The 138824-nt window shown below is 44.0% G+C and overlaps 1 protein-coding gene across 3 annotated transcripts; it reads right to left on the bottom strand.

Moving 5' to 3' along the window:
• Positions 1-34064: 34064 nt before the first annotated feature.
• On the bottom strand, positions 34065-138552 carry SELENBP1 (selenium binding protein 1). 3 transcript variants are annotated; one of them, XM_069218343.1, is made up of 12 exons: positions 138507-138552; positions 106863-106925; positions 99918-100030; positions 98550-98735; positions 97811-97931; positions 94989-95171; positions 92864-93045; positions 87956-88034; positions 61951-62072; positions 55996-56088; positions 47558-47676; positions 34065-35268 (listed from the first exon to the last, which is right to left on the bottom strand). In XM_069218343.1, exons 1-12 carry the CDS (start codon positions 138535-138537, stop codon positions 35106-35108), a joined length of 1455 nt encoding a protein of 484 aa, XP_069074444.1. In that variant the 5' UTR covers positions 138538-138552; the 3' UTR covers positions 34065-35105. The 3 variants fall into 3 exon arrangements, with proteins under 3 accessions (XP_069074444.1, XP_069074445.1, XP_069074446.1); XM_069218344.1 differs by lacking the exon at positions 138507-138552 and adding an exon at positions 133682-133785; XM_069218345.1 differs by lacking the exon at positions 138507-138552 and adding an exon at positions 133162-133216.
• Positions 138553-138824: the final 272 nt, after the last annotated feature.

The following is a 138824-nucleotide window of genomic DNA, read 5'->3' as shown; positions in this document are numbered from 1 at the left end:
GAGATTCACAGCACACAAGGCTCTGCACATTGTGCAGTCCCTCCCCCCTGCAGCTCTATGAATGAGTACAATCAAGAAGTCCAGTTAATTTATTGTTTGAGAATTGCAGCCCAAATACGTTTTGTGATATAGAATTTCTTGTACAAACACTACTTTGTGTTTTCCTGAATAAATTAACAAAGCCTACCACATATTTCCACTATACCTGCCCTCCATATGCCTTATGTCGGCTGATCACTGGCTCGTCACACGTCTAGACTGGTGTCTGGTGAGGAACTCTTGGACCCACATTGGTTCTCGTTTTTAGCTTCATTTTATATTGTATATTTTACAAGTTTAGATGCATTGTTTTTAGCCGTGACACTTTTCACACTTATGCTTGAATGTTATCATTCTAGGAATATAATGTACGAGTTGCTTGTTTTAGTTAGCCTTTTCATGATATACAATCAATACATTCTGTTCAAGGCTAGGAACACAGTACAAGGTACCCTAGTGGTTGCATTGACTGTTCAGGAGACAGCTTCTAACATTCAGACATAGCAGTTTATCAGAGCTGTGCTTCTGGCACAGTGTGTTTTTATTACATAAACAGTGCACTGACCCGGAAGGGGAAGGAGGGCACTCTGGCCATGACCATCCTGGTGTGTTCGACCTGCAGCTCTGCTGGTGCTGATCTTCTAGCCTACTGAAGGAATTGCCATCCACACTGCAGGCCAACTCCTAATGCAGTTTCCAGGTGTGGAGCTAAGGCTAATCCCTTAAATCGATCAAAGGCTGAAAGGTACACCCGCAATGCTCTCAGTATAGTCTTAGGGTTATGTAGTAACCTCTAGAACTCATTTACCATGGTTGGATTATACCTTATCTTTCCCATCATCATAATGCTGGTAATTTGGCCTTGATTCATCTGTCTAATCTTTGCAGATCATTCTCTCTATGCAAGATTACGATTGTTTCAATAAAAGTATTGAAAATGTATCTAATATCTCTCTTTTGTTTCACTTGGGCATGCATGAGTAATACAATGAAAGGCTGAGATCTATTTCCATGACATCCTTGGGAGTCAGAGCGTCATGTTTAGGTTGCCATAATCACCTTCCACCTCGGTAGCATTAGGGGTTTGGGTGAGGCACTGTGAGCTAGGCCGAAACTAGGCCAACAGTCTCTGAAGTCCCTACATTCTGAAGTTCTGTTGTCCTAATATGCAGACCTATTATCTTAGTAGGAACCATATAACAGGTGATCCTTCTACTTTTAAAGTTCCATACTCACTCCCTGCCTGTGCATCTCCACCAGACTTAAGGTTTGGAAGAGTACTGTCCTTACTACAGTGCTTAATTTGTGCCAGTGTTTCCCGGTGACCAGCACGAGCACTTAGTTTTAAACACCATCAATTGTTTTTAAGCATACACTACATGGTGGTGCTCTCAGCCTATTTTTCAGCCACAACAAAAGTGTTTAGCAAGTTACTATATAAAAAAAATGAAAGAATTGCAATCCAGGCCATGCTCACAGCTTGGGGTGACCTGTAATATACTAAAAAGTCACACATGTTTAACAGTGATGGTTAGAAGGTAATACTGGCACTGCCATTCACCAGCAGTAGCAGGAGCAGTGGGTGGTGTTGGCTTTTGTCGAATGCCTTGGGACCTGGCTCTTCTATTTTTAGGTTTTTCCAGCACTCCGTGTGTCCTGTGCTTGTGAAAGCTATTGTGTTTAATATAAATGTTAAAAGGGGCTTACATCCCACCCTTACCTTTTATTGGTTTGGGTGCTTGACACTTAATTTTCCTCCATTTCTATTGGCTGTTGCACACTATTTCCTGTTGTTCCACGTGTGTTTGCTCTTATCAGTGTAACCCAAGGCCCAAGAATTCATTTCCATTCTACGAACTTCTTTTTGAGGCTGCTCTCTTAGGAATGCTTGTATAGGATTTTGGCTCAACAATGAGACTTGAATCCAGCTCCCCACTTTCAAGGTTGGCAGTTCTGGCTGTTATGCCACATCCTCTGTCTTGCCCTCTTCTCTTCTCTTCTATTTTTGGTACTCTTTTTTAGAAATCGTGGATGGGTCTCTTTGCTGCCACTCCTCACAAATCCCCCTACATGCAGCCCCTCCCTCAGTCTACGGCTGCTGGAAGTGTCTTGTTCTCCTTGGGGAGGTACAACCATCCAGAGGAGCAGGACCTGGGAGCCGTGCTGTGGGCCACTGGTCATTGCAAGTGGTTCAACTCCATGAACAGTCACTAAGGCAGACCCCTGGATGATTCTGTTTAATGGTGCAGCAGGTGCAGTGGCACAGGGGCCAAAAGCTCCAGGAAACCCACAGAACACCTTTCTTGTGGGTACATTGGGTCAATTCAAGCCATGCACAGGTATCAGATGAATCATTTTACTGCAGATGCTACAGTGTCCTTATCAATGATGTTTTCAAAGATGTCATGAGTGCTGTAATTTGTGAGGTAATTAGCAGGGAATGGTTAATACATGAGTTATAGTTACCTTAGAGCACGAGTTACAGTTACTTTAGATAACTCTAACGATAACAGGTGAATTTCTATGGTTTTGTACGAGTAAATTCTGAACATAACGTTCCTGTAACCTTTGTTTTTTTCAGTGAAAAAAATAATATATATATATATATATACACAGAGAGAGAAAGATAATTGTATATGTGTATTGTATGTTTTATTTGACAAAGCATAAACACATACATGGTTAAACCAAAAAACAAATATTGAGACAGAAAAGCAACTGCATGATAGCAAATACATAGTACATATCCTTCAATTGATGATATCAAATAAATACACATATTTAACACAGGAGTAAATAGTTAATTCATCAAAGTGATTCAATAAATACATTTGATATTGCATCAAATTTTCCTATATTGATCTGTCCTCATATATGAAAAATCATGTGTCTGTTTTTATGCATATTGTTGATAGCTGACCACCCTTCTTTCAAATCCTACAGCTGATCTTCTTTTCATTGTTTTAAAATACTAATCCTTGCTGTGTTTGTGTCAACATATAAATACACGTTGAATACCTCCAACTCTTTCTCTCACACCAAATATCATCAACCATTATAGCTAACCCTATGCTTACGTCAAACTCAATCACCTCATCGCTGTCCAATTCCAAATTCTTTAATGCTTTGGCACACAATGTGCATGTATTGAAAATAGCACAACACGCTACATCATTTACATTGCAGTGACATGTTTTCCAACACTCACCAAATGGTTCTAGAAGTAATATTGGGCACAAAAGAAATTATCTGGAACAATGTTACCATTCCTGTACCTTCTAACCCTACTGAAATGGAGATGCAGTCAAAGAGTTTACATAGGGGGGCTGGTGACATTTTTCATTTGTTTGTTTTGTATTTGTTATTGACAAAACAGATATCTTTCTGTCAAAACCCAGTATGACTGCTGTATAAATGTGGACTGACCTACCAAGCACATTTTATGTAAACTAGCAGGCATAGTTCAAGGAAAGGTTGGAGGGTTGGAACTGAATATTGTCCGTCCGGTGCTTAAGCACCATTGCTTAATTTTGTATTGGGAAAGAATTACAGCAAAATGAATTAAAACTGGCACAAAAGATGAAATCAAGGGGCATTTAGGGAAGGACAGAGAGTAGGGACAACAGAGAATGCACAAAGACACACTGTGATGAAGTTATCTGGTCCAAAGAAAGCAGTCAATGACAAAAGGTGTCCAAGATTCACAGCATTGTATCTCCTATACTTCCCCAATTACCCACTAAAAGAAATGTATTGTGGATTCAGTGGCACGCCTGCAGAAACAAAACTTTGGAATGTGTGAGATGAGCAATGGACAAACAAAAAAATTGAAGCACTGATCATAGAAACTCAACAAAATCTGGATTTGCAAGAATTCTCTTGTAAACCCCAATCAAAATGCAAATAGGAACAGAGAAATTGCTTTCTTAGGAATAGGCTTGGCTGCTAATACAAGGATGAAAGGCCTAGAATGCTAGCAGTGGCCCAGGTCTACATGCACAAAAACATAATCCTTGAGGAGGCTATTATGCTTCATCCTGATGCCAGCGCCTTTCCACACTAAAGGCGGCTTGACTTAACTACTGCCAAATTTCAGATGTACAGTCCCCTCCTGGGTAGTGAATATCATGCGCCAGGGAAGGCCCATCCGGTTCTTTCCCAAAATCCACACAAAATTCTTTGTTGAGTTGCAATCCACCCTTTTCTGTGTCCACGTTAATCTGCAGTAGACTTGCCCCACACCTTAAATACAACAAGTAGAGAAAACAGAGAGAGAGGATGAATCCTTGGATCCGTAACACCATTGGTACCATACCATTTTCTCAACCCACCAAACGTTTGTTGTAACACTGACTAGCACACTACATTTTTGGAAATGCATTTCTATTGCCACCAGTTTTTATATAGTTAAGCCCAAAAACTCATTTAGCAGTGCTTAATGCCCCTGTGAATTCTTTTGTTTCCAGGATAGTGAGAGATGATATAACATCCTTTCAAACCACTGGCATCGCCACGTTGGCCTAATGAAACCAATAAGCCTGCACGCTACTGATGGATCCACTTGAGCCTACTACATTAGTGATTGTCAAGTGAAACCTTCTGTATGCAGATGTGTCAACATAATGAAGTGTTATTGGTGTCATTACCAGCCTTCTCCACTCCAAACCTCATCATCACATATTTTACAGGGAACAACAAAGGGAACCCAGGCAGATTCAAATAGACTACAAAGTGCATGTCTGCCTTTATATTTGAAATTAAAAGATTCAAGCTCTTAAAGGGATGAGCATCTTTCTTACAGTATAGTTACTATATCTGGGATGAGGTAACTGACAGTAACACTTCAATTTCACAATTAACCAATTGTTGCTTGGTTTGGAAAAGATGGTGATATAACCTTTTTTCTTTTAGTAAGTACAGTCACTGTCACATTTGTTCCGTAGGTAAGAACGGAGCCAGTGGGAATGCCTAGTTATCTACAACAGTTCTTTTTGTACAAGTAAAAGATAAAAAAAATACAAATTCATTTTAATTCTTCCTCAATAAGCCATAGGTGCACAGTGAAATACAAAGAAACATCATAATTAGAAATACATAGTACAAGTAATCAAAATTAATTATGCATAAAATGAAAATAGAGAATTGACATGTTAATAAATAATTGCTTTAGTAAATTGATTCAATAAGAAATATGTTACTTGCCTTTTAAGCATCCATTTGTAGCAGGTAGTGCTGCAGATTCACATGCACGTCATAATCCTGCCATCTAGTGTTGGGCTTAGACGTTTGCAACTTATTTTTCTTTGAAGAAGTCTTTTGAGCCAAGCGATATAGTGACTTCTCCTTTAGTTGGTAATGCTCATGGCTAGCAGCTCCATTCTTAGATTGTTTTCTGTACATTGATTGTGAATGCAGATTGAGCATTCGACTGGTAAGTGTGATGACCATGCATGAAGATATGTACCAGGAATTTAAGAAAGAGAAATGAACATCTGCAATGACCAGAGACTTTCAGGGAGGTGGATGGGTGCATGTGAATCTACAGCACTACATGCTACAAACAAATGCATACAAGGTGAGTAAGATATTCAGCTTGTACCATGTGTGGCTGTAGATAAGCATGCTCTGCATAGACGTAAAGCAGTACTCCCCTAAGTGATGACTACCCGAAGAATGCTGCAGAGGACTGAAAGAGAGTTCTTAGAACAGCTTGGCCAGCTCTTGGTTGTTGGCATTCGAAGATATCCACATAATAGTGTTTGATGACTGTGTGTGGAGTGGACCTAGCAATTGTTTTACATTTGCCAGCTATGGGCAGTGGTGGCTGCTGCCAGGAAGGCTTGGCGGGGCAGTGCGATGAGCTCCGTGTGCTTCTGATCCCACCGCCTAGGTGCTTCTTTGCTTGCTCCCCTCCCCACCTAATCCAGATGCTTCTCTTGTGTTGTTACCCAGATGAGAGAAGTGCCAGGACTGGCCTGAGCGGGCTGAAATGCCACTTATTTAGAGACTGGGAATCTGCGCTGGTTCTCCACCTGGCTGTGCAACACAGCTCGAGTGTAGAGTTCTAAGTGCGCAGGTTGGTTTGGCCGGCCTAAGACAGTCAGCCAAACCAACATGCACATTCACAGTGCACCAACTCCTCCTCCTCCCTCTGCTGAGATGGCCCCGCCCTGCCCTAGACTTGGCAGACTGAAGTAGAAAAATAAAAATGATAATAAAATACCCTTATTATCATTTTATTTTTCTGCTTTCTGCTGCCTCCCAGCAGTGGGGCGACGCTTCTTCACCCTAATTGAGGGGCCACCCCTGGCTATGGGTATGTTTCAAAGGAAAGCCATAGTGGCTCTTTTGGTGCGTGTTGAATGAGGCCTGGGCAGAGCAGGCAGATTCCCATTAGCCTCAATGTAGCAAGTTTGGATAAACGTGAGTAAGGATTATTATAAGGGCATGACAACAGTACTTGTTACATCACTTTCTGTGTTGTCATTTGTGAACTGGATATGATAATTAGTCCACCCACTATTTTCCTTAGGACTTGTGCCCTGGTAGTTACCTTTCCATTAGTTCTCACTGAAGGGTAAAAAGCGATCAGCACAATCATACCTGCTGTGGGACCAAATGAGTATGAAGGTTAAGAGGTCAGTGCGAAGTGCTGAAGAAACCACAGAGTGTGGGGGTGCTGAAAGGGGGCGAACATTGTGAGGTACTTAAGGCAGTTCACATAGCTTGGATTGTGAAGAGGGGTCACATCATTGAGTGGGTCTTAGAGCTCTTGGGTGCTGAAGAGGAGAGTGGAGAGTGCAGGGTGTTAAAGTTTTCACACAGGAATACTGAAGAATGATTGGCAGTAAAGATTGCAAGGGATCAGCGAATGGGATACTTTAGAGGATCAGTTGAAGGGATGCTACAGCAAACGGAACAGTTGGCTGCTTTAAATGGAGTAAGTTGGACGATATTGGCTTAAGTTTGCTGAAAGTGACTTGATGTTTCAAATGGATTGGACCTTGTAAGGAGGTACAGATGTGGTTTGGACTTCGTAGGACTGCCGCATGCAATCTGACAGTGTGAGGTGCTGCAGAAGTGCTTAGCAGAGGAAAAGGCTTGGGCAAACAAAGCAGAAGACACATTACAGGTATCCGACAGTGCAGGGAGTTGGGAAAATGGTGTGCTAACTGGATTGAGCCAGATTTGGGAGTTTTATGCTTGAATGGTGCCACAGGATGAGAGTGAGGATCATGTAAACAGGGTTAATTACCAGTAGCAGTAGATGTGCTGGAATGGGATATTGTCTGCGTGAAGATGAATGCAGACTGACAGACTGGCCGCACAACATTGCTGATGTTACGATGAATCTCCATGGGGTAACAGGGACAATGGGAGGGAATAAGCGACATGGACAACAGAAGGGGGTGGTCAAGAGGAAACAAGCAACATGGACCAGAGGATTGGGTGTGAGGGAAGAAGCAACACAAAGCAACGTAATGGGAAGAAGAAAAAAAAAAGAGGAGTAACACCACAGGAAGAAGAAAGAAAAAAACAAGTTCCTCAATTACATCACCAGCAGCGGAAGAACCCTATTCAAGATGAAGCAATCATTTCTTGGTCCATGCTCCTAAGGAAGGAAGAGGAAGTGAAGCACATGCTGCCAAATTAAAAGGCAGGAAGTAAAAGTGACAATTAAGCCAAAGACTGGTAAGCACTGAGTCGGCTCCAAGCCCATTGCCGTCACAGGTGAGCCCAGAAAAAAGGGTGTAGGCTTAGCTATTATTATCAAAGATCCACTAAAAATTGAGAACGTATGGACTGATATCCAGCCTGATCTGTAAACTCTCCAATTAAAATTAACTGACCACCTGGAAAATATCTGCCTTATTTTTCTTTGTTGCCAGCTTCCAAACAGCTGCCCTGCTAGTGCGTTAGACCGACTTAGTTGTGTTCTATTTAATCTTACCACAGCCAATGTTGAAAATATATTTGTGAGGAATTTTAAAGTGTACTTTGATGTGCCTACAGATGGCACTCAATGTAATTTTAAGGTGATGCTTTAATCATTTGATTTCAACATTAACAATATGCTACCTACGCATAAAGCAGCACATATTTTAGGCATGATTTTTGACCATACGGCCTATAAGGCCCTTCCACCTACAGAGGTAGCTTGGATGGGCTGCTATGTCATCCCATTTGGTTGGGCTTGTGATGCAAAATGCGTCAAAAAATGTATGTGGTTCATTAAAGGACTGGATTTTTGGACTGGAAGAGCAGAAGTGATACCACGAAAAATCCTGAGATGCTTATGATGCAATACAATGCAATGACCACTGACTATGTGACAAGAAATATACCCGCAAAAGCGAGAGTAGATACAGGGAATAATGACTGGCGTGGGCAGGGAAACCTGTGTTTGCTCCAGCCCAAAGGGGGCAGCATAAGTAACTGCTCCCTGTGGATGGGATCAATGCCGGTTCCCACTGCATGCGGGGAGCTGGCTCGGGCCAAGGAGGTCTTATTGCTCCCCACGCGGCCCTCGGCGAGTGTAGGGTGGGTGCTATGGGTGGGCACCGACCTTTAAGCAATGAGGGATATGGGGTCCCTGGAGATGATAATGGCTCACGCATGGCCCCCTCCCCTTTATTTTAAGTGGAATGGGGTCCCCAGGGAATAATAAGGCTTGTGAGGGGAACCAAGCAGCCCCCATCTCCTTTAAAAAAAAAAAAAAAAATGGCTCTGGGGGAATGGGATCCTCATGGCCTAATAAGGCTCAGGAAGCAATGTCATGCTGTCCCCATCCCCTCTAACTAAGAAAAGGCCCTGATGGAGGGGTCCCAGGGCCTAATAAGGCTGATTGAGGGGGACCATGCAACCCCCCCCCTCCCCTTTAATAAAAAACATGGTCCTGGGCAATTAGTCCACTTGACCCCCCTCCCTTTGAATAGCCCCTCTGATATCAATAATGTTTCCTCATATTATTCTGAGCTATTGTACTCTTCCTTTTATAGCTCTAGTGTTATACCCATTTACACAGAAATGTGTATAAAAGAATCTTGGATGATGCCATCAATAATGTCATTTGAGATTTAATCGGTGATGTAATTAATGATTTCATAGAACATGTCATTATTGATGTAATATGTGAGGTCATAAGCAGTGCGTGGCAGGGGTGCAAGTCATAGTTAGCTTTGCTAACTATAACTAGTGATTTTGTGTTTGTTTTAGTTCAGAACATTAATGTTGTCACTAACTTATCCACCTAACTATAAAGTTACTTTAACCTTTGTTTTTTTCAGTGGATGTGTATATTTGTTAGATAAGATTTACATTCATACAAAATGCAGCACTGAAATCTCAAAAGACTGTAGTTAGCAAGGCTACAATCAGTAGTGTGTACTTATTACATAAAGGTGAGTGTTGCAGCATTTGATAAAGGAACTGCTATACCACTTTAATCTCTATATAATTAATTTTCATAATTGATTTTTGTGTTTTGGTATTAAAAAATAGCCTTTCCCATATTTATTAATTTATCAGAGAGAGGTTTAGGCATATTTATTTAAAAAAACCAATACCTTTAACTTCCACCCTCCTCTTGTCCCATTATATAAATAACAAACGTTTCAAAATTTAGGACATAGTCACTATCAACATATTTCTTTTAGAATCTGATTTCATAATCAACATGTTTCATAATGAAGTATTCTTTATTCTTTGCTATGTTTTTGAAATGTTGAATTATATCCTCTTTTTTTAAAATATTCCTGAGTACCATTTTAAGCTTTGAATTAACAAAAATATTAATTCAGCCTTTCAGACTTGAAAAAGACTAGTATATCACCAGGTTCTCCACTTTAGAATATTTGTACATTAATCCCACCCCTACCTTTGTTGCTATCGCTTACCATTTAGAATCTCTGGGATTTTATGTTGGATGGAGCACATAAGAATAAAGTCTGTGGATATTGATAGAATTTCAGTGTTATATCTGCTCTCTCTCTTACACCGTCACACTTTATTTATAATTTGTCACTACTGCTCTGCTCTCAATATACCCCACTGAGAGCTATGCTTATAAACCAGCCAGTGTGTAATTTATGGATTGGATGCAGCACAACACCGTAGACCGCTGGCTTACAGAAGACGTTCCCTATGTGAAAAACCAAAAAGCAAGTATGAGTCTGCTGCACCATCTGATTTATACTTCAGCTCTGGCCTTAACCTATACTAATGTAGACGTGATAAAAGAGTCAAGACAGACAGACAAATAGAACCCTTACTTGATCAGGTCAGGGTAAAACTGCTTGTCCCAGGGACTGAAGAGGGAGGTAGTCACATACATCCTCTTTCCATCCAGGCTGAGCTGTATCAACAGGTTAAGCCCTTGTCGCACCACTTGCCTGCCATACCCACCAGTTTTCTGCTCAAGGGGATAGGGTAAAACGCATTGAGTAGAAGCTACAGAAAGTTGAGAGCTGTAAAGTCCTGTTTACACTCTGTACCTGTCAATGCCTTCTTAACCACAGAGAATAGGGTAGCAAGGGCAATGCTAGGTGCCAGTGGGTCAACCAGGGGCTTTGGCTGTTTTTTCTGCCTACCTCAAGCTGGTATAGATGGTAGGAACCTCTTCAAAATAGATATAGAAGTTGTGTCAAGAAAACGTTATGCTTCCAACAGTGTGACCCTCAAACAAGGTCAATGGAAGGCGAGGATAGAATGCCAAGCTGGAGGTTCTGATGACAATACCCCTTCATAAGTTAATCCAGTCAATGCAAAAGTTATGGAAAAGGGTGTCTTAAAGGGGAGGGCCCAGGGATATACAATTAAAACACTTTCTACTGCAACCTCTGCAGATTCCATGGATGCTTCTGCCTAATCCCCATGACCCCTGGTTGGACAAACTCACATTTAAAGTAACCAGCAAGCATGTGTGTGAGCTGCTTTGCCTGCCAGGTATTAAATCGGTGGCAAGCGGAGGAGAATACAAAGAGTTTCTTTTTAATCTATAGAGTTACTCTTTATCTGTTTGGACCACTACATACTAGATGGAAGAAGAGAGGAAGGTGAAGAGATGAGTGAGAAGGAAAGGCAGATAAACGTTGCAGTATTTATGTCACATGTCCACTCACCTTTACAATCAGGGGCTCTGGCTGGGCCTCAAGCTCTAGGTCCTCCTCTACTGTTACAGCCCCCCCTCGGACAATGCTTCCTCCAAGAAAAATCTGTAAACACAAAGTTATAATGGAGTCTGTTTAACATTGAAATCCCTTTAGAAGATTTATTGCAAATAACAAAAGAATATTACGTGACTAATCTCAGAGAAGAGTTTAACTTCTGGATAGTGAAGCAGACATAGGGCATCATTACGAGTTTGACGGAGGGGTTTACTCCATCACAAACGTGACGGCTATCCCGTCCGCCGTATTACAAGTTCCATAGGATATAGTGGAACTTGTAATATGGCGGACGGGATATCCGTCATGTTTGCGATGCAGTGTTCCCCGCTGCAAAACTCGTAATGAGGCCCATAGTGCCCTTTCCATCACAAATATTTACAGTTCATAAAGTCATGCCCACTATGGGACAGGGGAAACAACGCAAACTTCCTTTCTTCAGCATTTGATCTTTCATAGATTCACAAGCTTGAATCATTCCCAGTTAGCCGAAAAGGCATTCCCATTATTGTAATGTAGCAGTAAAGGGTATCCGCATGCTCAAAGGTAGAACAATATTGTTTAAATTATAGCACATTCACCTCATTATGAGCTGTTTACACTCCACCCCATAAGGTAAATGTGTGCTGAACATTATAGCTCATATTTCTAATGCACATTGAGTATGACAGAGTACGTGGAAAGAGCTGGCCTATGTTTCTGCTTTTCACATACTGCTTTTCACATAGGGCTTTGGCTTTACAGTGTCTACTATATTTGTTTTCCCCTGGCGATCCCATTTACAGATCCAGCTTTAAGTTTACCTCTGTTGAGTTGTCTATTGGTTCGCTGTACCAGGACAGTCCTAACGTTTTTCCACCATATGTGAAACTACTGCAAAGTAGAAAATCTCCTTCTTTAGCCATCCTACACCTTCAGCCTAAAGCCTAAAAAGAATCATGCAGGCCAGACCTTATGCACTCATTCCGCACCATAATCCCGAGGACTGCCAAGTCTATGACCTTTCCTCACAGAGAAAGCATTTGGTGTTTGCTTTCAAAGATATTCCCCAAAACGATGTTCCTTTTTGAGGTGAAGTTTTTCCTAGAAGTGTGCCTCCATGAGTGTTTATTTAGAAGGCACAAAAAGGAGCAAATAAAGAGAAGCGCCATTGGGACATTTCGCAACACCCGCCTTCAGATCACTCCAGAGTACTATCTTCCTTCTCCTCGTAATATGGTTAAGATGGTTCTGTGCTAGTAAGTCAGTTGAGCCAGTGAGTCCATAGGGATCCTCTACTTTTCTATCCTTACCAGAGTCGCACTGGGACAGAAAATATGCCCAGGCACCAAAATAAAAGTGTCCCCAATTAGTGAATCTGATAGGTAAATAGGTAGCCAACATTCTCCAAATAGAGGCACTTCTGAACTAGTAAAAATACGCTATACATGGGTTGTGGAAGGTTTAGAAATGTGTATGTGTATGTGCTTGCCGTAGACAATGTTTATGGTAACAGCATGAAAAAAAACAGTAAAACACTAAGAACCAGCCAACCAGACCATTAAATAGATCCACAAACAACCAAAAAAACTGGACCCCCTGCTGACCTGTGAAGGGGACTACCAGATTGCCCTATAAGCCAGTCCAACGCTGCTGCTTACCTGCACTTTGCTCCTGAACTGGAGTACAGCAGGTGGGCTATGGAACTGCGCTTTTGTGTTTTCCACATTTCTGGAGTTCCTTCTCAGCTTTGGAGATTACAACTGGTCCAATCCTGTCCTTGTAGGAGGGCCACCTTCACAAATTTTCAGTTGTTTGCTGCTACCTTAGAAAGAGGGGTTATAACGTCCACATGCCTAATTTGGCAAGGTGTTGTGATATCACCTTGGGGTAGGACCAATGATATATGCCTCTCAAGAAAAGATGTCTGACATCCCATTAAATGGATATGGTTTCTATCCTGTTCCATCATGAAAGAAGTGCCTCTACTAATTTGGTTGTTCGTTTCCTGTTTTCTTCACTATAAAATGGAAATTTATTGCAGATTCCTTCTGTTGCAGCACTAGCAGTTTAGTTTTGTTAGCAAGATGATCACATCCTTCGACTCATTTTTGTCCCAGTAGGTTTGCCCCTTTTTTCTCTTCATCCTCAACTTAGGTTTTTGTCCTACCTCTTGCTGGGTTTCTATTTGTCTCTTGTGTCCTTCCTCCATTCCTGCTTCTTCTTCCCTATTCCTTTCTGTCTGCTGCACTATTACATCTTCTACTTTGATTGAATGTTTCTCCACTATTGATTTTTTCATAGATTCACATGCTTGAATCTCCCCCATCGTCAAGGTGGGAGTCCCAGCTAACTGTAGCCAGAAGTAAACTCCATGGCCTAAGGCTGCAAGTATATATCCCGCAGGCTAGCGTAGTGATCCACATCAGATGAGTATAACCAAAGTTCAGCCAATCAGAAGGAAGCTTCTGCTCCATTCCTTTTGTCCAGTGGCACCACAGCTCAGATGAACTACCACAACTCATGTGAGAGGGAGTCTGCTGTGCTCAGCTATCTCTTCATAACTTGATACTGTCACATCTGTGACCTCCAGGTGAACTGTATCTTAATCTCTGTTGTGTAATGTACTGCCTATAGACTACCCTGTTAGAATTTTTCTCAACATGTAATAAGGTTCAAAAAAGTTTGTTTCAGCCTATTAAGACCTGTGGGAAAATGAGGCTTTTCTCTGAAGATACTCAAAGAATGTCTGTATTGCCTGCACCCACATCACAAATTCAAAGGCTGCAAATACTGCAGAACGTTTTCTGCAAAAACTCTGATAGACAGAGAGGCAAGATTATTATTATGGCTTCAGAAAAAGAAAATGTCTGCAACTCCAGTCCCTGAAGATGAAGGGTTCTTAGCTAATGTTAAGACAACACTAAAGAGAGAAAGACCTGGAAAGGATCTCAGTGAATTTCGTGAGAAGCTACACAAAAATGGCAGACAAGAAAAAGCCAAAACAGAAAAAGTTTTATAATCTTTTACAGATAACAGTAACCTGGATGCTCCTTCACAAGCGCTGAATAAAATGTCTCAATATACTTCTGAACTCTAGTCGTTTATAAGCAGTTAACAATATTATCTGTGTCTTATTGAAAAAATGTTCTTATAATGTTCTAATTTGTAGAGCCCAGCCAGAAACTCTCGGAAACGCTGCTGAATCTCCTGGCACCTTTTTTGCCTTTGAACAACTAAAGTATAATCTGCGGCTTACTTGAATAGTCCTTGGAAATATGTGCTTAGCGATATCCTTGCTGAAAACGTTTACCTCACAACGAGCGCTCTCTCAAACACCTCTGGATTCCAGTCTGAATACAGTTGAAGTGTGCGGCGCGCGCGTATCACAGTTCCATCTCAAGAGTGCAACACTAGAACTACAACCTCAAATCTGAACATCCCAACAGCCATCTTTGATTTCTTTCTCTGTGCTTTCTTTGCAATGTTTGCAACACAACTCGACAAACTATCTGCCAATAAGGACATCGCCTTTTCCACTGTGGATACTTATTGACCTGCATACCTATTGCTTTTCTTTTACACTTCACAGGAGTGAGAACATTTAAAGTCTGAGGGTTCTTGACATGAAGTTAGTCATTATCCTCGAGGATGGCTCTGTCGACACGCCCATCAATGGTTATTGCCGAATCACTCCTAAGGCTGTAACAAACTTCTCCTAGAAAGGTTTTACCTTTGCTACCAGTCCATCTTCTAGAAATGGGAGGATTAGAAGACGAAGTTGATGAAGAGCCTTTTGGAGATGCAACACGTCCATCACAATTACATGTAAAATGCCAAGACTCTGATGAAGAATTTGAACAAGACGAATTGGTATATTTGCAAGGTGATTTTTCATTTAGAGACAGACAACAAGGTATGGAGAAAGTATATGAGGAAACACTTGAGTTAGATACTTATGTGGAAGTCCTAGATGAACAATCTGCACAAGAACCAATGATGCAGTTTTCTGTAGCTCTAGTGATAGATCTCAGTCTAATGTTAAAGGACTATTTTAAAAGATTTCCTGAAAAGAAAGCTGCACCTTTAAAAAAATCCAAAGCTGGTGTACTACAAGCAGAAATATTATCTCATCAGGCAAGCCTGCTAATACAGAATAAATACATCTTGCAAACAAGACAGCTAGAGACTATCATCATCCACAATGATTATGTTGAACAGAGAGATTACAAAGAAGAGCCCGAAGAGGGTGACATACCGTAAGATCAAACACTGAGCACAGGAAGTGAATGGTATGCTTATGTGACCCCTCTATCTGTTCCTACAACTCCTTCTGCTTCTGCAGGTAGTTCACCACCAGATGACATAGTGGGATTCCATACACTTCTAGAGATGGCTGCCAAGAGATTTGACCTGCCAGTCTCTGTCAGAAAATGCAATGTTTCCTGTATGATTTTAAACAGTGAACCCGAAAATCGGTGAGATCCAAACCATTTGTTGACTACATTTAGGCTGAGGGCCTTAAGGTCATGAATAACCCTGCTACAGTGGCAGCAGTAATATCGAGAATTGATCAAAAATACAAGACTCCAGACAATTCTTCAGCCTGTCTGATTGTCACCCAAAACCAGATTCAGTTGTTACGCAGGCAGCACAAAGGAGATCGAAAAACCTGATGTCACCCTGTTCAGGTCCTCCGATACAGAGGACAGGAGACTAGACAACATAAGGAAGTGTTTTTCTGGCATGGTAACAATCACCATAATGGCGCTCAAAAGTTTGGCCGTACTAGATAGGTATGACCATCAGATATGATCAGACCTAACACAAATTCTCGATTCTTTGCCAGAGGATAAAAACAGGAGGCTAGAGTGGAGCTATCCTTCAGAGAGGAGGAAAGAACGTCCTCAGAAATAATCAATACTGTAATGAACGTAGCCCTCACCGGTCTCAGACAAATGGCTAGAGCAGCGGTATTGAGAAGGCAGGCAAGGTCGCGCAGAGGCCTTCAACTGAGAAGGCTTCAATCTTTTCAAGGTGGTAAAAGCAGAGGACAATATTTCTATAGAGGGGGATACTAGTCTTCTAGATATCAGCTATATCATCACCAACAGCAGGGATATCGTCAACAGTTTTATCTGCAATTTAGACCTTCACCGGCAACAACTTTCTTCAGGCAACCAGGTAGGAGAAGAGCTGCAGCTACAGGAAGAGGACAGGAGTCCTCTAGGAGACAGTGACAAAATAGTGACACCAGTTGCTTCTCTGGATTTAATTCCCTTGATTTTAATGGATTCTCTCAACGACTGTTACAAAAATTGGAAGTCCATCTCTTCCGACAAATTGGTCTTAGACATCATTACGTACGGACACACTCTCAAATTTATTCTGAAACCTCCATGCAATCCACCTCTCAGGAGCACATACCAACACCACCATCTGTTAAGAGAGGAAATAAAGTCTCTGATGTTAAAAGGAGGAATAAAAAAAGTACCACGAAATTGCAGACACACAGGTTTCTTCTATGAGTTCTTTCTGCTGAAGAAGAAGAAATTGGAGACAGGTGTTGGATCTGAGACAGCTCAACAAGTACCTCAAAAACAATCATTCAGAATGATTACACTTCAAGATATTCAGTTGATAAATCCAGGAGACCACATGACTTCACTGGATCTTCTGGATGCCTATTTTCACACTCAATACATGTAAATCTCAGGCAGTATCTCAGATTCGAGGTGTCCTGATGTCACTACCAATTCAGGGTCCTACCTTTTAGACTAAAGTCTGCCCCAAGAATATTCACTAAATGCATGGCACGGCCATCGGGTATTTCCTTACCTGGACGACTGGCTAATAAAAGCAAATTTGCCCAGGGCTGCAATAGGTTCTACAAAGGCATGTCTTCAACTTTTCAAAAATCTGGGTCTCCATATAAATAAGGAGAAATGTATAATTCCAGACACAACAATTACATTTATGGGGACAGTTCTGTTCATGAACATTTGCAAGGTGTATCCTACAAAAGAAAGGACTGCAAAGATTATACCATTAGCATCTACCCTATCAAGAAAAAAGCCCACTTCAGTCAGGCAATTCAAATAATTTCTAGGAATGGTACCATCCCAAACTGTTGTTTGTACAGTACACTGGAAGAACAGCTAGACAAGCAAAGGACACAAGAGTCAGGCTCATTTGACAATGTCATCCATCTAACAACAGAAATGGTGAACGCTATGCAATGGTGGATGATGGAAGCCAACACTGCACTGGGGTCAACGTTTCTAGCCAAGTCACCAAGGTATGTCTTGTCAACAGATGCTTCCATGGAATCCTGGGAAGCACAGCTCCAAGACTGGAAGTGAGCGGGAAGTGGTCAGACAAGAAAAAGAAGAAACCTATACATTTCCTAGAACCAAAAGTGGTGGCTTTGGGGCTCTGGGCTTTTCCGCCCAGAGTATAGGGCTCAGAGGTCTTGTTTCGAACAGACAACAGAACCACAATGTTCTGTTTAAACAAGCTAGGTGGAAAAAGGTCATGCCTGTTATTCAGGGAGGCACAGGACATATGGAACTGGTGTCTCTAGCACAAGGTCTCCATGAAAGCGGAGCATTTACAAGGCAAGAAAAACTAATGGGCGGATGAATTAAGCAGGTTTCTGAAAGATTGCCATGAGTGGGATCTGTCAGAAATTCAACTCAGCAAAATATGTAGCAAAGGGGGAACACTGTCTCGAGATCCGTTTGCTCCCCGACGAACAAGAAATTTCATTATTATGCAAGCAGATTCCCACACAAGACATCATGGGGGAATGAACTCGAAATTTCATGAATAGGTATATTTACCTACACCTTTACGCCTATATCCCTAATCCCAAGAAAGCTAAACAAGATAAAAAGAGAACCCTACTGGATTATTGTGATAGCTCTGTTGTGCCCAAGACAACCTAGTAATGCTATTTGGTAAGCATGTCAATGAATCCCAATAAGAAATAAAGACTGATACTGAAATAGCACCTCCCCCTTGAATCGCCAGTTTAATTGTTGTCCAGTTTTCATGGCATTAGAGGGAGATATCCTTACTCCTTCAGAGGATATGTCATGCACAACAGCAACATTACCTCTACCACCACTTGCAGTAGCAACAATGGTACTCCACTTCTAGGAGACATCAAAAGCTATCCTACAGCAGGGGTGACACAAAATGACAATGATGGACTCAGCTCAGAGCCCACAGTACTTCAATACGAATCTGGGTCACTAATGTGGTTGACCATCCAAACAGATACTCATATATGTGGCAGAATCTCTTACTTTGTTGGATATTACCACCATGCAGATGGTACTTCCAAGCACCAAATCTGGCCACACACTCAAATTCATGAAGAAGCTGCCTCCCAACCTTCCAGTTCCTGAAAAACACCAACACATGGGGGAGCTCCCAGACATGCTCCTAAAAAGAGCTTTAGAACCAGAACTCAATAGCCATCACAATGAAGGGTTCTACTCTGGGTTCCTACTGTTGATGAAATAACAGGAAGCCATTCATGGTTCTGTCAAAGCTATTAATGGATCTGTGGAAGTAAGACAAATATCTCATTTTACAGTTGTTCAAAATGGTTGCTCTGCAGGAGGTCATTGCTTTACTGGAAGGTGAAAGTAATGCTTCATTAGGCCTTCAAGACCTACTTCTACATACACAAAACAATATTGCATTGTTGTTTGCATGAATGGTCAATTAACCTCTTCATACTGGACTGACGGCTGCACCCAGAATGTTCACTAAATGTCTGGCTCTTGTCAGCTCAGTTGAGAAAGTGATTAATCAGATATTTCTATTTCTGGATGACTGGGTGTTAAAGGCGAAACTAGCAAAGCAGGTACTTTGCACAAATGCATATCTATCACTATTCCAATATTTAGATCTCACTCCTGGATTGTCTGCATCCGTCGATTTCCCAGACCAGCACTCCCTTTTCAGATCCCTATTGTGATGTGTTTTTCGAAGAGCTTGACTGATCTGTATCTGCCAGCTGCTTTTGTTCTACCCCAACTGGACCATAACTTTGTTTGACTTTTTGATGTGATCTCGATTTGAGCCCTTTTACAGTTGCCAGTTGCACAAGCTAATCCCCAAGAAAGTATTTTTGATGGCAATTACCTCAGCGCAAGAGATTAGCAAATTACAGGCCCTAAGTTCTGACTCACCATTAACCTCTACATTTAACTTAAAGTTTTGTGAAGATTCATCAAACTGAGACAGTTATTAGCAAAACAAAAAATGCTTTTCCTACGGAAACTAGTTCCTAACTATAACTACCTATTGGCGACCACCAGTAGGTTAAATATATATATATATATATGTATATATATATATACACACACATTTATTATGTGGTACATTTTTTAAGGTTTCAAATAACTGTATTTATAACTGTAACCCTCTATATGTGCATCTATATGTACATAGAAATGGCAATTTGTACATGGTCTGATACATACATGTATCCTGTGCTGTAATAAATACATTTACCCTTATATAAAAGTATCTGTTTATAGCAGGAGACATAGTTCAAAGTACAATGGCATGTACTTGTATAACAAGAGCTCTTTTCTATACCTTGAGAAGTATAGGTTGTCATGACTAAGTATACTGTTGTGGTACATTCTCGAGTTGTGAGTATAGCTGTCATCTGGGGAAGAGCCAGCTTTAGAGTACGTGGAGATGGTTGTATGTGGATGTTATGTTTGCAGATTGGGAATTCCATAGTTTGGTGCTTGAACAGAGAAAGATGTTACACCCATGGTTTGTTTCTTGTATCTAGCAATAATAAGGTGGGGAGCCATTCTTGAGCTTAGGTTGTAGATTACTACATGGAATTTTCATGAAATGTGTAGTGTAGTTCCACAATACTAAGTTTGCTAGGCTAATTTATGACCATGGCACATGATAATTGCATAAATACTACCCTTAGAATGACAGAAGTCTGCCAGAAAAATATTAAAACGTGGCAACATCAGGAATGAGGAAGTAACCACAGAGTAAGAGGACAAAGGGCTCAGAATAATCTTCTTCCAGTATACTTAAAGCGACGAGTCTTAACACTTACTGTAATCACTCTGCTCAAGTAAATTCTAGCAGTATTTTGAAGTGGATTTTAGGTGACTTAAGTGTTATACAAATAATATGTAAAATAAGTAGGAAAACAAAACTGAATTGTCCAGGAAAAGCAATAAATTGTTCTAGCATTTGTCATTATCCGTAAGCACAGTATATTCTTTTGGGTGCTTTATAATGTTAAGAATCTGCAGCTAGAAGTCTCTATCAGCACAGATTTTTCTCGGATTGGTTTGCTGCAAACTGAAAGGGGATGCTATAATAAAGAGCTAGTTGAAGTGGCAAATTTTTAATAGAGGGCTAGTTGAGGTGGCAAATTTCTTGGAGCAAAGTTTAGACTTAAGATCAATTACTAACTAGTGAGCACCATGAGAAAAACTTACCACCACCACCACTTTCTCAGAAGACAAATAGATATGCTGATGATCAGAGACAGATGAACCTCCTGTCTAAATTTACCTGCGAGAAAACTGAAGCCTGACTTACTCTCCCCTTGTAACTAAGAACTTGAAGTGCTTTTCCAGAGTCAGTAAAGATGGCTTCCCATGGCCTTAAGATAACGAAACGCATAACACAATCTGACATTAGTATGGCATTGCTGCTCCTCTCTGTATTTCGGGCACGTCAGTTGGACCTTGAACTGGTGCTGCAGCCATGGTTGTAAAATATACAGGTCAAGAAGGACATCTTTACAAATGAACCAGCACACTGGACAAAACGGGTCTTGTGGTGGAGCCCTAATTGAAGATAATACTTGAGCCTACATTCTACTGCAATACAAAACTATCCCTTGTAGTTTAGGAACTTTAGGAGCAACAAAGATCTATAGAGTAAGATGAGATATTTAGGGACATTTGAGTTTAACTATCTGGAATGTATGTAGTCTATCACTTACTTTCACTCCCTGGTGAGGTAGCACAGTTGCTGTAACCTTTTTTATTTTGGTGCAAGAGTGACAGCTTTTGGTGATACACATAGATTACCACTGAACATAAGATGCCCCTCCTAAATGTGAGGGGTCTGGGGAGTGGATGCAGACCAAAAGTCCTGCAGAACAGAGGGTAGGAACTGACTTTTCCCCTGGACCTGGCTGTCAGGGCCCATGTTGTAACCTGGTAGATGACTAGAACAGGTACGCCTATGGCTAGAGGCGTTGTAGTGGCCTTGACTCTGGTGAAATGAGCCTGCAGACCTTCAGGGGGGCATCTTCTTGCCCACTGTGTAGTAGGTCCTCTTCTGAATCGCCTTCCCCTTCTTTGTCTCCAAGAAACCTACAAAGACCTGATAATTCACTCAATGGTCTTTTGTAATCTTTTGGTGTAGATATGATCAAGCCTCTCCTCCTTTAAGGGGTGAGGCATTGGTAAAAATGCTGGCAAAGTAATTTGCTGGCCAACATGGAAGGGAGTCAAGATCTTTAGTAGGAAGTCCATCATAACGTGCAGTACCATTTTGACTTGAAAGCAAGTTGTGTAGTGTGGATGGACCAAACGCACCTGCCGTTCACTCACACAGCACGATGACATAACTGCAGTGAGGAAGACGGTCTTAAATGTTAGGACCCTTAATGAACAGCGGCGCATAGGGTCAAAGGGAGTGCTCATGGGAAATGTTAAGACCAAGTACAGATCGCGCTGGGACATTACAAAAGATTGGGTGGGGGTGGTGGGGAACATGCAAATCAAATGTTTTATAAAGCGCATTACAGCCAGTGACATAAATGAAGACAGATGGACCAGTAAACACAGAAAGTTGAAAAGAGCTGACAAATAACCTTTGACTGACCCCTCGCAAGATCTTGCTTGGATTACGTAAAAACAAAAAAGCAACAGAAAGTCTTGCTTGCAAGGGGTCAGTGTTTCATGCACCACACCAGGCAAAAAATGTGTCCCAGTGCCCAGTGTAAATCAACTACTAGGAAGGGCATTTGCCAATGAGGAGTAGGTTGAGAAGACTTGGATGCAGGACCATGCCCTGTTGCTGAGTCAGGAGATCTTCTTGCAGCCTCTTGAAGCAGAAGCCAGATCCGAGGGTAAATACTAGGGCCCGTATTTATACTTTTTTGTGCCGCATTTGCGTCGTTTTTTGACGCAAAAACGGCGCAAACTTGCAAAATACCATTGTATTTTGTAGGTTTGCGCCGTTTTGCGTCAAAAAGCGGCGCAAATGCGGCGCTAAAAAAAGTATAAATACGGGCCTAGGAAACTCTGCTACCACACTCTTCTGGACCAGTGCAAGGTGATAAGAATCACTTGATCCCAGTCTTTCTTGGTATTCCTCCGCACTCGAGGCAGCAGAGGTAGTGATGGTAAGGCATACAAGAGTCCTCCTTTCCATTCCACCCAGAATTAGTCTCCTAAAGAATGCCATGGGGGAAACTCCACAGGTCAAATGTATTGATACTGTACACTGTTGATAGTGGTGAACATAAATAGCTGCCTGTACCAAATTGTTGGAGAAGCACTCTGCAAACAGCATCCTGCCCCAGTCCCACTACAATCAAAGAAAACACCGTCCACAGAGCCAACTGCAAACCAAGATAAGGCTCTCCATCCACCTCTCACAATACGAAATACAAACACAGCCCACATGGCTCATGCCACAGACAACAAATCTTTTATATCCATTGACCAGTAGCAGAGCAGGCAGCAACAAACTCAAAACGACTTTTAGTTTTCATGAAACTTTGTCTGGGTGTTGTCCCAATCCTCTGTTTGGTTTTCTGAAATACTACAGGGCTATTCCCCATTTGTGTCATATTATCGATGGTCACATTGAGATTCATTTCACATGCTGTCTCCTCACTACAGTTTCCCCAATAGGAGACAGAATTAAAAGAAAGAGAAAAATGTGAGTCGCCTTCTGCCCACCACCACCACCTACAACACAACGGACATACAGCATTTGTAACAAACACTGGAACAATTTATCTACTGTACCCAGCTTGGAAACAATACTTACTGAAAAAAACCTGTAGTCATGAACAGAATGGGACATACCATCAAGAAGATTATAAGCCCTAGTTATATTTCTCCCTTGAATAGAAATAAAAATATGTGGATGCCAGATTAACCATTAGGGTTTTACAGATGCACAATCTGTTCTTTGTGCACGTTGGCCACCAATAAGATTAATTCCTTTAAATATAACACCAACTGCAACAATAAAATAGAGAGCTTTATAAACGGTTGCTTCACATATGTGGTTTACATGATTAATTGTGGTTGCAAAAGACCTAGGTTGGTAGTAGTATCAGGGAGCTGTGATTTGAAATCATGGAACACATGAAAACCAGTTGCGAAAAAGATGTTTCATATCCATTAACCTTGCATGATTGTTCAGCCATGGAAAGGGAATTGTGCTGTTTCCTTGGTATTGATCTCATTCCAAGTGATTAACGGGGTGGAACTAGAGGTCAAGCTTTAAGGAAATGTGGGGTGAATGGATATGTTGCCTTACCTCACTTGAATTTGGACTACGGAGCATGAATTCCATCATTTTTTGTAGGCTGTGTGTTCCTCCCCACAGATTGTTTGTTGACATTTCATTTACAAAATTATCAAATGGATTGGATATATTTTGTTTATGAAGCAGCTGGAACATATATGTACATATAGTCATCAAGTACACTTTCTTGCACACCATTGACATTATGGGCTGTGAAATACAATCAATCAGGTTTGATGGCAAAATGGATTGGTCACATTAGAGCATGAGAGTTTGACTTCCTGTCTTAAAATATGAGACTTTGACTTCTTTGACATAAATTGTTTCTTTTAAATTTAAGGACATGGTTATTGGCAGTGTTGGATGTTTAGGTCATCTTTCCTTTCATCTTAAAGGATCTGAAACTAACGTATATGGCAGTGAACTATGACATTATTATTTTGAACTTGTAACTTGATTAATGAATGTTAATCAATTGTTATTGACTGCCATTTGTAATCTGCTACTAGAAGCATAAGGTTAGTTTTCTGTTTCAAGGCGACCGCAAACAAACTGTGACACCCATATGTATTTTAATAGCTGTGATCAGATGTTAACATCTGTTTTACTGCATGTATATTGGTGAGCATGGGAGTACAGCACCTTTTTGATACAACACCTTAAACTTTGTTTTGATATTTGGCGCAAGAACATGAATTTTAATATATTTTAAGCCATTCCAATTCAGTTATTGTTGTAAGAGATAGTTACATTCATTCCATTATTGCATAAATGATGGCAGCTTCCTCGTTTAAGATGGCCATCCATTGAAAGATTCAGGTATTGACACTGCTTCCAAGTCACTGATTATAAAATGGGGATTATTGGTTTATGGCGCCCTTTTGTTCTAGGAACATGATACCATGGCACAGCTTTCTTGAGAGGATTAAGGTGAGGTTACATGTGTTGGATAGCAGTATAAGAATTTATAGTTTAGGTAGTTGGAGTCATGCTGATTGTTATTGGTATTCGTTATTAGACCATGTTTTATTTAGTTACATTTGTCTGTTCTGCATTAGCAATAGTTTGCTATTTTTCTCAGTGTTGAATACTAGGAAGGGTCTATGGAACCTATTTCAAGACGTGTAAATTCTCAGGTCTTTTTGGGGTATTGTGGTTCCAAGAAAGGCAAAACGATCCAGAAGTGAATGCCCTCCTGATAGATTATTCTATGAATCAAGACCTGCAACAATTTAGCCAAGAACGACCCCCCCGGAAGAAATCAGCTTGAGCTAAATCGTCAACATGTACCCTTGCCAGAGGGGTTCCTATTGCAGGATACTATTTCAGCTGCATGAATGTTCCTTCACACATTCGTTAAGCATTACTGCTTGCATTCTGAGGTTGTAGGGATAACCACTTCACTAGATTTGTCTTGCAGGACTGCCTCCTCTGACCATCCATAATCCTTCCTCGTAGGGAAGGTATTGCCTGGAAATGTATTCTACAAGTGAGGAACTTGCAAGTAGAAGTATCCTTTAGAAGAGAAAGTTACTTACCTGTGGTAGTGATCTTTCTGGTGGATACTTCATCTGCAGATTTCTCCCTGTTTGGATGTTTTATACAGAAAGATTAATAAGGGTCTAATTTAAGTTTGGTACTGCACTACTTAATTTTTACAAATTGTCTTGCCTTGAAGGCTTGGAAAATATGGATTTAAAATTATGTTGGCGAGCTGGAGTGAGCGCTATGTGGCATTGTTATCTTTGTCTGATATCAGTTCCAGCATCAAATTGAAGCCAACACCCTGTAATGGCAACCTGAGCGAGTTGAAGTTTCCTGATCCGGTCCGATGCCTGGGAGTATTCTGCTGGTGAGGAATCTGCAGGTAGATCCACCAGAAAGCTCATTACTGAAGCTAAGTAATTTTTTTGTTTTTCTGCCTGCTGATCACATTCAAGATCAGTTCTTCCATCACAACTCAAGGTGGGTCACTATTAAAGCCTGGCTCCTGAAAATGTACATTTTGGACCCCTGAATATCCCACCAGTATGCAGACGTGATGTGGTGCAGGAGAAGGGTAGGAGAGATCCAGGTATTCACCATCAATTACCACTGAGGATAAATTCGAAGTTATTGAACATGACTTCAGATTGATGCCACAACAAACTAGTCATGCTGTGTAGTTTTTCCAGTCGTACTTCCACATCAGAGAGGAGGCCGTAGTCCCTGTTGACATATGTGTTATATTCTGCATCAACTGGACAAGAGGCAAAAGTACTTTAGACCCACTTTTCCTCTCCTTTGCTGCCCAGGAAAAGGCAAATCAGAACATCAAAAGGTGGATCTCTGCCTGCATTACATACTTTTATAGAAAGCAAATGACTCACTCACAAAGAGTGAGATGGGTATGTCTTCCACAGCAGCATCCTATCAGGAAGTCTCCCTCCATAATGCCAGCAGAGCGGACGTGTGGAAGAGCAGGCATACGTTTACCAAACACTACTGCTTGGACCTGCATAACTTGGCTATTTGTGGCCCACTCAGTTTATTGTAACCTAATTGATAACAGTGAACCTGCTTCCCTCCTTCTTAATATATAAGAACAGCAATGATGTGTTGTGCTGCTTGCTATTTTGATTCAAGCATGTGAATGAATGAAAGATCCAGGGACGAATAACAAAGAAGCCACACAGCTGTAACTAGAGTTTTCCAGCTTGCTGCACTTCCTAGGTTCACATGCGACAGTTTCTTCTCCTCGTTGAGAGGCAGGCTTTGGGTTTCATTCAGTCTTTTCACTAGTAAGTTATGAAATCTAAACTGTGGTTATCCAGAAAGCAAGTGGACATCTCCGTACATATGACCTATTGGCTGAAGTTAGGCAGTTTGTAAATGAGGTGAAAGTGCTACCAAATAGCAATATTGTTCATTTCATTAACACCATTTACTCATGTGTTAAAACAATGGGACCCGTACCGAGGTGACAAGAAATTATTAAAACACATGAATAAATGAAAAATAGTCTTACGGGAACACTGAAGCTACTGGTAAGCAACCCGGTAAGCAAGATTTGCAAATCTTGGCTTCGGGTTTGTTTAGCATTTGTATTTTTGAATTATACTGACTTGAACAACAACTTCCAATGTCCATTTTTCATGCAAGAATCCTGTGAAACAGTTCAGAAAAGGTAAAGCTGAATATTCTTCCATACATCTTTCTGTGATATTCCCTACTGTGATGAAAATTTGGTTCACCGGTGCTCACTTGTTTCCTTTGATATTGTACGTTATCTGTAATTTAAAAACTCTAGCACTGTGACTCATTTGTGAACCACTTCTGTATTCTGGACCAATCTGTTCCATTATACAACAATGCTATAAAATACAATGAACTAAATATCAATCTGAGGTGTTAATTGGTAGTAAAGTTCCTATTACTTCTACCTGTAGATGCTTGAGTAAAATCATAGGTACTACTGTGTGATTTCCTACTGTTTGAGGCTGATAAGCAGAGACGCTTGAATTATGTATTAGGGGAGCACCAATAATGAAGCAGGGTTTACTATATTAGGGGGCAAGAAAAGTCAAATTACGTAATGCTGCACTTTATCAGTAGGATTTATTATTTTGGCATTTTTACACGTGGTAATTCTGTCTGGGCAAAGATTTCACCTCATTAGTGTCAGTTTAATATCTAAATATAGAAATTAGAAAATCAAAGATGACCATTTAACCTTTTCAAAGGGCATTCTGCTGTGCCCAAACACATGTTGCTGCGTTTTTAGTAATTTTAATCCGTCTGACCTAGAAATACATTTTTTTGTTGAAATCTACAGATTATGCTGCACATTATGGATTATGTGGGAACTGCAGCAAATCCATAACTATGGAAAAAACCACAGCCATTGAATCACCTAATTCCAGTGGGCAGACAGATTATGGATAATGTGGCAACCGCCGCAAATCCATAATTATGCCAAAAAATGCAGTGGCCGTAGTATCTCATAATTTCAGTGGCCCCAACAAATTACCTTCAGTCACAGGATTAAAGTTAGTTAAAATGTTATGTTCCTTATATAGCATATTCTGGGATGGAAGTGGCCAACAACGAAGTACACAATGCAGCAATTAGCAAAAAGCCGCAGAGTAAACATGGAATTCAGTAATATTTAAATAGAGACATAGTGATAATACTAAAATACTCAAACCGATCTGCGGAGAAACCACAGAAATGCCTGCTGAGCTAAAAATGTAGAGACCCTTTCCCTGGTTGCCTTGTGTATGATGGCCTTCCAAACACACATGTGCACTTAGGTTTCTCCGCCCCAGGGTTGTGTCTGAGAGGCAGTCACTGCCGCTCAGACCAATCCTGACACTGCTTACATGGTATTTTAGCATGTAAGCAGCGCCAGGATTGCTGGGGAGCATCTTCTGGTGTCCCAGTGAATGCTGGGACACCAGAACAGGAGAAAAGGACGAGAGAGGCGGCAGGATAGGAAAGCGGCGGGAATGAACGGTTAGTTTTTTAAAAAAATTCTTTATTTCCGGCCTCGATCCCTTCGCCTCTAACCCTTGATATCTGCGGCAGCCACCACTGACGAGAACTTGCATTTGTTTTTGGCAAATCTAATGTCTCTTTGAGTTTACGATAGGCCTCAATGCTTTAATTTTCTGTATCTAGTAATGAAATCAACAATAAGGCCCTCATTTTGAGCCGCTCTGAGTTTTATGGTGCAGGTAAACCCCAGTTTGATAAGGGATTACAATTTCCGGCTGTCCAGAGTTTATTGCACCAGGTAGTGGCTGGTTGTGATCATGTCTGCACCCTATTCATTTCAGCTGGTCAAACCTGATAGAATTTAATGTGAGTAAAAAAAGCCTGGCATGCACTGGGACATGCCGATTTTGTGGTGGTAAACATTATAGTCTGCGTGTGCCATTTATCACACCTTATATATTCTGAAACCCTGATGGCTCATATTTTATTGGCTGCAATAAATGTCAAATACTCCTATGATACACCTGTAATTATGCCCCTAGGGGGTGTACAATTTGCATTTACCCCGCATTCAGATGTACAGTGTTTACTTATGTAGAGTAGTGTTTCCCAATTGGTAAGAAATTCTAATAAAGTGAAGATGTCAAGGATGTTAACATTTTGACGGTTTCAAAGACAAGCTCTTTACTATGGATTATTTCTTGCCCAAGAGATAGTGTCCTGAAGAAAGAACACTTCTCAAAGAAGTCCCAGGGAAAGAACACTGGAAAAGCCTATGGACCTGATTTAGAGTTTGGGTGGCAGGGTACTCTGTTGCAATAGCAACAGCGTACTGTGTCCACCAGACTATTGGTCTGCCTGCCTTAGTTAGAGAAGAGCGGGCCAAGAATTTCAGTCTATTGAGCTCCTGTTTTCTTCGTCAACTGAAAGCTTCCTCCAAAAGCCCAAAAGTGGACAGTTTGATGTCCTTTTTTCTATCCATTAGTGTTATGAAAAACCAGGAGTGAGGGACAGAAAAAAAACCTACCAGGGTGTGGGGGTCATTATATTTTAAAAAACAAACTCCCTCTTTGGGAGTTTGATTTTTTTTAAAACACAAAAATTTTTAAACGTTTGGTGGGTGTCTGTCAAAACCGATAGCAGCTGTTCAAACCTTTTGTACCTTGAAAGGATCAGCAATGACAGGGATTCCTTTCAATATATGGAGATGAGCATTGAGCCTGCAGTCATATCTAAATTTGGCAGACAGTAGTTTGTCAAGTTGGAAGAGGTAATATTCAACCACCTGGATGGAAAGAGGGGCTGGTTTAGAGTTTGGTGGAGAGGGTACTCCATTGCAGCATCAAGAGATTGCCATCTTTACCAAACAGAAGGTCCTCATTTAGAGTCAGCCAGACCTTAAGTATGTCAATGGCAGAGACTGACTCGTCTGCCGACATACACCTCCGATGGCTGAACAGAGTAATGGCCATTGGAGGTTTGGCCATTTGTCCGCTTGCCATATTTTGAGTGGGAGTGGATGGACGAATTACAAGTGTTGACTGTCCATCACAGCCAGGTAAAACTTTCGGTCAAGGGGTAGTGAAAACTGGAAATTGAATTCTGCGCTATGGGACAAAACTCCCATGGTGGGTTGGGGGGATGTTTTTTTATTTTCAAAAACCATATGGCACTTTGTTTTTGAAAAAAAACAAAAAACTGAAAGTTTGGCATACAGCCCCGTCATGTTGACGGAGCTATAGGTCAAACTTTCAGTGTATTTACAGGAGCCTCTGTGACAACAGTTCCTGCCAATGCAAGAGATGTCTGCTGCGCCAGCAGATATCTCAAAATTTGACTGGTGAAGTACCCTTCTCATGGTGGGATTAAAGTAGTCCACTATGAAGATTGTACTTGATTCATCCCCCAAACTATAAATTGGGCCTTTAGTAGCTTCCACCAAAGTCTAATTCAGGCCCTGTTTTCTCTGGGGTATTTCAAAGCTTAGGCCAGAACTGGTAATGATATTACATAGATGTATTGGTCGTGCATTATTCAAAAATAGTTTTGTAAGCCTTGATCCAATATACCAGCTACAATTATTCCCATGACGAAAGCAGATGGTGTGGTGTGAAGGATTGTGTTCTGAAGCACATACACAAAATCAGTAATGCACTCTCAGGAGTTTAACTAGGTCTGCATGCCACCACAGTCCTCGCAGGAACCTGGGACACCAGTGAAAATGTTACGGTCAGTGCTGATAGGGTGGCTTGAACACACCTGCAATGAGAAACTGGTGGCTGAGATCAATACTCTCTGGACTTAAATTCTCACTAAAGACAATTTCACGTTGCACGGTTGATCGTATCAAGAACGTATAAACTGTGATATTTGAATGCAGTAGAGCTCCTTTAGACCTAAAATTTACACCATTCCACCCTAGTCACTGTGATTATTTTACATCCAAAAACACAGGAAAAACACAGTCCAAGATTAGAAGTTTGCTAATTAGACCATAGATAACCTTTAAGCTCAAACAGCCCTACTGATTGAAACATCATGACTCTACAAACACACGTGGTTTGGAACAATGATGTTACACAATCAGATCATATTCAGCCTGGGGAAAACTGAAACACTCACTTGTTGATCCAGAAAGAACTACAATACAATCTAATTTGATGGACCATCCAATATCAACCTCGGACAAAGTGAAAACCTCAGTGATAATGGACTCCAAACTAAACCTTAAATCGCAAGTGGATAATGTCACAGAGTCTCATTCTTCACAATGAGGATCTTAAACCCGAGCCTTATCCTCTCACACAAAATTTAGACTTCCCTGATCCTTGAACCTGCAAATTCACTAACCCTACTAACTAAAGAAATGACTAGTTGAAAAGCAGTTTTTCACGAAAGGTGCTTTATATTGGACTTACAAATTTGTTCAAAGAGAGCATACATCAATGCTGCAGGGATGGTATTGAGCTCCTAGTAAGGTGGCATTCTTGCTTTAGAAGGCAAAACCTTGTAATGGCCCCTTATAAATTCCTTGATTATTCTGGTGGAAAAAAAAACTAGATTTCTATTTTAGGTTCCTATAAATATTGAAATAGTTGAAAGATGTATAACTTTGATGGAAGCAAAGGCTAGATCAGAATTTGCCAATCCTAACTGACATGGCAAAAACTGGTATGCCCACATGGGTCCCATGGTCACTGTGCAACTTAAACCATGCTGTAGCAGGCCGATGAGCCCTAATTAGTGTGAAACTGATCCTCTGTTGCATAATTTTCGGTTCAGGGAGGACCTAGCCTGGCAGTTCGAGCTGGACTGTTCCCATTGGAGCAGGGGCAAGGCTGATTTGCATGTGGCCAGGTCCAAACTGAGATGTCATGAAGGACAAAAAACGATGGCCTGGGATGCAGCCTGAGCGATCGCCAGTGGCTTAGATTAATTCAAGCATTCCAACTTTGTTGTTGTTGCAGTTGACTCCATTAGTGTAATGGGTATACCCAGATGTGGGTGGTGTGCTCACTGTGCCACTGCAACCATGCTAAACCCGGCTGATGAGCCCTAAACATGGCAAAATCGGTCCTTGGTTGCTTATGTTCTGGTTCAAGGAGGTCCAGGCCTGGAAGTTCGGCTCGGTTGTTCCCACTGGAGAAGGGTCAGCCTCATCTGCATAAGGAAGCGCCCAAACTGAGGTGGCTTGGTGGGCGAAAAACAATGGACTGGGATGCGGCCCAAGTAATTGTCAGTGGTGAAGATTAATTTAGCATTCCATCCATCACCTTGTTGTTGTTGCAGTTTATGATAATACAATTGTCATTGGTCTTTTATGGCGAGATTAAAAGCCAGGGAAGCGGGTCTGCTATTTATGGCTTTTGTGAAGATTGCAAAGATCTAGAACCAGGACTACAAGTGTCTATTTCTAATGCAATGTAGGCTCTTCATTGACACTCCTAAATGTCAAAATAGACTATACAGCAAATCCTTAATTTCCTGTGGCTGCCAGCAAAAAGGGAAATCGGTCAACAAGCCTAATTCCTAATAGAACTCCAACAGGCTCTTTTAAAAAGCATAAACTAAAATGGGTCCTTGGGGTGCCTTGACCTTCACCAGACTCAGTAAATATTTAGTCACAGGGATCTTCAATAGGAAAACTTGGTGTGGTTCTTTTCTACAGGCTGTCACTGCTGCAAGGTGGACTTTGATTGAAGTGAATTGCAGCTTAGCTTTCTTGTTGGCCGCTGATAGAGTTATGACCTAGCTGTTAGCACCATAAGCAAAATCGTTTTTCATCTGAAAGCACAAATGGTCCTTGTTTAAATTCTCTTGCTTCGTTCAGATTTTCCATACATTCTTGAAGGTTAAGTGCCGTATTGTGTTTCAGGAGCCACACTAGCAAAATCAGCAACCCTAGTTTTGGATGGAATCATTGGCCTTCATAAGTCTCTTGGTGATTTGTAAGACATCTGAAGTACATCTAGGAACCAGCAGTGTCTTAACCAGTCAGAGCCAGTGAAGATAATTGTTGCTTTAGAGGTTCTCAAATTCAACAAATGAAATAGAGGGACAGGGTGCTTTTTGGTTCTTCAAATGTTAGAAGTATTGGGATGCATCCTTCATGCATGTTAAGCCGTAATTTGAGTTGTGGATACTGTTAATGCTTTTGGGAAATTGGGTTTTATTTTTTAAACTGACTAAGATTCAGAAACCTTGCCTTTGATAGGCCTTTGAGGGTGCTCCTCTGTATTGGACATGCTGAACTCTAATCCTGTCTAATGTATGTTTTGATATAAAGCATCCAGGGATCCCTGCATGAGGCAGAGAATTGTCGTAACATTTTGACTCCATTGAAGATTCCCAAGGTACGGAACCGGGACCACAATGCATCTGATTTCTTTTGGCAATATTCATGAACTGCCGGGGTCCATTTACACTTAACAAGAAAGCAATTACTGCCGCAAGATTTTTACCATTTTTCAGGCATTTCTAAGTTAGACTGCCCTGTGTTTGTGCTCCCAACCTAAAAGAGAGGCTTTAGCATCGTAGGAGTACCAGAAGTGGAGTCAGAAGATGTACTGCAACAGCTGTCAGTGAGAATTCAAAGTTTTCGTTTTTCTTTACATTCAATAAAAAGTTGGCATCCACGCTTCAGAGACATATTTTTAAAACAATACAAAGCAAACTGTGTGTTTCACCATTAAATTTTGCAACAAAACACCCTGTTGTCAGGGGCAGCTCCTCCACTGTGGCAGGGGTGCGTTTTCCCGCCAGCAGCAGTAGCTGCAAAACCTTTACAGTAAAAAAATTATAAACTATGTTTATTATGTTTTTACTGCAAAAGGGGCAGAGCCACAGGTGTGACAGGGACAGAAGGAGTGTTTGGCTAGCCGTCTTGGGCCGGCCAAACATACATGCGTACTAGACTCTCTCAAACGGCAATGCAGTGCTGGGATGGAGAGAGCAGGCAAGGGCTCCCACTCTGCCTTGGGCGCCCTGACTGGGCGCACCGTCCAATCCTACCTACTGGCAGCATGGAAGCAGCGGTAGGATTGGATGCAGGGCAGGCTGGGAGCCTGAGCCTGTGCCTGCAGCTGAGAAGCGGCAAAAAAAGCAAAGTTTTTTTTATTATTAATTTTTTTGGTCGCCCAACCCCACCCCATCCCTTCTCCCTCCCGCGAGCTGCAACTGCTTGTGGAACTCAGCAATCAAATGTGATCTCAGAGTTGTGCCATTTATCCCTGCAGGTGTATTCACAATAACCATGAGTTATATGTTTGGAGAGCGTAAAGTATTAATTTATTTCAGAGAAAATCCGATTCCAAGCTAAGATGAGGCAGGAGAGCACAACTATGATTCTGCAAAATTCTTAAGTGCTTTTATTGTATGAACATCAATGGTATTTTTTTTCTTAATCAAAGTATTAAGGCTATAAAAAAAGATGAGAACATACCAATACAAAATAAGTGACTTCAATTAATCTCCCAAAATCATGACTAACAAAGCCATTACATTCACAGACAGAGGAGGGAGACAGAACAAACCATCCACTTGACGAGATGATCCGAGCTAGCAAGGCGGCAGCCTTTTTAAACCTTAGGTTGCAGGATCCTAACTTAGAAACAGCTAGCACAAGATTATGTATCCTATACCTAAGGTTGTCAAAAATGATCAAATGAGAAAGGAGTCAGATGGTTTGAACCTCAGGCTTGATTACTGAAAAATATTTACACTGAGGGGAGTCAAGAGCAGGAGACAGTTTGTTACAGCAAAATGAACGATTTCTGAGCGCGTCCTCCGCTGAAAAAAAGTAATTGCAACACTTTAGAAAAAGCCAAATACCACCATCATTTTTGTGCTCCTCATTCCTCTGGCTTTCGAGAAATTATTATCTGCCTGCAAGGTCACAGTGCCTTCATTGCCCATGTAAATATCTTGTCCGGTACTATAGAAAAGAAGGCAGCACATCACTAGCTTATTGCATTAAAAGACAGAAACCCACAAATGCTTGGCTAGATGAAACTTGGCTTACATCCACACCCGTTGCCAGAATTGATATGCCTGTCACTTAAAACAGGGTCCCAGAGGATTCGTAAGGTGCGAGGGAATCATATGACTGTGCAGCTTTTTATAAAATGTCAGCCTTTCCTGAATCTAAGGATCTTGTCTCAATGTAATCAGAGATAGTGGTAGCATATATTAGGGATAGGTGGGAATGCAAGTGAGACGTTTTGAGCTAATCACGTTGGGTGGAAATATAGAGGCACCAACATATGTGGGTGCAAACTATGCCTTTGTGCACACGAGTAATATTCTTTCCAAGCAGGTTTGATCACGGATTCCATTTGATCGTCCTAGCCACCAGGTACAGGATCTGACTCCACTAAATGTGGCCAACTAGACCCAGATATCGGAAGTGGAGTCCCCTCCTGGGTACCGAATCTCATGAGCCAGGGCAGGACCATCTGGCTCCTTCCCAAAATCCACAAGAAAATCAGTGTTGAGCTTCAAGCCACCCTTTTGTGTGTCCACATCAATCTGAAGCATTACTGATCCCTCCCTGGAAAGAAAAATAATGAAAAACAGGAGAAAGAATTACTGCAGGGTACTAATTCATGAAATTTCACAATATTGCAAACTTAGAGAATATTAACTATAATAGTTGTCAAAAAATAGGTTCACATTGAGGCATGGTCATCATTCTTGCACCTAGCAATCATATACACAGGCCTTAGAAGCGACATCTTTGCTTCGTATATATACAGGGAGTGCAGAATTATTAGGCAAATGAGTATTTTGACCACATCATCCTCTTTATGCATGTTGTCTTACTCCAAGCTGTATAGGCTCGAAAGCCTACTACCAATTAAGCATATTAGGTGATGTGCATCTCTGTAATGAGAAGGGGTGTGGTCTAATGACATCAACACCCTATATCAGGTGTGCATAATTATTAGGCAACTTCCTTTCCTTTGGCAAAATGGGTCAAAAGAAGGACTTGACAGGCTCAGAAAAGTCAAAAATAGTGAGATATCTTGCAGAGGGATGCAGCACTCTTAAAATTGCAAAGCTTCTGAAGCGTGATCATCGAACAATCAAGCGTTTCATTCAAAATAGTCAACAGGGTCGCAAGAAGCGTGTGGAAAAACCAAGGCGCAAAATAACTGCCCATGAACTGAGAAAAGTCAAGCATGCAGCTGCCACGATGCCACTTGCCACCAGTTTGGCCATATTTCAGAGCTGCAACATCACTGGAGTGCCCAAAAGCACAAGGTGTGCAATACTCAGAGACATGGCCAAGGTAAGAAAGGCTGAAAGACGACCACCACTGAACAAGACACACAAGCTGAAACGTCAAGACTGGGCCAAGAAATATCTCAAGACTGATTTTTCTAAGGTTTTATGGACTGATGAAATGAGAGTGAGTCTTGATGGGCCAGATGGATGGGCCCGTGGCTGGATTGGTAAAGGGCAGAGAGCTCCAGTCCGACTCAGACGCCAGCAAGGTGGAGGTGGAGTACTGGTTTGGGCTGGTATCATCAAAGATGAGCTTGTGTGGCCTTTTCGGGTTGAGGATGGAGTCAAGCTCAACTCCCAGTCCTACTGCCAGTTCCTGGAAGACACCTTCTTCAAGCAGTGGTACAGGAAGAAGTCTGCATCCTTCAAGAAAAACATGATTTTCATGCAGGACAATGCTCCATCACACGCGTCCAAGTACTCCACAGCGTGGCTGGCAAGAAAGGGTATAAAAGAAGGAAATCTAATGACATGGCCTCCTTGTTCACCTGATCTGAACCCCATTGAGAACCTGTGGTCCATCATCAAATGTGAGATTTACAAGGAGGGAAAACAGTACACCTCTCTGAACAGTGTCTGGGAGGCTGTGGTTGCTGCTGCACGCAATGTTGATGGTGAACAGATCAAAACACTGACAGAATCCATGGATGGCAGGCTTTTGAGTGTCCTTGCAAAGAAAGGTGGCTATATTGGTCACTGATTTGTTTTTGTTTTGTTTTTGAATGTCAGAAATGTATATTTGTGAATGTTGAGATGTTATATTGGTTTCACTGGTAATAATAAATAATTGAAATGGGTATATATTTTTTTTTGTTAAGTTGCCTAATAATTATGCACAGTAATAGTCACCTGCACACACAGCTATCCCCCTAACATAGCTAAAACTAAAAACAAACTAAAAACTACTTCCAAAAATATTCAGCTTTGATATTAATGAGTTTTTTGGGTTCATTGAGAACATGGTTGTTGTTCAATAATAAAATTAATCCTCAAAAATACAACTTGCCTAATAATTCTGCACTCCCTGTATGTCAAGATTGGTATTTATGAAAAACTGGCAGAAGAAGCAAAAGGATGAATGCATTAAACAACCTAACTAATCCGTAAAACGATTACGTTTAGTGAACTACTACATGGCCTCACCCTTTGGACCAATATGTCAACACTAGTAATATGTGCTGCATTTCTCTCGAAAGTGCACACATCTCTGTTAATCTACTTCGGCCGGTAAATGATTATCCCACACAAAAATATGACTCACTCATCGACTTTCAGATATTTAGAGGGAAGGGCTGGACTTTGTATAATCAGGGGGTGCCGAAGATGTGGCCAGAGTTCCAGAACATTCTCATACCGGGTCACTGACGGTTCTACTCACTCTTTCCCAGTCCCCTGCCCTACAAACTAGAGAGGAAACATATAGCGAGCAATAGTTTCTCTTTAGATCAATTTTTGCCTATTTACAGTCCATACCGGGCGCCAGAGAGCTGCTAAATGATGGCGTGGGGAGTCTGTTCTCAGCATTTCACATGCGATGTGCACCGACAAACGAATATGAAAGAATGCATAGGGCCAGATGTATCAAAGGGTTTTACCCATTTTGTGTCTATGGGAAATAGTATTCATACATATGGCCCTAAGTCACTACGGATAACTCTTGACAGGATTCAACGTAAGTACTTACGCACTATCATTCACTTTAAATAATAAATAAATGAATGGGCAAAAAACAAAGTTTTTGATGGGTGCTGGGGTTACAAGGAGTGTAACTGCAACACTTTAGAAAAAACCAAATACCACCATCATTTTTGTGCCCCTCATTCCTCGGACTTTCGAGAAATTATTATACGCCTGCAAGGTCACTGCCTTCATTGCCTATGTAAATATCTTCTCCAGGTCAAAGAAACAATGAGTCCCCTACTTATGAATTTAGTGAAGAGTTCATTGCTATCAGCCTCTCTTCCAGCACAATTGAAATCCCAGATTGTCCATCCGTTGATACAAAATATTCTTTGAATGCCGACGATCCAAGTTTCATCCAGCCTTTTTCAGACAGATTGCTGGAATTGGAGATTTCTTCTAAATTATGTGGCGACTTAGGCCTGATGAATTATTCTCTGATCATAAAAATGTTTTCACAGTGCCTGATTCACGCTAAGAATATTTCTTTAGTGCAACAGATGTCCTAAACTCTTGCACCTTAAAACTTGAGATTCTGTAGGGTGAGGAAATCTTGGGCTCGAACTGTTCTCGAATCATGAAGATTTTCCAACCTGGCTGATTTGTACCCTCAGAACATTTTTTTGCGTTTGGACAGACATTTAAACCATTGCACCTCAAAGCCTCACCTTCAGTGGGCGTAGGAAAATTCTGCCTCATGCACAATAATGAGGCAGGAGCCCCATTGCAAATCTTACTTAGCGGCTGATTGATTGTCTATTTACTTTGACTCTTATGTTTTTCCATCTCTTTTTGTCTCTGGCTTCTCTTCCTGGCTTGCAGCATCTCCCCATGCTGATGTCCCCCTCTCCCGGCTCCTGCCAGCCACAGGGCTGTCTGTGCAGTAGTGACAATGAGAGAGCCATGGTGCAGCTACATTCCTGACTAGCAGACACTGTAATAAAGAAACTACGAAGTGCTAATGCTCGCTTAACTCACAGCTCTTGAGTAACCTTTGTTTAGGGTCAGACGTCACTTCTTCCCCATATAATGTCATTTGGTATTTCCTGAGTGCATCGTTCGCCAGGACTTATACAGAACTGAATTACAAATGCACAGAGTATTATTCCAGCGTGGACAATGCAGTCTGAAGGGGAGTTTGATCTGGACCTCTATTTCACTCTCAGGGAAAGTTTGCATCTTTGGCAGGTTGAGAGCCAATTAGCCCATTGTCTATGGCTCTGACATGAGTCTTTGGGCCCAAACAGACATCTTTATTGTGTAATGGGTTGGGTCAGCAACAGGCCTCACAGTTTCTTAATTTGATGGTGAGTGGGCAAGGCAGCTCCGGGCAGGTAAGGTGTTGTCTGTACAGCACTTTATTTTCAGGTAACAAGAAACCACGTCCATCACTGTGGCAGGTGCCCTCTACAGTCATCACTTTTTAAAAAGAACAATACTGGCTGCTTCTTTAGATTCCAGAGGGGCCAGGTAAGGGTTATAAAAACTGGAGCAAATATCATTGATTCTTATGTTGGGTGACGCTGTTTTGCAGAGCATTAAAATGGAGGCCAGAATTCTATTGCGGGGGACCCCGGAAATAACTGTAATGTATTTGTATAACTTTTAAAGTTTTGTTACAAAACATGCTGGCTCTGGAGATTTTGATATTAGCTTTTGAAGATGATAAAAAGGCTAGCCATGCTGGTAAACCAGTAGTTCAAGACTATTATTTTTCCCCAGCATGGCTAGCTGCATAGAGGACAGATTCACAGGAGACCTGGGATCACACAGTTTGAGAAGTGGGGATGTGTCCCTTTTACCCCCGCTCCTCTGCCCAGGCTGTTGATGCTGTAGTTCTGAAGCAAGAGGGATGGAAAACGGGATAGTTGTACTGCAGGATATTAAGAGTCAGTGGATGTTCATGCTGGAAGAGAGGCTCACAACCCACATTTTTTGTATGTATTGTAGTTGCATTTATGTAGCGCTTCATACTGCACTTTTAGGTGCCGAGGCACATAATGAGATGGATAGCACCCTACATTGGGGTGGGTGGTGGAAACACTTGCTTGGAAGGGTGGTTTACTTGTTGTGAGGCTATACAGCAAGTGTATTGTTTTTGGGGGTCATGCATTGAGTGAACAGAGTGCCACTCTTGTCCTGCTGAGGACATGTGCTTAGCGGAGTGTGATTGAGGCAGAATAATTGAGAGAGAGAGAGAGAGAGAGAGAGAGAGAGAGAAAATTCTCAGGTTATAATTAGCTGGCAGCTCTAATTGACTCTGCAGATCCCATGTTGAGTGTTGGTGATTGCTTTCACAATACAAGAGTGAATATAAGGAGATTTATGTGTTTCTTTTATAGAGATAATGTACATCCTATTGCACCCATAGCCAAGCAACAACTGCTTGCCCCTGGAACCTTTCCATCTTACAACACTCTGAATCCCAGATTCCACATGTTGGCCGAAGACACAGCTATAAGCTAACATATACACGATGAAACGATTACAGCCAATTTTCAATCTGTCTCCCTTGCTGCGTACATCAATTATGCCCTTCGCACAGTGAAATGCATGGGTCTGGTAATAAGAAAGATAAGCCAGGAATGGGTGAGAGATCCACCTACATTACAGTCATCCCCTAAATAGCTAATGCATTAATGAATTCCAGTTTTGAATAAGGTGAGGGATGAAGGCAGGATGTGAACCATGGATTTCCTTAAAGGCCTTCCAGGTGCCAGCCATATGTGGCAGATCTCCTCATGAACTTGTTGCATGTTCTCTTTGGCATTAATTGGTTTGGTTTAAGTGGATTAGCGGTGGTTTCTGGCAGTACAGACAACATAACTGTGTCCTACAGCAGTTCCAGTTTGTTAAATTATTAGCCAATTAATTCAGCATCAAGGGCTATAAAGGGACATTGTTAGATTATAATTGTGTCAATTCCTGTGGCATTTGGGCACCACTGCCATTCTGCATGCACGGATTCCAGCCACCTTGATTGGTTCTTATTGGGGTGAACACATGACTTTCAGGCATGCCTAAGGCAAGTGTTTGGTTTTGACCTTGAGTGTTTCGTTTTGATGTCATGGGACCTCAGTTTTCTGGTTCTTCACCATGTTTTTCTTCCCATCTGAGTTTTGGATGGTCTTGTATATTTCTTATTTTGTCAGGCAAGGAGTGCCCACATTTTGCTACCTGCACAGAGAGTGCTGTCCCACAAATGGTATTTTTCTTATATGAAGGCACCATGAGTTAAGTGAGCCAAGATGCTACTCTTGTTTTAGAGTATTGTTGACATTTCCCTTGAGGATATAATGACTTTTCCTTAGATGTAGACAATGGAAACTTCATTAAAGGCAGAGGTCCACTGGTGGCAGCGAGTGTACTATTTGAAGCACCAGTGGCATGTCCTGTGTTCGGCGGGAGGGGTAGTAACAGTTTTGAACAATGTTTTTGATTCCTCATAGTTTTATGTAATACAATGCAGAGGAAGCTAAGATTCTAGCCTTTTCCGTAATCTACCCGTGATATTACAATAATGAATATGATCTGCAATTTTTTATTGTAACCTTGGTGTGAGAATATGCATCTTACTGTCAGCATTGTGTAGAAAACGCTCCTAATAATTTTATCGGTAGGTGGGGTCAAGGATTGGTTTGAGTTCATGGCCATTACAAGTATCTTTTCTTGATGTTTCTCGTAGAACTCCCAGTTCATCGGGACAGAACACTGTAGGTTAGCAGTTGTTCCATTGTTCTCAGGTCCTGGATCTAATTTTCTGAGGCACCGAGATGCAGCTGGTTGGTCATCATCCATTAACCTATGGCACTGAGGTCCTGATTTAGAGTTTGGTAGACCCGTTACTGCGTCACAAACGTGATGGATATCCCTTCTGCCATATTAAGATTCCCATAGGCTATAACAAGATTATAATATGGAAGATGTGATATCCGGCACGCTTGTGCGGAGTAACGCCCTGTGCCAAACTCTAAATCAGACCCAGAGTCACTTGTCAAGTCTAGATGTGTCATGTCCTTAGACGTTTTAGGTTATTCTGCTGAATGTCATCTGCGGAGTTTGAAAATGTAAAGTTGAAGGATCTAAACAGGTCCAGTAAAAGGGTGAGGTATAAACTGAGCCAGAATGGAGAAATGGCTGAGATTTGCGGATGCTGCAGTGAGGGGCCTGAGGAGTGGATGTGAATGGTGGCATTGATAACATACTTTTTCTGTCATTGAGAAAGAAGGAAATCCTTGTTTTGGGGCATTTATCAACATTACTACTACCTATAGCTTACCTCATCATACTAAACCATGAATCATATAGTACATCACCACCAACACCATAATACCATCTACACCTTACAGACACCACTAGCTCCCAGTGCACATTGCTTCTTGTTCTTCACTACTCAAGGCCAATTTGTCCCAGGTGGAAACAGGAGGTAGCACCGGTGCATCCCTATTACCATCACAAACTCACACCCAACTGCTAAAGCTCACTGACTCCTATCACAACTAATTCTTCATTGTTGCCCAGTACACTGATATTGCCACGTACTTCCACACCACCTAACCCCCAAAAACCCATTTACAGTACACCATGCATAAACCAACCTCACTTCACCCTCTATCTTCACCATCTACTACCACCTAAATTGTACATCCACCCCACCATAATTTCCAACTCCGACATGGAGCCGAACTGGCGTACTCTGTTGCTGGCGCTGATCGGGGGCAGACTCCCCAAGTCTGAGCCAGTGTCTTATTCCTACTAAAGGCCTGGATAGGGATATGATGGGGGGGGGAGGGGTGGGGGTGGGGGAGGGAGGAGCGTCTGTGGACCCTTATAGACATCAGCCATTAGAAGGTCCTGAGGACATCTGGTATGAAGATCTGGAGGTTGCCAGTGCGCTGGATACCCCACCAGACACTGGCCTGGCCTCTTTCCTGACTGTGGCTAAGGAGAGGGGTGCCTAATTTAAAACTGGTGATGCAGAGGCCAGCTGAGGTTGTGGACTTTATGCTTCCCTCAGTGGCAGTCAAGACAATCATCTAGAAGGAGGTGAATTGGCTGGTAGTTACCCCCACTGAATCTTTACTCCCACTTAAGGAAACCCTAAACAACATCCTACTCGGGGACTGTTCCAAGTCCTGCACAGGGGCTTCTGTGCCTAGATAAATTATGAGCCACCATCACCACACCCCAGGGGATACCAGTTTCTTCACCCAGCATCCCACCCCGGAGAGCTTGGTGGAATAGGCCTCCATCTCCAAACCCAACCCCACACATTACCTACCACTCCACCAGATAATGAATCCAAAAGGCTGGATACCTTTGGGAAGAGGATGTTCTTTTCTGCCAGCTCGGCAATGTAGTCAGTTAACACCACATGCCTCTTGGGACGACAATTCCTAAACTAGATTTAGGACTTGGTTGTGCAGGTGCTGCCCATGGTCTCACAGGAAGCCTAAACCATACTTTCTCAAACAATTGCTGATGGGAGAAATGCAGCCAAATTCACCACAAGATGTGGGCTGGACACAACGCACTCACTGGGCAGAGCAATTTCATATTTGTGGTCCTTAGGCGTCACACCTGGTTGAGCACCACTGGCTTTTCTGGGGGAACGTCCAGGCCTAGCTTATGGACATGCCCTTTGATGGCTCCCATCTGTTCGGAGACAAGGCAGACGTAGTACTGGAGCACTTTAAGGAAAGCAGGGTTATGACCTGGTCATTTGGGCCTTTCCATGGCCCCTAGCTAACCCCAGTCCACCTTTCACCCCTTTCGTGGCCAAAGAAGGGGCTTTCATCCATGTCTCTACTTTCTCAGCCACCATGGCAATCTTTTGTAGTATAGGACACGGTTCCCTTAGATCACGTGGGACAGGTAGCTGGAAGTTGGGCCAGTCCCCCTCCCCATCCCTTCTCCACAATCCCCCTACGCCACCCCTGCAGCCTCCAAACCCTTTTAGTTTGCCCTCTGACCATCGTGGGCATCCAGTGGGTGACTGGTTACACCATTATCTGCACCACTGGAGGGCACTAACATCCAACCACTGGGTTCTGCAGCTCATCCAAAGGGGCTAGGCTCTTCGCTTTGTGACCACTATTCCACCAATGTTACTCACTTACGACAGGCTGACGTAGGACCACCTCTCCTTGCTCCGTCAGGAAGTGCTGACACTCTTCGCTAAAGGAGTTATAGTGAGGGTACAGTCATCAGAAGTAGATCGTGGTTGCTATCCCTGCTACTTTCTGGTAGCAAAGAAGGACAGAGGCCTTTGTCCTATTCTATACCCGCGCCTTCTCAACTTATTCCTGAAAAAGGATAGATTCAGGATGATCACGCAAGTCTTTGTTACCCTGGACCCAGCAGACTGGATTGTAGCAATTGAATTTGCAAGACTCCTATTTCCACATCCCTGTCATGCGTGCTCATAGATTTTACCTGCGTTTCATGGTGGGCCAAGAGCATTTTCAGTTAGCCGTGCTCCTCTTTGCCCTTACCTGCGCCCCTCGGGTGTTCACAAGGTGATGGCGATGGTTGCAGCACATCTGTGGAGGTCAGGGGTTCTAGTCTTCCCCTTCCTTCACGAATGGCTATTGAAGGCGGGCTCGCCAAAGGCACTGGTGTCCCACCTTCAGACTATGGAGGACCTCATGTACTCGCTGGGGTTCACTATCAACACGCCGAAGTCAGACCTGACTCTTTCTCTGGTGCTCTCTTTCATCTGAGCACTTCTGGACACAGTGTAGTTTTGGAATATACTCCAGAGCGGCAAGTCCAGAATATTCAGCTATGATGCTAATGTTTCAGCCTCTATCCTGAGAATGACCATGAGGTTGTTGGGCCTCATGGCCTCCTGCATCCTGCTTTTAACACATGCCCAAAAGGATATGTTGGCTCTGCACTGGGACCTGAAGTTCCAGTGTGTGCAGCGTTAGAGGAATCTCTCTGACATGGTCCAGATCTTGGTGGGAACTGTGGAAGACCTCTAGTGGAGGCTGACAAACCGCGAATAGGTCATTGGCAGATCCCTCTCCCTTCCCAAACCAGAGGTGACTCTAGTGACAGGTGCGTCACTCCAGGGCTGTGGTGGCTTTCTGGAAGAGATGAAAATCAGTAAACTCTGTTCTCCAGTGGAAACTGAGCTCCACATCTATCGGTTGGAGCTTTGGGCAATCCAGTTGGCATTGAAAGCCTTTCTTTCTTCATTCGGGGGAAGGCTGGTACAGGTGTTACAGACAACACAAATAGGGTGTGGTGGGGTTGTGGACCCTTTGTCAAGAGGCTTTGCGTCTTTGAATATGGATGGAACTCTAGGGCATATCCCTAGCAGTTAAACACCTGGCAGGCTCTCTGAATGCCAGAGCAGAAAAACTCAGCAGTCAATGCCTAACAGATCATGAATGGCATCTCCATCCGGAGGTGATGCAAGGTCTCTTTCAAGAGTGGAGAGAACCTTGGTTGGACCTGTTCGCCTCCACCAAGAATGAGCAATGTCAGCAGTTTTACATATTGGACTTTCCAAGGCAACTCGCGCTCTGAGATGCTTTTCATCTCGTGTGGAGCTCCGGCCTGCGGTACGCCTTTCAGCCAATACCACTCCTACCAGGACTTCAAGAATATCAGGAACGACAGGGATCAAGTCATTCATGTGGTTCTGGGTAGGGCATGGAGAGTCTGGTATCCTGAGCTGTTGAGCATGCACATTTGTGCTATGATCAGGCTGCCTCCTTAGGAGGATCTTCTGTTGCAGTTACAGGGCATGATTCTCCACCCAATTCTGAAAACACTTTGCCTTCATGGGTGTAGGTAAAGTGGGGATAGTTGAAAGCTTTACACTATCCACCCGAAGTCTGCAATGTTACTTTGGCAACCAGGCATCCCTCCACTAAAACTGTATATGCCTACTGTTGGAGCAAGTTTGTGGAATGTTGTACAGACAAACATGGTGACCCTGTATCTGCAACTCTTTCCCAGGTTCTTCTATTTATTCATTCCTTCCATGGCCCAGCAGGGCTCTGCTTTGGGACATTAAAAAGTTATCTTACTGCTATTTCCGTATTTCTGCAATTGCCAGAGCAGCCAGTCCCCTATTGTGCTTACGTTTCTAAAAGGTCTCCAGCATTTGTTCCAACCAGAACCTTTTATTATGCCACAGCTGGATCTTAACCTGGTTCTTAGATTTCTTTGTGCTCCTTCACAACTGCCCACTGAGACTTCTAACCATCAAAACAGCCTTCCGAGTGGTGATAACATCAGCCCGGAGTGCCTCACCCCTCTAAAGAAGAGGAGAGACCCTACACAAAAAGAGTGTTGTCATTCTACCTTGATCATACTTGTGAGTTTTGGGTGGATGATCAACTCTTAGTGGGCATGTCATGCCAAGAAAGGGAATGCCATTAAACAACCCCCTGGAGGTTTGCGGGCTCACTCTGCCAGAGCCAAGGATGCAACCACTGTGTTAGGCTATGGAGCTCCTGTCCTGGATATCTGTAAGGCAGCAACAGGTGCTTCCTTGCAGACGTTTATGAAGCACTACTGCCTGGACAATCAGGTCTGGCATGACGGACACTTTGCCCGTGCGGTGCTATAGGATTTTTTAGCCTAATCTGTATCACAGCCCCACTCTGGGGAGGTTTTGCTTGGGTATCTGTTCTAAGGTAAGGAATCTGCAGCTATAAGTCTCCACCAGATGAACAAGTTACTTACCTTTGGTAACAACTTATCTGGTAGAGACTCGATCTAGTTGCATAATCCTTACCAATCCGCTCATCCTCCCTGCTCTGTGAACGGATTATAGAGTAAGGTATTTATCCTTTTAAGGAACCTAGCTTCACACACCAGTGGTCAGTGTCCTCATGGCTGTGAGCTTTTGGCATGGAACGTCGCAAAAATAAACTGACATCAGGGCGCTGGGGTAGTGCCTATATAGGCAAAGCGCACGCTACTTCCGTCTCAGAGGACGCCGAGGGTGCCACATAGAACCAAACAATGCCACCTACTTGTGTTGAGAGCAGGCTCACCAAAATATTCCAGGTCCAGTCCAATACCTAGAGAATATTCTAAGGTAAGGAATCTGTGACTAGATAGAGTCTGTATCAGATAAGGCATTACTGAAGGTCAGTAACCTGTTTGATAAATCCTGGTTAACCAAACAAGATATTCTTCAGCTTTTGTTTGAAGGTAGCTGTTGGGGGTGAGAGCTCCACATCCCATAACAAGTGAATTCCAAAAGGTGATTTTATTGAGAAGATAGACTGCTGCAGGAAATAAGGCAGAACTTAATTACTATTAGTAAAGCCTTATCTTTACTCCAGTAATGGTGACTAGTACAACAAGTGTGATTATGAGGAAATTGTGGGGTGGTAGTATGGGTCGATGGTTCATGCATTTAAAAGACGGACAAGCCATTCTGAAATAGATCTAGTCAGCAACCGGCATCCTTTATAGTGCTCTGCAAGCTGAGGGCACATGATCTCCTGTCCCAAGTCCTGGCTCTCCTGACTTCAGTTTTGAACTCTCTGTAAGCGGCATTACCATGACTGGGGGAGTCCTGAATTTAGAGTATTACAGTTAACCCAGGCTAGTGCGAATAGCAGGCATGATACTGTGGATCAATGTTTGTTCACAAATGATTTGCATGGTTCACAGACCGTGCTTTTGATTTATGACTTATTTAAAGAAAGGGAATGCGCACAACAAAAAAATTGATGATATTTACTGGAGGCTGTAAGCTTCCAGGAGATCTTCACCGCTGAGAGAGATGGATGACACATCTTCTGTGATTTATAACTCCAGACACAAGCTTTAGACCTCCACACACAAGTTTTTTTGTTTTGTTTTTAAACACAAAAACTGTAGACAAGGTAACCACTTACTTGATCATATCTGGATAAAACTGCTTGTCCCATTTGCTGAACAGTGAGGTAGTCACATAGATCCTTTTCCCATCCAAGCTGAGCTGTATCATCTGTGGTGCCCCATGGACCCTTTTACCCTGAAATAACATAGGAAATTATGCATATCAGTATCTGATCCAAATGCCTCGTAGAAAATGAAACTATCTACAAGTCACTCTTCATTGGCAGATTACTAGTCTCTTGTTTAAGGTGTCATATAAAACGTCAGTCGTCCCTACTGGATTTAAACCAGATACCGGAAATTACATCTAGACCTTCTCAGCGGGTGCTCAACCCACTGAGCTATCTTAAAGATTTCTAACAGCATTGTGGTGCAGTGTAAACACTGCTGCTTGTGGAAGCGAAGAGAGGATTGTGGTAAAAAATTGATTGTTCATTTTTCGAATGCCTTCCGTACTCATTTTGCATCTCGTTTAGCACGTCCTCCACGTTTGTTTTAGGAAACTCCACGTGTAGTAATTGGAAGGTATGTTTTCTGTATTCTTGAAACAGCTTTTCAGCACATTTATCCTGCTGAGTCGGCTATTATGCCTGCGTATGTGGTGTAGGATAGAACGCAATGACTATTTTCCAGTCAAAAATCTGCTGCATATGCCACAGACAGCTAATTAGAGACAGAAAGTTTACTTGAAGGTATTGGGTTCATAATAATTTATTATTTACTGGAAGAAAAAGTAATGTGTTTCGAGCTAAGGGATCATAGAAAGCAACTTTGCACATGCCTTAAGTGCATCTTCCGTGCCATTACGTGGCATTTGAAGTAACCCATACCTGCCAACTTCACAAAAAACCCTACAGTGTGAGGAGGGGGCAGGGCTGTGAAAGGGGCATGGCCTTGTGCCAAGATGCACCTAGGAGGCACTTTTGTCCCCACCCCGGCCAAACGCCCTCTTCAAAAAAATAAAAATCATGCTAGCTGAAGCTGCTGCCCATGTCCCTAGTGTTTTCATACCCATTAATGGACATCAGCAGTTAAAAGCCTCCGAAAACAAGCTGAAAACCGCTGTCTACAGTGATTCTCAGCTCGTTTTCCCTGCCACAATGTGATATTGGCTCCTCACCGGGAGACCATGTGAGGGGAGCCAACATTGTGTGTCACAGGGTGCACTGTGTGAGTTGGCAGGTCTGGTAATCTGGGTAAAAGTATGTGTCTTTAGAGCAGCTTTGCAAATACTTCTCTTCTCGGCGAAAGCAGGACGGTCACGTATCAAAACTACAGTAAGCTTTCACCATCAACCTCACCTCAAGCTATTATAGGTTAACTTTTTTCTTTTCTCTGGATGAGGCTGTGCAAGGTTCACATGTTGTACATCAATTGCAAAGCAGTTCTCCACCTCTACTGACACCGCTTATTTGAGCTGGTGTTTGCATGTGGGGCCCACCAGCACTCCTTTTCGGGTGCCAGCAGTTATTTTTCCTAAACTGTCTTGGATCCAGAACAAGAGAGAGAAAAATAAAAATGAGGGAAATAAAGAGTAGCACAAGACAGAAAAACAGAGACAAAAGAAGGGAACAGAAATAAAAAAGAACCAACAAGGGATAAAGAGGCAGGGAGTGTCTGGTGGTGCATTAAAGAGCCATGAGGTGGAATCATGATTAGGCAGCCTTGGTATCTGGCACCCCGATCTTCAACTGCGCTGGCTGTGGGCTTCTAAGAAAACTTTGGGGACCGGCACTCAGTGTTTTATAAATTGACCACTATCTAATGATGTGGGAGCAAAGTGTGAGTGGGTGTAATCAGATTCCTTATAATCATCTGCTCTAATGTCTTCTTTTGTTTAGAACGAATATTAATCCCATTGCTTGGTCAATGTGTGTACTAGCAGAGGACAACGTATCTGCCATACTACATCTGCAGCTGTAACATAACAAGTGAAAGCAAAGGATATGTTTTTCTTTCATATGGGGTGAACTCGGGCAAAGGGATGTTTGCAACTAAAATAATAATGAAGATTATAGTTTTCATTGAGCAAGCCAACATCTTCTAAGTACTTATCAACATATCCAGTCCGGAGTCCTGAGGAAGCGAAATAAATTTGCGAAACATATGACGGCTCAATACTTGTGAGACATGCCTAATTATTTATGAAACATACTCTTCGTAGACTGAGTAATTGGAAAATTATTTTGAACTTTGAAAAATTGAAAATAAAATAAAAATGAATTGACTAGATATGGCAAAGGATTTGTGTGCTACTTGAAAATGAAATAGAGAGAAGTGAGGCCCTCAAAAGGAATTCATAGTAATGAAAATGTCACTTACCCAGTGTACATCTGTTCGTGGCATCAGTCGCAGTAGATTCGCATGTTCTGCAATAGCTCGCCATCTGGTGTTGGGCCGGAGTGTTACAAGTTGTTTTTCTTCGAAGAAGTCTTTCGAGTCACGGGACCGAGTGACTCCTCCTTTTGTCTCCATTGCGCATGGGCGTCGACTCCATCTTCGATTGTTTTTCCCCGCAGAGGGTGAGGTAGGAGTTGAATTGTAGTAATAGTGCCCATGCAATGGAGTGACTAAGTATGCACCTATTTAAGGTTGAGATGATACATATATAAATAATTGAAGGTAACTTCCAAACTGCTACAGGCTCCCGGGGAGGCGGGTGGGCACATGCGAATCTACTGCGACTGATGCCACGAACAGATGTACACTGGGTAAGTGACATTTTCAGTTCGATGGCATCTGTCGCTGTAGATACGCATGTTCTGCATAGACTAGTAAGCAGTTATTTCCCCAAAAGCGGTGGATCAGCCTGTAGGAGTGTAAGTAGTCTGAAATAATGTCCTTAATACGGCTTGACCTACTGTGGCTTGTTGTGCGGATAACACGTCTACACAGTAGTGCTTGGTGAATGTGTGAGGCGTAGACCATGTGGCTGCCTTACATATTTCTTGCATTGGGATGTTTCCTAGAAAGGCCATGGTAGCACCTTTCTTTCTGGTTGAGTGTGCCCTTGGTGTAATGGGCAGCTGTCGTTTAGCTTTAAGGTAGCATATTTGGATGCATTTAACTATCCATCTGGCTATACCTTGTTTTGAAATTGGGTTTCCTGCATGAGGTTTTTGAAATGCAATAAAGAGTTGTTTAGTCTTTCTGATGTTTTTTGTTCTGTCAATGTAATACATCAATGCTCTTTTGACATCTAATGTATGTAGTGCCCTTTCAGCTACGGTATCTGGCTGTGGAAAGAACACTGGAAGTTCCACTGTTTGATTTAGATGGAACGGTGAAATAACCTTTGGCAAAAATTTAGGATTGGTCCTTAGGACGACTTTATTTTTGTGTAGTTGTATAAAAGGTTCCTGTATAGTAAACGCCTGAATCTCGCTTACTCTTCTCAGGGAAGTAATGGCGATGAGAAATGCCACCTTCCAGGTTAGGAACTGTATGTCGCAGGAGTGCATGGGTTCAAAAGGTGGACCCATAAGTCTAGTTAGGACAACATTTAGGTTCCATGAAGGAACAGGTAGTGTTCTTGGTGGTATAATTCTCCTAAGGCCCTCCATGAATGCTTTAATGACTGGTATTTTATATAGGGAAGTTGAATAGGTAGTCTGCAGGTATGCAGATATTGCTGCAAGGTGAATCTTAATGGAAGAGAAAGCTAGGTTAGATTTTTGTAAGTGAAGCAAGTAACCCACTACATGTTCTGGAGTTGTGTGTAATGGTTGTATTTGATTAATATGGCAGTAGCAAACAAACCTCTTCCATTTACTTGCATAGCAGTGCCTGGTGGATGGCCTTCTTGCTTGTTTTATGACTTCCATACATTCTTGGGTAAGTTGTAAGTGCCCGAATTCTAGGATTTCAGGAGCCAGATTGCTAGATTCAGCGATGCTGGATCTGGGTGTCTGATCTTTTGGTTGTGCTGTGTCAACAGATCTGGCCTGTTGGGCAATTTGATGCAGGGTACCACTGATAGGTCTAGTAGCGTTGTGTACCAGGGTTGCCTTGCCCAAGTTGGTGCTATCAATATGAGTTTGAGTTTGCTTTGACTGAGTTTGTTTACCAGGTAAGGAAGGAGAGGGAGAGGAGGAAAAGCGTAAGCAAATATCCCTGACCAGTTCATCCATAGGGCATTGCCTTGGGATTGTTTGTGTGGGTATCTGGATGCGAAGTTTTGGCATTTTGCGTTCTCCCTTGTCGCAAACAAGTCTATCTGAGGTGTTCCCCAGAGTTTGAAATAAGTGTTCAGAATTTGGGGGTGAATTTCCCATTCGTGGACCTGTTGGTGATCTCGAGAGAGATTGTCTGCGAGTTGATTTTGTATCCCTGGTATAAACTGTGCAATTAGGCGAATTTGGTTGTGAATTGCCCAATGCCAAATTTTTTGTGCTAGCAGGCTTAACTGCGTGGAGTGCGTCCCCCCCTGCTTGTTTAGATAATACATTGTTGTCATGTTGTCTGTTTTGACGAGAATGTATTTGTGAACTATTATTGGTTGGAAAGCCTTTAGTGCTTGAAAAACTGCTAGAAGTTCTAGGTGATTGATATGCAGTTTTGTTTGATGTACGTTCCATTGTCCTTGTATGCTGTGTTGATCGAGGTGTGCTCCCCACGCTCTCATGGAAGCATCTGTTGTTATTACGTATTGTGGCACTGGGTCTTGGAAAGGCCGCCCCTTGTTTAAATTTATGTTGTTCCACCACAGAAGCGAGAGGTAAGTTTGGCGGTCTATTAACACCAGATCTAGAACGTGACCCTGTGCTTGAGACCACTGTGATGCTAGGCATTGTTGTAAGGGCCTCATGTGCAGTCTTGCGTTTGGGACAATGGCTATGCATGATGACATCATGCCTAGGAGTTGTAATACCATCTTTGCCTGTATCTTTTGTGTTGGATACATGCGTTGTATGATGGTGTTGAAATTTTGAATTCTTTGTGGACTTGGAGTGGCTACTCCTTTTGATGTGTCTATTATGGCTCCCAGGTATTGTTGTACCTTGCGTGGCAGAATTTTGGATTTTGTGAAATTGACGGTGAACCCTAGTTTGAAGAGGGTTTGTATGATCTGATTTGTGTGATTTGAGCACTGTGTGAACGAATGGGCCTTGATTAGCCAGTCGTCCAAATATGGGAACACATGTATTTGCTGCCTTCTTATGTGTGCAGCGACTACCGCTAGACATTTGGTAAAGACTCTTGGTGCGGTTGTTAATCCGAAAGGCAGTACCTTGAATTGGTAATGTATTCCTTTGAATACAAACCTTAGGTATTTCCTGTGCGATGGGTGTATTGGTATATGGAAATAAGCATCCTTGAGGTCTAAAGTTGCCATGTAGTCGTGTAGTTTTAGCAATGGCAATACTTCTTGTAGTGTGACCATGTGGAAGTGGTCTGATTTGATGAAAGTGTTCACTACTCTGAGGTCTAGGATTGGTCTCAGTGTTTTGTCCTTCTTTGGTATCAGAAAGTACAGTGAGTAAACTCCTGTGTTTATTTGTGTGTTTGGCACTAATTCGATTGCATTCTTTTGCAATAGTGCCTGCACTTCTATCTCCAGGAGATTGGAATGGTGTGTTGTTAAATTTTGTGCTTTTGGTGGTATGTTTGGAGGGAATTGTAGAAATTCTATGCAATAACCATGTTGGATAATTGCTAGAACCCAAGTGTCTGTAGTGATTTCCTCCCATGCTTTGTAATAATGACCTATTCTTCCCCCCACTGGTGTTGTGTGGAGGGGGTGAGTGACCTGTGAGTCACTGTTTAGTAGTAGGGGCTTTGGGGCTTTGAAATCTTCCTCTATTTCTAGGGAATTGCCCTCCTCTATATTGTCCCCGAAAACCTCCTCTATACTGTCCCTGGTAACTGGACGGTGTGGCTTGTGAGGTGCTGGCTTGTGTGCTTTGACCTCGAAACCCCCCTCGAAAGGGCGTTTTACGGAATGTGCTGTAATTCCCTCTGCTCTGCGGGGAGTAGAGTGCGCCCATGGCTTTGGCAGTGTCCGTATCTTTTTTGAGTTTCTCAATCGCTGTGTCCACTTCTGGACCGAACAGTTCTTTTTCATTAAAAGGCATATTGAGAACTGCTTGTTGAATCTCTGGTTTAAATCCAGACGTTCTGAGCCATGCATGCCTTCTGATAGTTACAGATGTATTAATTGTCCGTGCAGCTGTATCTGCAGCGTCCATGGAGGAGCGGATTTGGTTGTTGGAAATGGTCTGTCCCTCCTCAACCACTTGTTTTGCCCTATTTTGTAAGTCCTTGGGCAGATGTTCAATTAGATGTTGCATCTCGTCCCAGTGGGCTCTGTCATAGCGCGCAATAGTGCCTGTGAGTTCGCGATGCGCCACTGGTTTGCAGCTTGTGCTGCGACTCTTTTACCAGCTGCATCGAACTTGCGGCTTTCTTTATCTGGGGGTGGTGCATCTCCAGATGTGTGAGAGTTGGCCCTTTTCCTAGCTGCTCCTACAACGACAGAGTCTGGTGGCAGCTGTGTAGTGATGAAAGCCGGGTCTGTAGGAGGCGCCTTATACTTTTTTTCCACCCTTGGTGTGATTGCCCTACTTTTGACCGGCTCCTTAAAGATGTCTTTTGCGTGCCGGAGCATACCAGGGAGCATAGGCAGGCTTTGGTAGGAGCTGTGGGTGGAGGAGAGGGTGTTGAATAAGAAATCATCCTCGACCTGTTCTGAGTGGAGGCTTACGTTGTGAAATTGTGCTGCTCTAGCCACCACTTGAGAATACGCGGTGCTGTCTTCTGGTGGAGATGGCTTTGTAGGGTATGCCTCCGGACTGTTATCTGACACTGGGGCGTCGTATAGGTCCCATGCGTCCTGATCTTGGTCACCCTGGCTCATGGTGGTGTGAGCTGCGGAGTGTGATGGAGTTTGTGCTGGTGAGACGTTAATCACAGGCGGAGGAGAGGGTGGTGGGGTAACTCTTTTCACCACTTTTGGTTGTGGTGTCTGTTCCGTCTGGAACTCCAACCTTCTCTTTCTCCTAATGGGGGGAAGGGTGCTTATTTTTCCTGTCCCCTGCTGTATGAAGATACGCTTTTGCGTATGGTCCACATCAGTTGCTTGCAGCTCTTCCTCAAACCTATGCTTCTGCATTTGGGAGGTTAGCGAGTGCTCTTCTGTATAAGAGCCTGAAGCTGGGTCGCTTGCAGTTTGTTTCGGCATCGAAACCCTGTCTGCGTGTTTTTTCGGCTCCGAGGTGACTCTTTTCTTTTTCGGGGCCGAAACCTCTCGGCGTCGATCTGTTTCGGTGCCGCTGTCTCGGCGTCGAGCCGTGTCGGCACCGGCATCTCGGTGTCGAGGCTTGTCTCCAGCACTTTCTCGGTCCCGAGAAGGCTGCGTGCCGGTGTCTCGACCGGAGTCGGACGATCTCGGCACTGTTTGGGCCTTTTTCGGTGCCGACGGGCAGTCACCGAATTTATGGGTCGAGCCATGGCCTGGTGGCAGTGGCGTCCCCTGGGCCTTGTAAATGTTCTTGTGAGTGGATTTCGACGTCTTACTCACGGTTTGTGTATCGTCGAATCCTTCGGAGTCTGAGTCTTGGATCGAGAAGGTACCTTCTTCTTCCTGTTCCTCGAACTCCCGTTGGGCTGTCGGCGCGGACGCCATCTGAAGTCTTCTGGCTCGACGGTCTCGGAGTGTTTTTCGGGACCGGAACGCACGACAGGCCTCGCAGGTGTCTTCGCTGTGCTCAGGTGACAGGCACAGGTTGCAGACCAAGTGTTGGTCTGTGTAAGGGTACTTATTGTGGCATTTGGGGCAGAAACGGAACGGGGTCCGTTCCATCGGCGTTCTTCAGCACGCAGTCGGGCCGAGCAGGCCCCGACGGAGGATCGAAAAACTACCCCGAAGGGCACCGGAGCTCTTCGATCTTCGATGCGGTGTGGAATCAAAGTACGCCGATCCCGAACGCAACAATACCGACGAAAATCTTCCGAAATTAGCTAATTTTCCGTTCCGAAACTCGGAGCGACAGGAACACGTCCGAACCCGATGGCGGAAAAAAAACAATCGAAGATGGAGTCGACGCCCATGCGCAATGGAGACAAAAGGAGGAGTCACTCGGTCCCGTGACTCGAAAGACTTCTTCGAAGAAAAACAACTTGTAACACTCCGGCCCAACACCAGATGGCGAACTATTGCAGAACATGCGTATCTACAGCGACAGATGCCATCGAACATAAGTTATCTCAGCAGAAAACTTTGCTGTGGATGTTCAGTCATAAACTATCAGCAACTGCATGGGTTTCAGAGTGTCTGTTTGATGACGTCTGGTAGGGCTGTAAATCTATTGTGACATCATTCACTCAAGTGTCCCTTTAAGACCTTCTGTTTCTGCTCTTGTGAAGTTGCCTGCACAGTTCCTGGATCTCTACAGAAGGTTTTTAACCCCGAGCGTTTTGGTACTTGTACAAGAAACCAGTGGAAAAGGAGACTTACTTTAATCACAAGGGGTTCCGGCTGGCACGTCAACTCCTCGTCCTTGACAACAGTTACAGGTCCCCCTTTCACAATGCTTCCCCCAAGAAACACCTGCAGGAAATAAGAAATAGCCTCATGGTCAAATGACATGCAATACAACAATACATCACTCCAAATATATAATTGAAGAGGAAATGTGGCAGAAAAGACCAAAACAAGAATCCTTCTACCCAACAAACAATCAGGTTTCCAGACAAATGTCCATTTGTTTGATGCTTGGTAGCGTGTTGAGCCAAATCGGGACGTCATGTATGAACCCCCCCTTCATATGTGCATCCAGTTACAGTTTAGTCAATGTATACTGTTATTTGCTGCCACAGTTTGACCAGTTGTGCACTTAAGGCTGGTTTTAAGGTTCTAGTTTTGGGAGTGCAAAACATGGCTCAACATCTATTCTTCAACTTTGACAGAATTTATTTTTCTAAGGAGGTTAGACACCTATACTCGCTCGGCTTATTTCCCACCTCTGTACTACAGTCCAATTGAACTGTTTACAAATAATCTCATTGGTTTAGCTTGCCACTGGATCCCACCAGTCCCTCTCTTGTTACCTTGGTGTAGGTGTCTCTGAAGGAACCAAGGCTGCCAATCACGGGGAAGGCAAGTCAATTCAGAACAGCACGCAAAGGCAGCAACTACCAAATCGAAGCATGTCCCAAATGCATGGATTAACTATAGCAGGTTTTTGAATCCAAATGCAAATTAAGAAATTGCATAATGCAGAGACGAACAAGGATGGTCGCAATTGAAAACCTTAGTGCGGAGTGACACCTTGCACCACTCATGGCCTCTCCCAGTGCTGCCAATGACAGTATCAACTACTAACCATCACACTCCCACAAGTGCAACAGTTCAGACCATTGCAGGCCCCAAAGCGATAGGAATGGCTCGGGCTGCAGGTTATTTTTAAGGTGCATTGCAGTGGTTCTTAACCTGCAGTCCAGGGGACACTGGGGGTCCGCAAAGTTTGCTGAGGAGGTGCGAGACTGTGTTGCAAAATTAAGTAATATTAAAATGAATATATTAAAATTCATAAGGTATATGAAAATAAAGAAGCAAAATTGAAAAGGTGAAAACTGTTTCTATATTTGATTGTGAATAGTACAAAATGTTTCAATATTTGAGCATTTTGTTTTGTGTATACTTGTTTTTGTGTTTACTTATATTGTTTTCAAATCTTAGAAACTGCTTGGGTCGTTGTCTCCAGGTTACAATAATGACTCAGTGGCGGTCACCTGATTCCAGTAATAATTCAGTATGGTTCATAGAAGTCAAAAAGGCTAAGAACCTGTGGTGTACTAAATTAATAAACTACTGTTGTGCTCATCTCTAAATTATACAAACAGTGCCACCATGTGGCAGACTGTCATAAGTGGCAGTGTTGACAATTAAGTGGAAAACACCAGCTCAAATAAAGCACTAGGTATCACACGTATTTTAACTTTATCATGGGCAGGCACGATCTCAGGTCACATGGATAAGGGCGATGACTGTATCAAGCAAAAATATTACTAGGTGACAAAGAATGTTTTCAGTCTCTGACAAGGGGAATAGTGATGGGAGGGACATACTGTTAACAGGAAGATGGTTACACATCTTTAGTACCTGTGTAAGAATAAAGGTAACAAGAACAAGGTGAGCTGGATTTGGTGACTGGAAAAAAAGCTCTGTGCCTGATTTAAATTTAAAAAAAGCAAAACTACCTGTGGAGCTTTACGCTTCCGCAGGGATATAGTTTTGTTTTTTTTGTTTGTTTTTAATTCACAAACGTTTTCCAGGGTACACCAGGAAGGCTGCCCAGTCAGAGTGTTCCAGGTGCAATCCATAGACTGTTCTGTGAATGTCAGACTAGCCTTAGGCACTTAACCAATGTGCAATTGTATGCACGCTGCAATTACTCACTGAATTGCCACCACCATTTTTTGCAATAGGATTTTTTCCTCTTTGTTCCCCACATAGGCGTTATTTCTGCCATGAAAAACTCTTCCATACAACCCGTCGTTTTACTCGGATGTCCCATTCCCCTTCCTACCACAGAATGTGATTTACTCCAGCCCTCAACTAGAGCTAACCTCCAACGATGTTAAGGGTTGGAAAGTATCCCTAAATGGCCACCTATATACGGGTTTGTGGGTATTCAAACATTTAAGACTGGACATGTCTTTAAACGCCCAGTCCTTTAGTGACACCTTTACACAATTTTGAAATAATAATATGCAAGAGTAACAGCATTTATGACTGCTAACTAGCCTTTTGTAAATTCATAGTACAACTTAGTAAATCCTGCTATTCTTGTTCCCTTAAAAAATTTAATTACAAGCGCAACATTTAGAAATATTTTGCTGTAGAAAAACCTCTAACCCCTACAACTCACAATATTTGGGGGCGTAGGAGAGAGGGGCTTCTCAGAGCTTATGGTAGAGATAGCTGCACAAGAAATGGTCTTAGGCCTGCTAGGAATCCATTTGTGATTTCTAATCAGGTATAACGGGGTACGTTTGGTAGTAGATGGCCAAATTTACTTTATGAATAGGTCCCCTGGTGTTTAGGTGCAGGCAGCCTTTTATCCATTTTGGAATTTCATGCTATATATGGTACATAACAGATAACTGCAGTATGGGACACTATTTCCATCAAGTGGTTCTGGTGACATCATAAGCCACAAAGATGAAGGTCGAATGGTTTGTAAATGTCACCAGAACCCCAAAAAGACAATACTGGACCATATTACTCATGGAACCCATTATGTGTATTTTATATTGCATGTTAATTATTGAATAATTAGCTTGAAAAAACGGTTTTCTTTAAAATGCAGCTTACAATGGACATTGATTGGAATTAGACTCCAAGTTTTGTTTAATTTTCTTGAATTACTTGTTCATAATACAATGGGCAATGCAGAGAGTCAGTGGATTTAGGTGGTTCTCTGGCAGAAATGTTTATCGAATAATGATGGATTTACCATGTAAGCACCTGTTCGTGGCCTGTAGTGCTGTAGAGCCACGTGATCAGCAGACTGTGCCATCTAGTTGTTGGGCTCAGATTCTTGCAAGATTTTTTTTTCAAAGGAAAACTTTCAAGTCACAAGATACCCTGTGACTCCTCTCTTAGTTGGCAATGCCCATGGCGACTCAGTGTTAGATTGTTTTTTTGCACAGCGGGTGAGCATGGTGTGGAGAGGGGAGTAAACTATGTTAAACATGTGCGTTGGAAAGTAAGTTAAATGGACAAAAATAGGAGGACATCTGAAATCGGAGCAGAGCGCTTCCCGGGACGAGGGTGGGCTAATGTGAATCTGCATAACATGCTACGAACTGATGCTTACAGGGTAAGTAACTTTTGCTGTTGTTGTTATGCATTGCAGTAGATACATAGGCTCTGCATACTCTGTAAACCAGGCTTCTCCAACAAATAGCTTATGAGCTACTGGTGGCTCCCCAGCATGCAACTTAGATTAACAAATTAGAACCTATTGCTAGACTCACAGGTTCCTCCAGTAACGTAGAAAGACGCAGTCACTCTTGGTTGCTGCAATTATTTACTATACAAACGGCTCTTCCTGATACGTTTCGGCTGTAGCCTTTTTTTTTACGGTCCTGAGAAGAACTGTTTGTATAATGAATAACTGAAGTTTTGGCCGCGTCAAAGGCGCAGCGGAGGATGGCAATGGAAATAGTCTTTCCCTTATTGACAATTTTCTCCCCCCTCTTCTTGAATTCTTTTGAGAGATGCTTAACTAGCTCCTGCATCTCGCCCAAAAACCCGGTCATAGTGGGAAAGGAGACAGACAAAGTTGACTATCCCCCAGTGGATAGTGGCCACTTATGCTGCCCTTTCACCAGCCAGGTCAAGGTGCTTGCTCTCCTTTTCAGGCAGGAGAGCGTCGCCCATGGCCTGAGTGGAAGCCTGCATGTATCCTTCTTGTGGACAACTAGGGAGCCTTGTGGGACATGCCCCTAGTGTAGACCGGGTCTGTGGGAGGCAGGGTTTGTATTATCCTACCTGTGGAGTTACCACCTTGGCCTTGACGGGCTCCTTGAAAGTACTGCGGTCTGGTTTGAGCATTCCCTTAAACAATGGGAGGAACTGGACGTGTTTCTCAAATTTAGAGTGTTTCCACCAGAAAAATAGTGTTCTTTGTGAAGGAGAGGACATGCATGTCTACTTTGTAGAAGGTGGCAGCCCAGTGCATCACCTTGTGGTATGCAGAGGTTTAGTCTGTGGAAGATGCCCTAATAGAGGAATGGTTCAGGTCTGGAAACCCCAGGGGATCAAATTCGTAATCACGGGGTCAAATCCACCTTGTAGGGGCCCGGTAGGGTCAAAAGTGCTATTGTCCCATAAGAAGAGTGAAAGGACCCCTCTGGCCACTGTGTTGGTGGAAGAGTCGGAGGAAGATGATGGAGAGGGCTATTGTCCCTGTCCTTGTGTCATGTGTTTAGGAGCAGGAGGGACTTCCATAGCAGGGTGCTCTTCAAAAGTCAGTTCCCTCTTCTTGGGCAAAGTCTGCAATGGTGTTGGAGGGTATTTTCAGCGTCGAAGATTTTTACGGCTTGGGGAAGGCTCAAAGCCATTCAGTTGGGAGTCAGTGGATGAGTCGGCCTCTGAAATCGGTCATCGAGGCGACTGTGGACAAAAAAGTTTCCCCTACTAATTGAACTGCATTATATAGTTATTAGTTGAGTGGAGGCATCAGGAAAGCAATGAAACTCGGCGCCCCAGTAGTATATGTTCAAACCCGATGGTGGAAAAAAAGAAAAAAACAGGTTGGTACCCATGCACATTGCCAACTAAGGAAGGAGTCACAAGGCACCTTGAGACTCAAAAGTCTGTTTTTGAAGAAAAACATCGTGCCAACTTCTGAGCACAACACTAGATGGCAGGAATATGCAGAACATATGTATCTACAGCAACACATGCTGCAAACATATTGTTTTTTTAACTCGGATAGATAAAAATGATACTGCCAGAGAATGTGCTGCATAATTTTGATTTTTTCTGAAAATCTTACGCTGTAACGCAGCTGATAATTTTCGATTTGACACTATAACCAAGAGTATCCTACTGTAATGCTGTCATGACTGTCCTACTGCCTAAAGTAGCTGACAGCATTTTACTGGGTTGAGGATAACTTTCTGAAGAGGACCACCCCTTAAAATGTAATGCGGTGAGACTATCGAACTGCGTTACATATCCAAAAATACCCTACAGTATAAAACAGCCAAAAATATACTAGTGTTTAACATAACTAAGAATATCATACTGAGTAGCAATGTTGAGAATATTCAACTGTGCAATATACTACTGTGCAATACGGCCCGATTACTGTATTTATCAGAGCCAAGAATATCCTACTTATAATATGTGACTGTTTAAGGCCAAAAGAGTGGCATTGCACAGAGAAGACACACTAGGACTTCGGAAATATCCCATGGCAACTTACTGGGAAGACATTCTCGCAGAATGACAGAGGAACCAAACACTACAATAGTACTGTGACATTAAATACATTACATAACATAATGTCCTCTATATATACATCATTTGTTGTAATCCTAACTACTAGGGTATCATGTGTCAACTTTTAAGACAATAATCATGAGGTGGGGTGGCAGCTGTTTGCATTTGATGGTCTGACGACTTGTTTTTTTCATAATGGTCATTATATGTGCGGGTCTGCCTGCTCGAATATAGGCGACTAGCCTATCAAGCTCATTTTAGAATCACTGTCACTATAGATTTAGTCATCTGATAATTGTTCAGACGTTGTTATCATGTACTATGGTTTCAGCACTGACAACGCTACTACTGTATTACTAAATGTGACGATTTAAATACAAAACTCAATAAACAGATTCAAACAAAAAAATAATAATAATATGCGACTATCTAACGAAAGAACAGAGGCCTCACCTGTCCAACCAGTTTGGGCTTCTTGGTGTCCGTTACGTCATACTGACGGATATCCCCGTGCAGCCAGTTACTGAAGTACAAGAAGCGGTCGTCCAGAGACAGCAGGATATCCGTGATGAGACCTTTGTGACGGAAGCATTAAGGCACATGTAAGTAAGGGAGGCACAGGCAATACAAGGACCAGCTGCAGGCAGTGGGGCCAATATACTGGGCCGCATGGGCAAGTCGCAGTGAGATGGAGGCTCACCTTGATACGAGTTCGATCAACAGCACTCTGAAGCAGGAGAAGGCGCCTGCATGAGCGCGTTACAGCAATACTACTCCATACAGGAGCGGATATACCAGCCACAATCAACCTGCCTCTTAAGATGTGGTGCTGGGAGAGGTCTCAGACCAGTCCAGTGAATCCAACAGACAACAAAACAGAAAGCCTCAAGCACACAATTGTGGAAGCATTGGACCACGTTTCAAGCAACATTGGAGGCTCCAAGCTGCTAAAGGATCACTTTAAAATAAACCTCGCTTTATTAATGTATTTATGAATATGTTTCAATGAAAAACCACAAATAACATGCAAAATGAAAATCGATGAAAGCCATAAAAATTTGCCAGTCATAGTAAGCAGCACACAAAACGCACTTCATAACATGTCTCCAGCCATGTTTAACTCTCGCTAGACTGCCTTTCTTCCTGTGCCCTTGCAAATGTTTTTTTTTTTTAAGCAGAGCAGGTGATGTGGGTGAAGTAGGTGCACTCAGTGCTTTAAATGGGAAAAAATAAGTGCAGGTACTCATGAACATGAGCTTGTAGTGTGGTGGGTGGGGCAAGGGGTGGGGCTAAGAGCAAGACATGAGGATAAGTTATGACTTATATACCAGTTGCAGCACATACCAAGACACATGAGAAATGTGTTTAAATAAAAAAAGTTAACTCGTTACACAAAATGAAAGCGAAACACAATTATATTTTAACATTTTGTTTTGTAATATTTGCAGCTTGCTAATGCCATACTGTTATTTGCTGTCGTTTTTCACAATACTATATATTCTTGAGCAAACACACACACACACACACACAACGAAACAAGCAGACACGCACTCACAAAGCATTCCACACAGTCCTCCTTAACCCCTTCTGTGCCGCGGACGTAGTGGTTACGTCCCGCGGCACAGTGCTGCTGTGCCGAGGACGTAACCACTACGTCCTCGGCACACAGCCCAGAGGGAGCGCTCTCGCTCCCTCTGTGTGCTTCCCCCCACCCCCCCAAAGTCAGGGATGGAAGGGGAAGCCCTTCCCCTTCCACCCCCGACCCCCCCATAATGACGTCAGCGCGCGATCGCGCGCTGACTTCATTATGGGGATTTCGCCGCACAGGAAGCCATTTGCTTCCTGTGCGGCGAACGGAGAAGAGGTGAGTTCCTCTTCCCGGTGGGTGGGGGGTTTGGGCTAAAGAGGCACCGGGGGAAAGGAAAGGCTTTTCCTTTCCCCCGGTGTCTCTTTGAGCATTCCTGCTGCCCGATCGCATTGCGATCGTGCAGCAGGAATGCCCACTAGACACCAGGGATTTTTTTTTTTTGTTGTACTTTCTGTTTCTTGTTGGCGGGGAGCGGCCCCTTGGGCAAGGGTCGCTCCCCTTGTGGGGGCAAATTGTTACGGCCATTTCTGCCCCCCTTGGGGGCAGATTGGCCTACTTTTTAGGCGGATCTGCCCCCAAGGGGGGCAGAAACCACTGGATCACCAGGGATTTTTATTTTCTGTGCATTTATGTTGGGGGGGGTGTCCCCTTGGGCAAGGGGCGCCCCCCCAAGGGGGCAGAGAACTGTTGGCCTTTTCTGCCCCCCTTGGGGGCAGATAGGCCTATTTTTTTTAGGTCCATCTGCCCCCAAGGGGGGCAGAAGCCACTTAGGCACCAGGGATTGTGTGTGTAGTGAATGGGGGGGCGCCCCCTTGGGCAAGGGTCGCTCCCCTGTGGGGGGCATGTCCTTTAGGGCCATTTCTGCCCCCCTTGAGGGCAGATTGGCTACTTTTTAGCCAGATCTGCCCCCAAGGGGGGCAGAAAACACTAGATCACCAGGTTTTTTTATTTTTATGTGTATTTATGTGGGGGGGGGGTGCCCCCTTGGGCAAGGGGCGCCCCCCCCAAGGGGGCAGAGAACTGTTGGCCTTTTCTACCCCCCTTGGGGGCAAATCGGCCTATTTTTTTTAGGTCCATCTGCCCCCAAGGGGGGCAGAAGCCACTTAGGCACCAGGGATTGTGTGTGTAGTGGATGGGGGGGCGCCCCCTTGGGCAAGGGTCGCTCCCCTTTGGGGGGCATGTCTTTTAGGGCCATTTCTGCCCCCCTTGAGGGCAGATCAGCCTATTATTTTTAGGCTGATCTGCCCCCAAGGGGGGCAGAAACCACTAGAACGCCAGGGATGTTTTTTTATGTGTTTATTTCTGTGGGGGGGCGTCCCCTTGGGCACGGGGCGCCCCCCCAAGGGGGGCATTGACCTGTTGGCCATTTCTGCCCCCCCTGGGGGCAGATGGGCCTATTTTTCTAGACCCACCTGCCCCCAAGGGGGGCAGAAGCCACGTAGACACCAGGGATAGTGTGTGTGTGTGTGTGTGTTAGTGGATGGGGGGGGGGGTTTGGGCAAGGGTCACCCCCCACTTTGGGGGCACATGTACCCAGGCCATTTCTGCACCCCTTGGAGACAGATCAGCCTATTATTTTTAGGCTGATCTGCCCCCAAGGGGGGCAGAAACCACTAGAACGCCAGGGATGTTTTTTTATGTGTTTATTTTTGTGGGGGGGCGTCCCCTTGGGCACGGGGCGCCCCCCCAAGGGGGGCATTGACCTGTTGGCCATTTCTGCCCCCCCTGGGGGCAGATGGGCCTATTTTTCTAGACCCACCTGCCCCCAAGGGGGGCAGAAGCCACGTAGACACCAGGGATAGTGTGTGTGTGTGTTAGTGGATGGGGGGGGGGCTTGGGCAAGGGTCGCCCCCCACTTTGGGGGCACATGTACCCAGGCCATTTCTGCACCCCTTGGAGACAGATCAGCCTATTATTTTTAGGCTGATCTGCCCCCAAGGGGGGCAGAAACCACTAGAACGCCAGGGATGTTTTTTTATGTGTTTATTTTTGTGGGGGGGCGTCCCCTTGGGCACGGGGCGCCCCCCCAAGGGGGGCATTGACCTGTTGGCCATTTCTGCCCCCCCTGGGGGCAGATGGGCCTATTTTTCTAGACCCACCTGCCCCCAAGGGGGGCAGAAGCCACGTAGACACCAGGGATAGTGTGTGTGTGTGTGTGTGTTAGTGGATGGGGGGGGGGCTTGGGCAAGGGTCGCCCCCCACTTTGGGGGCACATGTACCCAGGCCATTTCTGCACCCCTTGGAGACAGATCAGCCTATTATTTTTAGGCTGATCTGCCCCCAAGGGGGGCAGAAACCACTAGAACGCCAGGGATGTTTTTTTATGTGTTTATTTTTGTGGGGGGGCGTCCCCTTGGGCACGGGGCGCCCCCCCAAGGGGGGCATTGACCTGTTGGCCATTTCTGCCCCCCCTGGGGGCAGATGGGCCTATTTTTCTAGACCCACGTGCCCCCAAGGGGGGCAGAAGCCACGTAGACACCAGGGATAGTGTGTGTGTGTGTGTTAGTGGATGGGGGGGGGGCTTGGGCAAGGGTCGCCCCCCACTTTGGGGGCACATGTACCCAGGCCATTTCTGCACCCCTTGGAGACAGATCAGCCTATTATTTTTAGGCTGATCTGCCCCCAAGGGGGGCAGAAACCACTAGAACGCCAGGGATTTTTTTTTATGTGTTTATTTTTGTGTGGGGGCGTCCCCTTGTGCACGGGCGCCCCCCCAAGGGGGGCATTGACCTGTTGGCCATTTCTGCCCCCCCCTGGGGGCAGATGGGCCTATTTCTCTAGACCCACCTGCCCCCAAGGGGGGCAGAAGCCACGTAGACACCAGGGATAGTGTGTGTGTGTGTGTGTGTTAGTGGATGGGGGGGGGCTTGGGCAAGGGTCGCCCCCCACTTTGGGGGCACATGTACCCAGGCCATTTCTGCACCCCTTGGAGACAGATCAGCCTATTATTTTTAGGTTGATCTGCCCCCAAGGAGGGCAGAAACCACTAGAACGCCAGGGATTTTTTTTTATGTGTTTATTTTTGTGTGGGGGCGTCCCCTTGGGCACGGGCGCCCCCCCAAGGGGGGCATTGACCTGTTGGCCATTTCTGCCCCCCCTGGGGGCAGATGGGCCTATTTTTCTAGAACCACCTGCCCCCAAGGGGGCAGAAGCCACTTAGGCACCAGGGATAGTGTTGTGTGTGTTTTTTTTGTTTGAGGGCTGTCCCCTTTGGCAAGGGTCGCTCTCCATGGGGACACAGTACTAAAGGTATTTTTTGGCTTCCTTGGGGCAGACAGGCCTATTTTTTTAGTAGGCCCATCTGCCCCTATGGCAGAATCCACTTAGGCACCAATTTCTAAAATGTTTGATGGTGGGGTGTTTGTCAACTGAAGAAGTCTTTGCATTTGTGATAAAAAATGTTTTCCTCCTTTTTGTTCTAGTTCAAAGCTTTTGCTTTATTTGCTGTGGCTCCTTGCGGTTTTGGCGGTGGTTGACCTGCAGTTTGCACAGTTGCATGTTTTAGGTAAGTAAAAACAATTTACTCCAAAGGAGTATTGTTGCCATGCATGAATGACATGTTTGTAGGGGGTGTACTAAATGCAGGATTGTGTGTGAAATTGTCCTTAGGTTTGTGCACAATGATATTTGTTTTGTCTTATTTCTAATTTGCCTTTCTTTCTTTCTTTTTAGTGGGATATCATTGGTGATTGCTGTGTAGTTGCTGGTGAATCAAGCTTTTTCAGGCAAGTGAGCGGTATAGTTTTTGAATTTGTAACTCTTACTAACAAAGCTACACTTTGTTACTTGTCTTACACAGTGCTGGTTGTTGGTGGTGAATTTGTCCAGTTAATTTTAGCAGGAGAGATCATGGCTAGCCGCAGGATGACCGCTCAGCAGGTGGTTGGTATGCTTTTTGAGTCACAGTCTGATCATGACTATGAGACGGACTCTGCATCTGAGGCAGAGGAGGAAGTCAGAGATTCTGGCAGTGATGTTTCTGTTGGAGGGGAATCTTCTGATGATGAAGCCACACTCAGTGCAGATGAAGGTTCTGTTTTAGAGGAGGACATTGATGTGCCAATAGTGCAGCAACCTGGGGCTGAAAGGTTTCCCGTTAGAAGACCTGATGTCTGGGTTGCCCCAAACATGGAGCAGCCAGAGTTGCCTGCCTTTACTGGTCTCCCGGGGTGTAACGCCAATACAGAGAACTTTATGCCTATCAATTTCTTTGAGTTATTCATGGATGATGTGTTTTTGGAAGAGATTGTTGAGCAGACTAATTTGTATGCGGAGCAGCATTTGAGGGACAACGCTGCTAGACTTAGGCCACACTCTAGAGCTGCCCAGTGGATTCCCACAAATTTGGAGGAGCTAAAAAAGTTTTTGGGTTTGACTTTTTTGATGGGGTTGATAAGGAAGCCGTCACTGGCTTCTTATTGGTCTACTAGTCCCTTGATGGCAACAGCTATATTTCCAGCTACCATGAGTCGTAATCGGTATTTGCTTCTTCTTAGGATGCTGCATTTTGTTGACAATGCATTAGCCTTGCCACGAGATCACCCAGATTCTGACCGTCTTTTTAAGATTAGGCCTGTCCTTGATCATTTTGTAGATCGGTTTTCGGAGGTCTATGTTCCAGGCAAAGAGATAAGTGTGGACGAGTCTTTGGTCCTCTTCAAGGGTCGTTTGGTTTTTAGGCAGTACATTCCTAGCAAAAGGGCACGATATGGAATTAAATTGTATATGCTGTCTGAAAGTAGGACAGGATATGTGTATAGTTTCCGTGTGTACACTGGTAGGGATTCCAATATTGACCCCCCTGGTTGTCCTCCCACTTTTGGAGTTACTGAGAAAATAGTGTGGGATCTTGGTAGACGACTGTTCAACAAAGGTCACCATTTGTATGTAGATAACTTCTACACTGGTGTGCAGTTGTTCAAGGAATTGTTTAGAGTGGACACAGTTGCTTGTGGCACAATCCGTTCTAACCGGAAAGGCTATCCAAGGGAGCTTGTCTGTAAAAAACTTGAGAGGGGACAGTGCTGTGCCTTGCGGAACGAGGAGCTGCTAGCTTTGAAATTTTCAGACAAGAGGGATGTCTACATGCTAAGTACCATCCATGATGAGAGTACTTCCCCTGTGACTGTTTGGGGCCAGGTTGCTGAAGTGCGCAAACCTGTGTGCATTTTAGATTATAATAAGCACATGGGAGGTGTAGATAGAGTTGACCAGAGGTTGGAACCTTATACTGCTATTCGTAAGTCTTATGTTTGGTATAAGAAGTTAGCACTTCACCTCTTCCACTTAGCAACCTTCAATGCTTTTATTGTGTTTAGGGATAGGTCTCCAGACTCAAAGATGACATTTGTGAAATTTCAGGAGTCAGTGATAGAGAGCCTTATTGTGGTGGAACAGGCCAGAGTTCCTAGAGAAGCAGTGGTGGAGGATGTGGCTAGATTGAAAGATCGCCACTTTGCTGAGCACATTCCTCCCACACCCAAAAAAGACTTTCCAGCTAAGAAATGTAGAGTGTGTTTTCGAAGAGGTATCCGGAGGGAGTCTCGAATGTACTGCCCAGATTGTCCTTCAAAGCCTGGGCTGTGTGTCGGTGCTTGTTTTAAGAATTACCACACCCAGAAGAATTTCTGGGAACAACCATGAGTGTAAACTCATGTCTGTTTTGTATTTTCATGTGTTTAGTTTCATGGTTAGCATTTCTGTCATGTTGTTAGTTAGAGCTTTTGTGTTTGTTGTTTTGTAATTCTTTCTACTTAGTTAGGGGTTCCTCTGTTTAAAAAAAAAAAAAAATATATGATGCCATTGTGTGTGGAGTGGGGCTTGGCTGAGACTGTACATATTGACTTGATGTTGGCTACTGCAACACACTGCCAGCCAAACACCAGTCCACACACTCCCATCAGCTGGTGTGATTGTTGTATCAGGCATGTGGGCGTATGTAAGTGATGGGCCCTTGAGTGGCGCTGTCTGTCGATGTGAGTGTTGTAATGTGCTGGGCCCGTGGCTGGCGGTGTGAATGGCCTTGTGTGTGTCATGTATGAAAGTTGTGTGAATGGACTGTAAAGCGGTTGGTGCCTTGTCGCGGCTTTACAGCTCACGAGCTGAGAGTCATTGGTTCAGTTTTTTGCCTTTCAGTTACTAACAGTGCTTTTCATTTTTGTGAAAGCTCTTGTTAGTAAAATTTGATCCACTGAACCATCACTCACCCTCGTGCCAAATCCAACCAGTATGTGTGGTAAAAATGACCAAACCTGCTCCGCTGTAATCAGGCGTCGCAGCACACCTATGACACGCTAGGTGCCTCAGGTGGGACCCCGATGATGAAGCATGCCACCAACTTGGTTGGTGGGTGAGGGGTCTTTTTCACATAACCTAAGTGTGTTTCTTTTCAAAATTTTAGTGTTTGGCACATCACGGACGTATGTGGGCACATCAAAACGATATATTACAAAACTACCTGTGTTTGGGGGGGGGAGAGGGCACCTATGTTTTTGGTCCTGTGTGCGGCCTTCATCTAGGGAAACCTACCAAACCCAGACATTTATTAAAACTAGACACCCCAAGGAGTCTAGGGAGGAGTGGCTTGCGTGGATCCCCCAACATTTTCTTACCCAGACTCCTCTGTAAACCTCAAAATGTGCTTAAAAAAAGCATATTTTCCTGACTTTTCTTCGTACGATCACCACTCCAGCACAAAATTCCTACTCCCCAGTGTTCCCCTCAGTCTCCCAAATAAAATGACACCTCACGTATGTGGGTCCCCAAAGCAGAGTCAGTCTAAAGATGTATAAAAGAATATGTCCTTATAAACTCGCAGTACTATCCCCTGTATCTCTACAAGTTTTGGGCCTTATTCTGTTGGAGGCACCTGGCCCACCCACACAACTGAGGTATCATTTTTATCGGGAGACTTGGGGGAACGCTGGGTGGAAGGAAATTTGTGGCTCCACTCAGATTCCAGAACTTTCTGTCACCGAAATGTGTGAAAAATGCATTTTTTTAGCCAATATTTGAGGTTTGGAAAGGATTCTGGGTAACAGAACCTGGTCAGAGCCCCTCAAGTGACCCCATCTTGGATTCCCCTACGTCTCTAGTTTTCAGAAATGCACAGGTTTGGTAGGTTTCCCTAGGTGCTGGCTGAGCTACAGGCCAAAAACTACAGGTAGGCACTGTTTTCAATGAAAAAATGTGATGTGTCCACGCTGCGCTTTGGGGCGTTTCCTGTCGCGGGCGCTAGGCCTACCCACACAAGTGAGGTATCATTTTTATCGGGAGACGTGGGGGAACGCTGGGTGGAAGGAAATTTGTGGCCCCTCTCAGATTCCAGAACTTTCTGCCACAGAAATGTGAGGAACATGTGTTTTTTTAGCCAAATTTTGAGGTTTGCAAAGGATTCTGGGTAACAGAACCTGGTCCGAGCCACACAAATCACCCCCATCTTGGATTCCCCTAGGTCTCTAGTTTTCAGAAATGCACAGGTTTGGTAGGTTTACCTAGGTGGCGGCTGAGCTAGAGGCCAAAATCTACAGGTAGGCACTTTGCTAAAAACAGGTCTGTTTTCTGTGATGTGTCCACGTTGCGCTTTGGGGCGTTTCCTGTCGCGGGCGCTAGGCCTACCCACACAAGTGAGGTATCATTTTTATCGGGAGACGTGGGGGAACGCTGGGTGGAAGGAAATTTGTGGCTCCTCTCAGATTCCAGAACTTTCTGCCACAGAAATGTGAGGAACATATGTTTTTTTAGCCAATTTTTGAGCTTTGCAAAGGATTCTGGGTAACAGAACCTGGTCCGAGCCCCGCCAGTCACCCCTCCTTGGATTCCCCTAGGTCTCTAGTTTTCAGAAATGTACAGGTTTGGTAGGTTTCCCTAGGTGCCGGCTGAGCTAGAGGCCAAAATCTACAGGTAGTCACTTCGCAAAAAACACCTCTGTTTTCTTCCAAAATTTTGGTGGTGTCCACGTTGCGCTTTGGGGCGTTTCCTGTCGCGGGCGCTAGGCCTACCCACGCAAGTGAGGTATCATTTTTATCGGGAGACTTGGGGGAACGCTGGGTGGAAGGAAATTTGTGGCTCCTCCCAGATTCCAGAACTTTCTGCCACAGAAATGTGAGGAACATGTGTTTTTTTAGCCAATTTTTGAGCTTTGCAAAGGATTCTGGGTAACAGAACCTGGTCCGAGCCCCGCCAGTCACCCCTCCTTGGATTCCCCTAGGTCTCTAGTTTTCAGAAATGTACAGGTTTGGTAGGTTTCCCTAGGTGCCGGCTGAGCTAGAGGCCAAAATCTACAGGTAGTCACTTCGCAAAAAACACCTCTGTTTTCTTCCAAAATTTTGGTGGTGTCCACGTTGCGCTTTGGGGCGTTTCCTGTCGCGGGCGCTAGGCCTACCCACGCAAGTGAGGTATCATTTTTATCGGGAGACTTGGGGGAACGCTGGGTGGAAGGAAATTTGTGGCTCCTCCCAGATTCCAGAACTTTCTGCCACAGAAATGTGAGGAACATGTGTTTTTTTAGCCAATTTTTGAGCTTTGCAAAGGATTCTGGGTAACAGAACCTGGTCCGAGCCCCGCCAGTCACCCCTCCTTGGATTCCCCTAGGTCTCTAGTTTTCAGAAATGCACAGGTTTGGTAGGTTTCCCTAGGTGGCGGCTGAGCTAGAGGCCAAAATCTACAGGTAGGCACTTTGCTAAAAACAGGTCTGTTTTCTGTGATGTGTCCACGTTGCGCTTTGGGGCGTTTCCTGTCGCGGGCGCTAGGCCTACCCACACAAGTGAGGTATCATTTTTATCGGGAGACGTGGGGGAACGCTGGGTGGAAGGAAATTTGTGGCTCCTCTCGGATTCCAGAACTTTCTGCCACAGAAATGTGAGGAACATGTGTTTTTTTAGCCAATTTTTGAGCTTTGCAAAGGATTCTGGGTAACAGAACCTGGTCCGAGCCCCGCCAGTCACCCCTCCTTGGATTCCCCTAGGTCTCTAGTTTTCAGAAATGTACAGGTTTGGTAGGTTTCCCTAGGTGCCGGCTGAGCTAGAGGCCAAAATCTACAGGTAGTCACTTCGCAAAAAACACCTCTGTTTTCTTCCAAAATTTTGGTGGTGTCCACGTTGCGCTTTGGGGCGTTTCCTGTCGCGGGCGCTAGGCCAACCCACGCAAGTGAGGTATCATTTTTATCGGGAGACTTGGGGGAACGCTGGGTGGAAGGAAATTTGTGGCTCCTCCCAGATTCCAGAACTTTCTGCCACAGAAATGTGAGGAACATGTGTTTTTTTAGCCAATTTTTGAGCTTTGCAAAGGATTCTGGGTAACAGAACCTGGTCCGAGCCCCGCCAGTCACCCCTCCTTGGATTCCCCTAGGTCTCTAGTTTTCAGAAATGCACAGGTTTGGTAGGTTTCCCTAGGTGGCGGCTGAGCTAGAGGCCAAAATCTACAGGTAGGCACTTTGCTAAAAACAGGTCTGTTTTCTGTGATGTGTCCACGTTGCGCTTTGGGGCGTTTCCTGTCGCGGGCGCTAGGCCTACCCACACAAGTGAGGTATCATTTTTATCGGGAGACGTGGGGGAACGCTGGGTGGAAGGAAATTTGTGGCTCCTCTCGGATTCCAGAACTTTCTGCCACAGAAATGTGAGGAACATGTGTTTTTTTAGCCAATTTTTGAGCTTTGCAAAGGATTCTGGGTAACAGAACCTGGTCCGAGCCCCGCCAGTCACCCCTCCTTGGATTCCCCTAGGTCTCTAGTTTTCAGAAATGTACAGGTTTGGTAGGTTTCCCTAGGTGCCGGCTGAGCTAGAGGCCAAAATCTACAGGTAGTCACTTCGCAAAAAACACCTCTGTTTTCTTCCAAAATTTTGGTGGTGTCCACGTTGCGCTTTGGGGCGTTTCCTGTCGCGGGCGCTAGGCCTACCCACGCAAGTGAGGTATCATTTTTATCGGGAGACTTGGGGGAACGCTGGGTGGAAGGAAATTTGTGGCTCCTCCCAGATTCCAGAACTTTCTGCCACAGAAATGTGAGGAACATGTGTTTTTTTAGCCAATTTTTGAGCTTTGCAAAGGATTCTGGGTAACAGAACCTGGTCCGAGCCCCGCCAGTCACCCCTCCTTGGATTCCCCTAGGTCTCTAGTTTTCAGAAATGCACAGGTTTGGTAGGTTTCCCTAGGTGGCGGCTGAGCTAGAGGCCAAAATCTACAGGTAGGCACTTTGCTAAAAACAGGTCTGTTTTCTGTGATGTGTCCACGTTGCGCTTTGGGGCGTTTCCTGTCGCGGGCGCTAGGCCTACCCACACAAGTGAGGTATCATTTTTATCGGGAGACGTGGGGGAACGCTGGGTGGAAGGACATTTGTGGCTCCTCTCAGATTCCAGCACTTTCTGCCACAGAAATGTGAGGAACATGTGTTTTTTTAGCCAATTTTGAGCTTTGCAAAGGATTCTGGGTAACAGAACCTGGTCCGAGCCCCGCCAGTCACCCCTCCTTGGATTCCCCTAGGTCTCTAGTTTTCAGAAATGCACAGGTTTGGTAGGTTTCCCTAGGTGGCGGCTGAGCTAGAGGCCAAAATCTACAGGTAGGCACTTTGCTAAAAACAGGTCTGTTTTCTGTGATGTGTCCACGTTGCGCTTTGGGGCGTTTCCTGTCGCGGGCGCTAGGCCTACCCACACAAGTGAGGTATCATTTTTATCGGGAGACGTGGGGGAACGCTGGGTGGAAGGAAATTTGTGGCTCCTCTCGGATTCCAGAACTTTCTGCCACAGAAATGTGAGGAACATGTGTTTTTTTAGCCAATTTTTGAGCTTTGCAAAGGATTCTGGGTAACAGAACCTGGTCCGAACCCCGCCAGTCACCCCTCCTTGGATTCCCCTAGGTCTCTAGTTTTCAGAAATGTACAGGTTTGGTAGGTTTCCCTAGGTGCCGGCTGAGCTAGAGGCCAAAATCTACAGGTAGTCACTTCGCAAAAAACACCTCTGTTTTCTTCCAAAATTATGGTGGTGTCCACGTTGCGCTTTGGGGCGTTTCCTGTCGCGGGCGCTAGGCCTACCCACGCAAGTGAGGTATCATTTTTATCGGGAGACTTGGGGGAACGCTGGGTGGAAGGAAATTTGTGGCTCCTCCCAGATTCCAGAACTTTCTGCCACAGAAATGTGAGGAACATGTGTTTTTTTAGCCAATTTTTGAGCTTTGCAAAGGATTCTGGGTAACAGAACCTGGTCCGAGCCCCGCCAGTCACCCCTCCTTGGATTCCCCTAGGTCTCTAGTTTTCAGAAATGTACAGGTTTGGTAGGTTTCCCTAGGTGCCGGCTGAGCTAGAGGCCAAAATCTACAGGTAGTCACTTCGCAAAAAACACCTCTGTTTTCTTCCAAAATTTTGGTGGTGTCCACGTTGCGCTTTGGGGCGTTTCCTGTCGCGGGCGCTAGGCCTACCCACACAAGTGAGGTATCATTTTTATCGGGAGACGTGGGGGAACGCTGGGTGGAAGGAAATTTGTGGCTCCTCTCAGATTCCAGAACTTTCTGCCACAGAAATGTGAGGAACATGTGTTTTTTTAGCCAATTTTTGAGCTTTGCAAAGGATTCTGGGTAACAGAACCTGGTCCGAGCCACACAAATCACCCCATCTTGGATTCCCCTAGGTCTCTAGTTTTCAGAAATGCACAGGTTTGGTAGGTTTCCCTAGGTGGCGGCTGAGCTAGAGGCCAAAATCTACAGGTAGGCACTTTGCTAAAAACAGGTCTGTTTTCTGTGATGTGTCCACGTTGCGCTTTGGGGCGTTTCCTGTTGCGGGCGCTAGGCCTACCCACACAAGTGAGGTATCATTTTTATCGGGAGACGTGGGGGAACGCTGGGAGGAAGGACATTTGTGGCTCCTCTCAGATTCCAGCACTTTCTGCCACAGAAATGTGAGGAACATGTGTTTTTTTAGCCAATTTTTGAGCTTTGCAAAGGATTCTGGGTAACAGAACCTGGTCCGAGCCACACAAATCACCCCATCTTGGATTCCCCTAGGTCTCTAGTTTTCAGAAATGCACAGGTTTGGTAGGTTTCCCTAGGTGGCGGCTGAGCTAGAGGCCAAAATCTACAGGTAGGCACTTTGCTAAAAACAGGTCTGTTTTCTGTGAATTGTCCACATTGCGCTTTGGGGTGTTTCCTGTCGCGGGCGCTAGGCCTACCCACACAAGTGAGGTATCATTTTTATCGGGAGACGTGGGGGAACGCTGGGTGGAAGGAAATTTGTGGCTCCTCTCAGATTCCAGAACTTTCTGCCACAGAAATGTGAGGAACATGTGTTTTTTTAGCCAAATTTTGAGGTGTGCAAAGGATTCTGGGTAACAGAACCTGGTCCGAGCCACACAAATCACCCCATCTTGGATTCCCCTAGGTCTCTAGTTTTCAGAAATGCACAGGTTTGGTAGGTTTCCCTAGGTGGCGGCTGAGCTAGAGGCCAAAATCTACAGGTAGGCACTTTGCTAAAAACAGGTCTGTTTTCTGTGATGTGTCCACGTTGCGCTTTGGGGCGTTTCCTGTCGCGGGCGCTAGGCCTACCCACACAAGTGAGGTATCATTTTTATCGGGAGACTTGGGGGAACATAGAATAGCAAAACAAGTGTTATTGCCCCTTGTCTTTCTCTACATTTTTCCCTTCCAAATGTAAGACAGTGTGTAAAAAAGACGTCTATTTGAGAAATGCCCTGTAATTCACATGCTAGTATGGGCACCCCGGAATTCAGAGATGTGCAAATAACCACTGCTTCTCAACACCTTATCTTGTGCCCATTTTGGAAATACAAAGGTTTTCTTGATAGCTATTTTTTACTCTTTATATTTCAGCAAATGAATTGCTGTATACCCGGCATAGAATGAAAACCCACTGCAGGGTGCAGGTCATTTATTGGCTCTGGGTACCTAGAGTTCTTGATGAACCTACAAGCCCTATATATCCCCGCAACCAGAAGAGTCCAGCAGACGTAACGGTATATTGCTTTCGAAAATCTGACATTGCAGGAAAAAGTTACAGAGTAAAACTTAGAGAAAAATTGATGTTTTTTTCACCTCAATTTCAATATTTTTCTTTTTCAGTTGCTATTTTCTGTAGGAAACCCTTGTAGGATCTACACAAATTACCCCTTGCTAAATTCAGAATTTTGTCTACTTTTCAGAAATGTTGCGGTTTATGGGATCCAGCGTTGGTTTCATGCCCATTTCTGTCACTGACTGGAAGGAGGCTGAAAGCACAAAAAATCGTAAAAATGGGGTATGTCCCAGTAAAATGCCAAAATTGGGTTGAAAAATTGGGTTTTCTGATTCAAGTCTGCCTGTTCCTGAAAGCTGGGAAGCTGGTGATTTTATCACCGCAAACCCTTTGTTGATGCCCTTTTCAGGGAAAAAACCACAAGCCTTCTTCTGCAGCCCATTTTTCCAAAATTTTTTTAAAAAATGAAATTTTCACTGTTTTTTGGCTAATTTCTTGGCCTCCTTCTGGGGAACCCACAAAGTCTGGGTACCTCTAGAATCCCTAGGATGTTGGAAAAAAAGGACGCAAATTTGGCATGGGTAGCTTATGTGAACAAAAAGTTATGAGGGCCTAAGCGCGAACTGCTCCAAATAGCCAAAAAAAGGCTCGGCACAGGAGGGGGAAAAGGCCTGGCAGCGAAGGGGTTAAAGTATCCCGATTCTCTCCCTCTTTCATTCGCTTTTCTCTCACAGAAGAACACATGCATAAAAGCAGGCACACACACAGACGTAAGCAGACCCTCGTTCAAAAGACTCAGGAGGAATTAAAGCCATTTTAAACTTCTTTCCTCCCATGGCTTTCTTAGATGTCGCTGTTAGCGGGGATCCCTCCATTCCTGTGTTTGCAGAAATGCATACAGTAGTGTGAATGTGATTGACAGCACAGGGCCTGAATGGGCACTGTTCTGTCAAACACAGCGTGATGGTGAATATCCGGACATTAGGCAGATAATTCCTGCTGAATAGCTCAGCGGGGTCAGCTCAGGGCTAAAGCAGCACCTTAGCTGTCAGAGACAGGTTCAACTCTAACAGCCTAGTGCTCAGCAGCACTAGCAGCTAATGAGACTACCTTTCATGAGTACCGGTACTCTACTTGGCAGCAGAGAAGTGCCGGTACTCAGAGTGAGAAAAATAAGAAGTGCCGGAACTTAGTACCTGTGAGTACCGGCCCATTTAAAGCACTGGGTGCACTCCATAACTCACATCTCACAATGCAGTTGCAGAAGATATGAACAATGTTACAGGTGAGGCTGCTTATCACAGTAGCATAAAGACAATCAATGTGACAACAATGAATAGACTGTTATTTACTCTTTTGTGTAGGTGTTCTATTGGTGTGCTTTTAGGCGTTGTTACATGTTGGTTTTATTTTGTAAGGTCTCAAGCACTACATTTGGTGTCTGAGTTACAGACTGCATGGAACTTGTGTAAGTTACACCCATCATTTGCAAATTTCAGTAGTTTTCAGTTGTAATTTATAAGCATAAATGTACTTTAGCTACGTTTTTTCAAGTTAATTTCATGTTTGTTTTAAACATGTGTTAAAGGGCCATATGTAGCAAAGGTTTTTACCCATTATGTGTCTATGGGAAAAAGTGTTCGTACATGTGGCCCAAAGTGTTCTAATCCAAGCTAGCCATAGCTTGACTTTAACTGTGGATTTTTCAGATCAGATTTTTCAGATTTCCAGGATTCTGTGATCATATACCACATCGAACAGTGGCGTGCAGGGCCCTACACCGAGCCCACTATGGGCATCCAATTCCTGCTGTCCAGTTTTAATTTTTTTTTTCTTTTAAGGGGTTTGCAATCAGGATTTGGGAATTTTGAAGACTGATGGACACTTTCTTGAACTTCAGATATGTTTGAGGAGCAAGTTCCAGTCTGCAAACCACGGTGAGGCCCAGTCGCATACCCAGCCTTCGACCCGTTGGAGTCCAAAAACCCAGTGCAAAGTCAACTTTTTTTATATATAATTTTTTATCCCAGAGTTGTCCCCTTTACCCCACCTGAGCAAGGTGGTCGGGAGATGATCACCCTGCCCTCTTATGACTGCTTCATTTTTATTTTTTTAGGGTGCTCGGACGGAGACCATGCGTCCTATAGTGGGTGTCGCAATATCCTTCTTCAATATGTTACCAGGTAATTAGAGAGCTTCATGTCTGCAGACATGACTTGGAGTCTGCTGACCCTCAATGGACCACAGGACAAAAAGAGTTATCTGTAGATGGGGGTATTTTGTGTAGGTCAGACAAATTGTTGGTTCCACATAAGCATCGTGAAAGATTGATATGACTTTTGTATAAAGATTACTGTTGTGGTGGCCTGGTATGGATAGTCAGTGAAAAGGATTATGAGAGGGTGCATTCCATGTACCATGAGCAATACGTTTTAAGGGAGTAAGGTGGAAATCAATATTTGTGGCTCATTTGTAGGGGAGGATTTGACACATTAGAACAGAAGTATACAATATTACTGACTAAGGTCTTGATTTAGATCCTGGTGGAGGGAAATACTCCATCACAAATGTGAGGGATATCCTGTCTGCCGTATTATGATCCTATTATATCCTACGGGGATTGTAATATGTCGGACGGGATAGCCATCGCTTTGTGACAGAGCTGATGGTAAGTATTGTTAGGAGAGTTGGGTGATCATCTAAATATAGTATTTACCCTGTGTAGTAGGTCGGAGTAAAAGTTACTTAGTTGTTTATTTATTTATGTATTATATTGATATTTTAGTTTGATAAACAGATGATGCATTCTCCTCTTCTGCGTTTGAAATTTGAGTAAATGTGGCTACACCAGTGATTAATTTAAAGCACCTATATGGGGCAGCAGGCATAAATGCCCCTCGTGAAAACACAGCAATGGACATGAAGGGTTTGATAATATACATCTGTTGACACCTGAAAAAGACAGTATCCACCACATGATGTTTTATGGACAGTACTTCTGTTAGGATAATATTTTTCTTATACACGTCGCTGTAGTTACCGTCAGCACAGTGCCGGACACAGTGAAAGCTCACAGGCAAAGGCCTCCAAGAGCTATGCCAGCTCTCAGCAACAGAACCGGCTCCATGGGCAGCTCCACTGGAAAGTCCAGAGGTGGAAGCCGGAGGGCCAGGATTGTTCCTGAGCCGGCCTCCACCCACAACCACTCCCAGCGTGACAAAGGCTCAAATATTCAAAAATAAAGTCAACCAGACACATCCTTGGCCAAATGTACTCTGAATGTAGAAAGTTATTTACGATAACACACATTGAAAATAGCCACAAAGAAACTGTGGAGAGAGTTTAGGGGAAATGCACTGTCACAAGCCTTATGCCAGGAAGGCCAAGCACTCATCCAAGGAGCCTAAGCAGCACTGATTAATCCACTCCTTGCCCCCTGTGCCGGAAGAACGCCTGCAAGTCGGGGATTCATCACTGTTCACAACATCCTACAAAGACGGATCATTATTCTCGAGCCCCCGCGGCTTTCAGCGCCCCTTGGTTGTGATGTAAAACGCGCTTATACAGCCAGCCCTTTTTATTCCTGAACAGAGCGCATACACGAACTTGCCACTAGATGGCACCAGATGACCGAGCAGCTGAGTTTTCTCTTTTGTTTGGAAGATTTGGTTTTTTTTTTTTGTTTTGTTTTTTTAACTTCAAAAGCAGGTGTTTGCTTTATGTGGATCCCGTCTGAAATGTTTGATCTGAGCCCTGCAAAAACTGCAACGCCTGCAACTAGGTCTGGTACAGTGCCGGCTTCTGCCACGTGCACCAAAGTACACGCGCACCTGCCTCCTCTTACTTCTAGGACCCACAGAACTGCAGTAAATGTGCTCTGTGAGCATTACAGGCTCGGTGACGTACGGCTGAAGCAATGACCCAGCAGAGGATCACAGGCCCTCTCTGCGGCCCCCGCACGAACCTGCGTCACTGTGTGCAGACAGCTCTGATGACGCACGCCGCAGAGATGTCTATTGCTTGTCGGAAGCTGAACTTTCTTTTACCCAGTTACTAGCCTACATTTCCCAAAGCCAGTAGTCCTGCCGCCAGAGCTATAAAGAAAACTATATTCAATATTAAAGGCCGCAATTTAAGGGAGGAATTCGAGGAGCACAGCATACTTACCAATTTATAATCTTACCACGCCCTACCCACTCCACCGGTTTAAAAAACTGAACTGACAGTCCCTTGCACTTTCTGACGTGCAGAGACCGCCCTGGTCCCTCGCCATCGAGAAGGGGTGCCACCCTAGCAGGACTAGCAGGAAAATTGTGCCCCAGGCCCCTTCGAGCTCTAATGCGCGCGCCTGCTCGCCCACTCGGTGGTGAGAGGGAATTTGGTCACATCTCCCTGCTCTGCGGCACATCCATTGGGCACTGCTGGGAAGCGGGGGCTGATTTATAGATCCCAGACAGCACTCGGGGCAAATCCACCCCCCTACTGTTTTCTGAACTCTGAACTCTAGCTCACAGGTGGTCGCAGATCGTCTGAATCTGGAAATTCCGGGCAAACAAACATTAAAAGAATTTTCTCTTGCCTAGCCCCAAAATTACGGACCTAGGCCCCCGACAACGCAAGGCTACATCATATCCTCCCTGCTTGCAAGAAAACAACAACAAACTCATCCCTTCAGACTTCACCTCCTCGGCTGCCTCGAGTGTTGACCTCACCCTGCTCCCTGTTCTGTCATTGCCGCAGGGTTAATCATTGCCTGCAGCTCTGTGAGGGTTTGTACATGTAAGCTGGCTGGGTAGTGCTCTGTGAATACATTAAAAAACGGATACATTTTGACATCCCAGTGAAAACTTGGAAATCTCATGTCTGCCAGTGGGAAGCATTGCTGTGGGGCGCCGGACTGAGATCAGCCACACTTAACAGTTATTGCCGACCTCGTGGACAGTGCCTTGCCCTGTCCTTTGTTCTGTCCACAGTTTGCAGTTCTGCTTTCGTGACTTTGAACTTTGTGTCACAGCTTTCGCCCTGAGAGCGAGTACAGTCTCAGCAGGTCTGCTGTCGGGTTTGGACGGTTCCACACTGATGCACCAACCTCACATCAAGCTGTGGCCTACCTTGCTGCAGTCACTAGATGAAGTTCGTGGTGTGCTGCGGCCTTCATTGTAATGTATCATGTTGCTTATCTGAAACTGGACATTTGGTGCATTTTGTTCCACATCGATCAATTCAGCAGAAGCCTACTCAAAGGTCAAAAAGATTATGCATGCTTCAGATTAACCCGCTGCTCCCGAATTTCCTTAATTTTAAAGGTGTGGTAAACAAGACCACTGCCTTGTTGGGGAGTATGGGCCTCTGGTACAGCAGAGGGAGTGCCAGGCCCACAGCGGACCAGGAAAGGCAGATCCTGGCCGATTTACATTGTGCTACCGAATATCGACACCAACAATATCGTGGCATACGAACATCAAGGACAACATATCAAGGGACAACATATGAAAAGGTGTGGGCAGTTACGGAAGAATACATTTACTCTTCCCGGCTCCACATTTACATACCTTGAAAATATTTGCACATCGTGGTACTTATATATGTGGAGTTAGGTATCGAAAATCAAGATATTTTCGATATTCTGTCCTTGAAATTCTGTCTCATCGATATTTTTAATTCGATATTCAGGGAGGACACCCCTGCTTCGCTCCTTCCATTCTCTGTAGCCTCACAAAGACTCCAGAGTAAAAGACATGCCTATAATTAAAGCTGGTTAGCCTATCTCGTGCACTTAGAATGCAAGGGAGCTGGAAGGGGTCACGTGTCCCGAGGGATTGGTGTGCTCCGGGCCTTTCATGGCCCTCCTGGTCCTCAGTTGGTGTTCGTAGGCTTCAGCAATAGAGTACTGCACCAATAAGCCAATAACAAGTTTGTTAAACAGGCATTACAAACTTTTAAAACTCTAGGGATTCTGGGCTTTGAAGCCAGCTCTTTACATATTCCCATAACATCAAGAACAACTGAATGGAATTGCCTACCCCTGTACCCCCCCCCCTCCTCAAACAAGAAATACAACACACAGTATGATTTACATTTGACAGCTATCCTTGTTCTTTTGCAGAAGTTTTGTTTATTGGTTTGCTCTTCTTGTATACTGTACAAGGTACAAGGGTCAAGAGCTTTCTCTTTTGTAGACTGTCAGTCCAAAGTTCACCCAAACTTTAAATACCCCATGCCCTCATTGTAATCTGTAGCGACTAGGTGAGTAACTCTCTCCAACACAGGGAAGACAGATCCCCGAACTTTACTGTTCCTAACACTCTTGGATGCACATGTACACAATTCCTAGCATCAACCATATGGCCCCCAAGACAGATTATGAGTCAAGCATGGTGGAATCAGATTATACATGTCCCGGTGTTCCTAAATCTACACCCAGGATAACAGGGTGCTGGAACACAGACTCAATTTCACCGGTGCAAAAACACAACGGAGGAGAATGCAATGGGCCCCCAGCACTCCTGCAGCCTGTCTGCCCCTTTGAAGCCCCCCACTCCACTGCCCCAACGGAACAACCTGCTGCGCCCCGACTCACATTTACCACCTTCTCAAAACAAGCTCTACATTTGAGCAGAATAGTCAGTGTTTAATAGAGCTAGTGGCTTCCAGTGCTCAACATCGGTAATTAATTGTGAACAACAGCACTTATGACAGTCTACCACGTGGTGGTGCTGTTTGTCTACTTTTGAGACGAGCACAACCACAATTGTTTATTAATTCAATATACATTAAAGATGACTAAAACCTGTCACCTAAGACATCCTTGCAGCTTCGGGGTTTGGAGGAAACTGAACTGTCACAAGAGTGTGATGGTTAGTGGTTGCGTTGTTGCTGTTATTGGCAGCGCTGAGAGGGGGAATGGGTGGTTCAAGTGGCAGCGGCCTCCTGCCGAGGGACCTGGCATTTTTCTTTTTGACAAATTAAGCACTGAGAATAGTACCTGTAATATGATCAAACCACGGTTTCCCCACCCAATTATGGTCTAGCATGGCTATTCCCCATTCCGTGCACTACATCTTGCGATGACTATAAAATCACGGGAAAGCAACGGCTAGATTCTTTAATTACACACTGGTATCTTCTCATGGAGTTTACAGCCATCTAATAATTGGACCTTTAATCCTGCCTGGGAATAAAACACCAGGGAGAGCAGCCCCCGAGGTGCTTCCTGGCACTGGGCAGGTCGCAAAAGAGCACCATCCACCGCGTTCAACAGAGAAAAGACATTAGAGGATTCACTGTTTACCACTAATGCATTTTAAAAAATACATACAAATTTGATACAATAAATTTGTTAACTTATTAAATGGGGGAGAACCCTTTTCAGGTGTACATTCCAAGAAGTCAAGATAAATTCTACAATAATTGTATTGTTTGTTCCTTATTTAGGTAAACCAGTATTTCAAGGAGCACCGGGTGAGATAGCTCAGTGAGCTAACTGCTCACGTGTCTATGCGCAACCTTCAAGTCATAGGTGTCAGCCACTGAGTCAATAAACCTTTCATCCTTCAGATGTCAATGTACTGAAATTAAATGGAATATTCAGAACCAGTGCTATGTGTAGGGCTTTGAGGCATCAACTGAATGACAGTAAGCACTATGCATTAGATCCGTTTGTACGGTCTCCAGCTTCACCCCTGCATACTCTAGGTTATCATCATCAACCCTGGTTCTTCTCCAGACCCTTTCAAATGCGACTATATTGTTGCTTTCATCTTCCTGTGTCAAGGCGGCCGAGTTCTTAATAATAAAAAAAAAACAAGCATTGGCAAAGCCAAAATGTCTGTCGTTAAAGCTAACCTTTTAGCATTGCCAGTGATTGTTTCTTTTTTTATAGTTTGCAAAATTTTAGCTGCTGTGCCCTTATCAATCTAAAAAAAGGACATTAGCTAAAATAAAAAATATTTTGGGGTTTCAAAAGCACGGCTTTGTCATATAGTTTGTACAGAATGTCGCCCCTCAGTGCAGTGAACCATTGGCAGCAGGGAGCTCACCCACTGCCCCATGCTAAATGGTATAAGCGGTGGAAGGAAAATGTGAATGACATAATAGCAGACTACTGGATGAAGAATCTCACTGAAAGCCTCTCCAAGTAAGTATATCATACATATCGTTTTAGTAAAATAAAAAAGGTCTTGGCTAACGCCAGTCCTTAACATGGGAAAAAGCGCCAATTTGCAACTTGGAGTATGAAGGAAACCTTCTCCATAATCGAACATACTGAACACCTCCCTAGTGACATTCCTCAGGAATGTCCACCTGAGATCCCGTTAGCTACTGAAGGCATGATTCACAAAGGTGTTTTGCGGTTATAAATTATGGTTATGATTGGAAAAATTTGGATTTACAGATGGAAACCCCAAATCCTGATTCACGGAATGCAGGATTCAGGAATTTGTTTAGCCCTAAAGCCAACTAATGACCACAACAACATTTGTAAATATGGTGGCTTTTGTGTAATGATTATGGCAAATGCTGTATGCATAGTTTTAGTACTGGAAATTAGGCTTCTATAGGGGTGGGGGCCAAGTCATCTACTGATAATTTGTTAAACAGTTGCAGCTTTCTGTAAACGGCTTTTATACTCTTTAAAACGTTAACAATGATCAGAGAAGTGTGCAAATTACTTGTGAAAGTGCACTGAATACCTCTGCATGGCGTATAGGGAATAGGTAAGGTGTATTTTGCACCTTAACACTAACTGAAACCGACAAATTTTCTGGAGCCTCAAAATTCACCAGACTAAGATAAAGAATTGAGATGGAAGGTTGCCCTTTTCATAGACTTCCATGCCCAAGGAAATTACTTTTTGTGAATCCCGAAGGACAAATAACTTTACGAAAATCTTAGGCAGAAGCCTAGATTCCCAAAGTTAGTCATCTTATGCGACTATAACACCTTTAAAAGAGGAACCATCATGGCCTTATTAATATATTGAAAAAATCCTTTATAGACCTTCATCGCCAGGTTAATATCGACCATAGAGTTTTCCACGTAGTTGTTGGAGAGAGAAGTTGAGGACTTTTCCTGGGTTTAGAGAAAACCGGGCAACAATTACAACAATGGTTATGTTTACCACTAGCTCCTATGGTCACAATATCCCTGGACTCTAATGTAATGACAGAGCTCTCTCCTGTAGCATAGACTCTCCATGGGTAGCGAGGTTGAGCAACCAAGGCTTACTATAGGAGGCGGTGTAGGGCTAGACATACAGCATACAATTTAATAAGTAGTAACAGTTAATAAAGTCAATGTCCAGTTCCCCTCTTTACCTTAGAAAGAACGACCTTTAACTGAATATAAAAATATGTTATACCTACAATTAGGCCAAATAGTGAAAGACAAGAAGTGAATAGCACCTTCTATGACAGAGGTTCAACACCAAAGAGATTTAAAGTTCCCAAGGGCTGAGGTCTAGAAATCACAGTAACACTGAACCCTATCACCCAAGTTAGATCATAAGAGAGACTTCAGGAACCTCAAGTCTGCTCAGAAGCATTCAGAAACTGAAATACAGTAGCCTGTTTTGCAGGAACTAAAGGTCTATTTTAAAGGATACCATAAAGGTTTTGGGGTTTCGATAATTTTGATTTTATTTTTGATAAGGGTTTTGCCTGGAACGTGGCTTTGCACTTACTAAGAAGTCAATACAGTCAGATGCAATTAATTCCCAAGAAAGGTTTAAATAAATGTGCCCAGCCAAAGAACAAGGTGCCCACTTCACACACAAGTAAGACAGTGGGCCCGATTACGACCCTGGCGGAGGGGATTACTCTGTCCCAAATGTGACGGCTATCCCGCCCGCTGTATTACAGGTTCCATTATATCCTTTGGAACTTGTAATATAGCGTACGGGATATCCGTCACATTTGGGACAGAGCAATCCGCTTTGCCAAGGTCGTAATCTGGCCCAATGTCCTTGGGGTGTCCAATTGATGTCTGGTAGGGGTGACGTGGTTTCCAGTAGAGGGATGCACAGTTCACTGACCTTCAAAGTCCAATAGCCAACAGGCTCTGGGTTGGGGTCAGTGACTTGTCAAGTTGCCTTTACCCTATGTTTTTCACTTATATGGTCAACTCATGCAATCTGACTGCCCACCCTGAAAGAGGTTTGGGTGGCAGTGGGGAATGGCAAGAGACAAGAGGCCTTTTATCAAGGAATGCAGATCCAGGCCGGTAATTGGGTAAGCATCTGCTTCACGTCTGCAGGTGGTCTGCAGCTACTTCAGCGTTGCCCCTGGACGACCTTCCGCATCCACTGAGACAAATGGCTTTAGGGAGCTGGGGCAGAATATTCTACATAAGTAGGCTCAGCGCAGCCAGCTACCATCCTCAGTAACCAACTCGCACGTGGAGTACAGTTGACTATACTATTTGCTTGTCCAGACACACGTAAAAAAACACACACATACATGTAAGTGAAGTCCTGTCATGATGGAGGCAAAGAACCCGTGATAGTGAACTGCGCTGACTTTTCCTGGAGCGAGCCAGTAAGAGTTTCCCCAGCTTCTCCTGAAGGGAGCCTGCAGGTCTTTGATCTCAGAAGTACAGATAAAGAAGGCCTTTACACTGATGATTATGTGGCCACCATCCCTGGTGCACACAGAGGCCCTTATTACAGCCTTGACGGAGGGGTTTCCTCCATCACAAATGTGAAGGTTATCCCCATCCGCCGTATTATGGTCCCATTATATTCAATGGCGATTGTAATACGGTGGACGCAAAATCCGTCACATTTGTGATGGAGGAAACTCCTGCATCAAGGTCATAATAAGGCCCATAGTCTGGATTGAGCGAATGTGGTGATCCCTAAAAGGAGAGTGCACCTGGGTTGCCCCTTGAAGCCACAGCCCAGCTCTGGCATCTTAGCGCATATATGGAAGGGGCTGCATGGTGTTTGAGCTCACCGAAAGAAAAATGCACAGGGCTGTCATAAAAACATAGAAGCGTAGTATGCCACAGATTCACAAAGACATGCAGAGGACTTTTATCCTAACAGGTACCTAATGCCATCCTCAAGTTCCTCATGATGGTCACTGAAGTTTAGAGTTTAGATGAAGAAAAATGTATTGTTTCCACGGTGCACCCAGGAATGTTTTTCTTTTTCCCAGGCTGCCAGACCCTCTACTGTAGTAAAGTGTATGGAAAAGTTTTTTCACCTTTCACCATAGTTACTAAGTACTACTTACTGTATGTACAAGATTGTCACGCTCCCAACTAAATCTGGGCTATTGCCAACTGAGACTCAGAGGGATAATGTGTTTTATGCTGGAAGGGGTGAAGCAGACGTTACCACATTGGACTCCTGGTATCACAGCTTAAAACGTAGATTTCACACCACAACTACTCCCTGCAAATTTGAATACCAATCAGTTTTCAACAATGGGAGGAGGTATGCAGGGATGCATTTGACGCCACGTGGTTTCATTTAAAGACACCTTCCTTAAAAAATGTATTTCACCCCAGGTGTAAAGTAGCAAGTGGAATATTCCTGTGTCTCTTGGATACTTGCCCTTATGGCAAAGTCTAGTAATCGCAGAGCGCTACATAGACTCTTGCCTCTTTCTACTGGCAAATCAATATCAGTTTCACGCATTGTGCAACATTTTATGATGCAACCAAATACATATGCATGGATAATGAGACAGGTGCAAAATTGCAACACAAGGCACCTTGAGGTGAACCTCTTTGGCCTTGCCACCGCTGACCCACTACATATACGTGATTTGCGCTGCTGCAAAGCCCTGAAGGCCCTACTGGGCGCAGTGGCAACACTATTTAAATCCTCCAGAAAGATTTTATTAGCCGAGGCACAGATGAGCAAAATGAAATCTGGTGGAATTTTTTTTAGACACAGCAGAGATATTGCTCACCTGGCATTTCGGGCATCGCCCATCCTTCCACAGTCTTGTTGGGAACTTGAATGACCTTGTCGGCAGCCCAGTCTCCCGCCTGTTTGGAAGAAAGGACAGAAGATCAGGTGAGTGAAGCAGCAGACAGATGAAGATGCAAGCTCTAAACAAACTACAAGATGGCATGAGTAAACTACGTAATTGCCAAACAAACACCAGTGTCCGGGTACTAACCGAAGAACATCATGTGCTTCAGTACATCAATCCCACTGTCACTGTGCTCCATCTGGTGGCACAAGAGGTGTAGAGGAGGAAAGTGGACAACAGGTGCGAAAAGAAGGGTGTGGCTGAGAAGGGATAGGGTCATGTGATCACCTCTTACCCAATCCAGTACAAGGATTTACGCAAACCACAGTTGCAGCAGAAGGTACCGCTAGTCAACTGGGCTACCTGTACCCATCAGAACTAATACCACGCAAACTAACAGTTTCCATCCATACACTGTGCGCAGCATTAGTGCAAATATTTGTTGCAATAATCCCAAATTTGCATTCATACAATCAGCTCTGGCATGGTGGCATATTCTGCTGCTTGTGCAGGCAATAGACCACCCCCTGTACCCTTCAGTGATAACACCAATGTTTTCATTGGCCTGTAACAGAATCAAGGGATCACATAAGTAATTGCTAAAACTATGCATGATGTTGGTTGTACTCTTAACTTTTTAATTTTGTTTAAAGCATACGTTTTAAATAGCATTAGCAGAAAATAACGTTTGGCCAATCAAGAGGCACACAATTAATCGACCAAAAGAAAATGGTCATTGTGGTTCAGAAAAATACAATATCACACGTGCACATCACTAAGAAGTGCTGAATATTTTTAAAATTGGACCACACACTTCACCCGGTCACAATCATTCACTTTAAAAGTAAAATTATATTTAAAAGGCAACATTTTAATGGGCATTATGGCACACACCACCCAAAAATATTGTCTCAAATGTACATATTATACGAGGTTTTTGAATTGTTGTTGCAGATGTAGCAGTAAAGCCATATTTGTCAGGAAAAGATCACCCATGTAAATTATTTTTCATAATTCACAGCAATTACATAAATTGTAAAGTTTTTCAGCCCAGTTGTGTGATAGTTACTTTGTTAATCATAATTATCCAGTTCTATAATGAAAGCGTCAGACACATTTCCCAGGTTAAACAAAGTCTTCTGGCAATCTGCATTCTCCCCATGAGATGTCCACAAACCCTCGAGGGAAGGATCCTAAACATAATATCATAAAGTGTAGTTCCCTCTGTGGGCCATCGAGCAATAATTATTTTAAATATTTCCCAGCACAAAAACCTGATTCTTGTGTCAGGTACATTTATTTTTGGAATGCATAATTGTAAGCATATGTTACCGGCACAACCACAGCTATGCATCACTTGCACTTCTGACTGTTTCAGAGTAATCACCCTTACAGGTGATGCTAATATGCAAATAAAACCTTTTTCCCAGGGATAAAACATATTTCTTCCTGACATCTGTTAATGAATATTGCTCAGACAAAGCTTCTTCAAACAGTTATATAGTTCAAGCAGTCACTGTTGTCTTTATGAGGACTGACTGCCACAGGTTGGCCAGAATGAATCCTGTATCCCTTGTGGCCCTTATCTGTATTCAAATCCCATCTTTCATTGTTCTTTCTATTTCTCCAGCTGACACGTTTCAGCCTCATAAGAGGTGGGCAATACATATTGAGCTCTTCCTCAGGGCCACTGGCCATTGTCTGCCAGAGTAAGTTTTTCCACAATTTGTATTTTGTTGCATCTTTGTTTTTCAGAGATAATTATGCATCCACTCATTTGGTTCTTAGGGCCAGGTACTCATACTTTCTAAAAAACATATGCGGGCCTCTTCACGATCTTTATTGGAATACGGCCAATAGCCAGTCCCGTTGCTCCCTCAAGCAGCATGTTTCACGTCTTCTCTCCTGTGGGCGCGCTCTGCCACTGGGTCTCAGGTGTCCTGTGCCATGTGCATTCGGCAACTCGACTTGTTTCACGTGGAGAGCACACGGAAGCGAGAGAAGCCATGAGAGAAGAGTGGTCAGAAGGAGCTCAAATGGAGTGGGGGCATAGCTCATACTGGCAGAAGAACAGCTGTCCATCAAGAATAGGAATTTCTCAGTCGCTAGTGTTCAACTGTGTGTTCCCTTTGTTAAGCAGGTGGAAGGTTTTCTACACCTGCATAACAGCAAATACTTAGGCCCTGATTCACAGGTAACTTACACTTTTGAGTAAGTTTACTACAAACTGCCCTTTTGTAGTAACTTACACTTTTGTAGTTGTTTAAATGTATAACTTATACTTTTGTAGTAAGTCCATCACTACAGATGGCCAACCTCTGGTAGTGCAATGCCGCCCCATCGGAAATAATGGAGGTATGGACCTTAAAGTAAAACCTCATGGGAAATAATGTTACATTAAAACAAATTATTTAAAATAGTTAAAACATAAATACATATAAATGAATGTTGAAAAATATTAAAGAATAGTATTTATTTATTATTCAATTATAAAATATTTATTAACCTATTTTTAACTTAAAACATAATTTAACATCCAACGTTATCAAGAATAATTACATTAATTTTAATTCTGTACATCACTTTTAATAATTATTAATGCACAGTAAAATATATTTTTTAATTTAAACCTTAGATTAATACATTTATATTTTTCCACTAAAGTTTAATGCCAAAATTATATCAATAGTGCTGAAGCATTTTTTCTATTTTTAGTTCTACATTTAAAGTAAATATAGAAAATTAATTTGCGTTAATATTTAACATAAAAAGAATTTTGAGTTATATACATTTTAAACATTTTCCCTGTCATTTACAAAAGGGAGACTCCACAGTCCGCTTTCCACAGCACCACACCGAACCTACCACCTCACGACCCCAGTAAAAGTGCCGGCTTGTCCCAGTATCCTGGTCTCTCCTGCCTAATAGTTTCTCTTCTATTCCGGTGTCTGCATTTCCACTGTCGCATACATCACCACATCCATGTGTCCACGTCTACCGAACCCACTATCTCTCCAGTGTCTACGTCTTCCTTGTCAGTTACCCACTAACTCTTCCTGCATTAGCTGCCAGTGTCAGCATCTCCCACACCTCAGCACCCTCTGGTTTCCATCTCGCTGTCAGTATCTCCCTTGTCCCAGTACCTCCTTGTTTCTTGTCGCAATGTCTGTGTCTCCCCGTCAGTGTCCATGCCTCTCCTCCCCCACGATCAATGTCTTTGAGCCCTGTCCCACCTGTTCTATTTTCTTGCCATCCCTGGTCCAGAAGGTCCTTCCATTCCCTAGTGGGGGCTTGAGGTGTCTTCCAACCTAAGTAGGGAGGGAAATCTCCCATACCAGACTGCCAGCCTCTCGGATGCTCCATTAGCAGCCCCAGCATTACTTGGGACACAGAGGCATCATCTCCTCTGCACCAGTGTACATTGTGTCACAAAGCTATCGGCAGCGCGTTGCCTAGGTGAGGGGTCTAGCCGTCCTGACTCCCCATAGTCTACACTCCACTGCTGAAGTGGCAAGACCTTCCCTGTGTCAGTAAGAAAACCTCCCCTAGGCCAGTCTATGGGTCCTTAAATACTGGTCCCCAGTACCTCTGTCCTGTGTCCTGCTGTGACTGCACCGCCATGATGTTCACTGTGAAATATGCTATTAACCACACAACTGGTCACTCCTTTCCCCTGTTCTCGATACAAGGAACTTGTACCTACAGCAATGAATAGGGGCACTCAGCAATTGCTGGATCTTATACATACTAACACAAACTGCTATGGAAAAACTCGCAATGAATCCGTTAAGGTGTTGGGGGAAAAAACGAGTGGGCACTTAATTTCTCCATAATCAGCTTTATTCTCAAATACACAATGGCGTGTAGCAATGGAGTTCTGAGCCATGACACCTGGTTTTTGACAGAGTGTTAATTACTGCGGACTACCATAGAGGAAACGGGAATTTTACTGATAACAGGACAACTTCATTATGATGTAACATATTAACTATATTAGGCCTTGGGAAAGCGGGGTATATTTTGTAACAAAGCTGCTCATGGAGTAATTAATGAGCGCCCCTATAATACATGGAAGAAAGTTGTTTTTTTGACATCACCTATGGCAAAGTGGATATCTTAAGAGGGTTGCATCACACCGTTTTATTTGTAGGGATTTATTTTGCTGTCAGAAAACCCTCTTATGGCGAGAAACAGAGGTGTGCATATGCCCTACCTATGCAGAGCAGAAACGTTATTTAAAAAGGCCACCCTGCAGCAAAGAATCCTGGGAGCCACCCATCACTGTGAAGCTGTTCTTAAATGTTTTGCCAGTATTTTGTTACTTTAAATTAAACATTATGTGGCAGAGCCTTATAGTGAGAAAATATCCAAATCTTATGAATAAAATGGATTGTCGTGCAATGTCTTGCTAGAGGAATACAATGATCTATATCCATGCATCTGAGGGGAAATTTGAGGCCTCCTTTCTTATCTCCTGAATTCCTACTGTCTCTAAACCAGGAGAAACTGCAAGGGGGGGCTATGGTCTAGAGGGCAGCCAGAAAGTACTAAACCAAACTTCCTGACCAACGTTTGTAGCTCTACAAGAGTTACACCAGCCACCATCACCCAGTTCTCATAACCACAATAGGTGAGAGCATTTATAACAGGATAACCCATGCGTAACACACCGCAAAAACAAAATGATAATTCACCTGCCACTTTCATTCCATTCCAGATGGATTTATAAAGTGCAGCTCATCACCCGTGAGGGTACCCGGGGGATGCAAGGAAGTTCGAACAGGAAAACTCAGCTGAAGCCCAGCAGTTATAATAGTCTTAGTTGGTTCAGTATGGTCTTACCTGTGTCTTGTAGAATCTGAACACGGTGCTGCGAAGCGCACACCCAACAAAGCCCTCTGCGGCATCCGGGTTATGAAGGAATCGAACTTCTAGTGGGATCCCTCCATCCTCACCCAGGTCAATTGTCTGGATAAGAGTGTGTTCTGTCCAGTCCCAAACATTAATACTGTGACCGTAATGACCTGCAACGAAAATCTTAAATTAGACACAATGCAGTACGTCCAGCCACTATCTGGTTTCTTTAGCTGGGATATGTTAGCATCTGACAAGCAAGCACCAGGACTCGAAAACACACTCCGTGGTGGCAAGTACTGTTAGATGTAGCTGACAAACAATGATTACAAATTCTAAAGATTCTGAAAGGTTCAAGCAGTTCATTGCTATGGTGCTTACCCAGGTAGGTTAGTGCATGGCTTCTAAGCCAGCGCACAGCAGGTCAGTGGATCAGACTGTGCCTGACAGTTCACACCTACGGGAAGGAGAAATCACATCTCCTGAGTTCTATGCTCGCACAGAGTGCCGGAGTTGGTTGTAGTGCCCTCTGCATGCCTGGCACTACAGCCACAAGCAGTCATCGTAGGCTGCACTGAGGTACCAAACCATTTTAACATGACAAAGCTGGGCTTTGCCGCTGCCTGGTTAATTTCCCAATCCTCACTCTTTCTCCCCATTTCCACAGTGCACTATCTATCCACCTCAACATCAGAGCATCCCTTCCCACTATAGTTTACCATTATAGAGACAGGCAGGAAAATGTCCCTGTAGTGGACTGGAAGAGGGTAAGATTCTACATACGTGTGAGATGCCACAGCCGGTGTACACAACCCCTTCCTCCTGTGAGCGGCGCCTTCCCATTCTGACTAGGCACGCGCACTCTTAGCATCTGAGCCTGTGATATGGCAGATATTGTGGCAGTCTATATTTTTGAGTAGGTATTTTTTCATTCTGTTATTTTTTAATCCACGTTTTCACCTTTGCCCTGGACACTGAGTGGCTGGCACAAGTAACAAATACAGGGGCCTAGGACCCTGCAAAGGACTAGAGGCATCGAAGGACTTAGAAACCAGAGCAAGAAATGCAGATGGGGTTATGGGACAGAGCCTCAATGCAAGCCTATGGGCCACATGTATTTTTCAAGGAGGAAAAAAACACAAACTTTTAAAATGTTTAAAGTTCATAGACAGCAGCCTACAGCACTTTGCAAGTAAACCTGTCTCTGAAGTCACACCCATGTTCATGCATGTAACTTTCAGGCAATAATGAATTGCAAAAGACTGAAGGATTGCAGTAAGAAGCTATGCACTCCTGATGTCCTTATCACTGATGCTTCAAGCATCATCTGAATGTAAGGGATACAATAAAACCACGTGGCATGATAAGAGATTTGTGATCATATTGTGACTACTTACACTCCATATGAAAGCAATACCTAGGATAAATATAATCAAACGTGAATGTGGAAAGGACATTTGGGTGTCATTGTTACCTACTGCAATTTGCATGTATCTTTTCATTTTTATAGAGCTTAAAACTCACTCATGAGGAGAGTGTGAAAGAACACATGACAAGCTACCCTGGTTTGAACATTCAAGCGCGTACATTTCACTCTCAGCGATTCAGTGGAACGCGCTGCCTGTAAACAACACAGGGGATGGTTGTGTGTACCGCGAGCATAGGGTGGCTAGGGGTCACAGCCGCACACTGGGGCGGTGGCGGCCTTTAGCAGTGATAATCATGAGTAACCACTTCTTTCAGCCACGAAGCTGGGGATCCCTAGGATGAAGCTACACTTAAGCCACACTATCTGCTGAGGCTAAAGTAAGCGCTGGAGTGTGGCAGGGTATAGGGCCAGTGCTGGCAGGGTGGATCACTGCAGAGATCTGCAGGCCAGCTCAACTACCATCCTCCCAAGGTATGTGAACTGAGTTCCATTAAACTGGGTAATAGCTGAACTTTGATCTATAGTGCGCAGTGACTTGAAAAGTGTAGCATGATGTGCTATATAAAAAGAAGTGGATACTCCTTGCTTCTGCTACCAGAAGTAAACAAGCTTCAGTGCTGCTCCCCTTAGTGAAGAACACTCCTGCTCCGCAGTCACCCAAGAGCTTATGCACGTGTCTCTTACCAGCATTCACATCGGCCGGGTCAAACCCACCGGCCAGGACCTTGGGCACTCCCCATTCTGTGCTGATCATGACGTTGTGGCGAGGCTGGTACCAGAAATCATAGCCGAAGGCTGCAGCGTGTCCATCCTTCTCCCAGTTTCCCTTCACCTCAAAGGTTTCTCCATCAAGCAGGATAAATCCACCTGCAGTAAAATGAAATGGGAGGGAGCACAAGGCATGAGCACAGTGTGGAAGGCATCGGCGGGGTGCGCAAGGCATGAGCACGGTGTGCAAGGCATGAGCAGGGTGCGCATGAAAAGGCATGAGTAGTGTGCACAAGGCATGAGCAGGGTGCGCAAGGCATGAGTAGGGTGCGCAAGGCATGAGCAGGGTGCGCAAGGCATGAGCAGGGTGCGCAAGGCATGAGCAGGGTGCGCAAGGCATGAGCAGGGTGCGCAAGGCATGAGCAGGGTGCGCAAGGCATGGGCAGTGAACACAACTACAGTGCAGAATGTACAAGCTGGAGGGAGAATGATTTTTACAAGGAAGGGTTTTACCTTGACAGTGTAAGCCACTAAAGAGATGAAGAGGTGGGTGGTGTCAAAGGAAGGCCTTGTCAATCCATTCAATGTCAGCTTAGACTGAACCCTACTTCCTCCAGTAAGTATTAGTTTAGGGAGATCCTTTCCATGTCCATCAACACAGTCTTAGAGTAAACCCAACCTACCACCGAACCATTACACTCAGTTGTGATTGCACCCACCTACCTTCATAAATTACCTGGTTAGGCCAGACCTAACCCACTTCCATCTAGTAACATTGTAGCCAAAATCTTCCAGCTCCATCCAATTTCACTTTATCCGGAATCTACTCCACTTCTATCCAAAGGTAGTTTGGATAAACCCAAAGTTATCTCCGTTCCATATAAGAACAGACTGAGCCCAACTCGTATACATTCCATATGGGTATTTACAGAGCCCAGCTCATGTCAGTTCAATGTTAGTACATACTGAGCCAATTTCATATCCATTTCGTACTAGTCAAAACTGAGCCAAACTCCTATCTATTCAATACAAGTATAGACTGAGGGCTCCTCACATCCATCCAATACGAATATAGACTGAGCCCAGCTCAGATCCATTCAATAGCGTATACTTGCCCCACCCAACTCAATCCATTGCCAGTATCTCTTAATACATAGCAACTTTATTGAGCTTAGTACCATTTCTATAATTGCTAAAATATGTGTTAGCTTAAATACTCAAAAAACAAGTGAAGCAGATATCTGTTTCTTGATTTACTGGCGCCAACAGATTTAGTTCACCCCAGCCACCAGCCCCTCTCTTGCGTCCCTCCCTCACACACATTCACAGAAGAAACAGAAACTAAAAGCCATCCAACACTGAAAAGGGGGCACACAAAATCCTTGCATGTGTTAGAACACAAGGACGATATGGCTACCAGAAACACATAAACCAAAACCTTCACTTTATATTCCTGTAGTTGGCTAGAATGAGGGTATTTAGTGGATATTTAGGCATTTAACTGTTTGAGAGCGGACTCTGGCGCGGCACAAGCAGCAGCAAGGTAAATTATTGAAAACTTCAGCTGCCGTAAAAATGGAGAAGCAAACCTGTCATCTTATGATTTTGAGGTTGAAATGTTCTGGTACTCTTGCGAAAGAAGTACATACCAAGGATGAGGTCTACTTTCTACCGAGCCTTATAGACTAATAATAGCGGTTTCCTCGCCCTCGCTCTGAGGATAGCCCCCCAGATAAATTAAGAAGTTCTATAAAAAGGTGGCCATGGAAACTAAGCAGGAGGATTAGACGGGACAGGAAATATTTCTGACCTATCCAACAAGCAATGACCAAGCTAAAAGGCCCTATGTGACCTACTAGATTTGCCATTATTTTTGGTTATGCTGTGCAGCATCAGTAAAAATCTAACCAAACTGCTTTTTACCTCAGTGCTGGTAGGATTGGCAAAAAGAAATATGATAATGCGATACGCAAATATCATCACCACACATGCGTGTGCCTACTAATTGGCGTGGGTGCCATTTTTTTTTTTTTAATATAGCAGTCCAATATAGATAACCTGTGCAAAACTATGTTTTTTTTTATTTATTTTTTATTTTTAAAGCGGAAAGGACCAACAGCATATGGCAGCTGCTGGGCCCTCCAAAAAACATATACCACAAGGGTGGGGGAGCAACGAGGAGGGGGTGGGAGAGAAGCAACACAGAGAAGGCAGGGGGAGCAACGGAAGACGAAAAGAAGAATTAAAACAATGTAAAAAATAAATAAAAAAAATTCTAAGAAGAGGGAAGTATTGGACAGGATGGGGCGGAGAGTGAACACCACAGAGTGCGTGAGGGGTATAGAACAAAAAAATAGCACGCGAGAGAGCAAGGATTTGAAGAGGGAGGATGCAGCACACAAAGTGGAGATGCTGAAAACATACGCACTTTCACGGGGTGCTTAAACAAAAGAAAAAAGAAAAAAAAAAAAAAGGAGTTCCCTAAATGTGAGCAGTTGAAGGGTATAAGTAAGTCAATCAAAAGGATGGTAAGAGGCAATGCCCAAGGGGAGTAACAAACATAAGTAGAGGAAGGCAAGACATCAAATAAGAAGCAAGCAAATGAAGGTGACGATGAAGGCAACCAATAATTTGTAGTGGGCAAGCTCTAAGCCCACTGTAAGTTTTGGTATGGTCCACAAGAGTTCTTTCAAAACCATACAGCTGAAAGCTGTCTAGAAGGTGAGACTAAAGGAAGAAACAACTTGTAAACAAAGTATAAATACCAACCCTGTGTCTATGATCGGAGGCAGTCATACCTTTGGCGTTGCCAGATGGGTCTCCCATGCTGCTGATCATTATCTCGCCACTTCCTAGACAGTGCGAGGTATGGGGGTTTGCCAGGTTGCATTTCCAGTAGACATCAACCGGCTCCACAACCTGCAGAGGTAGAATGCAGATTGACCACGGATTCTGAAAACAGCTTTCGGCTCCTGCCTTCCCCCTCTCCATCATTACATCACCTAAAGTCACATTGGCTGGAGTAAATTCTACCTCTTTTGTTTTTAAGGTATAGAATGAGCACTTTAGTTGCTTATTCTCCAGACATGAGGTTACCGCTTTTAGTTGTGTTGAAACATGCTTTCTGGTAAAGCAGACGAAATGGATACATTGGAGTGCATAATGTATGTTGGATACCGCATTCCTTCTATCATTCGAACATCCACCCCATATAAGCTTAGTCGAAGTCCTTGCAGTATGTCCAATACAACACAATTTTCATTTACATTTGCCTACAACTTTTACATCCCTGCTTATTACTACGTTGCTGCTCCACAGGAATTAAGTAACTGACCTAAAATGTGAGCACCACAATTTTTAGACCAAACATAAGCAATAGACCTGTTAACAAAACTGCATGACCATTGTACGGTTGATGGTAGAAGCCTCCAACATCCTTATAAGCAGATGCAATCAACTTTCCTAAGATCATAATGTAAAAAGGCCATCAGACTTCCCCCATGCCACTCTTTTCAGCCCCACGCCTTACAAGAGTACCTTGTGCATCTTGGGAGCTCGGGGGTTTGTGCCTACATCTACCACGTAAATGCGGGAGGAAATGAGGCTGGGCAGGATGAGGCGGTTACGCATCTTTGTTGGATCACCATGGCAACTGCTGCAGGTATTCCAGCCCGAGTGATGGAGCTCATCGCGCAAGTTTGGCATCGGCAAACGGTGGATCACCTGATGAAGCGGAGAGAAGGGTTAAGGCATCAAACTATAGTGAATGTACAAAGAAATACCATCCAACAGTTTCTGTCTCCAGGCCCCCTCCTGTCCGCATATACATAACCCTCTTGCTCTAGGTAGACTATATTGCCTCTCCTATCTGTTCTGCTCCATTTCCCCAAGTACACACTGCACATCTGCAATGAGCGCATGGTTGTGATAGGTTTGCCTTAACACAATTTAAAGAGTGCGCCAGAGAAATCTGGCTTTTTGTGTGCTCTGTATGACAATCTGAATTGGACACTGCTTCCATATGGCGATGTAAGCCAGCACGCTTAGGACTTCACCAGTAGCGATGTCAACCTATTGCAAGAAGCCTGGAAAGTGACCTTTTTTCTTTAGTTTGGGGTGTGCTCCGGGTGCTTCAATTCTAATTTACCTCCAGCACTGACAATCACATCCTTACATCTTTCCTCCACTCTAGAGGCAGCTGCAAATTAATCCCTGGGTTCAGAGTTTAGGATTCTGTCAGGGATTTTAACTCTGTGCTGCTGTGGAACAAGAGCTGCCACCAGATATGCCTCAACAAGAAATCAGAGCACGCTGGGTTCTACAGTTTGGGCTAGCCTTCCGCCCAGGGAACCACGTCATACACACAGATCCCACTCCCAATGATGATTAAAAGCCCCAAAAATCGGAGACTGGCCTAACCTTTATATAGGGAGGGATACTAGGCGTTGTAGCGCAGGGGCACAAGTAAAAGGCCTGTGCCCTAGAAAATGAATTTACTTTTGCCACCTTCTTCCACTGCATTGCCTGGGTTGAGGTGGCACGTGCCACCCACACTTTGAATGGGGGTACATTTTGGACGGTCACCTACCATTAGAGCACTGTTCTGATGATGAGCATTAAAGGAAGAGAGTGGGCATCTCCAGAGGACCTGCATGATTGTTTAGAAAACTGGAGGAACTGCAAGTCTATATGGAACTTCACAAAAATAAAAACAGACTGCATAACCCATACAACCCTTTAAAGTCTGACGGACAGTGGGCGTGCCTTCGCTTCTGCTTGTCTGCCCCACTGAAGACAGGCCAAGCAGTCTACTTACACAGAATCAAACACTAGGGAGGGAAGGTTGTGCATTGAGACTCTACCATACGCCACATCCCTGCCTACTTTAGGCCAGATGTATAGTACCTGGCTGTAGGTTGGCGATTTCGGATCAACATCGACGGTGGCCAAATAGTCCGGCTTCTCTATTCCAGTGGATCGGTAAATGCAGGGAAGGTACACAATCTCCTCCCTGGGGCCTAAAGGCAAAAAGAATGATCAGCATTAACCTCTCAGAATTTTTTTAAGCCAGTATTCTTTGTTTTGTAGGAAGGTCTTCCCCAAGACATACAAAACAGGCACCACAAATTGATTGATTTGCTCACACAATGAACAGCTACTGTTCAACAGGAGCAAGACTAGCTTCCATCACACACAGAACCAATAGTGCACAGTAGCAGCAGTAAAACTGGTCAAACACTCAAATCATGTCCATGCAGCACATGATAGTTACTGGCAGACTACACACACAAGATGTACACTACATGCTGCAGAAGTACAACCTTCTGTAAACTTATAGAACAGCTGCAGGTCAAATGGCTGCAAATCAAGCTTCCCTCACACGCAGAACAGGTCAAGTAGGGGAAACCTCCATGCAAGCACAGACCAGACAAACTACATTTAAGAAAGAGATTCCTCCAAAAACTTTACTCTTCGTTCTGGATCAACAGCGGGACAGTGCTTTGATTTAAGTACATTAGAACCCGGACACTGCAGGCAAGCCCTCACCCCCACACCACCAGCCATACATAGACCGACAAACTTATTGGTTGGAAGGAGTTTTTATTACAAGTTATTTATGATATTTTTACATATAACTTCACCATAAATCACTTCAAATAAACTTTTTCATATTTACAAAAACATAAATCACATCCATAAGATATCTTCAGTAACCATAAATCATTTACTTATGACAGGTTCCCTTCCTGTCTTGAACCACCATTTGACCACACAAGTGAGCCGTACCTCACCTGTATCCCTAGGAGGGGCGGTTGCCCTGACTACACCGTTCCTTGTCCACACACTTAGGGTTCCGCCCCCCTGCCAAACACCAATTTGCCTAGGGGTGTAACAGAGCGGCCAAGAGCGGGAGCCCCATGGCCCCCCAGTGATCTGGGCTCCCTACCCCTTAATCTGGTGTGTACTTCTGCAGGTTGGCTCAGGACTTCAGGATCCTATCTCTGGTGTTAACCCGGGGCCCCAGCCTTGGGGACCCCTCTGTTGCTCCTGGTTACTTTAATACCTCACTTTCCGGCTAATACTTTCTACACAACCTAAATTGATCAGTGTAGTAGTAGGGAAAGGTGTGGAATACATTGTAACGCGAAGGGTTAATTAGCTTGAACAGTGTAGATGAGCGTGATGCCTGCCGAAGCCAGAACAACGTGAAAGAAATTCACGATGTTCGCTTTCAAGCTTGTTTTCTTTTGACATTCCGTAGATAAACTTATTCGCAGCTGCATGTGTGAGAAACAGGCTGTAAAGGAGAGTCAGTCTCAACCTTGAGAACGAGACCACAGTAAAAGATGGAATGAAAACAATGGCCAGGGAATGGCAAGGCAGCCAAGAGACATATACTGATAACATAGCTAGAAAATACTGGAAGGGGGTAGAATCCAAGCTTCAGGTTATTTAAACACTGAAAGGTGGGTGAGGGAATTTTGAAGCTCGCAGATGGAGTTATGAAACTGTCATCTTCAGACCCAGAACTGCCTCCCTGTTTTGCTGTTCCAAGACCGTGACGCTCGAGGGGGAGAGAGGTCCAAGCGGGCGGTAGAGGGCTTCCCAGCATTCGTGGACTAAGTTAAGTTCCACCCAGGGATGAAAGGCTTTTTGTTTCTCTGCTCTATTATTATGATTGATTATTATATTTGCACTGTGTTTATAATCTGAGAAATTCAGCTTGTTTATAGTTTTTTTCCTGCCTTACTGAACATCGTAGTGTGAGTCTGCCACAGTAATTGAAATGTGCATTTTAGTGTGCAGTAAATCAAAGCTTATCTGAAGTATTCAACTCGTTAATATTCTGCTCCCTGAACATCATAGTGTATCACATGTTGGTATACAGTTATTCCAAGTTTATATCTGTCAATTAACTCTTTACTCAGATGTATGCATAGATGCTCTTTGTAGTGTACTTATATATAAACATTTATATAGATTTTTTTATTTATTTACTATTCTTACTCTGTTAATGAACTCTTTGTTCATTCGTATACATAGATACTATCTGTAGTGTACATATATATCAATAGATGCTTTTCATTGCCATTCTTATTTCACTATTGTTAATGGGCTAAATGCCTGCATTTACCTGAAATTATAGTAAAGCTAAATTTATTCATAATTGGCGTGTGGTCCTTCATTGAGCATACTTATTGACTTATACCGAACAGGTGTCAACCAGCCACCTGGATAAGACATAAATTAAGGAGATGGTGGGTGGGACAACTGCGAACTGACCGAAACTCCAGCCGCCACAATGCAAGAAGGCCGAGCCTTCCTGGGGGGTGGGGGGTGCTTATGTAACCCCCCACTGGCATGCGGCGGCTGGAACAGGTCGGAGCTGGCGCAGCCAAAACGTTCACCATCCTAAACTTCCGCCCCCACACCTTGCGAGGCGTGGGGGCGGACGTAACAGGCCAGCCCATCGCACCACTAGTGCAAAGGGTTTCTTGGGCCTCGGCGGTCCCGACTTCTAATGGGCCACGCTCCCCCCTCTTAGGGGGCGCTCTTCCATAGATTACAGAACACCATCTGATTACTTTACCTTGCATCTGATTAGAAATGCATATTGTTCACACTACTTCACTCTGCCTTCGATAACAGATACTCTCATACCTTTGCTTTGCATTGGAACACAGAAAGAGTCTGCCTTAATAGCTTACATCCCTGCACACATTATAGATTGCATCAATGTAGATGCAGTTCGATTATGCAGTTCAGCACTGAGTGCTTTATGCAGTGCACCTTACTGCAGTGCACGACTTCACCTCAGTTCCAATGCGACTGCCAAGTAAAGGGAACGCAGTTCATTATAGTCTCCTGTCCGGTGCAATCGAGGTGACGTTGGTGAAACAGTTTTTAAAGGGCTGGGTTAAGATTGTTGCCTAGGACAAAATGGAGCCTTGCACCCTCTAGGCAAGAAACGTCATAACTTAATAAACAATAATGAAGACACGTTTCACATCGAGTTCTGCTATCAGTTCCAGTAAAAGTGGATGGCTGTACGAGTTTATGAGAGAGTTGTGACTGTGGAAGTATGGCGAACTGACCACATGTTATGCAAATAGGCACCTTGGCAAGGGGCGCACCAGTGGAAAACGGAAGAGCTCTTTTAGGTTTCAATAAATCTTTTGAGTTTTTCAATTGTTATGGAACATCACCTCATCCACCGAAAAACTTCCCAACCCCTTTGACAGTGATGATGTTGATTCCCTGGTTTAAGGCAAACTTGGCATTGTTCCCTAGAAGTGGACTCTCACATCCAGAATGTTCTCAAACTGCGTTTATCTGTAAGGCTCTGGCCAGACCGCCCGACGCACCAGGACTGCGTATGTAACCTTCTTCATGCCCAGTATGCGCCATATTCTATAGAATCAGCCGACTGTGGAGATAAGTAGATTCTAACCCATTGCTAGGATGGATTTTTTGATTGTGAGCAACCTAATGTTACGTAGCTGTATCCAGTGGTTTTGTCTTCCCCATTTAATATTAGGCATCCAGCCCAACAGGAAACTGGCCAGAGTCCTGGGCGTTTTAGTGCATACAGCCGATTGCATTCACAGAAAAAGATCTCTAGCTGTGGACACTCCCATCATACATGGTTTGTTTGCCCTTTTTGGCCACAGTCTCTACACCAGAGATTCACAGAGCTTTCTCTCATTGTATGAAGTCTATGAGGGGTCAAACGCCACTAGAGTAGGATCTTACTAGCTGTTTTTCTCCCTTTTACATGGACGATCCCTTTGTGCACTTTGCTGAAAGTTGGCTTCCCACTGCTCCTGTGATAGGTCCTCATCGGGCTACTTTCCCTGAGAATCTGCGCTGCACTATTTGCGATGTTCTTCTCATTCAGAATTAGCCCATGGATCCAGGATACGAGGAGTGTCTTCTTTTAGTTCCATTAATCATCATTCTTCAGATTCTGTGAGCGGCCGATGATAGCCTCTTTAATTTGTTTCTGTGAGGCACAGTGTCTTATCTTTGTGTATCTGTATTATTTTGCTTCCGTAAACCGTAGCCTGCCTGATTGTTGTTCAACAGGTTTTACCTCACCCTAAAGAAACAGGTCACCAATTTCAATGCACAGACTCCCGCAAATTCTTACATTTCCCCTTATTCTTGCATTGTTCCTCCGAGATCTGTTTTCAATGTCCTCAAGTTTCTTTCCCATTATAAAGTACGCCTCCCACAGGGTGGTCAGTTTTCCTCTGAGGAATTCCAGTTCCTCCTTTCTACCATTGTTTGATTCCTCCAGCGTGAAAAATATCTGGCCTAAGTCATTCAAATCTTTTTGGACGTCTTGCTTTTTTTCCTTGGGTATCATGTAGTGCAGTGAAGTTGGACCTGAGGCCCTACAAGGAGTCTTCCAGGAACATCCTAATTAAACAGTCATCTTTCACATGCTGGGTTGTTAATGACGTCTCTCCTCTGTGATCTTCTTGCTTAGCGTTCCTAAAGAATTCCTCGCAGGTCGGTGCACACTTTTATTTTCCAGCAGACTTAGTTTTTTTGTACAGGCCATTCACATGTTTCACCAGAATACTTGCAAACGTGCTGAAGGAGCAGCAAACGATAATATGTTGTGCAGTGGCGCCCTCTGTGTGAATTCAGCGTTCGTTGTAGGCGTCGGAGAGCTAAGTCTGGAACCAAACATATATGGACAGGGGTACACATAAGGCTCAACTTCATTGTGCCCCTAGGCAAACATTCTCTGCAGTCCTCTCAATTTTCCAGTCCAGGCCTGTAATGTCCATTATGTGACCATTTTTATTCCATGGTGTCCATTATGTGACCCTTGTAATACCATGGTACCCATTATGTGACCCTTGTTATATCATGGAGCTAAATATTTTGATCAGTGCGCGTTAAGTGCTGGTCTTCCAGCAACGCATGCCCATGTTTTCACGCGTAGCTGTGACTGGAGCGGGTCTAGCTGTGTACACTTCATTTGGCGTTCTCTCTTGTTGCAGATCCCATTCATGTAATAACAATGCTATCATGTTTTGCCAAAATGAAGAGAAAAAGTGCTGAAGTTAATCAGGTTTGCCTCCCAAAACCTAGTAGCAGCTAAGATGCATATTCATAGCATGGATATTTACACACTCCTCTAAATGTTGCAATGTCAAATTCTGTACTCATTTACTATCTACTTCGCAACAAATGTGGGACCAGATATTGCTTCACATAGGAAGGCATGGAATTGCCCTCTGGCACCACTCCAAGTGTCATCACTCACAGGACAGAACATCTCTCAACAAAGCACAATTGTGCAAAAGTTAACGAATTTCACATGGGAGGGTTCCTTGTGTAGCAACAATCATTGCGTGTGTTTCAGCACAATGTTGCATGAAGGGAGCGAAGAAAATGGGGTTCTCCCTGTAATGTGTCCTAATACATGGTGTGTTAAGAAACCTTTGTCGTCTTAGGGCCACCCTTCAAGGAGTTAACTAGATTTAGGAGTTATGCATGCACAGGGGTTCATGACCTTGGGTAGAGTTTCTCCTCTTGTGAAGGCAGGCCAGCAGAGTTTCTTTAATTGAGAAGATATGTTGTGCGAGACACTTGCAGAGGGTCACAATACTGAGTGCCCACCAAGGAAGCCCTCAACGTACTAGAAAAACTGTTTCACCTCAGCACACGTACTAGGTTTCCTTCACACATATTATCGGGGTTGGTGAATTGGGGCATATTTCAAGATGGAATTATTGCACTTTTTCAAAAAACTGATGGTCTTCCAAACTCCTACAGCCGTGCAGCCCGACCTTTGAAGGAGGCACCCGAAATGGAGAAAAATGCACGTGCTTCTAAAGACTACTTTGCACCTCAAGCCCTGCTCACCTCAAGATGCCCTAAGATGGAAAAAAAAGAGTTGTATCAAAATATTATTCTATATTAATGTTCAGTGGTTATAAATCTACATGCACTATGTGAGACTTAATTTGGATTTACAGTGAATGGAACCTTGATACAAATTTATCAAAGGCAAAAATAATGGTTGCATGCTGCTCCTATTAACATAAAATACTATTTAAGCTAGTTAGGTGGTGCCAAGAGTTGTGTTTTGGTCTAGCTCTGCAAGAGTCGTGTTTTGGTCTAGCGCTTTCAGCATACTTCAGACTAGTTAGATCAGATCCTACAAGTGATGTTATCCGTGTCCAAGCTTGACCAAGGCATTTGCAAAGTGCATTTGAAAGATCACAGTGCTACTGGAGAGATATGCCAAGAATAAATCAATGACTGAGTTAAAAGCTCAGGGATTTACACGCTTAGAAAAATACCTCTTTTTCACAAGATCTAGGGGCTGGTGGTTTACAGTTAGCACATTAGCCACCCTCAAATGGGGATCTAAATCTACCTGAGCAAACAATGAAGGTCGTACCCAGGGAAAGAGGCAAGTATGCCTTCACACTGGAAGAAAACTTACAGCACGTAAGGATCATTTCTCTTTGTGTTTTTCTTTTAGAGCCAGCCCACATTTTTGGGTTTGTTTTCGGAAAATAAAAAAAAATGGCAATCCAGACTGCCATTATATGGTGGCTGTCTGACAATAGAGTTTTACCAAAAGTACTTCCAACTTGTCAGCAGAAGCACTTCGAGCGAAACCACCAGCCACCCGAGCGACAATTTCTTCCTTTGGCAGATGGAATGCTGTGGGGGCAGTGGAAACAGTGTCTCCCATGTCCCAGTAGCTTGTCTGTACCTTATATAAATCCAAAAGTAGTTTTGACCATTAATGAAGTACTGGGCAAACATAAAACCTCTATTTGTTAGAACAGTCACTAGTCAGAAACAAATGTCATTTACCTTTCATGGCATCGAGGGGAGTCTTGTAGCCAGGTCCACACGCACCGCACTTTGCTTTGGAGGCTTCAGAGAAAGATAGATAAACAAACAAACTGTTAGATACAGCAACGTTTCTGGGGCATTGCTTACAGAAAGTTAACAAAGATGCACATAGTATCAGAGAATCAAACTGAAAACGTACCTTCATGGTAATTAGGATCCCAATACAATTTCTAAGCTGGAATTTTAGATACAATGATTTTCAAGCTGGGATCCCAGAACAGAGTTTCAAACTGGGAGCTCCAACAGGAAGAATGGAAGGCATTTCCACATTGAGATCCTTAAACAGGAAGGGTAGTATGGAATGTCAACTGGGCATCCAGGACTGAGTTCTAAACTTGGATTTTCGAACGGAGTTCCCTACAGTGGTCCAGGGACGGACATTCTAATTGAGATCCAGGGATGGAGATCCTTGGTGTGGTGCAGCTATGCAGTGGAAACCAGGACTCAGAGATGGAGTTGTAAACCAGGATGCAGGGATGGAATTTCTACCTGGGATCCAGGGATGGAGCTTCTACAGGTCACCCAGGGATGGGGATCATAAATGGGAACCAGGAATAGAGATCCAAACTGAGATCCAATATATAGAGATCCAAACAGGACACAGGGATGGATTTAAACACAGATGGAATTCCAGACTCTGTTTCTTGTTCTTCTCGCACATCACCCGGCAAAAGGTATCCATGATTTGCTGCCAGACAGGAAAGGAAACGGTATCCGATGCGGGTATGACAGATGCGCAGATTGTGGGCCAGTTAGAGACATGGGGAAAGAAGAAGTGTGGAGCTAGTGACAAAAGAATCAATTTTGGTGAAGTAGCTGCGACCCATTTTGTTGACACATTTGAAAGTGTGTTGTAACAATTTGATGAGGGCTCGTTTGTGTACAGGGAGTCACACCTACTTCTCCCCCAAAGAGTACAGTTCTGAATCCCCAGGGTCTACAGATCACGGATTTGACACCCATCATTTGCAAAATTGCCACCAAAAAAAGCTGTTCTAAACCAGGCACCAAATATGTACAGCTAAGTAAATATTAGTGCAGAGTCTAAAACTGAAGCTGTATACTTTGCCTAGGCTGACAGCACCTAAATTAGTCATTTTTGATCACATCCCTCGAGGTATGTGCCAAGAGCTGAACACAAGAGCAACATCAAAATATTCTTGGGCTGGGCTTGAACGAGAGAAGGGACAATGTGATCATGCCAAATGCTTCTATCCTTTGATGACCTTTGTGACAGAGAAATTTATACTTTTTTTTTTGCTAATTATACTTCATGAAAACTCAAAAAAGTTTGTTAAAAAAATATTCTTGGCTGCTATGAACCTGCAAAGACTCTTGGTGAGGATAAGAAATTTGTAAGTTACAGAAAGAAAAAAGGACAGCTATCAAGATCACTCAGTAGTCATTTAGCCATATATCGACTTTCTGCACACTGTGTCCGGCACCTAGTTACACATGAGAGTCATGGCAGCCAGCTTCTATTGTGGTGCAAAGGTGGATTAGATCTAGTTCATTCTGGTTGTGGCACCCAGAATCTGGCTAGCGATAGTTTCCCTGGCAGCATAGCCATTGTGGTTGGTGATTGCTGGATAAAGGTTTGCAAAACTGCATACTTTTTTGGCAACCTTTTTAAGCAAATTTGCACCTCACATGAAAAAGGCTAACGGGATACTGGCAGGAAACTGGTTAGAGTAGAAAATGTATCCCGATAAGGTATCATCTGTGTAAAACCAGTCTTCTGTCCTGTTGCTATCTTGCAAAAATGTTTATTTTATGCAAGGTGCAGGCTTGTTTGAAGACAGTTACACCGAATTAGGTAATGTGAAATGTCAACATATTTTGTGCATTGGGAAATTCAAACTTTAAAAAAAAAGAAAAAAAAACAACTGGCCAGCTTAATTAGAGCTTCAGTCAGGCCTACTAATTAATGGCTAAGACAGATCTTGAGGTCCAGCATCTCCTTGCTGCGGCCATCACTTGGGGGCTACAGAGACTGATGACCCTTGACAGCCTTGTTGTAACAGAGAGGTAACATCAGTGTTAGCGTATGTTTCATATGCAGGACCCTCACAACCGATACTCTAAGGGGCCATTCCTTGAATACGCAAGCTTCGCTTTATTTCTAAATAGCAAAAGTAACTTCTTTATGGTTGCGTCCCGGGCGTAGATATCAATAGTGCAGCAGGTGCAGTGGCACCGGGGGGCCCTGGCCCCAATTATGGCAATACTTTACTAATCATCGAGTGGACATGGGGCCCTATTTCCTTTTTTGCACCCGGATCCAAGGCATCCTTGTAATGCAACAGTACCTACTTCAAATACTCTCTATAACTGGACGTGGACCGCCCACGCTTCCATCCATTTAGTCCATTAAGATTGAACAGGAAACTGACCCTGAGAATTAAAACAGCTGTTTCCAGCTTTGGAAAGAGCCTCACTCTAGGGAGAAAGGAACGTTAACCAATACCTCCCTCCCTCTCTTTGCTTATTCAAACGAGATTAGAATCTAACCGCTCAGAAATGTAATCAGACTGTGGCACGCAATATAAGCAAACAGTGCAACACAATGTGTATTAATGCCAATGGAAAAGCAAACTAAGGCAAACAGTAGCACGCAATACAGGAAACAGGATAGACCACTTTACGCCCCGTGTGCGGCAATTTGTACATGCTCTAACCCTCAGGTAATATGAAGAACAAAGGGGTAGGATGCTATCCTGATCTATTGTCAAATTACAAGTTCCTCCTATCACCTTTTTGGTACCTGATGTACCGCCCTAAGTGGCTGGGGTATGTCCAGATGTGGGCGCCATGCTCACCGTGCCACTGGAACCAAGCTATACCCAACTGATAAGGCCTTATCAGGGATAAACCAGTCCTAGGTTGCTTTGTTCTGGCACAGTGAGGGCCTGGCATTTCAGGCTGAACTATCCCCATGAGAAGCAGGGTCATGGCTGATTTGATATGACTGTGTCCAAACTGAGGAGGCATGGTGAGCAAAAGAACAATAGGCTAGGATGCTACCCCGAAGGATTGCCACTGGTTAGGCAAATTGCAAGCATTCCTCCCATCACTTTTTGTGTGTCTAATGCACTGCCCTAAGTCCCAAGGGTATGCCCAGATGTGGGTCTTGTGCTCACTGTGCCACTGGTACCAAGCTATACCTTGCCAATGAGCCCTTATCAGGGCACAACTGGTCCTAGGTTGCTTGTGTTTCAGTTCAGTGGGGACCGGGTCTGGCAGGTTGGGCTGGACCGTTCCCATGAGGAGCTGGGTCATGGCTGATTGGCACATGGATGTGTTCAAACTGAGGTGGCGTGGTGAGCAAAAGAACAATGGGTTAGGATGCTTCCCAGGGCTGTCACCTGTAGTGTGTTTAATGCTGTGACAAACCCCACAAAGAGGAACATTACATTTAAAACTATGTGACAAAATAAATAGTAGGGGTTTTAAATGGTGAATTCTCTGGCAAATGCAATAGGAGGAGGTTTAGTAAAGAGGTCCCTTTTTAGGTCAGGCCGCAGTGAATGCTTGGTGACTTTAGAGAGAAACTTTATGTTCTTGTCAATGTATATTTTGGGGCCCCATAAAATGTCTGATGAACCTCTAAGCCGAAACTACATGGCCATATTAATATTCAAGCGAATATCCTTAACTTATTGATTTATAAATGAGAGGATAAATACATATGGCTCCCTGTTTTATTTTGGAGTGACCTGACAAAGCCTGTAAGCCTTACCTTGCTTATCTCAAAATGCTTTATGTGTTGCAGTTGCCCATATAAGATCATTACTGGTTTCTAAGATTAGAAGCTATTGGTGCACAAATTGTCATCTGGCACTACGCAAATAATGGGAACAGACTAGATCTACCAGATTAGATATCCCTTGTTCTTTTTATCTGTGGTGCGTGGTGTGCACTCTAAAACAGTGGAAGACCCCCCTAAGAAGTGGTTCAATTTGCAGTGGGCGTCAAGAAATGAGGACAAAATCTCAATTGTATGAATTGAATTATGATGATCTACTAAGCGGGCTTGCCGCAGCAACAGAAATGGTTGCGATTAACCTGAAATGCAAGAAAGAAGATCATCTTTCTAATGTAATAAAACTGACAAATCAGGTCTAGTGAACTAGTGAAACAGGACTAGAGCAGGGAGTTCGCAGGCATATGCTTTGGTGCAGTAACTTATCACTCGCACTATAAGCGGATTCTTCAGGTACGTTAGAAGTTAAATAGCTTAAACTCCTGAAAACTCTGTAATCCAAGAACACAGAAAGCCTGCTAGCTGTTGTGCAAACTACAGCCAAATCACATTTGGAGGCCGCAGATAGATAGCAGTTGAGATTTGATGGTTGAATGCAAAATGAACAGCCTTTATGACAGCTTAGGGGTGGCTGTACACAACATGGCAGTTCTGGCCTTAAAAATAACAGGGTGCCAGGTTATCAGGAAGACATTTAGCACCTGGAGGGCCAACTTGCGTCAACCCGCTGAGTCAAAAGAGGTTTTGCTCTTCAGCACCCCTATCTGAAGATCAGCAAAGACGCAGGCCTTGTGCTTTTTTGTCAGACTTTTATGTTTAGTGCATACAAAAATCCCCAGTACATTGTGAACACATATCATCCAGGACCCAATGTAGCCTCACAACTTCAAAGAAATGATGAAAGGTGCCAGTGTGGTGCTTTCCAGGGCTCACAAGCACCTACCTACAGGTGTATTTAGTTATCATCAACACTTAACTTGTATTTATAAAGTAAACAGTGGCAGGTGAAAAAACTTACATTGCAAGAAAACTCGGAAAATCCATTTCAAACTTTTTAATGTTCTAAATTTAAAATAAATCTGTGGAATGTGCATGATTTTCTCGGTTGGTAGTATGTGCAGGCCTGTTTTTTCAGGGCGCACGGCTAATAAATTCAAGGAGAGCGTAGTCCTGTGAAGGTCTCATATATTTACATACAGTTTTAGTTGACTCCTGTTAAAGACCAATTGTGTACAATTCTAATACTTGGAGTGGAGTTTGGGTCCGTCTGGTGTTTGGCTTTCATGTCAATCTCATGTGTTTTCCTCACAATTGATGGCTTTCTCTCCTCTTCTTCGCTTTGTTCCCCCAGGACATGGATTCTTCACAATCCTTTTGAATGGATGACTTGTATCCTTCCATTGCTCCACATCAGAAGGTACTTTTTTGGTTTAAGCACTCCATGGGAATGCATGTATTATTATAATTTTCTCTCTCTCTCTCTCTCTAATTTTTCTCAAACTTACCCAACTCCACCACTGCTCCCCACCCCACTTTAAGGCATCCTTTTTTTCATTTTTTATTTTTTTTGGGCGACTTCGAAAGCAGCAATTTGCTGTTAAGCTGCTCACTTCATATATAGCGTTTTCATGCATTTTTACAGTTTTTTAAATTTACTGTTCCAGGATGGAGTCACCATCTTAAAATGTAAATTGAATACAAAAAAATAAATGCCACAAAGTTAGGATGCGTAAGTATGTGTGTGTGGGGCTTTATGCTATCATTCTGGTACCTTTGTAGCATCTGAAACTATCACAAGATGACGAATGAGTTCCCCGCTCTTGAACCCTTAATAAAAGTAAAAGCACTTTGTGCCAAACTGCTGCCCACTCAAGCATACGTTTCAGACGCTATTCTTGGGAGATGTTCTAACCTACTTGATAAATTCTTAGTTAGCAACTAATGAAGGGTTTTTTCCTTCCAAAACATGCTTCCCTAGCACAAATGCAACTGGAGTTCAGCATATCCAACCAAATTCTGAATAGACAAAGGGCCTTTCTGAAAACTTGCTTCAAGTTACACTCTGCAACTGTGGCTACAAATTACAAGTATATGCAGTTAGTCTAGAGCCTGGGTTTTTCTAAATCAGTCATTACAAAACTTACAGGCAGCCACGCTGTGGGCAGCTCCTGTGACTTACAACTTTTGAAAAGTTAGTTAGCAAAGTGATGTGCCAAAGTTCACAAACAGCAAACCGGGACCGCAAGCAGTTTTAAGTGCTGGGATCTCAAAACCAGTTAGACAAAAACTCATTCAATATAGGCCGGGTGGTCTGCCAACCCTGGACTGTATGCCTGGTAGGATATGGAAAAGCGCCAACTCGCTCTGCAGGCTGTGTCAACTGCACAGAGAAACAATTGTCCACATTGTCTGCATTTGCCCAGTTCTGTTGCCAGAACTACGTGCATGACTAAAACCAAAATTCCGGCTACTGGGCATATGCTCCTGCAGAAATGACCTGCCTTAAAGCAGAGCACACAGTCTGTCAGCGAGTTTTGTGAAATATATGCAGTCAGTAGAAAAACTACTGAGCACCTGAGTTTCCCGCAAATGACTGCATATTTCAGGTATTTTATTGGGCACCTGCAGAGTCCCTGTCTCATCTTTCCTGTCTGTTTTTGTTTTTATTTATAACCACTGGATGAATAAGGTGGCTCTATCGCCCAATGAACTAACAAGCCGGTACTATGCACTTTAGGTCTTTTTAACACCACTAGCGATGAATTGGAGGACCAATCGGAGATTATGATCCATTATAGCTTCCTGACGGAAATTTAGAGAGCAATGACTATAATCTTGGTGGCTTCATCAGTAAATGAACTGCCACCAAGGAATCTCTTACTTTACTAATGATGAACTGGAGAATCAATGATAACCTCTATGAAGTTATGTGTTGATTGTTATACTCTAATTTCATAGCATTTTTATACAATTATGATTTGTATAAAGATGAATGCACACATTTTTAGAGAATGTTTGTGATTCTAGCTAATAGTAGTGATGTTTGCAGTTTTTTGCATGTATGGTTTTAAATAACTAAGACATGAATACATGTGATATCTCCTGAGAAGTGCGAGAGGAGAGTTCATACTTATACCCATTGAGTGCTTGGGTTCTCTGCAGAGACTTACAAACAAGTGCAGGCATTGTGCACTTAGTACTTGAGTTCTGCTGAGCTGCAGTAGTATTGTACTAAATGTATAGAGTCCTGCTGAGAAGTGTTTGATTTGATATCTTAGATTCCATAATTATTATTGTTATAATTAATAGTTTGTAAGTTTCGCGTTCCAAGATTCACGTTCAAGCCAAATTGCAATGATGATCCGGTGTGTTGTAGGTCAAAACTTTGTATCAATCTAACCAATAAGCGGGTATTCTAATTATATTTTAATTTAAGACGGGGCTGCAAGGGACGCAAGATTTTGGACCACGCCAGCTTTAGATGGTGGGAGGAGGGCTGTGAGTGGGTGTAGCCTAAGAAAAGAAAGCGCCCCCTGCTGGCAAAACTTCAAAACATAACCTACCAACTCTAAACGTAGCCACTTCCATCCTGGCCCAGTCAGCGGCCCGGTCACTGTGCGCTGTAGGACTTATGGCGGACTAGGGGTGCGGCTTTTGAAAGTGCAGCAGGGTGACCTGGAGCCAGTGCTGCGAGGGGCCCGCTGCGCCCCAGTTATAAATGCAGGTCAGTACCTAATCACTGTGATGGGGGAAGGGGGAGCATTTTGCTGGCTTGCACCAGATCCCCTGGAATCCTTGCTAGGTCTGAGGCAAACAGATGACACTGTGTGTAGCTCCCAGCCCTCTGCTTCTCTCCAGGCTTGAGTGCAGGCAGAGCTTTGCCACAGCAGGAAGGGAGCGTCCCTGGTCCTCATCAGCGGCCCTAAAACTTTTTTCACACAGGCCCATGCAGACACTCCCACACCTTCCAACCGTGTGGAACCAAAGTATTGTGGTAAAGGGTATGACGTGTTATAAAAATGCAATTAAGTGATAAAACACCTCCCCGTTTTAACCGCAGCTAACGCCTCACTTTGTGAGACAATCAGAGCAGGTTACACAGCTCTCAGCTTTAAAAGGCTGTAGAGAAAGTATTCTGGGGTTCGAACAGCACAATAAAAGCATGTGGTTAACTACTATAGGCAATTATGTGCTTAGCATCACTGCCAGCTTTTAACTCTTCTGTAACGAGCACGTTTTCTTGGCCTGGCAATGTCTCAGTTCGTTCACGACTGGCCAGGGCTCTTCGTCAGGTGCACACTTTCAAGCGACACCGCCCAGAGGCTGCAAGCATGAAACAAGCTCTGGCAAAGCCAATAGGTCTGGCCTCGGTCACCAGCCTAATGGATTTGTCAATGCTCGTTTTGCAAAACTCTAATTATTGTGGAAGCTGCCGGTTTCTCATCAATCTGAGAAAAAAAAAAACACCTGAAAGTAAAAATATTTTTGGTATCGTGAACCAGGGCACTATTTTGTGAGTGGATGTGCTCCTTGTGAGTTGGCGCTCTCTCAGTGACGTCAGCCATTGGCGGTAGAGAACTGACCGCTTGCCCCACATACTTATGCCGTAGCGTGTGGAAAAAATCTGACAGACACAATAAAAGACCCATGGATGAAGAGGGCTGGCTGATTACCCCTTTAAGGAAGAATATTATCCATATAAACTTAGAAAAGTAAAAAGGTCTTGGCAAACACCACCCAAAAGAAGCAAATAAACTTAAGTTTCTAGGGCTGACCAGGTTGGTAAGGCGTATACCTGCATGTGCACGAGAACAGGTGAATGACAAATTCCATTTTAAGAGCCCAATGATTTACGTGCCTGGAAAAGAGGGCATGAGCTAGTTGTAAATATGGACTTTGGGATGTCAATATCAACCCTGTTCTAGACTGCTGTTAGCTAAAGTTATTTTTCTCCCTTTCAGGTTTAAACGGACATTTGAAGAGGCAGGTGACACTCACTGGTGTGACGGGACAGCAAAACAAGTGTAACTGTAGCAACTGTGCTCCTTAACCCAGCGTGCTCCTTACCCCAGCGTGCTCCCACACGGAGTCTAACACCGGATTACAACCGGACTCCATGTTCCACCTCTGGTGCCTGCTAACTAGCCGGAAGAATTTGCCCATTTGAAAATTGCACATTTTTTTTTACCATATGCTAATTGCCAACCTAGTGTCATAACAAAACTGGAGGGGACCCCCATGCAAAACAGATGGAGGGGCCCCCCACGCTCCGGACCCAGACAGGAGCTCTCAGGCCAGGAGCCCGCTGCCTATGCACAGTGCTTGGCCCCCCACCCTCGCACAGGGGGGGACTATTGTTACGCACTGTGCAAACCCTGCACTATTCTCCCACAGACTTTTGGGCATTAAAACCTGAAGAGAATCTTTTTGACATTATGTGGCCCCATGCAAATGAGGAAACACTTTACTTGGTCAATGCGTCCATGGGGTTTTATAACATGAGCACAGAGGAAAGCAGACTGTCAGGAGGCGCACTGACAGTCAGTACATCCCTCCAAAGGGTGCCCCAGTTACCACCTGCATGCGGGTGCAGTGACGCACTGCACCCTCTTGCAGAGGACCTCTGGTACTCCTTGAAACCCAGGTCAGTTGCCGCATGCACAGTGAAAGGCTGATCGGCTGCTTCAAACATCCAGCTCAGTTTTCACAAACACGCTGCCCCAGGCCATGCACGAGCCGCAGCGGTGCTGGGGACAGTGCATTCACGGTGACAGGGAGCGATGACCTAGTCTAGTCCCGGCGCACCCATCCTATCTGTGAGCATCAGCCACGGTGGGTTAGGGATAGGGAAGATCTTCCTTAAACTGTTGCAAGAGCATTACAAGACCTTTGTGGTTGCCACTCAAGTCAACAACTTTGTGGGTGTTCACCAAATTTGCACCAAATGACCTCGATGCTCCACTGACCTGCCCCATCCTTAATGACTACACTCGCTTGTAACTCCAGCCCCCTCACACATACAATAGGCATACTCAAGTGCATGTACTTGTGCAGTGCTAGAATGCTTCTGAGTATCTGCAGGTAATGCCTGTTCATGGAAGTTCAGCCCCCCCACCCCCAAGGCCTCAAAAGATGTTGTCACAACTAAAGAAGCCAGTGCTGTGGTTGCAATTACATGTAAAACAGCTTACATGGATACATTTATGGGCCGCCCCCAATATATTTGGGCAACAAAACCCCACACATGGCGACCCTTTGCACGCACTAAGACCGAACACCCATCATTTGACAACGCTGGTCCAGGAAGCAAAAGTCAAGACATTTCGATAGTAATGATACCTTTCACCTGAAAAGAGCAAGGAATAGCCTTGGTTGAGTAAATACAGGGAGTGCAGAATTATTAGGCAAGTTGTATTTTTGAGGATTAATTTTATTATTGAACAACAACCATGTTCTCAATAAACCCAAAAAACTCATTAATATCAAAGCTGAATATTTTTGGAAGTAGTTTTTAGTTTGTTTTTAGTTTTAGCTATGTTAGGGGGATATATGTGTGTGCAGGTGACTATTACTGTGCATAATTATTAGGCAACTTAACAAAAAAAAATATATACCCATTTCAATTATTTATTATTACCAGTGAAACCAATATAACATCTCAACATTCACAAATATACATTTCTGACATTCAAAAACAAAACAAAAACAAATCAGTGACCAATATAGCCACCTTTCTTTGCAAGGACACTCAAAAGCCTGCCATCCATGGATTCTGTCAGTGTTTTGATCTGTTCACCATCAACATTGCATGCAGCAGCAACCACAGCCTCCCAGACACTGTTCAGAGAGGTGTACTGTTTTCCCTCCTTGTAAATCTCACATTTGATGATGGACCACAGGTTCTCAATGGGGTTCAGATCAGGTGAACAAGGAGGCCATGTCATTAGATTTCCTTCTTTTATACCCTTTCTTGCCAGCCACGCTGTGGAGTACTTGGACGCGTGTGATGGAGCATTGTCCTGCATGAAAATCATGTTTTTCTTGAAGGATGCAGACTTCTTCCTGTACCACTGCTTGAAGAAGGTGTCTTCCAGGAACTGGCAGTAGGACTGGGAGTTGAGCTTGACTCCATCCTCAACCCGAAAAGGCCCCACAAGCTCATCTTTGATGATACCAGACCAAACCAGTACTCCACCTCCACCTTGCTGGCGTCTGAGTCGGACTGGAGCTCTCTGCCCTTTACCAATCCAGCCACGGGCCCATCCATCTGGCCCTTCAAGACTCACTCTCATTTCATCAGTCCATAAAACCTTAGAAAAATCAGTCTTGAGATATTTCTTGGCCCAGTCTTGACGTTTCAGCTTGTGTGTCTTGTTCAGTGGTGGTCGTCTTTCAGCCTTTCTTACCTTGGCCATGTCTCTGAGTATTGCACACCTTGTGCTTTTGGGCACTCCAGTGATGTTGCAGCTCTGAAATATGGCCAAACTGGTGGCAAGTGGCAGTTATTTTGCGCCTTGGTTTTTCCACACGCTTCTTGCGACCCTGTTGACTATTTTGAATGAAACGATTGATTGTTCGATGATCACGCTTCAGAAGCTTTGCAATTTTAAGAGTGCTGCATCCCTCTGCAAGATCTCTCACTATTTTTGACTTTTCTGAGCCTGTCAAGTCCTTCTTTTGACCCATTTTGCCAAAGGAAAGGAAGTTGCCTAATAATTATGCACACCTGATATAGGGTGTTGATGTCACTAGACCACACCCCTTCTCATTACAGAGATGCACATCACCTAATATGCTTAATTGGTAGTAGGCTTTCGAGCCTATACAGCTTGGAGTAAGACAACATGCATAAAGAGGATGATGTGGTCAAAATACTCATTTGCCTAATAATTCTGCACTCCCTGTACTATTGACTCCACAGAGTCCTTGTTAGGTTTGCTTATAAAAATTCCGCTTTTGGCATCCATCCACATACTGGTAAAAATGGGAATATGGGTTCTGCACACCACACTCACATGCCGGTTTTCTGATTGGTTGAGTGAGAAAGCAAAGCAAGCATCATGCTTCAGGATTGGAGTTCAGCTTGTGCACTATATTCTTCATATTAAATATAATGTTGCTACTCATGCTGCAAAAACTAAGTTCAGTCATGGTGGCAAATCTATGCCCCAGCATACACAAGTTAACAATTTAGGCATTTCAGGGCCCTCTTCCGTACCTGATTTCCGAATCGAAAGATAAATTGCATGTGACCCACTGTGAGCTGGGAATAAAAACTAGCACAGCCTAAGGAAAAAAATGGACAGCTCAGCAGAGTGAACACATGTAGAAGTTTCACCTACTTTGCTGCAAAATACCAAACTGCATATATTTCTTTGAAGCAGCTAAGCAAGTCTAACCAAGGAATATTAGACACCAAATGTATGGTTAATGTGGAAAATAAAAACTTTATAGTGCTGATGCATTCAAATTATAATATATAACTAGTGTTGCCGGACAAATAAGTGTAACACACCACCTTTCTAACACAGGATATTCTTTCGGAAGTCACTGTTTTGATCTGTAAAAAGTTAGCCCCCAACATGGCGCATGTTCTTTGGAGAATATGAAGTGCTCGGACAAGCCTAACTGTGAAAAAAATCAGTCACAGGAAGGTGCTGGCACGGTATTGCAGTGGTACTGATATATAAACAGATTAAAACGTCAGGCATGACATGGGCAAGCAGTGTGTGCCATATTCAAAGAGGCCAAGAATTGAATGTGCACGCTGAGTGTTCTGCATTGTCACCTACAGGGGATTTTCCTAAACAAGACAAGGATTACATGGGTGTAGATAAGCAAGTTTTCCATCACACATTCACTGGAAGACATTTCTCCAAGTAATGCCAGTGAGATAACTGATGTAGGCCCTGCTAGGTTTTTCACCTCTAATGTGATTTCTGCTTGTATTAAATACTGCATCGTTATAAAGACGAATTCTACTCAATGCCAAATAAGCATCCAATTACCTGTCTGTTCATCCCTCCACACACAGAGTGAAAGGGAGCTCTGACAGGAGTTTGCAGGAGTGAAGAGTTACTCATAAAAGGTAGAATCTGACACCCTATCATGGCTAATCCCACCTAGGTTGCCCCATCCTGTAAGTTCTTGGAAGTAGGCCCCATAGGGTCTTGAGCACTGCATCTAATCTATCTTGCTAGTGGTCTCATGTTCATGTAGATACAGTCTGGGCCAGTCATTCAGTGGTAATCCCCAGTACAAGCGATACAAGTAGGTACGGTCCTAGTTTGTACGTAATGAGTTTGGCACTACCCTTGTGTCGCTTTGGTTGACCACGGATACTGCGTTGTGTTCTGAAACATATTCCGCTTGGTTTTGACCCTATGACCCAACCTTTTATGAAGTCGTCTATTAAGGATGAATCCACAGTACAAATCAGAATCCGTAGATTAACGAAGCAGTCCAAGTTGATTATGAGGAAGGTGAATTTCCTTTGTATTGCCTAAACAGGTTTAGTACTTCAGCCCACGCATGTTTCGCTCTGACCCATAAGCTACTAAACTTTATCAAGGCTTCGTAAATAGTTCCTTATTTGCAAACCCTCGATAAAGCGCAGCGACCTATGGGCCGAATGGAAACAAATGCAGACTGAAGCACTCCAATTATGTAAGGAAATAAAATACAACATTCTCATAATTAATTTGGAAAGGTTCGTTATGGGATTCATCCTTATTACTGAATCCTCAGAAAATGTAATGAGGTGCGCACTATCCTTTATCATTTCTAGGGATTTACTCGAATTTGCCACTCATCACTTGGTAGTCGATCTGTGCATGATAGTTTCTATAGAGTAAACACAGAGTGAGTAGGGGCAAACGCCTTGCTTAACTTAAAGCTGTTGTGTTGCTTTCCATATCCTCTTTGATTTTGTTTTATTCACGGTTCTACAATTGTTTTGGGGGGGGGGGGTGTATGTGTGTGTGCACACGCGCGTTCGCGCAGGGATGCCTCTGTGTTGCCCTGCCATTATTTCTGCATTTACATATCATATAGCAATGGTTGGTTTGGTTAACATGTATGTAGTATAGAAAAGTCAGACATATTGGTGCAGTTAATGCGTGTTCCTCCCTGTTCCTTCCAAATATAAAAGTCGCTCCACACACACTGATACCTGTTTAGTTGTCTCTGATTACTACCTCCTCCAGTACTTTCCTCCAAGAGCAAGGTTCACTGCATAGAGGTGACCTTTCGAAGAGTCTAGCCACACTTTAGACACAGGGTCCCTGCCATCAGGACTTATGTTTTCAAACCTGATAATTTATTTTGCAAAGTCATTTGTATGAAGTGCGTTAGTGCAGTAAGTTCAATGCAGGAACAGGAAGACTGCAACTCCCAGAATGCATTATATTCTAAATCAGTGCCAGCACTGGATATAGTTGCTCTGACTTGGAGCCAGGTGGCAATCCCAGTTTACCTTCGGCAATTGGCATACCTCCCACCATGTACAAATTTCTTTTACATGTCTAATCATTAGAGCTAACAGCTCCTGGTTCCTAACCACAAGAGTCTTTGACACTCCAATGAAATTCCGCTTGTGATAACCTGAGCTGTGGTGCGGGCAATTTCGCAATATTTTCATGTAATACAAACTGCCTTCCTCTGGCTGTATGTGCAATTAACTCTTGTGAAATCTTCATTTCTTGCCAGTTTGGGGGCGAGTGGGCAGGAGCTTTCGGGAACCTTCTGAGGGGTGAAACTTCTGCCATGGGGCAGGTCCTCTTGGAGATCAGAAAAGCCACGGGTCACATCCAAGTTTTGAAGTCACTGTCCAATTCTAGCTTGTCAAATGAAAAGCAATCACCGGGTGTCTAAAAGTGAAGCTCTGTATGAGCTTGGGACCCAGGCCAAAGGACTCCCCCGGCTTATCCTCTGGGGACCTTGATAAGAGGTGTCTGCAGGAATGCGGTGTTTAGGGCACCCCTAAGAGTGAGACAGAATTCAAAAGTGCATGATGAGCACTTAATCAATGACCCTCAAAGGTGCCCGGGTTCCAAATACCAATGTGTTGAAAAGCAAAGGCACCTAGTGCATCACTTAGGGATGTGCAATTGCTCTTACAAGCATTTGCCTAGGGCATCAAAAATCCTTGGCCTGGTGATGAAGGTTAGTGATGGATACCCTCCAAAAATGGGCTATTTTATTACTGGCCCTTCAGGTGAAGAGAGGTAAGCTGTGAGGTAGAGAAGAGGCCTGCCAGCATGTGGTGAATGTCGGCGTTTGAGCCAGCGGTTCAATCAATCAATGAAATATTCATAAAGCGAGACTAATTACGCGGGGGTCTCAAGGCGCTGAAGGGGGACACGGGTCAGTCGAAGAGCCAGGTCTTGAGGTCCTTCCTGAACCAGCGAGGGTGACTGCCTGAGGTGAAGCGACAGCGTGTTCCAGGTCTGTGCGGCTAGTCAGAAGGATCTTCCTCCTGCCGGGTTCTTCCGGATCCTGGGGATTGTGGTGAGGGCCAGTTAAGCAGAGTGGAGTTGCCTGGGGGGTGCGTAGAAGGTTCACCAGAGTTAGAACCACAATGACAAACCGAGCCACCAATGTGCTACAAAGATAGGGCTAATCGAAGACCTCTTCAGAGATGCAAATGTTTTAAAGGAGAAGCCTAAATCCCCAAAGAGTGGGAGAGAATGCACTGGAAAGATAATGTGCACAATAGAGAGCACATGGACTATGAATGTCAGAAACACAGGCAGATCCGTGTGAAAATAACAAAACCCTATTAGCAGGATGACACAACTAGTGACTCTTTACCACAATTTTTTTGTGTGTTATCACTGGTCCTTTTATTTCAGTGGCAACCCCAAGCCTGTGTCTCAAACCAACCCACCACAGGTGACGTCTGCTCCATTCCAACCTCCTACGTTTATGGCTTTCTTGGTAATTCTTTAGCGATTGAGTATCATGGCATGGTGTGGAGATTTTCACAAAATGCCAGCCTGCTCCCTACCCCTGTGGTGGCCAGGGAGGTAGAGTCGCGTGAGGAGGGCAGGAGCAAGGGATGAAGACCACAGGGCTCCATGACATATGAACCAGACCTCTGTGGTCCAAACAGCGTGTAGATCGGCAATACTGAATACTGAATCCCCTCTGCACTGAAATGCCCTATTCCCAAGTTCTCGACTGCAGAGACCATCGAAGGTTGGTCTTCACGCTGTTGCCCATGTATAAGTCAGTAGTGGGCGCTAGTGGGCTGGGTAGTATTTTTATTTATCCAGTTAATCTTTGCAAGAGGCCATACTTGAGGAACAATGCACTTGTGCAAATACATCTGCATGATGTGATGAATGCGGTCCTGAAGCACAGGCTGAACAGGGCAGATCCAAAGAGGCCAGCAGTCGAATGAGTTGAGCCAAATGCTCACTGTGTACATTGTAAACAGTAAGTCACAGACAGCAGAGTTGTCAAGCCGTACCTAAAAATAACAGGTCAAACTGATTTCGCCTCAAACACAGACCTACATTTCACATTGAAAAATATTGAGGTTAATTCTTGCTGACAGCGGTTATGCAAACCCCATAATTAGTGTGCAATCACTTTAATGTGCGAATACCACTTTCCCCAATCCATATTACACAAGAAGCTGAAATGGAACAAACAAATTAGCAATTTTTTTGTTACACCAGTGAGGAAAGTGTTTGTGAAATGGCAGTGGTGCAAGAGGCCAGTACACAGCCGAAGAGGGGAACTGGAGTGCACCACACTTTTTTTTAATTGCATGATTGCATGATCTCTGCACTGCTGTCCTCTTCTGCCCTCCTTCACTTTAATGAATTTCAAGGCAACTCATTTTGTTGCACTGCAAACTTCTTTAGCTTGGGGTCGATTCAAAGATGGCATTTATGAGACATTAAGTTGTACTGAAGGAGACATACTTCACATACTCATAAGTGTCTTTGTAAATCGGGCCCGAAAAATCCAAGTCCCATTTCCTAAAAGTGGAAAAAGCGCACAGTCATCTCCGCTTTTACTAACTGTATGTGAATATTAGCATTTTAGATATTTGGGGCCAATTCATAAAACATTTAAGAGAACATGAAGTGGTCCTACAGGAGAAGTGCCTGCGTGTGACTTCATGTCAGAGGACTCTGACCCGACAGCTGTCTCAGTCCCCACTGGCTGCCAAGCCAAGACTTCACACAGGCAGAGGGAAAACGTAAAATGATAGAGCCCCTGCAGAATGGTATGAGGGGCCCTGAGTCTCCCGTATCTCAGGGATATTCATTGCAGAATGGTATGAGGGGCCCTGAGTCTACCGTATCTCAGAGATATTCATTGCAGAATGGTATGAGGGGCCCTGAGTACCCCGTATCTCAGAGATATTCATTGCAGAATGGTATGAGGGGCCCTGAGTCCCCCGTATCTCAGAGATATTCATTGCAGAATGGTATGAGGGGCCCTGAGTCCCCCGTATCTCAGAGATATTCATTGCAGAATGGTATGAGGGGCCCTGAGTCTACCGTATCTCAGAGATATTCATTGCAGAATGGTATGAGGGGCCCTGAGTCCCCCGTATCTCAGAGATATTCATTGCAGAATGGTATGAGGGGCCCTGAGTCCCCCGTATCTCAGAGATATTCATTGCAGAATGGTATGAGGGGCCCTGAGTCCCCCGTATCTCAGAGATATTCATTGCAGAATGGTGTAAGTGGGCCCTGAGTCTCCCGTATCTCAGAGATACTCATTGCAGAATGGTATGAGTGGGCCCTGGGTTTCCCATATCCCATAGATATTTATTGCAGAATGGTATCAGTGGGCCCTGGGTCTCCCGTATCTCAGAAATATTCATTGCGGAATGGTATGAGGGGCCCTGAGTCTCCCGTATCTCAGAGATATTCATTGCAGAATGGTATCAGTGGGCCCTGGGTCTCCCGTATCTCAGAGATATTCATTGGATTTGGGATGAATGAGACTCCCCCCCCCCCCTCCCGCAAGTGCTGGGGGCCCTCTTCAGGATTGCTGCCCCCACCCCCCCCCCATGAAGCCTACGTTAGGCCCCTCGCAGTGAGAGGACGGACCTCCCTAGGTCACTGCTCCTCGAAAAGATGTATATATTAGACTACATTACTTGCAACGTGTGAGTCAGTGCGTACTCGCCGTGCCGTCAGCAGACTGTTATTTTTAAATCTTTGCAGCAATATTTCACTTTCCTGGCCAACTGCAAGGCAGCTGCTCAAATGAAGTTATTGCATGTCAGACCAGAGAAGCCCATGCTGGCCCAACAAGGCCTCCTTTGGAGAAAAAAACCCAAGTCTATTGCACTTGCTGCCTGCTTTCCTGCGCCTACTGTTCAGGCAGCACCAGGAAAGGTTTGTGAAGGTGACAAGCTTCTCAACTACACTATGCAATCAACTGCCCACAGATTTAATCAATTTTCCACAGAGTTATGTACACAAATTATTCTTACTCTAGAAGTCTCCTGCAATCAGTAAGCTCAGCAGTTTTTTGGCAGGATTTTGGTTTTCTCCTTCTTTAGGTTTGCAATGTTGGTGAAGAGCAACTAGTTCCAACACCCCTATGTGTGGTGTCTATTCATAGGTAGTTTCCCATCTTCATTAATTGTTTTTGTAAAAAAAAGAAAAAGTATTCAATAATTGTCAATTTCGTAAGCACAACTGGAGAGAAGTCTCAGCAGGGCGGCTCTCATAGTAGCACATGGTGCAGATAATATGTGGGCTGTGAGGACGGTGCCGCACTGGGCCACCACCTCTGACACCACATGTTGGCTGCTGCACCATCAGGGCACCAATGGAGGTTTTGACATGCTAGAGCCATGAATGTCACACGTTATGGGATGGATGGGTGCAGTTCCTACTTGATCTTTTCAGGGCAGTACAAGCACGTGGCAGAACCTACTTCCCACGCTTAAAGATCACATGGGTAAGCAGTCACGTCCATCACAACTAGGGTTAGCCGCATCTGTATGTCGGCTGGTGGCAACAACTGTTCTGGAGGATGGTCGGTACCAGCATAGCCTCATAGGGTGGATTCTCCTATAGTCAAGAGAAGTTGTAGAGCCTGACATCATTTATGGATATCCCATGCAGCATGCAGGATGCCGAGTTTCAACAGCATTAAAAATTAGGTAAGAGTCCCATCACCCCTTTTCAGAAAGAGAGGCCCTCTTAGCACTAATACTCCAAGTCTGCCTCCGTCCAGTATTAAATATTTACAAAACTGAGAGTTTTTGGCGTCATTCACAAAAATATAACCTCATGAATATTAAAAACGTCTTTTAGCCCCACACATGAAGATTTTCTTTTATGTGTATATGAAGCGGGATGTGAAATGTTCTGAGTATGCTTAAGCTAGACAGGTTTCAGCGGGAGAATCGGAAGGAGGGAGTAAAGTTGCCTCTTCCCATCACAAAGATCGTCGACACAAACAGAACCGGGTGGCATTGCATCAGTAAATACATTTGCACTTGGACAGTCTAATTGCCTTAGCATCTGAATATGTATTACCCTTCGCTCATTGGCCTCGGAGTCCAAGCCTCATACAGAGATGACCATCAAGGTACTGGTCTAATTCTGGGGCATCTTTGAAAAATTAAATAAAGGTACCTACTTTTAGTAATGAAGAGGTCGTGTCTGGAATATGTTGTGAGTCAGCAGTGTACTGAGATTACACACCACAGTAGATAACAAGTCAATTCGCCACATCAGAAAAAATCTAGTTCTTGTAAACAAAATAAATTCTGCGGCGTAGCAGACACCTGTCAGCCACGCACTGGGGCCAATCCGGTTGATGAATTTATTTAACAGACTTTTATCTTCTTTCTTCAGAAACGTAAGATTTCTTTCAATGGCGAATAGTTTGTGATCAGCAAGTTCATGGTCAATTCATGGAACTGATGAGCTAACTCCCTCAGTCATTTGTGATCCCAGCTTCAACATGGCACCCAGAAACCAGATTCTCAGGATATGTAGACCCATTCCATAAAATGTATTTATAAGGGTGGAAAATTTGCAGGGTCAGCCGATTTTCCACAAAGTTTTAGGGTTAGAGATTTACCCAGGAAGGTGCTTCCTTTGGGAAGTAGTGGACTCCCAAAAACTGATAATTTGGTGAGTACTCTCAAAGCTATCCAATGTGCTTTTCTAACAGTCAAGGTGTTTAGCTTCCTGTGATGCCAAAAAGGCTGATAGAAGCATGGAACTTCACTGTGGAAAACTCCAAAAGAGACCTATTATTCATGGGGCTGTAAAGAAAAAGGTTGCTCCGCCTGAAAAATATTTCCTGGGTGGAGGAACCAAAAAGGTCAGGTGCCTGTGCACCTGACCCTAAACAGTGTTTTCATTTGTGTCAGAAGCATTTGTGCCACTTTTTCGACTCTGGGTGGTGGGCACCGCCGTTCTTGTTGGTGCAGCAATTATTCCGGATCATTCAGATAAAAAAACGAGACTGCTGCCTTGCAAAATATTATATGCCCTCCAAATGTTGATCTTCAAAAAAATGTATGTGACAATACATTAAATAGCACAACCGAAGCAGGCAGTTTTGGAAATGATTCTGTGAATTATATTCAAGGAATGTGCTATTTGCTTATTTAACTGTTGACAGGCGTCTTTACAGACCCTTGTGCAAAGAAAATAGCCTGTAAAATGGCAGCCAAGTTCTGAGGGTTGGGCGAGTGGATAAGAGGCAGAAAGGAATTTCGGCTTCCAGATGATGAAAGCGGTGAAAAATTAAGATTCATAGATTCCATGCAGGGCTTGAAACCAGTAGAGTCTCAGTCAGCTTTTCCAAAGACAATCGGTGATAAAAAGCGAGTTATTTCAAAATAACCTAACCTCATTTATCTCACCCTGCTACTATGATCTCCCTAACCCTTCCACAGACTCTTCCCTCCTCCATCCCCCTTTACTCATCCCAAGCCTTTGGGATGAGTAAATGAGGGATATACTCCCAATTAACACTTCTGGCTACTCGCCGAAAAGCGCTTTGACGCCTCGTCAGGGGTAGGAAGCGCTATATAAATACTATTACAATACAATACAATACCTTTAACAGAAGAGGACTGCCTCAAGTCCGCCAGCACGAGGAAAGACCTGGTTAGCCTCCGAACCTCTGAATAGTCAGTCTGTCCATGACCATAGATAGGCTAGATCTAACAGGCCACATTTAACCACTGAGAGTGCCCGACGTGAGCCCAACTTTGCTCCAGGCTTTCAAGTAAAAAGCCATATTTCCTAGGTAGGACAGTCCAATCACTCACTCTTCAGAGGTCTCGACTACATAAAAAAAATAGTTGGAAATCAGGTCACGCTAGTTGCAGACAATTTAAATGTGACAATTATGACGTAGGATCACTGCAAATACCTCATGGAACTATGCGCAGAATGTGACCGAGAACTATAAGAAGTCTGGGAATGGCAATGTAGCGGCCACCAAAATGTGTGGGCAGTTAATAATGGTTTTGGCTAATGCAAGACGAGTCAGCATGTCATTTAATCCTGGTCAAGAAAATGATTTGCATTGAGACCAGTAAAGGGAAAATGGGTTTGCTATAGCAGTGTTGTCCAACCTTTTTATCGCCGCGGACCGGTAAATGTTTGATCATTTTTCCGTGGCCCGCTTGTCCCATTGTGTGACAAGTGGGCCACGGAAAAATTATCAAACATTTACAGCCCGCCACAGTGGGGTGGCCCAGTGCAGATTGATCCACGGACCAGCACCGGTCTGCGGCCCGGGGGTTGGGGAACACTGTGCTATAGTGCTGTAAAGTTGCACGATTTTAAGCATGTTTACAGATTTGTCCAACATGGGGTCTAGTGGCACTTAAAGCCCTTTGTCCCGATTACGAGTAGGTCGGTGTTTTTCGCAGGGGGTGGTAATTGAGAGTTGGGTGGGATTTACCAACCCTGGTAATTACAGCGTGCACAAAATATGTCACGAGTTGCTAAATTTTGGCTGACCAAACATGATGTCATTTAACAGGGGAATGAGTACTGTATTTAGCATAGTATGTGGAAACCTGCACGTTGTTCAGAAACACTTCACAGGTACTGTTTATTGCACTTGATAATGCACCCTGGGGTATTGTTACTTATCTGGTACAATAAAAAGCGCCTAAATTCCGACAAACTCAGAATCGAGACCTTTGAGGTGGTAACCAGGACAGAAGTAAAAATGTGGCGAGTAGGAAAAGTTGAGTTTTGGGGGTTAATTTCAATTTGAGGTCCCTGAGGAAAAGGGGCACAGGGAGGGAGAGAGGGAGAGAGAATATATATATATATATATATATATATATATATATATATATATATATATATACATATATATATACACACACACACACACTCACTCAGGAAAAGTGATGAGCTACAAAACAGCCCACTGCAATAAAATAATGGAAATTGAAATTCGCCCTGAAAAAGACCGAGTTCTGCCCCAGGCCACACGCTGCACCCAGATCTACAGAGGAGTCACACTGAGCAAGCCTACCAGCCCTCATACCAAATAAATTAGCCATTTAGTTAGATTTTTAATGTGCGAAGTAACCTGATTGCTTTGTCCTTACTAAAGAAAAAAAAGGACTATTTAAGGGTGTTAAAAAAGCAGTGCTAGGAAATCATTGTCCTTGCATTTTTTTATGCAGCGTGAAGTTTATCCAAACTGCCAGAGCATATGGCATTATAAGGTTAGTTACAGAGGGTTCGAGAATTACCAAATATTATCGCATATAATAACATAAGCTATACAATTACAAAACGGTGAATCATTTCAGAAATAGAAATCTGTTGTATAACACGGAAATACAGCAACAAAAAGCTTGTAAGCGCCTGAGGAAGGGCGGAAGTGTAGTTTTGTGCCAAGAGGTGAGTGAGCATGTTCTCACAGGAGAGGATTAGCTGCAAGGTCCTAGATAAAATATATTTGAAGGAGAAGGCCTTTCAGTTCTGTTTAGAAGGTGAGTAAATATATTGTTGCTGGAGAGGATTAGCTGCAATGTCTTAACTAAAATATCATTACGGGAGGACGGCTTTCAGTTCCATTTTGAAAGTCGCCAGCGAGGTGATAATGCATACGTTTGAAGGTAGTGAGTTCCAAATTCTGGTCCTGTTACCTCAAAAGTATTGTGCCAGTGGTCATTCCTTTTTAAAGGTCTAGCAGCAGAGCTTTGGATTTCGCAATGGTCTAGAACCTCCCGAAAGCGGGAGTTTGACCGCCAGGGAAAAGGGGAGAGGATGTGTGTGGCGCCTTATGGATGATGCAAGCGGTCTTGTGTGCGGCCCTGGCTCCAATGGGCAACCAGCAGAGAAAGACCAGCATATGGGTGATGTGGTCATTTCTTTTGGCCCCGTAGACTAAGGGCCATATGTACGAACACATTTTCCCATAGACACAGAATGGGTAAAACCGTTTGCTACATCTGGCCCTAAGTGTGCTGCTAAGCATAGGGTCGATTTATTGGAGGTGAGATGGGTCTTGTGGCGACCAGTAAAGACAGAGTTACAATAGTCGATTCGGGGAGCACCAATGTATGAGGAAGAGATTTTAGATCATGCACTGGAATGTAGAAGCGGATTCCCCGGTGCAGAACTATTTGATAGCACACGTGTCTGGCCACAGTGCCGATTTAAGACTGCAGGGCTAAGCTCCTTGTGTAGGATGAGTCCGGGGGATTTGACACTGTCAACGATGGTGGGTTTACTATTCAGGATGTTGAGCGTGTCCATCAAAGATTGTAACAGAAATGTTGAATTTGAAATGGGGATAAAGAGGGATGGTTCAGTTTTAGGGGATGAGAAGGCAGTTTTGTGTGGCGTTTAGGGTGATCGCAAAGTGGGAGATGTCATTTGGCAAGGATAACTTTAGATATCTGCATATTGGGTTGGGTTACCAAGGTAACGTTTTATGATCACTTTTGAAAAGCAGGCGATAGTTCACTTTATGGGTCATTAATCATATCTGACAGCAAATGACGTTGGAATAAGCCTGATATATGGGCCTGCAGGAAGATGGATAGGTCGTGCTGCAGAGGACCAGACTGGAAGCCAAATTCAACCCAGCCGAAAATTCTTACATCAGTCCCACACTGCAAGGCATAATCACTATTTATAAGGCCAAAGGGACACCAAGGCTTTAATGGATTGTAGATGGCAGCTCAAATAGCGTTGAAAGCAGCCCCTCAGACTGCAGCCTATCAGGGAATTCCAAAGCGGTAAAATGCCCAGTCTGGCCTGGTGCTGCACATCTTTCAAAAATAAACTTGTAGTCTTCATCTGGGGAGGAAGGATGGTAGGAGGTTGGAGGAAAGACACTTCTCCTAGGCAAGTGGAGATGTTAGTTTGAAAAAAAACATGAAAAGGCTAGGCATCTTAAATATGTACCTTGCTTATGGGGAGGACGTTTGAGGAAGGTAGTCTTAACATGACCATCTCACTTTTGCTCTACCCATAATGAAGGTAAGGTATAGAGGCTTACTTTCTTCAGGGGGACTGGGTGGTTCCTTCTCTTATACTGCCCACACCCACTTGCTCCTAAAAAGGGCTGTTTTCATCCAATATTAAAGGGACGTGAGTAAATGACACCACAATAGATTTAAAAAACCATGCGGACATCACTGAACTGTCACGAATGTTGTTGATTGGTAAAGAAGCATGACTGGGAGAACAGAATTGTGTTTTTCTGTACACTGGAAAGTCCCTCGGAGGTTGCCCAATCATTCCATGACTGCCGGACACAAGGCCACCTAGTGACCTGTGCCTGGCTTTTATTCATCAAACCAGGGCATTCTGGAGTTTTCAGGAGCTGCTTGTTTCACTTGAACCAAATGACATAGCGCCTGAAGGCAATATTTTGTTAAAGAACATAACCATTTAAAATTGACAGGTGTACAATTCTCTGTCTTCAACTGGTGTTCAATCCCTTAATTGGGGCTCTCAACTTTGCCAGGGTTATAAACACACAACAACAAACTGAACTCACACAGACACACGGAGGAGACTATTTTCACCCAACACAGTATATAGAAAGCAATAGGTTTCATGAAAGAAATGAAAACTACAGAAACAGGGGTTAGGCTTAGGATAATACTGCAGCATCCCAGAGACTTTCAGCGAGGTCCTGGGGTTGAACTGTTCTGCCAGTTTTAAAATGATCTAAGCACACCATTTTCTAAGCTAAGCACGAAGGGGTTGGTGTGCTCGGGATGTGGTGACAGGTAGTCAGTGAAGAGAAGCGCTGGCGACCGCTTTGCCTTCAGAATGGTGGAAGTGGGTCCTGCCTCACACGCAGGATTTATACCAAATTATGTTTGTACCATTAATGAAATATTCTTCAGCCAAAAGTTGATAATTAATAGTGCCAAATGAGCATGCTAAATCCCAAGGGAGTAGTGCTGCACCTCCAGTAGGATCCAGGGTATTACGGAGTACCTCACGTGCATTATTTATAGATATTGTGTCAAATTAACATGTGGTCTCTATCCATCTGACATGAATTGTACAAAAAGGCTGTGCTCTGGTGCCAAAGGGGATTGAGAAAAGGAAAGTAATCTAGACTGTTGCTTAATTGCCCTACGTGTGACCAGGAAACCTGGGTGCAAATCCCAACTCACCCACATGAGTAAATTGTGTAATTTAAATCAAGTCCCTGGGCACACTCTAAAGCAGCAGTCGGGCCTTCTTGGTACTGAGACTACATGCAAGTTGTGGGTACCTCACACCTTGACATTTGGTGTGAGACTGTCACCCACACCATCTGCTCAGCCTCAATAATCTTTTTTAGGTTTGATGTGTAATGGAAGGTTAGGTGAGCCAGAAATGTTTGTTTAACTTGTGTAAACTAGCAGAAGGTGAAAAGGTCACTTAGCTTAATGTTTCCCAAACTGCTTGCCATGGGTATTGAAATTTTTAGAAACATAATCAATATGTTGCTATTGCTTTTCTCCAGGAAAGATTGAGTAGATTTAGGTAGGAGTGATGCCCTGGACACCGTGCTCACGGGCATCAACTTACTATGGAACAAGGACATAACGCGCCATCTGAATGTAGCATACCTAGAGGCAACCTCATTCACAGCACAGAGAATAAATAGTGCAATATAAAAAATTGTAAATAAATGCATTGATAAACCAGTGAGTTATGGCCGCTCCTCCTTTTGACCTGAATTTTGACCCTTCGTCCTGAATTTTTTACAGTCCCGTCCTGAATCTGCCTCCATGCCATATGGCCACCCTAAACTGATGGCTACACATTGATCTTGCAGCAGGTGCCCCAAACCAAAAAAGATATTGGGAACACATTTGTTTGTGTACAATTAAGTAAAACATATTTACTAACACTTATGATTGTTGCAGTATTTTTTTTTAAATAAATGATTGTTAACTTTAGCACTCAGCTCCTCCTCCCTTCGTGATTCCACCCTCTTTCTCCTGGTACCCCTTGACCTCCAAGAGTGAATATGTTCCATCTCCAGCACTGTCCTCACCTTTAATTCTTGTTTCCCAGAATCCACTCCTCCGTGTCCCTCTCGCTCCTCGTAATGTGACCCCCCACACACACGTACGTCACTGCTTGCGGCTCTTGCTCTGCACCACTCGCTCTCCCCTTTAACTTCGAGAAGTCCACTCACTCTCACAACCTCCAAGCAGCCCCATATTATGCGTCATACCAGCGATGGTGGTCATGGTGGCCAAACAGGTGGGTCTATGGGGGGGGGTCCCACGTGACAGACAGACAGGCTATCAGTCTGTCCCCACACCCCCTTCTCGCGTTTTTTTTCGAAAGTTTGCATTCTTCCACCGAATCTTTCCCTTCGCAGGTACGGAGTTCTCTCACCCCCTCTCAGGTTCCAAGAGCCCATTTCCACCCACCTAGCTCGGCCCCGGTGCATGAGTCATGAGCCCCGCGACTTTCCCGAATCTATTCTCCCCGCGCCCCTTCTGTCCAGCCCTGCTCCCCCCCTCCGTCCCACTCTTTCCTGCTGCCCCCGCGGCCCCTTCTCTTACCCATCCTGGTGCCGTGGGGGTTCTGCGCCTCTGCAGCTCTGCGCCGACGGGTGACTGATCACAACTTGTCCGGGAGGGGCGGTAATCTCGCCGGAGCAGAGGCGTGTACTAGGAGGAGGGGACCGGAGCTGGGGAGCGGCCAGGACACACACAGGAGGTGCTGGTGATCGCTAAAGTCACACTTTTATTTTCTATTTAATTCTTGTTGTCTTTTTTTACAGTGTGAGTCTGGCTTGGAGCGTTTTCACAAGGGCACCAGAATGTGTTACTCCTTTTTAAAACGCGGGAATGTAAGTGATGCTCAGAATCACAGGCGGTTCGAACATGACTCCCCAGTCCCATGCTTAATTTGTGCAGGTGGTGAGCACTAGCAGTAATGTTTTTTGGGGGGGGGGGGGGGGACCAGTACTTATTTTTTTAATTCACAGTAAGGAGGGAGGGAAGGATAGGAAAACAGTGAAAGTGGTAGAAAGAAGAAATTTAAACAAACATTGGCAAAGCCAATAGGTCTTGCCCTAGGGACCTATTGGTTTGGCCAATGTTTTTGAGCTATGCCGTACAGCATCACCAATGCTGTGCTGCATTGCTTAAGAAAACAAACCAAACAAGCATTGGCAAAGCCAACAGGTCTCGCCTTCACAAGTGTTGTTGGCTTTGGAAATGTGTTTTGACATTTTGTACACTAGTGTGGCTGCAGTTCAGCTTGCCTAAAAGTTAGTGGCGTGGAGTGTCAGAGTGTCAGAGTGGAGTGAGGAGTTATAGTGGATTTGTTGGAGTGTCGTAAAGTGGAGTCGGGGAGTAGAGTGTTGTAGAGTTGAGGAGAGGAGAGTACAGGTCAGGGGTTCAGTGGCAGAGAGTGTCCTAGAGTGGAGTTGGGTGGAATAGGGTAGAGTGGGTTGGAGTGTTTTGAGGTAGTGGGTGGATTGGATTGGAGTGGAGTATTGTAGATTGGATTGTGGAAGAGTGGGGTGGATTAGATTGGGGGGGTTTGGATTGGGGTGATAGGCTGGAATGGGGCAGATTGGGTAGGATGGAGTGGGGTGGAGTAGATTGGACTGCAGTAGGGTGAATTGGATTGGAGAGGGGTGGATTAGATTCACTGGAGTGGGGCGAATTGGACTGAAGTGTGGTGGAGGACTGGCTTGGAGTAGGTTGGTTTGGAGTGGGTTGGATTAGATTGGACTGCAGTGGGGTGGATTGGAGTGGGGTAGATTTGATTGAGTGGGGTGGACTGGATTAGAGTACAGTGGCTTGGAATGGACGACTTGAGTGGGGTGGATTGGAGTAGGTTAGCTACTTTGGGTTGCATTGGAATGAGGTGGGTTGGATTGGAGTAGGGTCGCTTGGCTTGGAGTGGGGTGGATTGGACTGGAGTGGATTAGATTGAGGTGGGGTGGACTGGAAAGGGGCGAGGTTATTGGATTGGAGTGGGGGGACTGGATTGGGCTGGATTGGGGTCGGGTGGTCTGGATTGTAGTGGGGTGGGTTAAAGTGTGGTGAATTGGGATGGGTGGGGTGGACTGGATTGGGGCGAATCAGAGTGGGGCAGATTGTTTTGAATTGGAGTAGGTTGTTGGGGATTGGAGTGGGGCAGGGTGAGGTGGGGCAGATTGTTTTGGATTAAAGAGGAGCAGTTTGGAGTATAACACATTGGAGTGGGGCGATTGAAATGGATTGGAGTGGGGCAGGTTTTTTTTGGATTGAAATGGGCTGATTAGAGTTGGCCAGATTGGAGTGGGGCGGATTGGAGTGGGACAGATTGTTTTGGATTGGGGCAGACTGGAGTGGGGCAGATTGTTTTGGATTGGAGTTGGGCAGATTTGAGTTGGACATATTGTTATGGTCTGGAGTGGGGCAGATTGGAGTGGAGCAGATTGTTTAGGATTAAAGTGGAGCAGATTGGAGGGCGGCAGATTGGAGGGAGGCAGATTGTTTTGGATTGGAGTGGGGCAGATTGGAGTGGGGTACATGGGAGTAAGGATTTTGTTTTGGATTGGAGTGGGTCATATTGTTTTGTACTGAAGTGGTGCAGATTGGATAGGGGCAAACTGTTTTGGATCAGAGTGGGCCAGATTGTACTGGAGCAGATTGGAGAGGGGTGGATGGGCATATACTGCAGGATTGTCTGTTGAAGCATCATTTCACAAATTACACATAATAAAGAAACAATGTTGCATTGCAATATTTAGAACAAGATAATCATCTTTGGAGAACAGCATTCATGATAAAAAAACACAAAAGAAAAGATGAGTTCAAAGTGAGAAATGATGGCTTGGCAAAGTAAAAGAAAGTTAGCTATTAAAAAATAAAGCTTTGCAATTTTGTGTGTCTGTCATGCTGGGCACATTTTTGCTAGTCACAAGTCTTCTGTTTGCAGGGCCCTAGAAGTTAAAAAGAAGTATCTTGATCACATCAGTAGCAGCAGATGGGCACTGACTAAGTTAACTCAATCTGTGCTTGGTCCCTGCCCCACGCAGAGGAACGGAAATGATGGCAGGCCTTCAGTAAATAATTTAGAGGCTGTAAAGAATAGTGCCATGCAGGACAATTAATCCAAGCCCTTAATTGTACCCAACAGAGTCTTGCCAGCGATAGGTATGCGCAAGCGCATGCACTCGCAGGCTCGACCCTTAAAAATGTGTTTGGCGGTGAGCCATTTTGTAGATGGGTGCACAACACACATGCATACCAACAAAATGGCTCACAATTTTTTTCTGCCAAATTGAATTGGTAAATTTAAAAATTGTAGTGCAGAAGCTTTTTTTTTGTAGAGCATGTGCGGGAGAGCAATATTGTGTGTACGGCTGAGATGGGGCAAAATGAAAAGCACCAATGTGGGAAGCAATTTTTGGTGGGGCAGAAACAACACGAGGGCGTGTGTAGATAGGGAGAAACAATGGGCAAGAGAGGAAGGTCGCAGATGGGGGGAATCAACACAGGGGGTGGTGGGAAAGGAGGAGAAGCAAAGGGCAAAAGAGAAGCAGGGTTTGGAGGTGGGGAAGCAACACAGAGGGTGGAGGTGAAGAGGAGAACACATGAGTGAGAAAGCACTGTAGAATGGGCAGAGGAGAGCCACATGGGTGAGAAAGCAAAGGGAGGGGGTACATGAGGATAAGTGCAACAAGGGGAGGCAGAGAAGCACATATGCAACAAAGATCAACACTGAGTGCAGTGGGGTCAGAGATACACGAGGGAGAGAGCCAGAAAATGCATATACTCTTATGTTGTGCCTAACCCAAAAGCACAACATGAAAAAAAGTGGTGCTTGAAAAGCATGTAGTGGAAACATATGTCAATCAATAAAAAGAGATTGTAAAGAGTGTATGCTCCATAAGGGGGACAAACACAAGATTGACAAGCTGGGACACAAATAAGTATCAGACAAATGTGAGTGACAGAAATGTCAAAGAATGGTAAGCAATGGACGAGTACTAAGCTCTTGTATATTTGTTGGAAACCCATAATATCTTTTGCAAACAGACAGCTGTGCAGTCTGGTAGGTTCGACCTGAAGAACTTGCAAGAGTGAGATAACGAGACAAGAAGTCCCAGGGCGTGGGAGAATGAGGTGGAATTGAGATTAGTCAGCCTTCATACTCAGCAACATCACCATAAAAAAACAAGCACTGGCAAAGCCAATAGGTCTCGCCATTTTAAAACTATTGGCTTTGTCAATGTTTTTTGTTCATGTTGTACAACAGGGCGGCTGGTCTGCTGCAAGACTGAAAGTAAGAAAATAAAGTGCTTTGATGTGGTCAATGCGTGCCATGTCATAGCACTTTTTTGTTTTGCCTTGAAACATGCTGCACAGCAGTCGCACTGTTGTACAACATGGCTTAAAAAAATGGCAAAACCAAATAGTTGAGCTATTTGGCTTTGTTGTTTTTTGGCACACACCCATATCATAAAACAGATAGAAAAGAACACACAGTAAAATAGATCACTGAAAGGTAATACCCTAAACAACATAGCCAGATATTTAACTCATCTCTTTCAGAACACGCAGCACTAGCCTCTGTTTTCTCCAAATCCACAAATCAAAATGACTTAGCAGGTACGTGGTGATTCCTTATTCCATGAGCCACTGAATAATTCACGTACTTCTCAAAAGGCCCCCATGAACTCTCATGCACTAGTCATCACAGTAAAATTTTACAAAAAGCTCACTAAATGGTCTATGTACTAGAAACAAAAGGACATGTTGGTCAAACGTGTGCTATATAACAGGAGAACAGAGAAAGAAAAAAAAAACTCAAACTGTTTACTTAAGAGAGGTCAATACCGAGGAATGGAGGGGTCCGCTCAATATCTCAGTAAAATAAAATGTGGGCGACCCCCTAACCCTGCAGGGACTAGGGTGCACGTGCGAATCTCCTCACCCTCCACCTAAACTCAGCAGTGGAGAAGTGGTTTGTTACCTGGTTTCACTCTGAGGCCTGTGATGCTCATGGTGGTCACCGTGTTTCCTTTTCTCAAGAGAATATGCTCGCGGTCTAGGATGGCGCACGCCGCACATCTGAGGTGATTGTCCTTGTCCTGGGCCTAGGCTAGCATAACATAGCGCAGAGTGAGCGCGCAGGCCTTCTATGTGCAGGCCACACTCTTCCCTCGGCGTTGAGCCCAGCACTCCTCACCCTCACATCGTTTTTCTTTAAAACTCTATTTCCAGGAGGCAGAGGGGCGACAGAGAGAAACGTTCTCACACCACCTTACACACCTACCACGGCACAGCTGGGCTTCTCATGGGCACAGCTGCTCGGAAGTGACAGAGGTTTCAACGAGCTGATGTTGTACAGATACATGGAAAAGGTGCTTTTGCAGCTTACCTTTTCTGGGCAGTTTTAAGGGGTGCAGCATTTTGATATCCCCATAACTCCGCCACCATGTCAGTTGGACGAAGCCGCTCTATCATCCTTCGAGCCGCACAGCCTGGCATGTACCATGGTAGGGGACTGAGGGGGGTCACAGGAAGATATTACATCTGCAGCTTCCTGGGAGACTGGCCTGGCTTATCAAGGGGCTCGTATTAGGAGGCAAAGCTTTTGTCCTGGACCTAGAAGTTCACAGACCCTCTTACGCCCTTCACTTGGGTGACGAGGCCCAGGCGTCCCTGGTTTGTCGGGACAGTCCCAGTTTTCCTCCAG

This window comes from Pleurodeles waltl, chromosome 12, assembly GCF_031143425.1.
Source record: "Pleurodeles waltl isolate 20211129_DDA chromosome 12, aPleWal1.hap1.20221129, whole genome shotgun sequence".
In the NCBI taxonomy this organism is placed as follows: Eukaryota; Metazoa; Chordata; class Amphibia; order Caudata; family Salamandridae; genus Pleurodeles; species Pleurodeles waltl.
The sequence above is the reverse complement of the archived record's forward strand: the minus strand, read 5'-3'. Positions and strand labels throughout refer to the sequence as shown.

Coding starts and splice junctions, on each gene's coding strand:
- SELENBP1 (XM_069218343.1), bottom strand. CDS start 138,537: ATGCTGCACCCCTTAAAACTGCCCAGAAAAG. Junction 100,031..106,862: donor TCCCCTCGATGCCATGAAAG/GTAAATGACATT, acceptor TTTTGCCTTTAG/GCCCCAGGGAGGAGATTGTG. Junction 95,172..97,810: donor CCCATCTGGCAACGCCAAAG/GTATGACTGCCT, acceptor ATTTTACTGCAG/GTGGATTTATCCTGCTTGAT.